General features: G+C 38.3%; 17 protein-coding genes across 35 annotated transcripts in view; 10 read left to right on the forward strand and 7 right to left on the reverse strand.

The window, feature by feature from the left end:
- Positions 1-2949: 2949 nt before the first annotated feature.
- LOC138122370 (collagen alpha-1(XVI) chain) lies at positions 2950-5201 on the reverse strand. The gene is made up of 3 exons (XM_069036608.1): positions 4538-5201; positions 3789-4487; positions 2950-3737 (listed from the first exon to the last, which is right to left on the reverse strand). Exons 1-3 carry the CDS (start codon positions 5057-5059, stop codon positions 3183-3185), a joined length of 1776 nt encoding a protein of 591 aa, XP_068892709.1. The 5' UTR covers positions 5060-5201; the 3' UTR covers positions 2950-3182.
- On the reverse strand, positions 5115-7618 carry LOC138122373 (uncharacterized). Its single transcript, XM_069036615.1, has 3 exons — positions 7152-7618; positions 6464-6818; positions 5115-5254 (listed from the first exon to the last, which is right to left on the reverse strand). Exons 1-3 carry the CDS (start codon positions 7489-7491, stop codon positions 5161-5163), a joined length of 789 nt encoding a protein of 262 aa, XP_068892716.1. The 5' UTR covers positions 7492-7618; the 3' UTR covers positions 5115-5160.
- Positions 7619-7889: 271 nt separating this feature from the next.
- Positions 7890-14669, reverse strand: LOC138122369 (USP6 N-terminal-like protein). Of its 2 annotated transcripts, XM_069036607.1 has the most exons (6): positions 14436-14667; positions 13268-14186; positions 13066-13215; positions 12176-12488; positions 10288-10509; positions 7890-10107 (listed from the first exon to the last, which is right to left on the reverse strand). In XM_069036607.1, the coding sequence occupies exons 2-6, from the start codon at positions 14093-14095 to the stop codon at positions 9995-9997; spliced, it is 1626 nt and encodes a 541-aa protein (XP_068892708.1). In that variant the 5' UTR covers positions 14096-14186; positions 14436-14667; the 3' UTR covers positions 7890-9994. The 2 variants fall into 2 exon arrangements, with proteins under 2 accessions (XP_068892708.1, XP_068892707.1); XM_069036606.1 differs by having other exon boundaries at positions 7890-10509; positions 14436-14669.
- A 177-nt stretch (positions 14670-14846) lies between these two features.
- Positions 14847-15384, forward strand: kud (oligosaccharyltransferase subunit 5 kud). Its single transcript, XM_069036616.1, has 2 exons — positions 14847-15004; positions 15078-15384. The coding sequence occupies exons 1-2, from the start codon at positions 15002-15004 to the stop codon at positions 15315-15317; spliced, it is 243 nt and encodes an 80-aa protein (XP_068892717.1). The 5' UTR covers positions 14847-15001; the 3' UTR covers positions 15318-15384.
- A 118-nt stretch (positions 15385-15502) lies between these two features.
- Oseg2 (intraflagellar transport protein Oseg2) lies at positions 15503-22687 on the forward strand. The gene is made up of 14 exons (XM_069036605.1): positions 15503-15630; positions 15683-15952; positions 16095-16547; positions 16596-17006; positions 17057-17406; positions 17452-17726; positions 17779-18145; positions 18680-20220; positions 20267-20576; positions 20624-20838; positions 20891-21186; positions 21237-21438; positions 21494-21738; positions 21786-22687. Exons 1-14 carry the CDS (start codon positions 15592-15594, stop codon positions 22020-22022), a joined length of 5211 nt encoding a protein of 1736 aa, XP_068892706.1. The 5' UTR covers positions 15503-15591; the 3' UTR covers positions 22023-22687.
- Positions 22688-22689: 2 nt separating this feature from the next.
- On the reverse strand, positions 22690-24845 carry LOC138122372 (regulation of nuclear pre-mRNA domain-containing protein 1B). Of its 4 annotated transcripts, XM_069036612.1 has the most exons (6): positions 24551-24838; positions 24266-24499; positions 24117-24211; positions 23871-24075; positions 23148-23323; positions 22690-23100 (listed from the first exon to the last, which is right to left on the reverse strand). In XM_069036612.1, exons 1-6 carry the CDS (start codon positions 24699-24701, stop codon positions 22954-22956), a joined length of 1008 nt encoding a protein of 335 aa, XP_068892713.1. In that variant the 5' UTR covers positions 24702-24838; the 3' UTR covers positions 22690-22953. The 4 variants fall into 4 exon arrangements, with proteins under 4 accessions (XP_068892713.1, XP_068892711.1, XP_068892712.1 ...); XM_069036610.1 differs by having other exon boundaries at positions 24117-24499; positions 24551-24841; XM_069036611.1 differs by having other exon boundaries at positions 24266-24841.
- Positions 24846-31738: 6893 nt separating this feature from the next.
- Positions 31739-75034, forward strand: tfc (triforce). Of its 4 annotated transcripts, none has more exons than XM_069062194.1 (5): positions 31739-31908; positions 57670-57939; positions 64062-64165; positions 72359-72467; positions 74382-75034. In XM_069062194.1, the coding sequence occupies exons 1-5, from the start codon at positions 31824-31826 to the stop codon at positions 74624-74626; spliced, it is 813 nt and encodes a 270-aa protein (XP_068918295.1). In that variant the 5' UTR covers positions 31739-31823; the 3' UTR covers positions 74627-75034. The 4 variants fall into 4 exon arrangements, with proteins under 4 accessions (XP_068918295.1, XP_068918298.1, XP_068918297.1 ...); XM_069062197.1 differs by having other exon boundaries at positions 31742-32031; XM_069062196.1 differs by lacking the exon at positions 57670-57939 and having other exon boundaries at positions 31748-31908.
- A 2831-nt stretch (positions 75035-77865) lies between these two features.
- On the forward strand, positions 77866-90041 carry LOC138141476 (protein FAM135A). Of its 6 annotated transcripts, none has more exons than XM_069062189.1 (13): positions 77866-78258; positions 81323-81394; positions 82840-82951; positions 83371-83814; positions 83864-83893; positions 83945-84221; positions 84280-84694; positions 85066-86358; positions 86604-86825; positions 86952-87294; positions 87411-87622; positions 87674-87833; positions 89022-90041. In XM_069062189.1, exons 3-13 carry the CDS (start codon positions 82875-82877, stop codon positions 89293-89295), a joined length of 3747 nt encoding a protein of 1248 aa, XP_068918290.1. In that variant the 5' UTR covers positions 77866-78258; positions 81323-81394; positions 82840-82874; the 3' UTR covers positions 89296-90041. The 6 variants fall into 6 exon arrangements, with proteins under 6 accessions (XP_068918290.1, XP_068918286.1, XP_068918291.1 ...); XM_069062190.1 differs by lacking the exon at positions 81323-81394 and having other exon boundaries at positions 77867-78258; positions 83945-84020; positions 84153-84221; XM_069062187.1 differs by lacking the exon at positions 77866-78258 and adding an exon at positions 78298-79075.
- Positions 86691-91302, reverse strand: LOC138141478 (E3 ubiquitin-protein ligase RNF25). 2 transcript variants are annotated; one of them, XM_069062193.1, is made up of 5 exons: positions 91151-91302; positions 91032-91100; positions 90735-90975; positions 90224-90682; positions 86691-86833 (listed from the first exon to the last, which is right to left on the reverse strand). In XM_069062193.1, the coding sequence occupies exons 1-5, from the start codon at positions 91165-91167 to the stop codon at positions 86819-86821; spliced, it is 801 nt and encodes a 266-aa protein (XP_068918294.1). In that variant the 5' UTR covers positions 91168-91302; the 3' UTR covers positions 86691-86818. The 2 variants fall into 2 exon arrangements, with proteins under 2 accessions (XP_068918294.1, XP_068918293.1); XM_069062192.1 differs by lacking the exon at positions 86691-86833 and adding an exon at positions 89292-89550.
- A 199-nt stretch (positions 91303-91501) lies between these two features.
- On the forward strand, positions 91502-92333 carry LOC138141480 (cold shock domain-containing protein CG9705). The gene is made up of 3 exons (XM_069062198.1): positions 91502-91704; positions 91769-91891; positions 91947-92333. Exons 1-3 carry the CDS (start codon positions 91610-91612, stop codon positions 92089-92091), a joined length of 363 nt encoding a protein of 120 aa, XP_068918299.1. The 5' UTR covers positions 91502-91609; the 3' UTR covers positions 92092-92333.
- wrm2 (wurmchen 2) lies at positions 92331-93264 on the reverse strand. Its single transcript, XM_069062201.1, has one exon. The coding sequence runs from the start codon at positions 93262-93264 to the stop codon at positions 93091-93093; it is 174 nt and encodes a 57-aa protein (XP_068918302.1). The 3' UTR covers positions 92331-93090.
- A 1-nt stretch (position 93265) lies between these two features.
- Positions 93266-94081, reverse strand: wrm1 (wurmchen 1). The gene is made up of 3 exons (XM_069062199.1): positions 93939-94081; positions 93586-93806; positions 93266-93432 (listed from the first exon to the last, which is right to left on the reverse strand). Exons 2-3 carry the CDS (start codon positions 93773-93775, stop codon positions 93266-93268), a joined length of 357 nt encoding a protein of 118 aa, XP_068918300.1. The 5' UTR covers positions 93776-93806; positions 93939-94081.
- A 20898-nt stretch (positions 94082-114979) lies between these two features.
- Positions 114980-119915, forward strand: LOC138141477 (tyrosine-protein phosphatase non-receptor type 7-like). 6 transcript variants are annotated; one of them, XM_069062200.1, is made up of 13 exons: positions 114982-115078; positions 115236-115396; positions 116062-116486; positions 116537-116802; positions 116877-117003; positions 117143-117318; positions 117373-117897; positions 117949-118036; positions 118085-118158; positions 118204-118470; positions 118519-118649; positions 118703-118838; positions 118886-119038. In XM_069062200.1, the coding sequence occupies exons 3-13, from the start codon at positions 116339-116341 to the stop codon at positions 118940-118942; spliced, it is 1995 nt and encodes a 664-aa protein (XP_068918301.1). In that variant the 5' UTR covers positions 114982-115078; positions 115236-115396; positions 116062-116338; the 3' UTR covers positions 118943-119038. The 6 variants fall into 6 exon arrangements, 4 of the variants coding, with proteins under 4 accessions (XP_068918301.1, XP_068918292.1, XP_068918313.1 ...); XR_011163172.1 differs by having other exon boundaries at positions 114980-115078; positions 115236-116486; positions 118519-118645; positions 118886-118993; XR_011163167.1 differs by lacking the exons at positions 114982-115078; positions 115236-115396 and adding an exon at positions 119047-119915 and having other exon boundaries at positions 115701-116486; positions 118886-118993.
- A 622-nt stretch (positions 119916-120537) lies between these two features.
- On the forward strand, positions 120538-121228 carry LOC138141215 (octapeptide-repeat protein T2-like). The gene is made up of 2 exons (XM_069061916.1): positions 120538-120654; positions 120806-121228. Exons 1-2 carry the CDS (start codon positions 120538-120540, stop codon positions 121226-121228), a joined length of 540 nt encoding a protein of 179 aa, XP_068918017.1.
- A 3598-nt stretch (positions 121229-124826) lies between these two features.
- On the forward strand, positions 124827-125702 carry LOC138141525 (uncharacterized). The gene is made up of 2 exons (XM_069062263.1): positions 124827-124917; positions 124970-125702. The coding sequence occupies exons 1-2, from the start codon at positions 124879-124881 to the stop codon at positions 125633-125635; spliced, it is 705 nt and encodes a 234-aa protein (XP_068918364.1). The 5' UTR covers positions 124827-124878; the 3' UTR covers positions 125636-125702.
- On the forward strand, positions 125700-126821 carry LOC138141534 (uncharacterized). Its single transcript, XM_069062275.1, has 2 exons — positions 125700-126001; positions 126054-126821. The coding sequence occupies exons 1-2, from the start codon at positions 125951-125953 to the stop codon at positions 126726-126728; spliced, it is 726 nt and encodes a 241-aa protein (XP_068918376.1). The 5' UTR covers positions 125700-125950; the 3' UTR covers positions 126729-126821.
- A 951-nt stretch (positions 126822-127772) lies between these two features.
- The window catches only part of LOC138141466 (uncharacterized), a 13609-nt gene continuing 2251 nt past the window's right edge, over positions 127773-139130 (forward strand). Inside the window, exons 1-2 of the mRNA XM_069062180.1 lie at positions 127773-127883; positions 138689-139130. The exon at positions 138689-139130 is cut by the window's right edge and continues 644 nt beyond it. Coding sequence (XP_068918281.1) covers positions 127872-127883; positions 138689-139130 — 454 coding nt within the window. The 5' untranslated portion in view covers positions 127773-127871. The remainder of the gene's footprint in view (positions 127884-138688) is intronic.

Raw genomic sequence — 139130 nt, forward strand, 5'->3', positions numbered from 1 at the left:
GACACAATTATATTATTATACGAGTTTTATAAGACGCTTGATTGTGACACGAGTTGGTTGGGGCACGACGAACGCAGTGAGGAGTGCTCCAGCAGAACGACTTATAAAATCTAATTATGAAATAATCTAAGGACTTTGTGTGGCATAAGTTATGGCGACATTTCTGTGAAATTTATGTCAAATATCAAATGTTGTTAACAGGAATTCGCTAGAGATGCCCCCAAAAACAGTTTTACAAAAAGTTTCTTTGTGACACTACTTTTAGTTTCACAAAGACTCACTTATGATACAGTTAGTTGCAAAAAAAAATGGGAACTGTCAGAATAAGATTGACACATTTTTACAATTTTTTCATAGTGTGAAACCTTACGAGAGATATACCTAGGTTAGAATTATGGTCAAAATTCAATGACATTTTTTAAAATTAATTGTCAGGTATTGTCAAATAGACAATTAATTGATAAATGGACAAAATCAAATTTAGATTAGGAAAATTTTTGTTTCCCGTTTTTTTTTTGCAACCAACTGTACCACAGTAGAAAAATGACATCTTTGATAGACTATGTGCACACTCATCAAAATTTCGATCATGCATTAAATAAACGGTAGTCACTAAATTTTCGCCGACCTTGAAATTGACAATGTAGGTCTATAATGGAGGGGCCGTAGTGGTCGTTGAATGCGACGTTGCCAAACTTCCACGTTGTCGACAGCTGTTTGAGATTCCGCAATGATTTATAATAATTTTAAATCGACATTCATGCTAAAGCGAACGGTAACATCATTCTCCTCTCATTTTTATTGTGTCTGTCAAAAGTTTTAACTTTATTGATTTACCACTTGGAAAGGTTTTTGAATCTCTTCGATATTATTGTATAACACAATAAAAATTCAGATTTTTATGTCGAATACGTCTATTGATCAATCTGTCTGCAATTATTATATAAAAGTTTTTTTTTAAATACGGGGTGATCAAATAGGACTGTTTAAGTTGGTAACACTGAATTGTATTTTAAATCGTATAACAGGAGTAACTTTCGGTTGTTGATGGCTTGTCGTTGTTAATGCTATACCTACATCAGATATTTGTCAAATAAACCAACAAAACATATCCGGTTGCAGTGTTATAAATAACCGAATTAAAAAATTTTCTTAATTGTACTGCCAACTTAAACAGTCCTTCTTGATCACCCGGTAGCAATAAATCTAGGCACTGTTTCATTATAGGGTGTTTTGCTTTTATCAACAATTATCTTATGTTTGTGGTGTTGGACGCTCCCAACACTAAAAGAACCCACTTGGTTATGAAAAACAAAAGTTGAGTCTTAGATTAACACATGCGTTAGTTATGAAATGAAAAGTGGGCCAGTATAATCAATAAAAATTCTCGAACTCATTTTCAATAGATCTATTCGGTTCACTTCTTTTGTTATCGACATGTAATACATCATGTTTTGCTTTTTTTACTTACAGCCACTTTATTTATGAAAATTTATCGCTTAAATACATGTACGTATATGCCATTCACGATGTTTTGGCATAAGGGGAGGCCATGGAAAAAGTGCATTTAAGTTGGCAGTAAAGCTGTCTGTTGAATTAGGTTATGTTTTTCTAAGTTTGAGGTTATAAACTGCGTCATTGTCTAGTCCATTGTTGTCAGTTTTACTAGTTTGCAATAGAACAATACTCACATATTTTTAATTCAATTTAACAAAACAGGAAACTGACTTGAACAAACTACAGAATAGTAAGGGCCGGGACCGAAAGACAAAGTGACTCCTGTCAATTTATGCACCACTTAGATAACCCATTTATACAGTATCTTAACCAACCAATTAATAACTTCTCAATGAATTTTTCATGTTAACCAAAACGTTCCTAGAACTAGATTGTATAAAATCTTGTACCTACTTATTAAGCCTTACGTTATTCGAATCTTTTTGCAAAATATTTACACACCCATCATCCATGACAAAAAAGAACAAAACTATTCAACTTCCGTAATTCATTAGAAAATTCTGAATCATCATTACCTGCATGAAAATCCCAATCAAATTCCGAGTCAGATTCTCCTAATGAAATTATTATTAAAGGAAGAACGTTTTCAAATGAAAGATTTCCCATTAATTTTGTCCAATCTTCCAAAATAAGTTCTTTACAATATCTACAAAAATGTTGGCAAATTTCAGGAGTACATTTCAAAATAGACTCAAGCCACTCATTCACAACTCTATGGCGAAGTTATAATAAGTCTTACAAAACCCCTGTGCCATTTCAATTGGGTCGTTGTTTCTTCCTTCACTATCCGTGCTACATATTTATCTCGTACTCACCTACGATTCAATTTATACATAAAAAGAACTTGACTTCACTGTAACTTACTGAAAATATATTCTGCAGTCTAATATAAACACCATCAATACGTTTTAATGTCGCTTAATTATGATTACGGTAAATTCGGCAACATGTTACGTTCATTTTGATAGGTCCGCATGTCAGGCACTTTGGTGACAGCAGAGATGACAGAAATCAAACATGTATCCAACTTTAAAAAATGAAATCATAGCCTCCCCTTATGCCAAAACATCGTGAATGGCATATAGTTTAATCTACAGCAATTAGGTAGATTGGACATGCTCTACTTATCGGCTTCAATAATTGCAAAAATATTCCAAGAAACACCCGCCGGCCATTTATTTGCTGTCGAAAAAATGAACACAGATCTTTTCATTTTCGTTAAAAAAAGAAAACTAATTACTGTTACGTAAATCAGTAGTGGACCAAAATGTAAATCCATCGACTTGGTTATTTTTAGTTCGCTCAGTTTTTACCGGACTTTGTGGTAATTTGAGTAGAAAATATTTTTGCGAGCAACTCAAAGTTGTTTGTTTTTACGGTTTCTGATGTTGGGATTTACTGAAAATCTCGGGTGTAAAAAACTAGAGGCGGTAACGTTGTTGGTGGCAAAATATCGTTGCCACACGCGCAGGAATTTATTCAGTCGTAAAACACACATTGGACAGAACACATACTATATGAAACAAAACACAACAACAATAACAATAACAAAAATCCAAATGACACCAACTCCAGCAACAGAGCACCAGATCCTCACTATTCGACGGACAACGTTGACACACACTCAGTTTAAATATGAAATTCCCCCACTGGTCTCAGTCAGTTCATTTTTTCTTGCCCTTCTTCCCTCCCTTCTTTCCTTTGCCTTTGCCCTTGCCTTTCTTCCCCTTGTCCTTCTTCCCTTTCTTTCCCTTCTTCCCCTTTTTCTTCTTGCCGTCGGCTTTGCAATCCGCCGGGTCGTACTGACAGTCCCTCGTCTCCTTCTTCGGAAGTGGCTTCAGCTCGGGTCCTCTCGGCGTACACAGCTCCAACTCCAAGTTGGCCTTCTTCTGTACCCCCTCGCTCTTCTTTCCGATCCTCAACACGAACATTTCCTTGTTGGGGTCGGTTATTTCGGCGAATTTTGTCCCGTCAGCTTTGGTACACACCGGCGGGTTGATGACGACATTGTTGTTGGGGGGACACCCCGCCCCCGACATCTTAAACGAAAACGGGAGGTTCTTGTCGCCTTGCTGCACCCCCGGACGCATGTCGAAGTTTTGCGGAGGTCCCGCGATCGCCGGACAGGGCACCTCCTTCTTGGGGCGCTTCGCCCCCACGTTGCCCGGGGTGCAGCAGCAGCTGCCCTCGCTGCCCGCCGCGACCGAGTCTCCGTCCACCTGGAACAACACCGTTTACGGCGAAATCCGCTAAACTAACTGTTACTCCACCTGCTCGATCCTGTTCTTGTCCCTGTGCACCCGGATCGTGAGGGCGTTGCCCCCCATGGTGGCCCCGATTTCTTGGTAGTTCCCGGGCGGGTCCGGGGGCGCGCTCGGGCTCCCCATGATCTCCGCCTTGAACTGGGGCGCCAGCAGAGTGCCGCACTCCTCGCAAGGGGTCAGCATCTGCGAGTTCATCCCTTCGGGGGACATGAGGCACGGGGCTTGCTGGGGGCCGAACGACGGCATCTGCATCATGTTGCACTCGCTGCAAGGGATCATGGACTGCCCGATCGGGGGGAACATGGCCGACTGGGGGGAACTGGGCGGCGCGTACATGCCCACCTCCTGCAGTTGGGGGTACATGCCTTGGTCCCCAGGGTAACACGGTTGCATGGGGCAGTTGGGGTTGGGGGGCGGGTACATTTGTCCCATCTGACCCATCTGACCCATCTGGCCCATCTGGCCAAACTGACCCATCTGGCCCATCTGACCCATCTGGCCCATCTGGTTTTGACTGAATCCCATCTGGGGCTGGATCCCCATGCCTTGGTCGGGGTAGCAAGGGACGTTGGGGCAATTGGGGTTCCAGTCGGAGCCCCCGTTTTGGGCCATCTCCTCCATTTCAGTCTTCCTGGCTTTCTTGTATCGATAAAGGGACTGACCTCCTTTGTCCTTGAACAACACCGACTTGTCCTCCAGGTTCATCTGGAATCACGTCGGATCAGTACTGGAGTAGTTAAAAATAAACCAAGAACCTGGAACTGCGTCACTATTAACTTCCCGAAGCAGGACATCCTGATGTAGACGCTGATCTTGCCGACCTTGCTCCCGGTGGTGTCCAACAGTGTGAAGACGTCTTTCAGGGTTTTGGCAGAGGGCGCCTGCTCCGTCTGCATCTCCACGCTCTGGATGAGCTCGACGAAGAGGTTCGCTATGGAGATGAGGGCGGTGCCTATGCAGATCTTCTCCGGGAGCCAGCCCGGCTGCATCTTCTTGTAGACGCTGACCATCACGTCGAACAGCTCCGCCGCCTTCTGCACCTGCTCCGGCGTCATAGAGAACAGACAGGACTTGCCGCTCTTGGTGTTGTCCTCGTGGCCGTACTTGCGCCCAGGACTGAAGTCCGCCTCGCACACGTCCAACGGGTCGTTGTCCAAGAACTGGAAGGAGACGCAGTGTTCTCCGGGCGGGGTGTCGCAGTCGCATTTCCCGTCCATCTTCACGTCGTCCACCAGGAATTCGAGGAGGAACAGGTTCTCAGTCGCCAATTTTTCCATTTTTTACAAATAATTTTGGAGAAATTTTGACATCTTACATTAATTTGGGGGGAAATGTCACATTTGAAATAACAAGGGTGGTGCTAGGTGATTGTTTTATTTCACGCGAATCTTTTGTGGATGAACTGCATGTTGGGCGGGGGGTAGTGGGTGTAGTACCAGTTGCACGCCTCGCTGCGGAAGGGCATGCCGATCCTGCAAAAATAAAATATTTGACACCCTACTGTGGCGGGTAGTATATCCACAGAGCATATACTCGTCGACAATGAAAAGGGGCATAGGGTGGAATAATACGCTCATACACCCGCCGACAATAAAAAGGGGTGGTGTTTCTACATATACTCGTTAACAACAAAAAGAATCCGATTTATTATTTGCGTTTTCACCACAAAACTGTACAACACATAATTGCTTGAAGTTCAAATTTCTCTTTAATGATGCCGCTTTTAAGAAATCATAAATATGGATGAGTATGTGCCACTAGTGATAAAAAAACATTAAACTTGTTTTTGCGTCGTTAAAAATATTATTTGCATATTATCAGGAATAAAGTGGAAATGTCAGTATTGTTGGTGCAGAATAATAAATAATAATGGATGCGTCTTTAAAATAAATTATTTTTTGTTGACAAAAAATCACGCGACCGTATTATGCTTTTTTCATCAGAAGGATATTACGATATATGTAGCTGGTGCAACAAGATAAACGATAAAATCAATCTAATAAATTTAAAAATTGACATTTAATCGGAAATGAAATCTGGATTAAGTAATTGCGATTTGTGATTCAGATTTGTAATGAAAAAAGTGTAATGTAAATGCTCTAAAATCGCCGACAGTGCCATCAACTTCACTCTTTCCTGAACGTCAACCCAATTTACATATTGTTAATTCTGAACCTTCCACGCAAACAACTCTTCACCTGATTACTTCATTATTTTCTAAATTTAAACGACTATTGACACAGTTTCTGTAAAAGTGATTTAAATAACAAATGACGTTTATTATGTTAATTCATTTTTCTACGTCACAAAGGCGGAGACGTAATTAGACGACCTACGCAGCGCCTCGCAATACATTACATCTTTATCAGTGTCGTGTTTTCAGAGGCGTTTGTGTTTGCGCAAAAACGTTATTAGCAAATTGAATTAGTGTTGCGTTAACTGCAACAAATTGAAATTGCAACATCGCACTTCAGTATCGATTTTAAGTATCTCAATCTCATCTTTTTGTTACCATTTCGTTTTATCTCGGGATGTAATTTGTCAAGTTAAGCAAATCTGGTGACGAAATTGACCGTGGCAACATCGATAACCCCGCATTGCCAACTTGGACTGACGAACGAATCTCGACAAGAAAGATGTCATATCTTCTTCCTTTTCTTCTTTTTTCCCGTCATACTTACAATGCCATATCTAGTCGCCTGCGACAAGGATCCATCTTCGCATACTCTGTCAAGCACGGTTCTTCTTGCCACCGCAAGCACGCCTTGTCTTCAGCATGCGATTCTGTCGATTTTGCTATTTCAATCTTCGTTTCGATGTTTTCTTCGCCGGTGTCTTTCTTCCACCAGAAAGGACTCGATTGCTTGCACGGTTGCACCCCCATGGTGTCCACATTTCTGGTATTCTTCTCTTCAATTATCTTGTTCTTCACGTGTTCTTCGTTCTCTTCTCTTTCCATCTTTTTCTGCAGTTTTCTCAAGCGTCGGTGCTCCATGCAGTCCAGTTCGTACTTGAAGGACCGGTAAAACACGCGCTCTGCAACAAGAACAAAGCATGCAGAAGAAAATTACAAAGATTTCCAAACAAAACAATTCTTAGAAAAAATATTTCGAGAGATCGTTTAAAAAAGCGCAAAAAGCGATGACTTGACGGTTTGCAGTTGTTTTTAAAAAGTGTGTTGCGGGTTGCATCGTTTGTCAGTTAATGCAGTAAGCGACACATGCGCCATCTCTTCGTCTTAAGTCAGTGTTACACTATTTAAGTACAGTTTACTTAATCACGAGTGGGGTCTTAGCAACATGATGCAAAATGTGTCAAAATTAACTGACGTTTGTATTTGTTGACGCTTTTTTAATTTGTGGTACGTACCGTTGTGCTTGAAGCGTACGTCGTAGCTGGGAACCACCTGCACTGTGTACTTCTTGCACATGTCGTGCAGGAAGTAGTCGTTCTTCCCCGGCTTGTCCACCCAGAAGGCCCTGGCGTTGTTGGTCCAGCGCTCCAGAACTTGAGGATTCACCGAATAGTCGATGTCCAGATTGGCCAACGTCTCGTTCTCTTGGTACTGAACGGGGGCGCAGAACTTTCGCAAGTTGCTCTGGGTGACTCTGGGCAGAGCCACAGGTGTGAACTCCTGGCAGGACCTCTGGTTCTGGTTCACATCCCTCAGGACGTAGTCCTTGGGCGGAAGTGGCGGCAAGGTGAACATGATGACTTACGAATTTGACGTTTACTGTGCCGAAATGATTATTGTTGTTGTCATGCATCATTATCGATTGGCATTATTAAAGGGGCCGGAGCGGGACAAAGTGGGCTCCTTAAAGTCGATGCTTTCAACAAAAAGAAACACTTTTCTTGGCTCACCACTACGGGCTTCTTGGAGAAATAAATCTGGCGGCATTTTTCGATTGCTCATTTTACTCCAGGCGGAGAAATAGCGAAATTGGCTCATTTCAAACAGATTTTTCATTTTTGGTTTTTAGACAAAAACATCAATCGGAATTTTTATTTCTTGTCAAGTTTTTGAATACGTCTAGATTGGCGCCTTTCGCCGCGCCACCTGGCGTCAAACTTCCGCATGTTCCTCAAGAGAAATGAGAGACTCGGTATTTGAAATAAATTTATTAAGAAACTTTAAGGTCATTCTATGACAGATTTACAATTTACATTTGTTTTAAGTGTAGAATACATCTTATTGCATGTATCACTCGAAATTGTTTCCATTTGTCCAGCTGTCGGCGCTCCTGTGCTTCCTACTCGAACGAAAAATCGACGAAAAGAAATAAAAACTTATCTTAGAATACTGTTATAAAAATTGCAATTGACTCATAACGCTAAAAAATACAATGGTACATAAAATCGGTAGATACGTTCACCTAAACTTTAGAAACTATTTTACATTAATAGTATTGACGTACATCGGAATGCTTCCTTATGATCATCGTTTTATACAATAAGTTATTCTATTGGATTTTACGCTATTTACATTATTTACCAGACATCCAAAACGTATCGTCTAGAATTTATAAAAATAATAAACTGAGTACGTAGAGACTCTAACAGCAAAATATTACATATATGGCACAAATGCTCTCAGTACTACACTCTGGAATGTAGCATCTCGTCAGGTAGAGGTACTTCGCGTTAGGAAAGACCAGTACGAGTGTAGAGTCGCTGTTCGACCAAACTAATTAATATCCGAAAAGGATGGAACTTGTTATTGTACTCCTAGTGTTAATACAAAATAAATCGATTTAGTAGCTACCTCCAACCCTAAACATCACTAATTTTATAATACAATGAGTTACAATTTATAACTTGTGTAAAATACGATAACAAAATAGAATTTTATCAAACACCTAAAGATAGACACTCTAACATCCGAATCTGGGAGAACGAGAAATGTGGATGCGAATGTTAAATAATTCAAATTGTACTAATCGGAATGTTTGTCTCAACTAGTATCGATCAATGTGAGAATTCTTTCTGTTGAGCATTTAGACGATTGATTGTTGCACGAACTAAATTCAAAATTCGACCCGGTCTCAATTTTTGTCAACTGTCAAAAGTATGGACAGGAGATTTTATGGATTTCGATTTGGCAACGAAACTTTCACATTCTCGTACAAAATGCTGTTCCAATACTGACATTTGAATGACTTTAAAAATAAATAGTTACAGCCTAAATACGATTTCTTATTAGATATTTTGGAAATTTGACCTAGTGATATTAATACAATATTCATACAATATAGTCAATTTAGCATTAAAAAACATAGTACTTTAGAATTTTGCTTAACGTTAGTTCAAAATACAGAATGATTTGTACACTTAGTAAAAATGCCGCGACGGCAACTTTGTTTTTGACTTTTACATTCAAACTGTATAACTTACACGCACAAGTGAACATTTGAAGTATAATTTAAAATCGACGATCGCGATAACAACGAGCTTGTCAAAAATATTGGTCTGCGCAAGCCCAAAAGTGCACCAGCCATAACTGTACCAAACTGTACGACGACTACACTTTCCATAAGTACACACCATTCTGCACTGAACAGTAAAAACATGAACTCATAATGATAAATAAATAAGAAGTTTAATAGCTACAAGATGTTTTCAGAAATTTTCCCGATCTGCAAAATTTCTGAAACACGCTGTACATTAACACAGACGATAGTGTGGTTACGTATTATATTTAATATGATTGTTGATTGTTATTAAATTTAGTAATTATCTCACTCGCGGCGCAACTAATTGAAATTAACAACTGACAATCATTTTTGGAATGATCTGACGTCCGACCATAACCTCGCTTTTATATCTTTGCGTTAAATGCCAGCGAGGCTGGACCCGACGACTTCCGTAACAAAACAATCACAGCTGCCAGCGTAATCCTGCTATTCCTAAACGAACAAACGCCTTGTCTGACGCTGTCGTAACACTGACACGATGAGTGTTACAAATCTTTGAATATCATGAAGTTAGAAACAAAACAGAGTCGGACAACTGTCAAATGGTGCACTTACGAAACTTCGATTTGTTGTTACGTTGTTACACTTTTGACAGTTGGTGGTAATATCAGGGTCGGGGTGTTATGTCAGTGTTACGTGACAGTAGTGTAACAGTTGGCCCTTTTGGCGGTCAGATTTATTGCTATCACCTAGCGTACGTAACAAAGAGAAAAGCAAAGACAGAGCCTTCAGCGCGGTCTACTTGAGATCGTACTCGGGGCTCTCCAGCCGAAAGTGCTTGATCTGGCCGTGCTCGACCAGAGGCGTAGGCAGTTCGTCATTGTCAATTTTGATCCTTATCCTATTAGTATCTGGAAACGAACAGGGAATGACCTTCTGGACGTCCCCGTTATGCGGACTAGCTATTGGCGTCTCTAGCGGGGAGTAGGGAACGTAAATTCTCAGCACGTCGGGACTGGGATTGTGCGGGGTGGCTCTGGGTGTGGAGTGTGAGCTGAGCGCCCTCTGGACGCTGCCAGACGCACCGATACCTGAACCGACCGAGCTGGCTCCTCCCACCGAGTTGTCCGACATGTTGCTGTGGGTGTCGAGGCTGTTCTCGTGGGCTTGCGAACGCGTCACCGTCGAGAAGACGGACAGGTCCGCCGTCGACGTCACGCTGGTGTCGGCCAACGACCGCCTGGACCCGGTGTGATCGCAGTCCAACAGCGAACTGGCGTCGTCGATGCTCGGGTCGAACGAGAACTTCGAACCTGCAACCGGACACAACGATAAAACAACCCGCGAGAGGGCGCCACGCGAACATGTTAGTGGTTACGATGATGTGGTGTTAGTGGACGGCCTCTACATATTGAATGCACTCGATTAGGCCAGGGTCAGTTCGGAAAGCGACAGAAGGATGATGTTAAGCGGCTCGATCCAACAAAAATTAAAGTCTTGCAGCTAAATGAAAAGTGATTTCGACTGAATGCATCCAATATGGAATCGGCTCCAGTTAAGTACAAAAAGTCTGAAAGGCCTTACCATATTCAATAAAGCGTTAGGTATGTACACTTTACACCAATCACTCGTACTGAATGTATTTCCTTTTTCTTACAGAATATTACACCGAGTGTCAATCAACAAAACTGCCTGTAAATCATTCCAAATATGAAAATTATCTTTTTACTCGAGAAAGTCAAAACGGCGCCGATTTCTGGTGTCGTCTGATTGGACATTTTGACAGTTGAAAAATATGAGATGCGTGTTTTTTATCCAGGTGTCTCGAACTGACAGGTCCCCACTGACACTTCAAAAACTCAATCGCACCGCAAAATCGTGGTGGGTACAGCTCGGGACAAAACACGCGAGACTTTTGGATTGTGTCGCGTCTTTTGCCCCACGTTGTACACCCCCAAAAGTGAAAATTAATTTTTGTGGTGCGAATGGGGGCCCTGTCGGTGCAAAGACACCTTGGTGCGAACTGACAGGACAGGGCTACGGGTAGATCTGATGGTCTAAGTCACGTGCTAACATGCAAAACCTACCAACATATTGCGGCTACGTCCCGTAGAGGAAAACTCAAATGCTGATTTCAGGCAATACTAGAATAATAATTATCCTATTTTACTTGATCGAAAACAAGGAAAGAAAAGAACTAAACAGGCCGCTGTCTAAGACACAACTGTTCCAACACCGACACCGTTAATGCAGAGGAAGTAGGAAAGAAAGTGAAGACATGCAGATAGAAATGTTTCTCACGACAAGACATCCCATTCGCGTTGGTAAATGGAATGTGTTGTTTGGTGCGAAAGTGAGAGGAATGTTCCCACTCCCGACAGAAGAACAAAGAGACGTCAGGGTGGGAACGGCAACCAAAACCAGGAGATGCTAGGTATAAGTATATTGAAAAGTGTACATGACAACAAATTAAAACGTAAAATATGCGTGAGTACAAGATACGAGGTAATAAAAATTCAAACAGTAACAACATTCCACAGTACAAGAGTATTGTCATTCTTAAGCGAACAGACTACAAAAAATCTAACAAAAATAAAAATGGTTGCGGTTCTGTTTAAAATAATTTATTTTGTTCGTGAGCGACTGCTCCGAGTTTATTTACACTGATCCATTTTAAATTATATACAGGAGTAGAACTAAAAAGTACGTATCAAAAAATAAATCGGTAAAAAAAAGTGGTCCGAATCTGTGAAAGGAGCACGTCCTTAAAGCGGTTTTTTCTAATTGGGAATGTATCGTCTGCACTGGCACAACTTTAAAACGGTGCTCCCTCGCTCTAGAAGCTCGATCGAAAAACGAAAAGGACAGATCAAAGCCTGGTGCACTCGTCAACGCTACTCTCATCGCTATCACAAATACTAGTTTCGCTAGCTATGGTAATCACGCTACCGATAAAAGAAGTGTTATCTGTGTCTGTACCTGCAAGCCCTATGGAGTCACCCACTGACAGTTGACTCTCCTTCTCTTTTTCGGCCGAGTCTCGCGCCGCCTCGCTCACCAGAGTCACTATCTGGTTGGTGGCTTTCTCCTTTTCGGTGAACTGCTCGGTGCGGATGCCGACGATCTGCTCGAAGGTCGGCTCCTTGAAGATGCCGAACGGCCGGGTCGGCAGCTCGTCCTTGTGGGGCGGACCGGGGTGGTCCAGTTTCGCCTTCTTCAGTTCCTCCATCGACTTCTCCAGGTTGTGGACGACCACGTCGTCGTCGTACGAGAAGTCTTTGAACAGTTTCACCTAAAAAAACAATTGACATTCCTGTCAGCAAAGGGAAATCAACCAAATAATGTTCGAAAACTTGTTTAAAAAAGACCACCGGAAGTGTGACACCGCGATTTGTATTACCAACTCTAATTTTAAATGGTTGTGACTCCGCATCAGACCGTTTCGGATGTACTGCACTGGTGTAAAAACATTTCACGGTCACCCGAGCTTGAACGTGTGTTTACAGTTGAAGCCGTACTCGCCGATTTAAAATTATAAGGCTGCAACGTGGAGTTTAAGATTATAATTATAAATATTGGAAAAAAAAACTGAAAAAAAAGCATTTCTAATGTGATTACGGGCCAGCATATGGAACAAAAGCACCGTTTTTTCTTATTTCCATTTTAAATATTAATTAAATGAGTTGTCAAAAACTTCCAAAATTGTTTGAAGTTCACTGATAAAAACATTTTGGAAACCTCTGACACCACGTACGCCGAGCCGGGAGAAAAAATATCAAAGTATGCTGTGACATGTCATGTTGAAGTTGGTATTACTGTCGCTGCCATTTTGACATTTTGATTTAAATTTAAATTCGATTTTGACTTACTTGTATGTAGTGAACGATAGAATCCATATCGTTGAGCTTCAGCAAATTCCGCTTGTGTAACTTGAGTATTGTGAAGGCCATAGCTGTAATAACTCTCTCCCCATCCAACAAATGTACATCCCAGATTCGAAGACAAAGATTAAAGGGGACCTACGAGTAAAAGTTGTCATTGAAGCATGATGCGGGAGCGCTCCCGACCTACCCTCTCGACAAAACAGACGAAAAACCATTTCAGAGAGTACAAAATCGCGTCGACGCCGTGTTTGTCGAAATGTTTCTTAAGCTTAGGCAGAAATTTTCCTAGGATCTTATCGTGGTGGGCAAGAAATCGGGTCAGTTTTGGGAATCCCTCTTTGTACAAGCCGTGCATGGCGTACTTGGGGTCGGTGAGTAGGATGTGCATGGCCCAGAAGGCGTCTTCTTCGTCCATGTACATCAAGAGGACCCCCGCCAGACCGGACATGCCTTGACAGTACCCCACTTCGGAATTGTACATGGCGTACGCCGTCAGCACGTTGAAGAGCGACTGCTGCTTGATGCTGTAGCGCTCCCGGTAGTGCAGATGTTCTCTGAACTGTCTGTTGACGTCCGAGTCGATCTGTCTGGCGTCTGTGGAGTGCAGTCTCGCCAGTCTCATCATGTCGGCGTACTTTCCGACGTGCTCCTTTTTCACCTTCTCGACGTTCAACAGCCGGCACCAGGCCTGCGTCCGCAGGGAGTTCGGTATGCCCTTGTACACTCTCGAGTGGAGCTTTTCTTTGACGTTGGGGGCGTCCCAGTTCTTCAGCATCTTCAGCCATTTCTTCTGCCGCTCTAGTTCGATCTGGAGCTTTTTGGCTTCTTGCGGGTCCACTTTGGATGGTAGACGTTTGTCGTGGATGAAGCCGTACCTGTCCGTCGCGTGGTACACCTCGAAGCCTGGGTCCTCCCACGGGTCGATCTCGGCACCCTCCTCGCGCCCTCGTTCATAACGCTTGAATATTTTTTCACGCTCTTCGGCCGACCTTTTCAACAGATCTCCTTCATTCATCCCATTTACAATATCTTAAACGGTTTACGCAACGATAGGACAGCATTCCGTTATTTGGTGCGGCTATTCGACGTTGGACTCATTCGTGCAACTGCAAACCAGAAATCGCCCTCAAACACTCGCCGGACCCTCCAACAACAAACATTTCGGCGCGCGGATCTATTTTTGGCCGTATTTACGAATTTTTCGCAATTTTAAATCGACGGTTTGACAACTGCTGTCAAACGTCACAGGTGCCATAACCACCCTTCAAAAAACACACAAACGGGGCGAACGTCGCGACCCGACCCGCTTACAACTTAAACTGTGCCACGTTCGACTGACATTTGCAAATATTTACCTTGTTATTTATTGTTGTTGAAGAAATAACACCGTACCATGCACTTCAACACCAACCATCAGCCACAAGACCCACCATACCGACAGAGACGGAAAATCGAACGACACACTTTTTAAACGAGATGATTAAACAAAAGGGGCGGTGCAGATCACTGCGTTAATGCGTTAATCACGCAATTAACAGATCCCACGCGTGGTGCGTTTCTCACATTATTTTTAAAAATATAAATTAATTTTACGATTTCAGAAGAGCCACCTGGCGGCCATCTCAACCACTTCTTACACAAATCACAAATTCACCAGAAAATATACCTTTTAACTCCATATCTATATTTTGCACTGCCCCTAACCTCCACAAATCTATTGCACCACCAATTCGAAGTAATTTTGAAGAAAACAATCAATCGCAATTGAACAATCGACAGAATTATTTAAATTTGGCGCGCAGTTGTCAATCTAACCTTTTTTTTTTGTAGTTTTGACAGCGCGTCGAAGTGACGTTTCGCCGGTTGACTTTTGCCACGTTATTTGTTAAATTGTAGCAATTCTTCCCCACTTAAATTAATAATGGTAACGTATGAGAAATTTAGAATGGTTGTACCACACATTTCGGACAAAAATCCACATTTTATGATTGTTGTAGGTTGACGTGGCGTCAATGACAAGATATGTGTCCCCCGTGAACCCGGCGGTATTTCCGCACCTCACGCTAGTCCTGTTGGGTATCGGAATCTTTTTCACCGCTTGGTTTTTCGTCTACGAAGTGACGAGTACCAAACAGTCGAGAGACATAAAAAAAGAGTTGTTAGTCTCACTGGTGGCTTCCATTTTTTCAGGATTTGGTATATTATTCCTGCTGCTGTCTGTTGGGATATACGTTTGATACTGTATGAAATTTGTTATTTGTACTGATTTTGTAATTTTAAGATAAATATAGAATGTCACTTTGTTGACTGTATATTATTTCATTCATGTTTCTTAAAATGTTAAAAATTTTGTAAATAAAACAATTTCCAATTTTCATCGTCTTTTATTCATCAGTGATACCAACCGTAAGATTCAATTGTTGACTATGGCGTATCCATGGCAACTTAATGTCAACAAGACTGGTTTGACGTTGGCAAATAATGCAATAAAATATTAAGCAATAATTTAAAATGCAACTAAAGTATCTGCAAACAATACTAGAGGCACAGGTAAAGTTGGGTGGCGTGTTGGTGTTTTAAATAGATTAGAAATGTTGATTAGGAAGGCGAGGCGAGAGTGGTGGCGCTATGTTGGTCCCCCAACAATCAGAAATTAGCGGTGGCCACGTCGGATCGGCAAATTTTACTCTTCGACGAAAAAGGGGAAAAGAGAGATCGTTTCTCGACGAAACCTGCAGATCCCGAAGCTGGAAAGAAGTCGTATGTCATAAAAGGAATCGCGTTCAGTCCAGATTCGACGAAATTAGCGGTGGGGCAAAGCGACTCAATTGTTTACGTGTACAAGCTTGGAGAAAAGTGGGGCGACAAAAAAGTAAGTGCGTAAAAGTGTCACTCACATCCGCTCTCGTTTAAAACGAGCCCGAGTGGCGTCCCAGTTTTGACAGCAAGAGTGAGCCTCCCGGCGCATCCACCATATTTCTCATCATTTTTTTTTCTTATGTTCGCTTTTTTAGGCAATCTGTAACAAATTCCCCCAGCCCTCGGCCGTCATCTGCGTCGTGTGGCTGGCCACGGGCCCCATAATCTGTGGCCTGGCCGACGGCAAAGTCCGCGCCCTCCAGACAAAATCCAACAAGTCGCAGAGTCTCTTCGCCTCGGACAGCCTCGTGGTCTCCCTCTGCTCCAACTCCAAGGGCACCGGATTCCTCTCGGGCCACGTCGACGGCAACGTGATCCGCTTCTACGTCGCCAACGACTACAACGAAGACGAGGCGCAAGGCCGCGTCATCCTCTACTCGGTCCCGCCGTGCGCGTTGGCTTGGGCCCAAGGACACATCTTCGTAGCGGGCTGCGACAAGCGCGTCTCCGTCTTCAACAACAACGGAAAACTCGTCAAGAACTTCGACTATGGCAAAGATGCGAGCGAGCACGAGTTCACCACCGCCACTTGCAGTCCCAGCGGACAGGTGAGCGGGGTCGTTGTGGGGGAGTGACGGTGGATAGCGTGTTCGCAGGCGGTGGTTGTGGGGAGCTTCGACCGGCTGCGCCTCTACATCTGGAACACCAGGAGGTCGGTGTGGGAGGAGGCGCCCGCCAAAGACATCACCAACCTGTACACCGTCACCGCTCTGGCGTGGAAGAGGGACGGGTCGAGGATGACGTGCGGGGGGCTGTGCGGCGTCGTGATGCTCTTCGAGTCGGTCTTGAAGAGGACCGTGTGGAAGGACAAATTCGAAATAACGTACGTGGGGCCCAGTCAGGTTCTGGTCAAGCCCCTGGACACCAACGACAGGGGGGTTATAATCAAGTCGCAAAACGGGGGCGAGATCGACGAGGTCAAAATCATGGGCAAGGACTTCTACCTGGTTGCGCGAACAGAAGAGACTCTCTTGGTGGCCGACTTGCAGAGAAATCTCCTCAGCGAGGTTCGCACCGTCGCTCTACTCTCCCCGGACCGATTTTGTTATTCTCGCAGGTGCCGTGGAACAATTCCGGCAGACACGAGAAATTCTACTTCGACTACCCCACAGTGTGTTTGGTTTTCAACGCGGGTGAGCTCACTCTGGTCGAATACGGCGACAACGACGTCCTCTGCTCTGTCAGGACTGAATTCGCGAACCCTCACCTCATCAGCGTGCGCCTCAACGAACGCAACCAGACCATCGACAACAAGAAACTGGCCTATCTGTTGGACCTCAAGACCATCTGCGTAGTGGACTTGATGACCGGAATGCTGATAGGTCAGATAACTCACGACTCGAAGATCGACTGGTTGGAGCTGAACGAAACCGGTCACAAGCTCTTGTTCCGCGACAAGAAACAGAGGTACTGCCAGTTTTGGGGAAATTTCGATTGCACTCTTGATTTTAGGTTGATTTTGGTCGACGTGCTCACCCAAAACAAGCAGTGCATCTTTACGGGGGTGAGTTTCGTGCAGTGGGTCGAAGGCAGCGACGTGGCGGTGGCACAAGCCGGAACTAACCTGGCGATCTGGTACAACATCGAACTACCCGAGAATCCCACCATAATGACAGTCAAAGGTGACGTCACTGACATCGTGAGGAACAACGGCAAGACCGAGGCGGTCTGCGTGGACGGCAACAACGTCGTCAATCTAGAACTAGACGAAGGACTCGTAGAGTTCGGTAAAGAATCTAGCTCTGCAATCTGGAATCTAGATTATTTCGATTGTTTAAGGAACCGCCATCAACGACAACGACTACAGCAGAGCCGTGCTGTTTTTGGAATCGATGGGCAACTCTTCCGAAGCGGAAGCAATGTGGCACAACCTATCGACGATTGCTTTGAAAGAGCACAATTTGTTGCTGGCCGAGAGGTGCAACGCCGCTCTGGGCAACATCGCAACGGCGCACTTTCTCCGAGAGACGATAAAACAGATGGAGAAGTACGACGACGGTACCGTCGACAGTCCGGAAGTGTGGGCGAGGTTGTCGATCCTAAACGGCGACCTAAACACCGCCGAGAACATTTTTCTGGAGCAAGGCGACATCGAGAGTGCCCTGGACATGTACAAGAAGTTGCACAAGTGGGACGAGGCCTTGAGGTGCACCATTTCAAATCACGCACGGTTTTTCCTATTTTTTGCACCTCGGGAGTCTTTCGTCGGAGACTAAAGTCTCGTTTTTACCCCCAAGGGATCAAAAATTATTAAAAACATCAATGAACAAAGTGAAAATAAACAAGGTGTTGACATGACAACACACAGCTGTCTCATCGCAGAAAATGTCAAATTGTTTGCACTTACGTCATTTTTCTTCATTTTTGCTCTTTTGTGGCCTCTTCAGCGACCTTACCTGCGTCAAAACTTTCGAATTCACTCGTTTTCTCTTTTTATGGTATTTATTAAAATTAAAATTAAGATGGCGGATTGTTGAAGGCATCTTATTGACAGCGTTGCTATGGTGATATTCCACAGCATTCGTGATTTATAACAAAACTTGCGTTTGTAGCTCAAACTGTCAAAACAAGAAGATTTTACTTCTTTTCAACAATTTTGATTTGAAATGATTCGGGAGCGAACAAATAGTGTATACTGAGGGGAGTAAAGTGCATTTTAACTGTTAATATGTTATTTAAGGCTGGCCGAGCAACGCGGCTACGACAAGCTGAAGGAACTGCAAGAGGAGCACATGTCGCTGCTGTTGCAAACGGGCCAGTACGAAAAAGTGGGTCAAGTTTTGGAAAAAGAGGGCAAATTCGAGCAAGCCCTGAACATGTACATCAAGTCGCACAAACTCGTTCGCGTCCCGAGCCTGCTCCTGAAGAACTCTGAACTGCTGAGCGACCACACTTTAGTGGCGACGGTTTTGAAAAACCTGATCAAGCACGAGATGTTTGAGGCCGCCGCGGAGATCTACGAGAAGCTGGACAAGCCAGATCTGGCGATGGAGTGTTACAGGAAGGGCAAAGTCTGGAACAAAGCCGTGGACCTGGCGCGGGAGGTGAGTCCAGACAAAGTTGTCAATCTGGAAGAGGAGTGGGGGGACAGTTTGGTTGAGAGCAAGCAGCTGGACGCCGCCATAAGTCACTACATCGAAGCCGGGTGCACTCTCAAAGCTCTGGACACGGCGGTTTCGGCGAAACAGTGGAAGAAAGCGGTCCACATTATCCGGGTGATCGACGATCCGGAGTCGGTCAAGAAGTATTACGATGCCATCGGCGGGCATTTTGCGAGTGTCGGCGATCACGCCACCGCCGAGAAACTGTACACTTCTTGCGGGATGTTCAAAGAGGCGGTTGACATGTACAACGCGGCGGGTCTGTGGGAAAAGGCGCACAGTATCGCGTCGCAGTACTTGGAACAGGAGGAAGTCGCGGATATGTACATCAAGAAGGCCGCGGAGCTGGAGGAGAACGGGAAGTACCGAGACGCCGAGCGCCTCTACGTCTCCGTCAACTCCCCGGATCTGGCGATCGCGATGTACAAACGAGTGGAACAGTACGACAACATGGTCAGACTGGTGGAGAAGTACCACCCGGACCTCCTCGAAACCACTCATCTCCACCTGGGGCAGCAGCTGGAGGCTCAAGGCAAGTACCGAGCCGCGGAGATCCACTACTTGGCGGTGAACGAGTGGAAAGCCGCGATGAACATGTACAGGACTCTGGGGATGTGGGAGGAGGCGTACCGAGTGGCCAAGCAGAACGGCGGCGCCACGGCCGCCAGCCAGGTGGCGTTCTTGTGGGCGAGGACCCTCCCGATAGACTCCGCCATCAAGCTCTTGAACAAGTACGGAATCCTCGACTCGTGCATCAACTACGCCTGCGAGACCTACCAGTTCGAGTTCGCGTTCCAGCTGTGCAAGAACCTGCCCAGCAAGCTCACCGAAGTCCACTACAAATACGCGATGGCGCTCGAGGACGACGGCAAGTTCCAGCAAGCCGAGTCCGAGTTTATCCTGGCCGAGAAGCCCAAAGAGGCGGTGCTGATGTACACCCACGCCAAAAACTGGATCAACGCTTTGAGAATCGCCGAGACCTACGAGCCCGCCTCGGTTCCCGAGGTCCTTCAAGCTCAAGCCGGACAGTGCTTTCACGACAAGCAGTTCTCGGAGTTCGAGGTGTTGCTGCTGAGGGCGCAGATGCCGGAACTGATCGTGCAGAAGTACAAGAGTTCAGGTGAGAGTCGCGTCGTGCGAGTCGAGACACTCATCGAGGTTTCCAGACATGTGGGTGGACGCTTTGCGAGTCTGCAAAGACTACCTCCCCCATCTCTACCCGACGCTGCAGTCGGAGTACGGCAGTTCCCATCACAACAAAATGTCGGATGTGAACATCGAAACGCTGCTGTCGAAGGCGAACGAGTGGGCGTTGGCGGGTCAGCACAAGCAAGCCATCGATTGTTTGTTGCAAGTCAACACGACGATCACCGAGCCCTCTATCGTGAAAAGGGCGCTGCTGAGGGCCGCCGACATGGTCAACAAGTTCCTGTTCGGGCAGGAGGCACTGGACATCATCAAAGTCTTGTCCCCCAGGTCGGTAACAACTCTTTGAGTGTTGAGTCGCAGAGGTGACGTTTCAGGTTGAGCGAAATCGGTGAACACGGAGTCGCGGCGCAACTCTACATCAGCATGGACATGATGAAGGAAGCCATCGACACCTTCATCGCGGCCGAAGAATGGAACAAGGCCAGGAAGGTGGCCAAGGAGCTGGAACCGGCCTATGAGAGCTACGTCGAGAGCAAATACAAGGACAGGCTTTTGAAGAAGGGCGACGTCGAGCAACTCGCGGATGTTGGTACTGTTTTGTGTTGTCTCAACTGACGCGGGGCTCACCGGATTCGTTGCAGACATAATCGGAGCGTTGGATTTGCTCGCGGAGCAAGGCCAGTGGACTAGATGCATCGACAAGGCGAAAACCCACAGCGCCCCCATTTTACACAAATACGTGGCCCTCTACGCCGCCAAGCTGCTCAAAGACGGCTTCATCAAAGAGGCTTTGAGTCTGTACTCTACGCACGGAGCCCCCGCCATGCCCCAAAACTTCAACATCTACAACCACATCGCGTCCGAGATTTTTGCCTTGCCGGACATATCCGGCAGTTTCGGCATCTGGGAACAGCTCAGACAGATGCTCTACGAGATCGTGAGCGCGACCCGTCTTGTACAAATTTCATCTGACCTCTGGTGTTGCAGAACGAGGGGTTGGACGTCGCGTCCAACGCAAACATGGAGACCAAATCCCATTTCAGGAATTTGCTGTTGATTTCGCACTATTACGCGTTGCGCTCGGCTTGCAGACATGTACCAACTCTGAAAGCCGTCGGTGTGAAGATCAGCACGGCCCTGTTGAGATACACCGACATAATTCCGGCCGACAAGGCCTTCTACGAAGCAGGTATTCAATCAAGGGAGGAGTACCCCGGAAGCCTTCTTTTGTTCGTTTTTTGTAGGCAAAGACTTGAAGGAGGACGGAAAACTGTCGGAAGCGTTCGTTTTCCTCAACCACTACCTGGACCTGTGCGAAGCCATCGAAGAGGGCGAGGGTCAACTGGTCGACCACTCCGACTTGGTCCAAACCGACTTTCCCTCGAACATCCCCCTCCCCAGCAGACTCTACTTGAGCGAAGACCCCCGAGAGCACGATAACATCAGAGAGTGGGTCCTGACGGTCAGCATGGACCAGAGAATAGATCAGGTGGGGTGAGGTCTGCGCGTATTCGGTTTTGACATTTGTCGTTTCAGACCCTCCCGCTGGACGAGAGACAACTGTACGAGTCCTGCCTGCAACCGGGGGAGCAACCCTGCATCATCTCCGGTTATCCCATCAAGAAACAGCCAGTGAGTTTCGCAAAGTCTTCGTTTCAGGCCAACAAAGATATCTGGTCCAAGATAAGTATGGGGGCCAAGATGTCGCCAGAATCGAACGTGCCCAACGTGCTGTCGTTCATAACGAAGTGGTGTGGGGCACCCAGCAGTTAAAAAGTTGCAACGTCACCGTGTATTATCGTTAGAAAACAGTGCACATGGTATACAAATACGTCTATTGTGTTTAGCAGTTAGGGGATGAAAAAAGTGGAAAAAATTATGTCTTTTGACATTTGACAAAGTACTGTAGATATATTTGACCGTTAAAGTAGAATTTCAGTAATTTTCAAGCAATAATAAATCAAAATCGTTCTGTTGACAGGTCATTAATAAATAAATGAGTGCAGTGATACCAACCTGATAACAATTTATGTCACTGATTGCCTACTGCTCTTAGCACAAGTAGTTTAAAAGTTAAAAAGGCTCGAACGGAGTGATTTAAGTAATTCCTGACTAGTAATTGTGTTCGTATTGGTTTATTGTAATCAACATCGTAATGTAATAATAACATTACAAATTAAAATGTACTTTAAACTAAACTCTAACTAATACATGGTCCAAGTGAATTTACATTCACTGAAGAAATTGCAATAAAAAATAAATTTAACCACCGAGAAGTAGATGGTTTAGATTTTAATAGGACTAGTATATTTTTTATGATTTTTTTTCCATAAAACTACATAAAAATGAGCGACTGGTAATATTGAAAAAAATACAAATTCGACCAATCCATTAAATAAAATGAACAAAACACATGCAATCAAAAAAAGAACATAAAACATGTTTTCGCAGGCTTCATACCGCTTTGCACGCCAGAAAAGACAATTTATTAAAAATAAGCTAACTACATCATTGTTTCACATTTGTTGTCAGTTATGTAATATACTCTACAACTATAGCACCCTGTGCTGAATAAATATTTAATTGAAACGATATTACGTTATCACTAATCAAAAATTCAGCTAACGCCAGTCAACACTTATCAAACGGGTCTGTTTACAAAGTGCTCAAACACTGTGCTTTTCGAAAAAATCACAGTTTCTATTTAAGGCATAAATAAATGTTCTGCTGAGGGCAATGGTGCTAAGCCGTCCGTAACGTTTGGCAGTTGAGTCAGATCTGGTAAATTCTGGATGTGAGATTTTAGCTCGTTCCGAACGTTGTAAACTTTGATTAGTTTGTCTTGGTACTCCTGAAAATCCAGTGTTGAGCCTGGCTCGTCACGTGGCACCCGCTTACCTCTAGATTCTGCTCGGCCTGCGCCAGCAGCTCCTGCTGGACCTGGAGGAAGTCCCGGATCATCGACGAAACTTTCTTGCGGTGCTCCATCTCGGTCCCCAGTCGACTATTGTATTCGTTCAGCAGGGTCACAGCCTCGTTTACTTGTTCGCTCAGCTTTTCGGCTTGTTCTTTATCTGAAACGATATTTGTCCGTTTAATTTGCTGCAAGACGTTTCGACGCACTTCAAGCGATAACGCTTTTGTTTGTTTCCGATTACAAATTGACACGTTCAACGGTTTCCTCTGTTCCAAACTTGGAAAAGATTTTTATTTCAAAGAAATTGGGGCTCATCTATGACCCACCCAAAATTATACGGCAAAACTGCAGAATTATCTCGTATTTAAATTATTGCAATTTGTGAAACAGACGCAGTTTCATGAATTGTCGTTCAGTCTGCGGTCCGCACACTAGACACTACTGATCAAAACAAAATGTCATGTTGCAACCGTCATTACTCACCTGCTTTCATTAAGGCGACTTAGCAAAAAATTTGTCTTGAGGGATTGCAAAACAAAACAATAAATAATAAACTATTGGTAAATGTAACTATCTGACGGCGTTACGACACTGAGATAAGAGATATTTTCAACTACTAACGAGTTTTTTGTCGATTCTTTGCTTAATGTCCAAAGCGAGAGCAAACAGTGGCCCCCTTGAGCCTCATTTGCGCCGCCACTGACCTTGTATGTTCGATATCGACGACACTTCGGTGACCGACGGCGGCAACTGGGCGATCCTCTGGCGTACCCCCTCGTCCGCCGAGGCTATGTTGTTCTCCAGATCCTGTATAGCCTTGATCAGCTCCTCCGGCTCGGGGGGATCCCTGGCGGGCGTATGGGGGCTGAGGTGCACGTGCGTCTCCACCATCCCGTCCACCTGTACAACCTGACTCAAACTAAAGAAAGACTGTCGTTTCTACTTACTACCTCGACCGTGACATCGTTTTCGGTCTTTTCCTTCTTCTTGGACGAGATTTTCGGTTCGTTCGTTTTGATTTTTTTGGGCGGGGGCCCGTCCTTCCCTGCAACCCGATCGGTTACGCAACGTTGCATCACGTCGCGATCGATATACGTACGTAACGCACTCCTAAAATCTGTAATCTGAGATTCATTGTATATACCCCGTTCGCTCCAAATCGTCAGCAGCCGCTCCAGACTGTTTATAGTTTTCTCCTCGGCCTCCGACATGTGTTCGAAGGCTTTCTTCAGGTGCAGGCCGAATTCCTGGCCGTATTCGGGGCCCTTCTTTCTACTGTTTTGGATCACATCGTTGGCGAGGTACATGAACGTTAGCTTTTTGCTTTCTTTCGCTGAAACGCTCCCGCTCGATTTTTTTCTGGGTGAAACTCGCCCAAACTCACCTTTTAGGAGTTCTCTGATCCATAGTTTTACCACTGTCGTGTAGTGTTTTCGGTGGTGAATTAACCAAAAAGACAACGTTTGGATGCTTTGCGACGAGTTATTTAAATCGGTTAGTTTTTTTACGAACGCCGTTTCTGTGAAGCCTGCCATTTATCACGTTAACAACAATTTAGCTTATAGATCTAGTGTAAATATAACCACAAAATATTAATCACAACAAGACATTTCTCAATTTCTGGAAGGTGGTTAACGTACTGCACTTGCAGTTAAGGTTACGTCAACTTGTCATTCCGACGTGACGTTCTCATGTTGGCACCATTTTAATAAAAATTGTTTAAAATAATAACAATGCACTTTTAGTGCTTTAAACAACGCCATAACTGATAATTTAAATAATCTCTGTTATTTTAGAACAGAAAAACAAAATTTCCACAAATTTATATACGCTGTATGGTTGGTTGCATAACCGACACATTTAAGGTTAAGAAATGCTGTTGGATATTCAATTAATATAAACAAATAGCACTAATAGAGATCTATTTGCTTCGCAAATATTTAAGAAATTGACAAAATAGAGAGTATGCGTTCTATTATTTGCTAAAACTCTTGTCTAGCATTCGTGGGAAACCCTGAAACACTCTTCTTCTCCTTATGCAATTAAATATCTTCAGCAGACCAGTTACAACAATCGCATAAATTCTGAATTATAATTAATTCTGCGTTGCACAAACGAGATTTTTGACACCTGTTATTAAAATTTTAATCTTAATTTGCAAAATTTATTAGATAATGTAATTAAAATCGAATTAAGTATGGACCAACAAATTAATTGGCATAATCGGCTTATGTGTCTAACTTTGTCGAAATTACAATTAGTGAAAAGCCAGTTGTAATATGTATTCTGATTTTTTTGAAGTGAACGCAATTACTTAAATTGGCACGCCGGTTCATAACGAGATTAAAAAAGGACACGCATTTATGCACAGTTAGTTTTTGGTGACAGATTGAGGAAGGAGCTGAGTCTGACCGGTTTGAAAATCCATTCCGATCGATTGATTTGTGATTTTTTGAGGGACGTTTGCCTTGTCGCAAATTATCTAATTATCTTATTTTGAAAAATGCCACTGGTTTTTTGTTACACTTTGGACATGATCTTATCGAAGCATAAATTTGTGCTAGTATTGTTTTTTAAATGTCAGCCGTAATTATTTTATTACGTTTAGTGTAATAGTTGTTATGCGTTATGTCCGTTGATTTGTCTCCCGCTGGGGTAATTTAAATATCACCGAGATAATATCGAATAATAATTTATTTAAAACAAAACAAAAAATATATGGGAACGTGGTCACAAGATTTATATTCTTGTATTCTCTAATGTGACAGTTTCATTGCCTCAATAAAACAATTACCACACTTTTGCAACTTTTTATTACACCTTACTCCTCAAAAATCCTTCTGACCTATAATAGCACTTTTTAATATTAATATCTTGGGTTTGTAATGCAATAGTGAAGTAATTGAACACTGGACAACTAGTCAAGTGTGGACGGTTGCACTTTCACGATTTTTAAATTACACCTGAGGTAATTGATAATCAGAGATAATACGTTGATATTACACGAAATGTAGAACAAACCGCGAAATCATGTAAAATCTATAATGCTACATTTGTGATTGTTGGTTTGTACTGTCCAACAAAATCTACATCAGTGTTGAACGTTTAATGTGTCATTATATAAATGATGTTTAAAAGTACGCCCACGCATCTTTTAATGGTATGGGTATCTTTGGTTATTTCCAAAAGTCAAACCAATAAAATAAATTTGGAAGTCAAATTCGACAGCGGAATTATTCCTGTTATTCCGCAGTGGTAGCGTTGTTGTAGAACATGCAATTCACCTTGCTCGTTAATTATATTGACTGAATCGCAGAGATCGCACTACAAATCCTCATTATTCCAGGCGATATTATTATATCGGTTGTCGACTGACTGGTGTTGGGGTGATTATTAAATTTCTTTACCCTTTAATGAGGTACCGCAGTGAATTATATGTTATTTGCTTTAATCTCTTCACTAAATTCAGTTAAGCTTTACCTATTTTAGTGATGCCTTCGGTTAGTTTCAATTTTTTTTTTAAGTTTTTATGTTCAGCTTCGGCTTTGCTTTTTGTTCTTAGACCACACTGATTCATTATTTTCTCTATTCCAGAGCAACCGTTACATTTTAGAAACTAAAAGCACTACGAGAAACAATTCAAGCGTAGAGAGATCTCAAAGGTTCTGTAAAAAATATTCATTTAATCAGAATATGTATTTTCTATTTCTTATTGTAAGATGATCATTATCATCATCGTTATTATTATTGCAATATAGCGTGCGGTAAAGTAAGTCATTACGTATCTCAAACTTATAACTATTAACTGAATACAGCAAGCTTTAACTACATTTATCAGTTCGTGTAAATTCTGTTCTGGTAAAATATCCGCTCTTCCTGTAGTTCGTGATACCTAATTGCGAATTAAATTTGCAATTGTTTTTAAAAGTCTAAATTTACCTTGATAATCGTAAAAATATAATTTAATTAGAATTAAGATTAAAAAAATATATATATTTTCTTCATAACATCGCCCGTTAGATGTTTTCACACCTGTCGTTAACAAATTTCTAGTTTTTGTGGGCATGTTTTTAAGCGCAAATAATAAAAATTGGCGTTTAAAACGTGTTAAATGTTTATTTTATTAATGTCATAATTTGTACTGTTACCAATATAGCATTAAAAATAATTATCTAAGATTTTTTTTAGTTTATAAACCTAATTCAACAGGTGGTGATTTTTCGAATTGTGAACGAACTGTATTTAGAAGAAAAAACCGGCAGCACTGCATTCCAACACAAAATAACAACCGGCAGCGCTGTTTAGTGGAAAATCAAAAAAGTAGATTTATCTTATCACTATGTTGTCAGTTATATCAGTTTATTGCAAATTAGTTATGTTGCTACTGTTACTGACTTGTTTTTTTTTTTTGGTCTTCAGGCATTTTTACCAACATAAAATATCTTTTCATCCCTTGTGTAATTATTGCACTCGCTGGGCTTTTCCAAATAAACTTACACTTTAGTTCCTTGTCACATAATACATACACTATTTTGGAACAAATCTTATGATTGCATTTTTTCCCTACACACTCTTGTAGAGGTAAAAAAAATGTTATTTTTGTTATTGCAACATTTCGATGTGTCTTTTAGTTTTCATGATATAAGCGAAAAAAGCACAGATTTCAACCCTTAAATATGCATTTGACCAGTTATTTTTTTCAAGGGTTTATATTTTTGCATAGCCAGCAAAATATCAAGTGACTATACTGTACAAACGTTTGTAATTTTCTTGTTAGGTCGGCAACGTATTTTAAGATTTATTTTGGCACACCCGATTTTACATCAAACCAAAATTCAAATAAAACAAAGTTGTCATATACTGGTTTATTTTTCAAAATTGTTTGTACAGTCACGGCCACGGAATTTCGTCAGTCGTTGTTATGCAACTGACATTAGCTGTAAAACAGGTTTTATATACATATTTATAACCCCACATTGGAATTTTTGACATGGATGTCAATTTGTCAATCAATTTTTATTGTCCGTGACAGAATTTCTGTCACAAAATTTGTTAATGTCAGTCATAATGACAATAAAGCTTGGGCTACACAAGTTTTTTCGAATTGACAGTAAATTAACTGACGAAATTCCGTGGCCGTAACTGTACCTACATCTGGCACAATAGCCTCTAACCTAACCAAATTTATGCCAACCTACTAACGAATATCCCTAAATCCTAGGAAGTAATTTATTTTTGACACGATTATAAATTTATAATTAAAGTAGGCGGTTTTTTTTCTACGATTGCAGATCCTGCCAATTGAACCCCTGTGTAAAATATAGGTGATGTTGACGTTTAGGGTTAGAGTTCTCATGTTCAATCGTTTTAATTTAAAAGAAATGAAGCACTATAGAAAACAATACGGTTTTTATCAAGGAGGTTAACCTCTTTGGTTTTTATCCTCATTTTGCTTCGTATGACATAACCTAATTTTCGGCGATCTAACAAATCACCTCACTTCTGGTTATGTGACAAATTTACCCAACATGGACGCAAAAAAGTCACCATAGTTTTATTGCCAACTCAAACAGTAATTGTTGCTCACACTGTATTAGTATCATTACTTTATTCATCTCTACACTTCATTGTTTGTATTTTAATTTTTTTTTACAATTTACTAATGTATTCTACATTTGTGTTTTAACAATCTGTAATTCACTATTTTTTTATTGTCTTTCCTTTCCACAAAGTGCCTGAAGTCCATTCAAAAATCAAAAAAACCACAACGTCGCATTTTTCTAGATAATTACTATCGGCAACGCTGTCTAGTGTAAAATTTGGTGAGAATTGTAATTTTGAGGTTAAGTGTTTATTAACCTTCAAATAACTAAAATTTATCGGTGGTTCGTGTGAATTCTATTCTGGGTATTGTTACGTTTTCTCCATGATTTGATCATTGTGCGCACGACGTTTTCCGCCAAAAATAATAATAATCCGAATTGAGAGGGGCGAAACTATAAAAGATAGGAGAGAGTGCAGGGAGAGGGTTTTTGTCTTTGGCTTTTTGGTCTTTGGACTCTTTGGTCAGGGAGGTCAGATCGGTGCGGGACTGTGAAAGGGGCTGAAACGGCAAGAAAAGGGTGTGGAGACGTCGAGGGTCTGAAGAGGGTGAGGCTGGAGGAAGAGTCCAGGAAGTCCAAACCCAGACTCCGAGGAGCGGATTTGCGGATCCCCGACGGAAGGTTCGTGAAGAACCAAACGCCGGAGTGCGGAGTCAAATTCCACGCCCGGATTTCGTCGTCTAGCGTGGGCCCGAGGAAGTTCCCGAGGAAAGTCCAGGTCTCCAGAGACGTCGACCGCCCCGTGACGATCAAGGCCAGGGTGATAGAAATTTTTTTAGTTTTCGCGAAGCCAGCGCGTCGTTTCAGGCAGAACGTTTTTTTTGTTCGAATTGAGTTATCGGTCTGCTGGTGACCTCGCCTGCAAACGGCCGGTCAGGCCGATAACAGTTTTTTTTTTTTGTAAGAGTTCTTGTTTATTTTATTTCATTATCTTTTGTGTCCTCGTCCGCCGCGCGACTTCCTTTTCTATTTTGAATTTAGCTTTTTTTTTGGGAAACGAGGTGAGGCCCGAGGGAACGGTCCCGCCGATCGTGGGCGGCGTAGAAGAATAGCGTCGAGGACGATATCGGGCTTCACTTTCGTCTTTTTTTTTAATTTAGTTTTTGAATTCAATTTACTTTTCGAGAGTTTTCCTTTTTTTTGTTGCGGCGAGGGCACAACCCTTCATTTTTCCGATTATCACCACCCACCCCCACATTTTGATTGTAAATAAATGTCATAATTTATAGTTACCAACAAATAAGAAATAATAATAACTACCTAGGGTTTTTTAAATTTTACCAACCTAAAGCAACAGGTGGTGGTTTTTTGATTTTTAAATGGAGTATACAGGGTGTTAGGTAAATGTCCTGCCAAACTTACCGCGAGCTACTGGCTTCATGTAGAACTCGGAAAAAATATTAAAAAAATTCTATGTCAAAAAATAAATTGACGCCAATGCGAAGTAACCTCTAGGAAATATGCTTTAAAACAAGAAAACCGCATTGGTGTACGTTTTATAAAATATGATATAAAAGGTGTATTTTAAAAATGTGCCGAAATTTTACCTACGAGGTTGTGGGACAACGCAGAAGACTAAAAGCAGTTAAAAAAAAATTTACCTCAAAAATTAAATGTCAAATTTATTTTTTGACAGAATTTTTTAAGTATTTTTTCCGAGTTCTACATGAAGCCAGTAGCTCGCGGTTAAAGTTTGGCAGGACATTTACCTAACACCCTGTATAAATACAGCGTGTTCAACAATTGGCAACGAAACAATTGAAAAATATTGCTGTTTTTTAACGTGACAATACATTAAAAAAAATTAGGTTATGTCAGTTAAGTTTATGCTATTACAAAAATGATGGTAAATTTCAAATTTGCCTGTCAACACTGTTAAAGCCGACAACCGCAAATGCGTCTAGATTACAGTGGTACCAAAACCATTAAATTTTTCATTGCTACCAACAGATTCAGTAATTCTTGACACGCCGTATTTCTGTACTTCGCTTATCCCACCAAATAACTTCCAATAAAATTAACCAGTTCTCCTAACCTTTTCTACATCCTGTATTATTTTAAATTCACGTTAGTAAAACTTGTTATCAATATTATTTTGTAAAATCGTATTTACAATGCCTAACCTAAAAAAGGATCAAGAGACGACATTCTTACAATAAGGAAGTTAGAAGAATAATTTATTCAGGGATGCCAACCCACTAAATTTTCCTTCAATCATTTATAGACACATGGTATAAATTTTTGTTTATAGATTCCAGTGGTACAGTAACGGAACATTCCTACAGAGTACTGTTTCTTTGCTCGCAATCCAAAAATAAAAACACCACTGTAAAGCAATTTCATTTGTTTTTCAAATAACATGCCTTTAGAAACCCCTTTCCAATGAAAGTAGTGAAGTGGACTCCACTTTAGGATCGAACACACTTGTTCGTTCATTTTCGAAAAATTTCAAAAAATTGAGATTAACTGTCAGATATTTTCACTTGTTTCCTTTTTGGTGTCCCACCCTGTATATCTTTGCTATTGGTTGTAATAACCTCCAAACTGCATTTTCATTGAAGAATTTGAATTCTTTGACGGTGATTTGAATTTTTTCGTACACAGCGACCAAAAAAATACTTTTGCTAGGCCCCGCATGTCTCAAGATAGGTCCTGAAGGCGCTCTTCCAGACCCCAAAAAGTCCTTGTAAACAATATTTCTCGGAATTTCTCCACGAGTTGTTCAAAATTCTAGTCAAAGACCACTTTTGGTCTGGATCACTCCAAACTGGACCAATCAAAAATTTGAATTTCCTCTCGCACATTCCTCCCCTATTCGTCATTCTTACTTCCGATACATCTACCGTCCACCCTGCTTTGACCACTTCCTCATCAGCGTCTGAAATGAAAGCCGCAGCCACCGCTGCCTAGAATACTCTCGTATTCCACTTTCCTGTCGACGCGTAAGACACTTTCCCACCAACGACTGCTGCAGCTGCCGCCGTCTCCTCGGACAGTCCGTCCAACGCAACGTTTCGGTCGTGTCGCGTGCATCCTTCAATTAAATGCAACACAATGCATTCGCACCTGATCGCGACCCTCGTCCTAGTGCTAGCATCGCAGTGCGATTACGGATCTTCCGGCAACAATTTCAGAAATGGTGAGTGTCCAGACGCGTCCCTAGCATGTGCACCACCCGTCAGAACCGATGCCGCCGCTCCACGTGACCTCTCACCGCCAACGGGGAATACCGGGAATCTGGCGAGGGCGAAAAAATCCTCCGGTAGCCAAAGTTGAAATATTTTTTGTTTGATCGAGAAACAAATTTCTGACTCGCGATCCAATTGTTCCGATAATAATTATTTGCACGGTCGAAAGCACCATTAACGCTGATTTCACCGAGTAAACTTGCACTTTCTTGTTTATTTACTCGGTGACGCATAACTGTCAATTTCCGAGGTCCTTTTTTATCCGATCGACATTGATCTCTAATTTATTCACCAAATAAGTAGATCATTCCTGTACGGACTGTAATGATCGCATCGAATACCACACGATCCCACATTTCCACATCCCCAAACAATCAAATCCAGAATCTCCCTTTTCAACCTGTCAACTCCTTTGTCTCGTCTTGATTGTCAAGTTCGGCGATCTGGAATGGTCAAGGAACAAGACGACCTTCGTCACAACAACAATTACTTTTTTCGAAATGTGGCTTGGTTGAGTCTATCTGATGCGTATTCAGCAAGGAATGCGGTCTAGATTTGTGTTTTTTTTTCTCGTTTAACGTTATCATTAGGTTATCGATTAGAATCTGCGATTTGGTAATTTGGGTGATGATTTTTTTTCCGAAATTGTTACTAGATGTGGGTATGAAAGTGAAATTTGTTCGGTCTATGTTATGGAGTTATGTAACTTTCTAATGTCCGTACCTACTCGTAAAAATACCGAGGAACGTCCATAAAGTGGATTTTTCGATATCTGGTCGACGTTCGACAACATGAAATTGATGTGCGAATTTAGAAAAGCACTTTGCCTAGTCTCGCTATCAGATTTCGGACAGTTGAAGTTGTTACAGCTTGATACGTTCAAAGCAATCAGTCAATTAATAAGGAGGGAGTGTGACGTAAAAACATGAGATGGGTGAAATAATAAGAGAAAGAAATAGTTATTCGTGTACCAAGGCCCAAAAAGTGCATCTTTTTCGTCCGAGTCTGGGTTTTCTGGCCGAGGCGCAGCCGAGGCTTGACAACAGCGAGGACAAAAGGCACTTTTGACGACATTGAAAACATTTTTGGTTATGCCGGTTATGTTTATGATATTTACAAAAATGAACCTTTGATGGTAAATTTCAAATTTGCCAAATTTCATTGTTACCAACAGACTGAGTCATTCTTGATCACACCGTATATTTAGTTAACTTTTCACGTTATGCATCTCGGAAAACGAACACGAAAAAAATTTATGAGAAGAAAAAAGAAGGATCAAATTGTTCTAAATTTCCAGCACATGTTGAATTATGTTGGCAAAATAAAAATATTTTTATAACCAAAGTTGACAATATAAACATGATTCGAAAAGAACGTAATTTACTTGCTAAAATAAGAAATGCTCTAGTAAAATGTTTCGAAGAGATAAAAAGGTTGGCACGTTCTTTTCCTTTATTCTAAAATCTTGAATTGTAAAAACGGAAATTGACCGACACAGAGAATGATAACCTCACCTAGAATTGAGACAGACTATAGATTGTCTATCAGGACGATAAAATAGGAGGAGAATAAATTTCTGCAAAAAAACAGATAAATCTTGGACGAAATATTAATTGAAACAATGACCAATCTTAAAATGCCACTTCATCATGTGAATAAATCATATTTAATGAATTTAAATATTGTCAAAATCGTAAAATATGCAAAACAAATTAAATATGTAAATCAGATATTTTGTTACAAGTTTGGCCCAAATGTCATAACTCCATTATCATATTTCTTTTTTTACGCAGGGTTCGTTATTTTGACAACTGATATATACAGGTGTCCCAGAACTGTCTGGCCAGCGAAAAAAAGAGTGTTTGTGTAAATGTGATAACCTGAATTAAAGAAAAAAAGTTCTATCTCAAGAGATAATCGAGAAAAGACATCGTAAACTTGACCAATCATAGTTGAGCTAGGTAGGATGACCACAATTTTGTGTTGCCGGGATATTTCACATCAGAAAACGTCAAAATTCCCAGCAAACTTTTCGCTGATTGTTGCGATATCAATAATTATTTTTGCTGTGTAGCAATCTGTCCGATTTTTTAGTAATACCTGAGGGCGAGTTTCTGGGATTGGTGAAATCGAAAACTTTATGTGAGGTACAGGAAAATGTATTTTAGTCAACTTGGAGTCTCTTTTGCTGCGGCACATGCCTGTTTTCCATGGGGAGGAAATTCTGGGACAGGCTGTTCAACTGATTAATTCGATGTGATAAAAAAAATAATCGAAGTGGGCAATGAATAAAAATTAAAAATAGTTTTCTTTACGATTTGATAAACGTCGTCATTCTGCATAACACGCAACAAAATTAAATTTACGAAAATATATTTTTTTTGGTCTTACCTATTGTTATAAACACACTGTATTTTAATAAAATGTCTTTTCCTTTAGTTTTACTTGGAGTGACCAAGAATATTACTAATTTACTATTCTGTACATACAGGGTGTAACAGAAAAAAATGCATAATTTTAACTGGTACATAACAGAACTCATCAATTACAACAACTTTTCTAAATAAAGTTTCTTGGAACTTGCAAAATTGAATTGCCATTTGTCCACCCCTTTATTTTGACGGGACGATCACGTTGAATGCAATTTTATAAATCTGAAATTTTTTTTAAACAGAAATCACAAAAACTGAATGTTTTTATTCCCTTCGTATTGCATTTCATGAATAAAAAGGTTTCACTTACGTTTGTTTTTTGTTACCTCCTTGTTATATTTCTTTATTAAATGTAGGTAGTTAGATTAAAATTACCAATTCAAATTAACGCACTTTTTTCTGTTACAGCCTGTATAATGATGAAGTTGAAAAGGGCTTTTTTTCAATTTGGTCCTTGTTGTTTGGTGAATTGTTCCCGATTGAATTTCTATGGAACTTTAAAGACTATCCATATTGATAACAATCAATTTCTGAATAAAGAAAGGGGGATGAAAAATATTTAAGTAGTAATACGGCCCCTTCAGAACATTTTGTTTTTTAATGATTTTGCCCTGTTTTTAAAGGTATAATTTAAAAGCAGATATTTCAAGGATTCTGTCCTGTTTTTAGGGTAGAAGGAATGCTATACAAACTCATGTAGATCGGTCCTGTTCTGCACAACAATTCAAATTTAATAATTCTAGAAATCAACCCATTGAACAAAATTTTAATAAAAAATTAAACATACATATAAGGTCCCTTTAAAACACTTTGTTTTTTAAGCATTTTGACCTTGTTTTCAAAGGTATTTTTAAAAAAGCAAAACTATATGGCCTTATTCAGCACACACCATTTTTTTTATCAAATCTACCCCGTTCTTCAAGGTACTTTTGTTTTAAAGTTAAAATTCGCTTTTGTGCCCTGTTTTTCTATTGGGCTAATTGAGCACAAAAATAAATACGGTTTCGGCCAAACAAATTCGGACAAGGTTCTTATCAGCGAAGCGAATTCATAGTCCTGTCCTGTTTTATAAGGTAACAAGCATGCCATACAAACTCATCTAGATAGCGATTAAAAAAAAATTGATGGAAAAACTGTCGTTATTAATAAATTATCATTATATGCGATTTTACCCTGTTTTTAATTTTGAACATTTATGCTTCAACCACAGACAATAGAATAGACCGTTAGACAAACAAATTATCAACAACTGATTTTACTTAATGTTTTTATTCATACAAAAAAGTTTTTAATTTAATTTTTAATTTGTTGATGTTCCTGAATCAGACAAGGTTCCTCTTCTACAAAAAGAATAAAACATAATGAATAAACCTATTATATATTATGTATTTTCTCACCTTAACTCTAAAAATTCATTCAGTGCTGTTATGAAGCTCCTTTTTTCCAACAAGGTACCAAACTCCAATATTAAATTTTGCGCTCCTCGGTAAATTGTCAGCGTTGCAGTTAGTGTTGGTGTTACAGCTTCCTGGATAGTCCTCAAATTGCAATTTATTTTGTTGTTATTTATAACGAAATCGAAAAAAGAAAAGTATGGGGCCCTAGATGAAAGACGTATCTTTCAAATAAAAAAAGGACCTTGCCTTCATCTGTTGTGGTTTTAAAGATATGGATGTTTAAAAACATCGTTTTTCAACCATTTCAAATCAGGAGAGAGTGCGGGGAAAGGTCTTTTGTCTTTGGTCTTTGGTCAGAGAGGTCAGATCGGTCCTGGACTGTGAAAGGGGCTGAAATGGCGAGCGGCGAGAAAAGGGTGTGGAGACGTCGAGGGTCCGAAGAGTGTGAGGCTGGAAGAAGAGTCCAGGAAGTCCAAACCCAGACGCCGAGGAGCGGATTTGGGGATCCCCGACGGAAGGTTCGTGAAGAACCAAACGCCGAAGTGCGGAGTCAAATTCCACGCCTGGATTTCGTCGTCCACCGTGGGCCCGAGGAAGTCCCCGAGGAAAGTCCAGGTCTCCAGAGACGTCGACCGCCCCGTGACGATCAAGGCCAGGGTGATAGAAAAATTTTTTAGTTTTCGCGAAGCCAGCGCGTCGTTTCAGGCAGAACGTTTTTTTTTTGTAAGAGTTCTTGTTTATTTTATTCCTTTATCTTTTGTGTCCTCGTCCGCCGCGCGACTTCCTTTTCTATTTTGAATTTAGCTTTTTTTTTTGGGAAACGAGGTGAGGCCCGAGGGAACGGCCCCGCCGATCGTGGGCGGCGTAGAAGAATAGCGTCGAGGACGATATCGGACTTCACTTTCGGCTCTCCCCTTTTTTTTAAATTTAGTTTTTGAATTCAATTTACAAAAATAGACTAGTTAAAACTTTTGTGAACTTTGCAATATGTTATAGAGAAAAGTTTCATAAATTTGTGAGTTTTTCCACTAATTAAAATGAACACACGTATTTCAGATACGGCCTGTATATTTTTTACAACTTCAACAGAAAGTAGGCATTTCCTCTCTTGTTTTTGAGTGGAATATATTAGAGAAAAAATAGTATATTTCAAACCAAGGTAAGAAAGTGGTTTCTTGCAGACCGCAGGCAAAGATTATAAACCGAGTCGTAGACGAGGTTTGTAAGTGCCTAAGGTCTGCAAGGACACTTTCTTAACAAGGTTTGAATACAATTTTTTTCCCTACCGGCACAACTTTGTTGAAAAAAGTCAAAAAAGATGGTTATATTCGTGATTAAAACGAAAATTTTGAGAATTGAATAGTAGGCTGTGTTATTTGTTTAATTAACTTGTCATCGCATTTGAAGATTTGAGGTTTGTTCGAAAATTTGATATAAACAGGGTAAAGTAATCTACCTACCTAGCTTATCTGTTTATTTTCCAGATTATATGATTGACCTACCAACTTACTTCATTGAATTGGCTTTCATTTATCAATAACTTATTTCACTTTTGACACTTTTGACATTTGTATTTTGGTACAGTTTTACCATAAACATTTCATGATTAACTTTCTTACCTTAGCGAGAAAGTTGAATTTTCTCACCTCAAATGAGGTATCCACAGCCTACATTTCTAACCGGTAGGGAGAAAAATACTTTTGCTCCCTGAGTAAAAAATAAAAACGTGTCTTGAAAGTTTGCCAAAAAAGAATTCTTTGTAGAATTGATTAAAAACAACATTATTGCAACATTACAACGTTATTAAAACCGATCCTAGATATTTTCCTTAATCGTCAATGTTGTTCTTAACATAAAATATGATTTTAACGTTTTAAACTTACTTGAAAAAAGTCAAAATACAACCTTTCGTAATTTTTCTTTTGGTAAATTTTTCCGCCATAAAGTTTTTGAACAAACCATAAGGCATTACACATTTCTCCCTACATTTTTTTATAATAAATCCAATTACGCCGCTTTAGCTCCTTCCAGAATGTCACTATCGGCATCCATTTTTCAAAAATTCGTCAAAACGAAACATAACCGAGGATAAAATAAAATGAATCAAATAAAAATATAAAATGTAACATTGATAACGGCAAGTGTGCTTACTCTAATGCTCTGAACTTGAGAACGTTTAATTTAAATTTTAAGGGATTTTTTTCTGAAAAAGTAACAGAAAAAATTATATACATCTGGAATAAAATGCCATTTCCTCTCTTGGATAGTCAAACGTCATGCGGGAGAGTAATAAAAAAATAAACTTTATATTTTTCAAAAAAATCTTGTGTTATTTGCTTAGTTTTATTGAAACCTATTGAAATAAATGTAATACATTCAGAAGAAATACTTAATTATTTTGTAAAAATTCCAAAAAATTCAGAAATGAAATATTGTTGTTATAAATTCTTATGGTCGACAGTTTCCATTCTTAGAATGTCTTCTAAGGTTACATTCCTCAATTTATATCTTTTTTTCTACCTCGTACCATTAAAAAATCGATTCTTGGGCCGTTGATCCAACAGCGGTCCCCAAAGGGTTTAACAAACCACTCTAGAACCACCTGACTAGATGAGACACTTGTTTATGTATCCGAGTTGGTGTCAATACCTCCTGATTCTCATCGTTTCTGAATAATTTCCACATTTTTCTCTGCCATCATCTTCGCAGAATCCACACTCATCCTCACCATATAGAGATGATCAAAATGATAAAAAACCTTCCCAGCAGATGTAATCCTATCTGTGAATATATTTTCAGAAGCTGTCACCTGTCACCCACCCGAAAATAGATATTTATAGAGCAAAATTTTTGCCAACACATATCCCAGATAACTATAACAAAATCTTTGCACAGATCAAAGAGTGAACTTTAGCGATTGTTGTCGAACACGAACTTTTATGCTGTGTTATCTGAAATCGCCACAATTTACGACCATCGATCGAAAATATTGTCCACAAAAGGTTGAACGAACGAGTTATGGGGTCTACGCCCGTTGGTCATTCAGCTCATTTGTTTACATAGTTTAGTAGATATTTATACCAAGATTATCATACTACGAAACCAATAAAAGCAAAACCAAACTGTTTAGATTTTTTTCAATTCTACGAACTCCATGGTCTACGAAAGTCTTGCGGTTTCACAAAAACGTTGTCCAAACAAGGTCCTGTCAATAACGAACTTTTGCTAAACACTGGACAACATTGTTCTTGCTTCAATAAATATTTACGCGCACTCCACTTTCACCAACTGTCTGCTCACATTTCCTGTATTGTTTTTTTTTTTGGAAAAATGACAACCCAAGTACATTTTTTGTTCAGCTGAGATTATCGAAACTCGCTGCTTGGCACAATCACAAGCTATCTATAGTCACTTTCCCAAGAAAATTTATGCGTTGTTATTAACTTTGATAAAAACGAAACGAAAAATTTACATAAAATTCTGAGTACCAATAAATTAAGAATGTGGAATCTATTTTTGTTGTGATTTATAAGACCGGTTTGGGAGTCATTACTCATCGAAGAAAATCGGGAAAGCGGGAAAACTTGTCAATGGGTTCGTTGACGAGAAACCAAGCTTCGCAATAAAAAAATCCAATTAATAGTTGGTTAGTTTTCGTACAGAACAGAACCAGCTGAGACCTCTTGTCCAAATTAATAACAATTAATCTTGTTTTTTTCATTAGGTGATAATTAATTACAATCAGTTTCAAAGTGTGCTGTGCTACCGATTAATACATGTTAAACGGTATATTAAGATAAATTATCAGATTACACGGTCAATTATTTGTGATCAAGTCTACAGTGTGGTTCATCGGGCCAACTTTTTGGAGCCACTCGATTTTTTTGTAAAATTTTGACTGACAGTTTTGAAAATCTAGCGTGGGAATCGTTGAATTAATTCAATTGCAAACCTTGAACCTTATAAAGGCGATATACCAGGTGTGCGATACATATAAGGTCAACTAGGATAGTCCAAAGAGAAATTCAGAGCACATAAACAAACGAAATCAATTAAACTCCAATGATACAGATTTGGACGATTAAAACATGAGACAGCAACCTTTGGACAACATTTTTCACCGAAGCGCCACATCTGACCTTTCCACAACACATTTCACATCTTAACTCCTTTTTTATGCACAACACACCCAAATCGCTCTTCGGCTATTTCAGCAGAGCCCAGCATCCCGTCTTTACATAATTTTCCCATAATGCAATGGCAGAAGAAAACCGTGTCCGCGGCTAATTTCTTATGCAACGGAACGATTTTTGAAATTTTTGCATAGAACGCGACCCAGATTTTTACAGCTTTCGCACCTGCCGCCGGCTCCAGTCGGCTGTGGTATTTACCTCGATCGACTGTTTTCGATGAGTTATTACGGCAGGATTCCAAGGATGCGATCTTAATAAAATCACACGATGTTTCGATTTTTGTCGAATCGGAGCGTACACGGCGGGCTGGGGTGGGACGGAGATCAGTTGTGCAAGATGAATTGCGGAAAGTTTGACGTGAGCGGAAATTTTTCGGAATTCGGGACATTTTGACGGTTTTTTCAAAAACATGCGAAAGGGAGAGAGAGTGAGTGAGTGAGATAACAGAACATAAAGAACGTGAGGAAATGAAAAAGAACAATCAAGATTGTCAATAACAGCGCGAAAAATAGGTTTCAGGCACGAGGCAAAGCCGAGTGCCTGAGTAGTTGGAGCGCTGTTAAATACCTATCGTACGACATTTGTATTAGACTTTTCGGCTGACCAAATGTCAAAGTTTTTGACATACATAGGTACAGAGCTGCCAACCCGCTACTTATGTTCCCTATTATGATTATTTATTAGTCAATAAAATAGGTAGTTGCAAACACAAAGTTCACTTTTGCAACACGGCCTGCTTCGTCGTTTTACACAACGAACCTAATTAAAACGTCAATTCCCGTCGGCCGAAAGTTCGCTTCTCAGTAAATTACCTCAAGACAAGCTGTCAAAGAGTCTCGGCTAAAACAGTCACCGCTCTTTAGCCGTAACGAGTATTGTCATCTGAATGCAACCAATTCCGTCGAGACCTGCGAGGACTGCATCGACTCGACTTTTCACTTAAAACTTCCGGATAAACTTCACTTTCCATTTTCCCAACTTGACCCCGATCTCGGCCGTAAAAGTCGACCGGATCGTTCGATCCGTTCCACCTAGTCTCCTCTCGTTTATCTACATTTTGCATTTATTTAAATAATATCTGGTAATATCGTGAAGCGGTTCGACCAACACGAGAAAGTGAATTACTCTCCGGAAAAGATCCGATTCTTATTAGAAATTGATTCGTTGCGCGCACCTTTGACATTTGGAAAAGCTGCGACACTCGATACGCCCCCGAAACGGTCCAACTTGAACAGATCGGACGGCGGGGTTTGTACGATACTGAGTGTACAAAAAAATCTGGCGTTTGTGTTCGGCCGACGAAGTTGAAGGTTGGGCAAAACCTGAATGAAAAATGGTTCTCATCAATTTCTCGCCTGTTTGTGGCTCTCGGTACCGGTCTCGATTATGAACAGGAAGTCAACTTTCATTTGGTAATTTTTAAAAACAAATATAATAATTGGTTTTACTGATATTGTTGGCCGTAACGTGCAGGTCTACATTTTGGAATGTTAATTGCCGTGAACTATTAATTTTGCTGCACATAATTATAATTATTGCTTGCATTAATTGTTACAATTACTATTATTTAACGCCTACTTTGCATTTTGTGTCTATTCAACCAGAAATTTTGTTCAACTTTGTTAACGAGGGCGTCGACCTCAAAAATGCAATAAATGTACTTGTTTGTGATATACAGGGTGAAATTGAAATGCACCGTAATATGTAAACCATAGTATCTTTTTGCACCTTTTTTGCACTCGATAACTTTTTAATCTTCCTATTTTTCCTAACGTGATATCAGTGGCGTACTCAACTTTTGTGCTTAAACTGTACATGGCATTTCTGCCCTCATGCGGAGGTCTAGCGCAAAACTGCATGCACGTGACTGTCACAAATGGTCTGAAGATTCTAGGGTTTTAATATAGTGATGTATTTCCATTTCACCCTGTATATATCACATTCATTTACAGAAACGCAGGTTGTATTTTTAGTTGGTATCTTTTGACGTTTTCTTCATATACATAACCTCACTTTAATAACGTCAGTTGATTTACTTATAATTTTCCTTTTTCCCGAGGATATTTTTGATTCAGGATTTTTGCTTAATTTTCTAAAAATCAGTAAAAAACGATAAACGAAAGGTAAGGTAACTAAACAATTGAAAATTAGAAAATTAATAACAATACGTAGAGAAAACACAAATCTTTATTTCGTGATTTCAAATGTTGTAATGTGACTAATGAAGTAGCGAGCGTTCAAAAAAAAAGTGTAGACAAGTATGTCCCGGTTTTCTCTTTACTGTACAAACGCACGTTGTATTTTTAATTGGTACGCTTTGACACATCCTTTAGATACATAACCTCACTTCAGCGGCAACTGAAATTCGCCTAGAAAGTCCACAATTGTGGAAAAAATATCTCGACATCTGAACAAATCAGTTCTTTTGGTAGGCGCGTGTGATTGATCTAATGATCTACCTGTTGACACTTTTACTCCTCATTCCAAAAAAAATCATCACTTTTACTCTACTCTTGTATCTAGACGAAATCCATCACTTTTACTTTGACATCTTTTATGTCCGTCCTGGTTAGGATTAACATAAACTAAAGGTTTTCTCTTGTGTCGCTCCTTTTTACCGAAACCACCAGGATTTTGTCACCGACATCATCAGAGATGAAAGTCGTTGAAAAAACAAATTAATTACGGCCGCAATTAAACATTTGCGCCTGCACAATTAGCCAAAACTATTCTGTCCGTCCGTAATCGATTAATTGGCAATTCCGAGACACCGACTAATTTGGTAATTACATAATCGAATTAAGTCCAATTAGTAGCTGTCAGTTTTTCGGACAATGCAACAATGCTATCGTCGAACAGAACTGTTAAAGCGTGAATTCAATAGCGCCGTTGATGGATACCAAATTAGAATATCCTGCAATTGAATTTTTGTTGATCAATTCGCAGATTTCAATCTATGTATTTGGGTTAATGAAATGATTCATTTGCGTCATTTGGTTGCGAAACGCGCGATTTTCACACTGTACAGAAAAGTGTGTATTCAAGAAACGTCAAAAAATTGCCACCTGTTCGTTTCTTTTCCGAAAAGAAATAAACCTGGCATGATGGCGATCCTTGACATTCAGGAGGATGTTGATCTCGCATTCCTCAGATAACAACAATGCCGAATATTATAAATTGTCGCATAAACGTCCGGCCCAAAAATGTATTTGTGGCATTCGCGATCGAATCTCGTTAGAGGTGAAAAATAGGTTTTTTAATGGACCTGGTTCGCCCATAAATTGGACAAATCGATTATTTGTCATGTTCAGCGAAGTTGCGTTGTTGTTTTTAATGAATTTTTAAAGGGGCCGTTGTGACGTAGCTCCACGGGAGAATTTGACGTTTTCGGCGTGGGTTTGGTGCCGGGCGTAAAGAAATCATTTTATTTCCGAGGTGTAGGTGTGAGTTCGTGGAAGTTGAGTTCTTTGACGTGAGCGAAGGAATTTGGGAGGGTGGGTGAATGCGGGATGCGCGGGTACGTGATCCACCTGAGCCCCCAGCGAACCATCAATAAATTATCCGGAAAGTTTGCATTCGGATGCATTATTAATTCGAGCAGATCTGATAAGAAACTATGTGTTTAGAGGAAACTTCAGCCGAAAATCGGAATCAGTTATTAAACTCAATATCAAGCAATAAAAAAAATATACAAGTAGATCTTAGACATTATGGGTGAGTTCAAGGTAACTAAAATTAGAGTGTTAAATGTTATAAAAAATTAAAAAAATGAAACTTCTCCTTTGGATTTTTATTTGCACAAGCAAACACATTTTTTTTTACTCGGCGGATTTGTGCACTCGCTTCGCTCGTGTAACAAATTTTCCTTCTCGTAAAAAAAGTATTACTTTACTCACTTGTTGCATAAATAACTATTAATTCCTCTAAAAATGATATATTTTGGCTTCATTTAACTAGTTCCTGCGAAGATGGTTCTTTTTTTTTGGTACGAGACTAAGAAAACTGAAGCAATTTTATTTTTGGATATAGCCGAAACGGTGACAAAAAATCTTTTCACCGCGTGGAAGATATCAATGCTCTTCTAATTTTGAAAAAATATAATAATATCAATAAATAGATATAAAATAACAATCTCCCAGCCCTGTCCTTCTCTATCCTTTCCCTCCTCTTCCATGTCTTCTATCTCCCTTTCGTCATCGTCTTTGTTCAGTATTTCTCTCCGTTCTTTTCCCTCCCTTCTCTCATTTCGCTACATCCATTCCACATTCTCTCTCTCTCTCTCCCTCTCTTCATTCTGCACCTTCTTTCGTCTCCTTCCTTCCGATACTTGTGTTCTCTCTCCTCAAAAAAACCTTTCTAAATCCAATCTCCCAGCCCTCTCCTTCTCTATCCTTCCTTTTCCATATTTCTTTCATCCATTATATCTCTCTCTTCCGTTTTCATTCAGTATTTCTCTCCGTTCCTTTCCCTGCCCTCTCTTATTTCGCTACATCCATTCCACATGTGCTCGATTGTCTCCCTCTCTCCTCATTCTGCACCTTCTTTCCTCTCTTTCCTTCCAATGCTTGTGTTCTCTCTAATCAAAAAAAATCTTTCTAATTCCAATCTTTCAGCCATCTCCTTCTCTATCCTTTCCTTCCTTTTCCATATCTCTTTCATCCATCCTATCTCTCTTCCGTCTTCATTCCGTATTTCTCTCCTTTCCTTTCCCTCCCCTCTCTCATTTCGCTTCATCCATTCCACATGTGCTAGATTGTCTTTCTCTCCTCATCGTTCTTTCTTTTCCGTCCATCCAGTACCTGTTTTCTCTCTCCTCGTTCCCACATCTGAATCTCGCCATCATTTTTCTCTCTCTCTTGCACTTTTCTCCCCAGGTATTCCAGAATTTCCTCTATCATACACCTCTCATACTCCCTGTTGTACCTTGATTCTTTGATTCTCTCCCTTCTTTCTTGCTTGTGTGTCTTTGTCCCTTTCACCCAGCTCTACATTCATCCATCTTCCTTTTTCTCTTAATATTTCCACTTATAAACAGAATACAACGCTTCAAGCTTCTTTTCCTCTTCTGCGTATTTCATGTGCCAAGCCTTTTTGTCAAGCTGTATTTATTTGTTTCCTCTACTAGAGATACAAAGAATCCGGTACGACTCTTCCTTTTTTTAATCTAATTAGTGCCCACAAAATTAGTCAACAGTTTTGTATAAATTTATACACATATTTAAAACTCCATATCTTTTTTAACACCGATCTAATTAGTGCTGCGCATTTTATTAATTAATTAATTCTAACTCTAGACATTTAAACTGGTTCAGCAGTCGAGTAAAAAAGTCACCATAAAAATTCTACTCAACAGACAATCCCCTCTGTACATCCATAAATAATTCACAGAACTTCTAATTGCAAAGATGTAGTTTCGGCGGTGGCATCAAACAGATGCATAGCAGATTGGCAACGAGGATAATAAGATGCTCGTAAATTCAATAATGATCGGTTGGGCAAGAGGAAACGTTCAATTGAAACATTCAACACAAGGTTCGCCGAACGTGATCGTAATCTCTTCACGCGAAAATTATTTATTCGCCTCGAAAAGAATCCAATGTCGGTGCAGATTGTTGAAAACTGCAATCCCGTTCAGCTGTCATCTCTGACGTTAATTAGACACACCGAATCCGGCAACAATACGTTGAACTCGTGATTGATGAAATAAAAATGTCGGGAGCCAACTTCCAAAAACTAAATTGCTGACCGCGCAAAAGTCGAGTAATTTAGACGTCGTCGTCGTGTTCGCAGGGAGATAAATTAAGAAGCCCTCGGCCCTATATATTCCACTGACGACAACATAACGAGGTCCAAAGTTGCGTCTTTCGGGCGCACCCACCACTCTAATTATGCGACCTTTAGAGGTCCGGACAGGTAGTTTATCTTAACCGAATCAACATCCACGAACTCGAGGAATCGGCTCGGTTCCTTTGAGGATGTTCCCCAAATGCAAATGTTACAACTCTCGACGGGTAATTATCGAATAATGAAAAATTCGGAAAGGTCGACATTTGTATCCGTCATAAATGTAAAAAGCAATCAATCAAGGGGGATTAAAGTGCAAGAATGAAGGCTGCGTCCGTCTTTCTGCAAATTGGCAAAGTGCAGACCTGAAGGACGACCATCTACACATTCAAATAAGACTGGAGTGTTTGTTACTACGAATTTTTAAGTTCTTTGGAAAATTCTTGTCTGTATGTTTGTCTGTTTGAATCCGCTTAGCCCAAAAACTAATCGCTCGATTTTCTTCAAACAAAATTTCTTACAAAGAGAAATTTCCTCATTGTGTTCTGCACTTTGTTTCATTATCCTCAAAGAGTACGTCGCGGTGTAGTGAGCTCGCCTCTTCTGTCGATTTTAATTTGCTTGACTTGTTGCGATTTTGGAGTCTTCACGGTCTTTCCATAAACCCCTGTGGAGGTAATTAACAAAAACTGGAACTTTGCCATTTGCGGACGACACTGGATCACCTTCACATTAAACTCACCGGCACATTCTTCTCCACGTGTGAGTGTGGCAACTGTGATCGTTCCTCGAATGTGAAACCCGAAATAAGGTCACCACAATTAGGTGGAAAGATGGGATGAAGAAACCACAATTGTCTGCGGTTTCCTGATTTATTGGTTCGCTCTTGACTTTTAACAAAAAATCTTTTATTTCATTATCGCAATCTCCTACCAATTACAAAGCCAAGAGGTGAATACTAATTGCTTTGATTACACTCTTTTATGGGACTTCATCAATAGAAAAAGTCTTTTACGAGTTACTAATCCACCTCTAGACATTGACATTTTTCATGTCATAATTATTATTTTTTTTGTCTTGTCGCTGATTAAGTGTTTACGCTCCGTTACATAATAGTCTGCGTGGAGGCTCACCAAAGCTGCTTCCTAATTCTAAATGTCAAGAGCCGGAAAAACACAAAATCAGGGTGTGGAATCATTTTGGCGCCCATGACTCGAGGGACGAATAAAACACATTAAGCCATTACAAAATTCTGAAATAATTTGTGGACACGTCTATAATTAACAAGGAGGTGCCGTCTTGTAACACCGATCTGGAGATAACAGCGGCCTTAACACTCTTATAAAAGCAATTAACACCTTATCACTCAAGATCTAGTTCGGCGGTTTCAGTTTCAGCAGCTCCAAAATTATAGGATTTCAATCCTCATTATCTTAAATTAGACGAGGCGAAAATGTATACTGGTATTATGTGGCAATAGAAGTGGCCCTAGAGTCGCGCCTTGAGGGAAACCTACAAGACAATCAGACCAAGACTGGCAAGGTACAATTATGCCACTTGGAACGCAACCACAATATAAATGGGTCCAGTGTGTTCCTTGATTGAACCAAACGCTTTTGCAATTGTGTCTTTAGTATTAAATCATTTGACAGTGGAAGATGCAGGAAATTATGTCACATTTCACCTTTGCCATTTCACCGCAAACACCATTCTTGTACCTTTCAAATTAGCGTAAATCCTGGACCAAGAGATGGAATTTCTCTCCATTGAAAGAGGTGTGACAGTTTTTGTGACACGACACATCAACAAAGACTTTAATGAAATCAAATTAGAAGACGATTACGTCAGGACCATTGATGCGGAACTGTAGACCCAGTTATGACCGACTCGACAATAACAGAACAAGTGCTGCGTCAGTGAGAAAAAAATGTGTTTTAATGTATGTTACGAAAGAGGTGTTACGGTTTGTCTCGGCGTGTGGAACGTGTCCTTGGGCAGTAAACGAAGAATCTTAATCAATTATCAATTGCAGCGCAAACTGGGACCAATGTCAAAATTTTTGAGTTATTGGAACCGGTCGAGCAACCCGCTTTGGTGCCACAAAAATGCGAACCACCTGAAACGTCCTTTGATGGTGTACGAATTGGTTCAATCTTGATTGGTGCAGTTCAGTAATTATCTGGTTGCGCAACGAGCCGTACCGAGTGCATAAATCAGCCAGGAAGTGAAGAAACTGGGGCAAAAGTGTCGGTATCAAAGTCGTAAAGTTTGATCCTTTTCTCGCTAGACCATTTCCATTAGTGGTTCGCACTTGTGTAGGCACCCGATCAAGTTTTCATTTAAATGACATTTGCGCAAAACACGTGAGTTTGGTGCAAATCAGTTACGTAACCGAGTGGATTAACAGTATCCCAGAAGAAATTTTACATAATTGTACCGAAATGCATATTCATTGGCTGGTGGAGACTGCGCACATTCTGTCGGCATCTGTTACGGCACAGTTTCCCCCAAGAATGCAACGCGGTTATTGTTTCCCCATAAATAATTTTTCTGGACAAAATCAAGGCTGATCGCAGCCTTCGGCGAGGGCGTGGTGGTTCGCGCCGATTGTTCTTTATCGCGGCTTATCTCTCGCGGGATCTGTTTTGACCAGGGACATCCATAAATGGTGGCCCAGTTGGATTAACACAATAGCCACGCACAACAAACATTTCGCAACGAACGAAAGTCAAGAGCAAGACACTTTGTTACCTTGCACTTAAAGTTTTTCCAATTTGGTCTACCTCTGGTGGAGAAAATCCGCGAAACAACTCGCGGGAGAAATTCAGACAACATTTGAATACCAGTCTCGAAACCGGTGCATTTTTTTGGCCCTCGCGGCTGTTTACCCTATCAATTTCTTCATTATCGTAATTACCACGATGCCGATGGAAATGAATGGGATTGTTAAATGATTTTTTTGGCGATTAGAGAAAGCTCCACGCGAAAAAAGCCGTCTGGTCTGTTGATTTTATATCAATTGGAGCAAATTTTTCTTCGATTTTCTCGCTTTTGGGCTTTTGTCACCTCGACTGGGTGGTCACAGATTTATGGCCAGTTTCCTCTTGTAAATGGTTCCCAATCAGAAAGCGACACACCCACTATCACTGCGATCGGATTGATAAATGTCTTTGTTGTTATCTGATGCTATCTAATGATAATGAAGCGTCGAATTGATTTAATTTTACCACATAGTTTGCGCGCCCGGTGGCACCTGTGGAGGAAAAAATTAGGCAAAAAATTTGACTAATGATGCAGTCTTGGTCCCTGCTTTTGCAACGAAAGCTAAGACAAAACTTTTGACTTAAGTTCTGATCAGGGATGCTCAACAAACTTAAGTTAAGCGAGTTTCGGTGCGGTGGGCTTTGAACCACAACTCAGTTTGCTGTCAATTAATTAGAGAAAGAAGTTAATCTTGTCTTCAGTAAGAAAATTCCGACTTCTGTATTGTTACATTTTTGACTTAACTAGTTTTTTGTCAACTTGAACAGTTTTTTTTTTCCAGTACTTCGTTAATTCTCAAATTGAAGGTGTAAATTAGAAACCGTTGCCAATATTATCGATTAGATTATTCGTAAGCCAGTTTTTTCAAAAACATCTGGATGGAAAGTGATCGTAAAATATGTCCTGTAGCAATTTTGATAACCTTAATTCGGGTGTACATGACACGCAAATGACATTTTCAGTATTTTTATCGGTGCAATTAAGACAAAGTCGTTACAAAATAATTTAAAATCTCACCTAAATTTTGATTTGATTTTAATATCCCACTTACTACAAATAGAAAGCACTTAAAATTATGTTTATTAATGGACCTAGCAATTGGAGCATTTGATAAGGACAAGTAAAGTCTTCGGAAATGATTTATTTGATAAGCAACATAATTTTTAAAACGTAAACACATACAAGTGGTGCCTGTGTGGCGTGGCGTTAACTAACGTCCTTTCATTTCCAACACTCTATTTACATTTGCTCCTGGAAAATTAATCATTCTGATGATTCTAGTTTTCATTGTCAACTTTCTACTCGTATCGCCCACCAAAATTTTCCTATTTGTTCCAGTTCCTTCAGACTTGGCTTAATCGATGGCTTTTCCCCGCAATTGTCTCTTGCTGAGTAATTAACCGTAGACCTAGTTAGACCCTTTCGAAACGAACCCGGTGTTGAAACTTTTCGCAGTCGCCAACAATCAAATCAAACCGTTTCACAACCGACCACCGGACATTTTTTTTCCGAATAACTCGAAGACGTAAAATCCAAAACAGATGACATAATGACCGGCTATATCGGCGCACCGTAATTAATCGAACACCGAGGTGATAAAACGAAATTGCCGTGGATGTGAGCAATAAATCCGGCTAATGATCGAGAAAAGTTTCTGCAGCGGAAATCTATGGTCACGTGCGGCGTTAAATAATCGCAGATTATTGAAATAAGCGCACATATTACAGTTAAGAATGTTGCTAATTGCCGACGGTTGTAAAAAATTATATAAACAAATACCGTTGCAAGTTATGTAACAAGTAATTGCATCCACTGTTATTATTACATATCTATGTGTGAGGGACGTACGTGGAGTAATTTAAGATTTTTCTCGTGGAACGCCATCAAGGATCTAGCTGTTGAGTGCCCTTTAGACATCAACAAAAAAATCAGATCAGATTATCCCTTTTCAACGATTTTCATTGGCTGAGATAGGATATTATAGCGATTAATTCCCACATACATCAAACGTGCGTGTTCAGCCAATCAGAGCACTTGCTTTCATCCAATCAAAAATGTTTATCGCGGTAAAAACGTCCTCCTACTCTGTCATCTGTCAAAATTGCATGCTATTCCTGTCAGACTTTCAAATTGTTTTTAATACTCGTAACTGTAAGTATTATAAATAACTAATTAACGTTAAAGTTTGGACGACCTAATTTTTTATATCTGATAAATTCCCAATTTTCACTTAAACATTTTTGCTTTAGACAATTTTCCTCGTTGATATTTGGGCATTTTTATTCAAAGGTTAAACCCTCGAGCTAAAGCTCTCGGGCCTAACCAAAATAAAAATGCCCAAATTCAACTCGTAAAATTGTCAAAGCAAAAAGTTTTCGTGAAATTGAAAACATTATGTATCCGATAAAAAAATTAAGTCTTGTTTTACCTTCGATAATAAAAAACAACAAAAGCTAATACGATTCCCATTACCCTGAAAATACAGTTATCACGAAGTAAATCTAGTGGTGTTTCTTCATGGATCTAAATGTTCCTCATCTGGTATGATTAATAATCGATGACATGACTCGTGAAACCGGGGCAGCACATTGAAGTCGTCTTCGACTTGTTAAATTTAAAGCTCGGTTTCTGTTGTAGATCTATGATAATCATACCACTTGTTATATCATAGCTGACAATTACATTTATTTATAAATAATAATGATAAAAAATCATAAAAATCCAATGTTGCCGATAGATAATAATATATTACATTTTTTTATTCGACAGGTGTAATACCATTCTATATTAATAATTAGTTTGATTTCTATTGATCATAAATGTCAGTAATGCTACAAACAAATTATGTCCGAACCAGTTTGTTTAATAACATGTCGATTTCGGTATTAGAACAATAATTATTGGTGTCGTTTCTGAATTTATTACACGTCGGAAACTATTTTTAATTTGTGGTGTGTTAGGGTTTAAGGTTACGTTAGAAGGACTCAGTTAATCACCTACGCTCAGTGTTATAAAAGTAAATAGAATGGCAATTTGTCTGAATTAATTATATTTTGTCTTCAACTATAATTAATTACTATTCTTATTTTTTCTTAATTTTTTTAATTATAAAAAAAAACTGTGTATTTTTGTAAAGAATCCTTCTCCTTTACTTTCGAAACTATAAGGCCTCAAACTTTTTGTTTTTGATCTTTTTTTTATCTTTTTCTTTGCATTTTTCTCCTTTGTAGCATTTTCTAATCAAAAACTCTTACAGTTTCAGGTTTGTTGTATTTTGCACTTTTCTCTCATTCTGTTCATTCTTGCCTATGCTCTGAAAAATCTTACGACATTTTATCTTGTTTTCATCAAGTATTTTGCAAAATTGTAAAAATAACTGATTTTCCGATTTTTATTTGACCAAGGAGTATCGAGGCTGGATTTTTTATAGCATATTTTTTTATATTCTTATGTATTTTTGCTGTACTGTACGCCATATTATTTATTTCCTTCTTCATTTCTGAAAATAAATTATTAGATACTGTTATCGTTTATTGGTATTTTTTAAAATTTCCCCAACTACCGAAAATCCCTTTTGATGTTTAAAAAAATGCAAATACCAATTTTTCACACTTTCGATTCCTACATTTTTTTTTATTAATGAGTATACAGGGTGACTTTGAAAGTTGTGCAGATATTTTAACCAGCGGTAGGACTCCACAATAGGTAACGATTGAGCCAATAATGACTCATACAAATGTTGATATTTTTTGAGAAAAAGGGGCTAAACATTTTTCAAAAAAAAGTTTGAGAGCCACTGCATTTGACGAAAAAATGAGTCAAAAATAAATCATAGTAGAATTTCTTGCCATTTAATTCAAAATTAAGTCACTTTGATAAGAACCTCAATCTTAACCTCAATTTAAGTCACAAATGGCTTTCACCGACCTGGAGAAAACCGATATGGTTTTGATCTATGACATTCAGGAGCAGGACGGCAAATCTACGGTGAAAGGTTTTCTCAAGGATACTTCCCAATGCACGAACCTTTGTAAACGTTGTGCAGCATCTTCGCAATTACGGTCAAAACTGTCCCAAAATTTTGAAAATTTTCAGCGGTTCCTTTGATTCTCTTGTAAACCGTTAACATTTGTATAACCGAAGTTGGGTTCTTTTGCCTTCTTTTAACACGTACTCTCTTAGGTTAAAATATCTGCACAATTTTCAAAATCAGACTGTATGCGTTACCTAAAATCGAAATTTCGGAAAATTATTATTATTACATCGCCGACTTGTCAGACGTGTCTCGTACAATACCATAACAAATATTCAATGTCTCAAATGTATTGCAAAAATTTAAATAAAAAAATTGAGGCGAACCAGGTCTGTAACCTACTCGGTATATTCGCATTGCGCATAAATTATCCACTGGTGTCTTGAAAGTCAAGAATTAACAAGTAATTTTTTTTACAGTTAGATAAAAGCGTTAATGCAAAATTTTGCCATAAAAATGCTTTTAGCGACTTGAACTAGTTTTAACAATTAGCAAGCGACACTGCGAGACTTATAGTATATTACTCGACGAGCGCGTAATGATAATTACGACTCACGAGGCGAGTGCCTGATAGCCATCACACGCGAGTAATACGATACTTTTTCTCCAGCTGTGAAACTGTGCAAGATTCATGTCATAATTCGCGAGATAAGTATGCAGTAAACTTCACTTCGTGAGTAAGTCGTCATTATACGCGCGATGAGTAACATACTTAATTTTTTTCTCGCCACTTTATCACATTTACAACATTAGTCGATCTATTCCAAGGGAATAAAAAGTGATTGCGAAACCAAAACTGATCTCGCATGCTCAAGTGGGACAACATCGTAAGATAAATTAAAGAAACGAGATCAAGTACCGGATTAACTCGCATTACAACTTATTGTGCATGCAACGAATTCTGTTTTCTGCCAACAACAATTTGATTTATAGAGAATATTAATTATTTTTATTGATTATAGGCTTCATTGTTTAAGGTGCACGCTCTCTAAATCTAAGCCGAAAGCATGACTGTTCATAATTTCCCACAATATTTGACTTTTCACATTTTGACTTTGCTTGATTGTTGCGTACTCGTCTTCCATCGTTCCAATTAAGACACATTAACAGATCGACACTTGCAAAACTATTCCATCTCAAACTGCATCATCACTAGAAGCCCGTCAATCAGTTTGTAATTTTTTTCAGATAAAATTATTTCGATCGCCACCTGGTACAATCATCGACTAAATCAACAAGAAAATAGAAATCATTGTTCTTCGCCGTTTTGTTTTCGAGGTGCGATTGTTTTCGTTGCCGAAATAAAGAGTTACTATTGTTTGCAAATTGGAGAACATTGCATAAATTAAATTTCACTTAGGTACTGCCGATGATGTATCTATTTATCAGAAAAATATTTTACGTTGAAAGGATTTCATTCAAATAATCACGACTGCATAGATCACGTTTCAATTAATTTGTGATATTTAATTGACGGTCACAATTGGGCAATTTGAATTCGTACTGGAAAAACTGCCACGATTGCATTGGCGGCGTCAATCAATAAAATAAAGCTGCCCTGTCAATAATCATTATTAGTGAAAAGGTTGAGTGTTGTCGGGGTAAAAAAAAACACGTGTTTTGAGTTGTTCGTCATTGAAATATGGTCATTGTAGGAGAGAATATGTTTCACTTAGTAGAATCAACAGGTTCGAGTGGTATTTGGGTAAAAAATTTCGCCGGTCGGTGTAACAGGATGTAATAAAGTGATTGTTACGCAATTATTGCATTACTTGATGGATAATGACAATAATCCGAGGAAAAATTAAGTGATTTTACTTTCCTGCTTAGCAACAAATTGAAATATTCTTTATAAAAAATTATTAAGCAACGGTAATTGTTGGTTGCCTACCCTCTAATTATTTAATGGTCAATCCGTTTTCGGAGCCGAGCAAGAAGCTCCTTTACTCTTCAGTTTTTAGGCCATTATCAGATGACCTATTGCAAAATATTTCAAATAATTTGAGGTCCATAAAAACTAATTAGATGTTTTTACGAGTATAATGATAATTAAATTAGAAAAAAATGGTAATATACTTATATTTAAAATCTTTATTTCATTTCTATGTAAAAAAAGAATATTTCCTTCAAAAAATTTAATCCAATCAGATTGCTGTTAAATTTGAATTCTATTACACAACAAAATAATTTTTCTGGCAATTTAAGTTTTTTGTTTGGTAAATAGTTATCAAAATATCTCTGGTGCGGGTCAAATTGTCGACAATTCCCCTCGTGCGTATTCGAACATTTTTATATGCACTAGTGATATTAGTAGTGATTATTGCATAAGTATTAAAGGAAGTATGTATTTGAAATAGTTATTTGTGTATCAAGGCCAAAAAGTTAATCTTTTTTGTGCGAGTGTGAGTTTTCTGGCCGAGGCGCAGCCGAGGCATTTTTTGCAGAGATGCACATTAAATTTTTTAGGCGACCGCACGAACTACAAAGTAAAAGACATCATTGAAAAAATTACAAATTTATTTTTTTCATAGATTTTTCAAATGGACAAATTTATTAATCATACACATATATTAACATTTTGTTTTATAGTATCTATTTGTTATCAGCTTGCCAACAAAACTAGAAATTTTCAATTTGCAACACAATTACTTATTTAAGTACATAATTTATGGTGTCAGGACAATTATCAGCTTTGTCGGTTTCGTTGCTAGCTTACTAAACAGATCAACAGATGGCGCCACCGTTAGCGTCCGAAAAAGAGTTACTTTTCGTCCGTTTGTGAGTACGTAAAATTACCGTTTTCATTAAGAGTGCATAAAAAAATGTTTTCGAAAAATTTGGTACGTCATAAAATGAAATAAATTAGTAAAACAACATAATAGGTAAATAAGACCTATTTATATTAGTGAAAACATGGACATACAAATATTTTAAGTTCATTACAAAAGTGAGAAAGATCTTTCGTCTTAAATCAATTGGTCCATTGCTTGTTTATTGACTGTAACGAATTTATAAGAACGGGAAGAACTGGTTCCAAGACAATAAAGAAACCTGAAGAAATTTACAACAAAACGTTGTGGTTCTTTAAGAGGCTTAAAAATAGTTGGTCGAAAGGGACCAAAAATCACAATATCAAAAACCCGTTGAAAAATTGACTTTTGATACAAATTTGTCGTAGTTTCTGATGGAGCCGCCAGATTAGCCAGATTCTTTCTATTCTATTCTTTTCTGTCACAACAGTGCAAAGAAACATTTAAGACAATTCTATCGGGTTTCGTAACGACTTCCAGAAGTGAAGGACAACGCCAAGTACTGTTTCAATCTAGAGCCAAAATTTTGGCGGTTTTGAAATCGTCCATAAATTACAATTTTTTTTCACACGTGAAAATTAACTCAGGGTCACCACAAAACCAATAATTAACTATTAATCAGTCGTCCAAAATAGCCTCAACCGTGTTTACTAAAAAAATCCGTCCCTAATGTACCAGCATGTGGTAAAACCCTGAACTCCATTCGATTTTCCTCACAAACAACCACACTCAACAAAAATCCACTCCTCCATTTGCATAAACCACAAATTTGCATGTTAATTTCGGACAACTTCATCCGCCAATTTCCAAAAAAACGAAAACGTCGCGATCTCTATCTCGAGTTTCGCTTTTCCTTAGACGATTCAATCAATCCGAATTTTTCCCCGACCATAAATCCTGCCAAAAAATCTGTAATGGTCATTGAAAACCCGTTTCACTTCTAATTGACTATAATTTAATCTAATTAGAGTCGCTGGTCTTGCACCAAAAAAATTAATTAAACCGAAATGTTTACTCGATCGGCGTAAATAAACGCGGTACGCACTCGTACCGAACCAATTACCATTTCGGGCCTAATCGCTTGACCTTAAATCGCGCAAATGTCTGGAATTCTTACACTTTCGACCCGATCTAGATCGAAAACCTTTCAATTAAACGACAAATAACAAAAACAAACCGACAGTACTTTCCAGTACCGAACCTTTCACTCATTGCTAGATTTATATTGTTGGTTTTAATTGCTCCCGATCAAGTTTCGCCATTTCGGGTACTTCTCTAGCAAGAGATGAGGCAAGAGTCGGTGTGTTTGTTCGGACAACGATCCTAATCATTGTTGGGCAATCTTCAGACCCATCGATTGTATTTGAGGAGAATTTGAGATATGTGTGCTAAGGTTAGAGCCAATTACAAAAGGTTCCTGTCTAATGTTTGACCGTTACGAGTCAAACATTTGCGCACCAAGAAGTAGAAAATGGCCATTTGGAAGTGATCCCGCTCGACAAACGGTTCACTATCCATTTTGGGCAACTGCCTCGCTGTATACAGGGTGATATTGAAAGTTGTACAGATATTTTAACCACGAGCTACTGGCGTCATGTAGAACTCGGAAAAAATATCTAAAAAATTCTATGTCAAAAATTAAAATGACATTAATTTTTTGAGTTACAATTTTTTTTAATTGCTTTTAGTCTTCTACGTTGTCAGACAACCTCGTAGGTAAAATTTCGGCACATTTTAAAAATACACCTGTATATCATGTTTTATAAAATGTACGCCAATGCGAAGTAACCTATAGGAAATATGCTTTAAAACAAGGAAACCGCATTGGTGTACATTTTACAAAATATGATATACAGGGTGTATTTTTAAAATGTGCCCAAATTTTACCTACGAGGTTGTCTGACAACGTAGAAGACTAAAAGCAATAAAAAAAAGTAGCTTAAAAAATAAATGTCATTTTATTTTTTGACAGAATTTTTTAGATATTTTTTCTACATGAAGCCAGTAGCTTGTGGTTAAAATATCTGTACAACTTTCAATAACACCCTGTATACCGGAAGCAAAAAACCAAAAAGATCAAAACAAATGTTACATCTAGTCTAGTCGCTTTTAGTAGAATTCTTCTGTGTACTGTAATGTGTTAAAATAATCAGTGTTGTGTGCTTAGACCACTAACCGCATGCCTGTATGTACAGTTGCTCGCTAACACTTTTCTTCTTTCCCTCTTCCACTTCTTCTTCTCTCTTGTGAATGATTTTGTCCACGAAACAAGACAACACTGATCATTTTAATGCTTTCAGGGCATCAGTTGGATTATCGGGAGATAGCAAGACAGAATAAAATAACCGAACAGATTTTGCAAAACTACTTGGAAAAGCGCTTATTTCCCAATAACCATCGCCCGTCGAAAGCACCGACCGTGTGGGATATTTTGCCGAGGGCCCGGAGGAAACCCAATAATAATATACAGGATGTTCTCAACACCACGCACGAGACCCTCGAGAGCGGAGAATCGGAACGGGTCAGCTTTTTCGACGACGATAAAACCAAAGAAGACGAGGAGTTTGAAGGCATGTTGTTCTTTTATCTATTTCCATTGATTGATGATGGGGTCAGATCAATCCAAATCATCAATCATGAAGGTTTGTTTTTCGGCGGAGGAGGGTCAGTCAACCAATCAATCAAAACGATGGAGCAGGTCAAGTAAAATTAGAAAACACAAGCGCCATGCTTAAATTAACTGATTTTCCACACATTAATTAACACACTTGTCAGACATGTGGACAAAAAATTTGACTTAATTTGGACTGCAAGTCATTTAATGATAATCTAGTGGTGATGTATTTTTGTCCAACCGTGGCGTATTCGAGCGGGAACCACTCGTGTGACGATTGAGGCCCCGCCCACGTGTCAAATCTTGACACAAGATATCGGGACAGTGGCGGCGCTAGCGGAAACACGCGGGTACTAATGCGAAATGTTCAAACGAGCGCTTGATAATTATTTCACTTGAATCGGCTTTCTACAAAAACGCAAAATTATTAATGTCGTATGCATGTGAAAGCGAAACACTTTCGATAAACTGACGGTTTAGACTGACAAATAATGAAAACTGGCGAGATTCATCCGAACCCATACGAAACATTCCGTGGAATTTTGTCATCGACAAGTTTCCAATTTTCGCAATCGGTAAACAAATTATTGCGGGATTGTGCAACCGATGATTTGATTTTGGCGATGATCAAGCGACGGAGACAATGAGCGGAGTCGCGCAAGGGGGTGCTCTAGGAGCGCGGAAAGTCTACAGCTGGGGAAAAAAGTACGGGGTACGTCGCTGCACCTGCTTAAGACGAGCTCCCACCAGCAAACCTGACCTTTGCAGGCATTTTTCAACTAATGAACAGTGATGATTAACATCATTATTATTTAGTGAAATGGACAAGGTCGCGTTTTGCAATCGAAAATTTTCTCCTTTGATGTAAATCCATCCGAGATGCAACAAAGTATCTTCGAGAGGTGCAATTAGCGTCAATTTTTCACCGAGGCGGTATCAATCATAACACGTCGAGAAAATGTTTCCCACTTTGTGGCGTTTACTCGCGCATAAAGTGCAATCGGCGTAGTTAGATTTTGACAATTTAATGATGCACTTGTTGCATCATACATCTTTCGTGTGGGAGAGGCGAAGATGCGGTGAAATCATTCAAATTCCGTTTTTATGCGAAAAGGTTGAGGAATCTGGGTCTCGACGCGCTTACATCACGTCGCATAAAAATTTTACGGATTCAATTAGTTGTCGTTTGAAATTTTTTCTTTGCTAATTATGATTCCGGCCGAGTATGTGGCCGATAAAGTTTTTCGAGCCGGAAAAAAACAAGCTCGGGGCGAATCCTGAAATCAGATTGGTCCGAGTCGTGACGCGGGAGTGGTGGTTATTAATTACTTTTTGACAAAAAATCACGTAGGATATTTTTTTAGCAACGCTAAATTCTTGAATATGAACGTTTTGAGATCCTCGAGGTCAGCACGACTCGACTGTTCAAAGTCACGTCCGAGCTTGGGTCAAAAATGACCCAACAGGAACGGATGCATTACGCACCGCTTGCAGCGTTTCCTTCTTTTGCACGACTCCCAAATTGACGTACCTCATAAATATACATCAAACTGCAATTAAGTATGTTTTATTAGCAAATTTCGTAAATATATTTCGCTCTGTTCCGTCAGATGTTGACATGCATATTTTGTCTAGTTTATGCGGAAAATCTGGCTCATATTCACCTGATACGATTAAAACCTTGTAATTCGCATAACTTGACTGAATGAAGCGACAAAGTGAAGGTCTGTTGGATATGGCGATCAAACGGTTGCGTCATTATTGGACCGATAATAAGGTCATTAAGAGTATTCGCAATTAGATTCCGACTCTCTGAAATGGTGGATTTTATCCCCGTTTTATGAAAATTGCAACCGGAGAACTGCGAAAACGAAGCTTCCTAGAATTTTCCAACACACCAATGGAGATAATTAATCGACCCAGGGAGAAATGGTGCTGCGATTTTCCAGGAAATGCAGCGAACAAAATGAAATTTGTTTGGGAAAATTTGTTCGATACTGTTGGAACGATTTTCCTGGAAAACAGGTAGTTTTAATTGGCCAGCGCTGTTTTATTGTTGGCAGGTTCTAGGAAGAAATTTAAAGTTGCATTTGAGGTTTCCTTCAGCTTGAAAATTAAAAAAAAAGCTTCCTTTTAACAGAGACGACCTTTTTCCTTTTAACGCATTAAATGTTAATTTTGTTTTGATGTCCATTTTTCATTTACCATAATTACATAATGATGGCATTCATGGTTAAATATTGATTAAAATGTTTTTACCTTATAAAGCTGGTATTTTAAATAGCTGTCGGTCTCAAGTTTTCTCAACACAATTTTTTTATTATTATTATGTACCACATATTATTATTATTCATTAATTATTACAACCTATATAACCTGTTCATCCTCGTTTGTTGTCTCTATCTTGCTTTTTATGGTTTTTCATTACGTACTTGTCTCTCTCTCTCAATTTTGGGATTAGTTTTTACTTTACTCATGTAAGTTTGTACAAGATCATTATAAATGATTGTCCCATCGCAGTTGGCGTTGAAAACCCACACAAATTTTTGATGTGCCGGCAGCCTCGCAACGTTAGACAAACTAGTAGACAGATTTCCACTACCGCCAGGAGCGCCACCTATCGGCGATACTAGTTTCACTCATGTTATGAGACTTGCGGCACCTTCAACTACGTCATCAACGCCAACTGCGATGGGACAATCATTTATAATGACCCTGTATTTGCAAAAAGGCTGCTCAAGCATTTACTTCTCTGTCGACTTGGAAATACCCATGGAACTAAAAAATATCGTCAAAGGAATAAATTCTTTGACCGGTTTCCGCGGACGAGTCAGATCCACTTTGGTGTTGTTTTATGAAGAACAAGACAAGCATATTATGCTGTTAAATAGCGACGTAAAAATTTACAAAAGGTAATTTAAATGTCAGTTCTTTCAGGAGACTTGACCAGAATAATGCTTATCCTTGAGAGATTTTCGCTGCGTCCATAACAACTCCAAGTTTTTAGATTTAACAATTGTATAAAAAAAAAGAAGAAAACTATTGCTGATCTATCAAGTCTAGAATAGAATATTCAAAATTAGTCAAAATTTGCTCAAATATTTAGTTTCTACTGTGCAGAAATCGAAAAATTATTTTAAAAAACAAAACAATTACATTCTTTGGTTGGAAAAGTTATTCAAATAGATTAACTTATGTCTTAGTAAATTCCAAAATTTGTGTGAAATTTTCTGAATTTTCTTCTAGGGTGTCGCAGTTTTCAAAATTAAATTTACGATTTACTTTATTATCAAATATTAATGTCCAATCTTGTATTTTCTCGCTTCTTGGCTAAATCTTTACTGAAACCCAGTTTTCCAAAATTCGTCAAATACTGTTAAAAATTTGATTCTAAATTCAAACCTGGTTCAAAAATTTATCATTCGCTTTTTAATAAACTGGACAGTCGTTGAAAATGACAAATTCCCTCCTTAGTAAGTTCATAAATTATGAATCTCATGTGTAGAAAATTCGTCAAAATGAGGGAAACATTCATTTTTCACTTTGTAATAAATTGAGATAAATCGAAAATTACAAAATATATATAGATTATTTCTTCCACTCCTATTGTATAATGTTGTAGTTATTAAAGGTTTTTTTTTTAATTAGATAATAGGGTTCATTACCCACGGCCCGTTCAATAATAATGTCAAAACTCACGGTAAATATCATAGCAACTAGATTATGAAGTGCAATCGCAAATTTTAATGCAATAATGGTATCAAGCATGCAAAGTAATAATTGTAAAACGTCAGTTTCAGTTTGTCTAATAGTCGTAGAAAAAGTATAGTATTCTACTCGCGGGTACTGGCCATTACTCACTCGGATGAATTACGTCACTGGCCTTCGACTCGTGCCACAAAATCATTCTCATGAGGAATAGCCATCATTACCTGCTCGTTGAATAATATACTATTTTTTCTGGTAGCAAACATTACTGTACCTAATACAAATCTTTCTTTTATACTTTTATCTACGATTGTGTAAAAAATAGGCACTTTTTGCACTAAAAATCGTTGTCAAAGTTGACGTTTAGTGAACTGACGGAATCGTGCCATAAAACTTTTAGTGCATGCTTTTATGGCACAGAACTGTCAGAATACAACAATACAATTTGTTGGAAACATTGTTTAAAAGTAGGTTGCTAAACTACGTGGTTTCCAAACGACTTTGATTATTTAAAATATTGAATCAATAATAATTATTTTATACAAATTTATGTTGAAACCGGTGAGACGATCTCACGATCGTAGATAAAATGTTGTAAGACATACGTGTAAAAACTTCCTTTGTTGCACTCACATCCTTTAAAATACTCCCTCGTACCTCGGTCGTATTTTAAACCCGTTCGTGCAATAAAGGATAACTTTTTACACTTATATCTTAAACAACTATTTTCCTGTTGTTGCTGCTTTTATTTTTGACTAATTTTCTGTGAATAGTCCGGAAGTTATAACAAATAGAGGAATATCTTTTTCGTCTAAATCTTTTCTCGACAACACTAAAATTCAGACTTTTCTTGTAAAATCGGTTTTCTACTTTCAAAACACGTCAGAAAATAGTAAGCTGTTATTTAGATACATTTCACAGTTTCAATAAATGCAATCGGCATGTTCCAATTTTAAATTCGTCAAAATTGGCGAAAAATTTATCTTTCAGTCTTCAATAAATCAATTATTATATTTAATCCAAAAGAAAAACTAGTAGTCAGTTACATATTTAGGAAACTGAAAAAAAATTCAAGGACTCTACATGGTTATTAACTATTATTTAGTTGCGATAATTTAAACATTTGATCTACTTTGCCAACTTTTAAATGTTACTTTATTTTTAATACGAGTCATTATGAAATTAATTATTTATTATTTAATTAATTTATCGAGTTGAAACAATTTTGGGTTGTACTGAATGAATACCAACTAGTACAAATTAGAAAAAATAAAATCCGACATTTCAAAAATATCATTTGCCGCTTCATAGACAATCAGCGTCGTTGTCGTTAGGCGCCTCTCCTACAACGAGCGGCAAATCTACAGCCACTTCATACAATCAATGTTTTGCAGTTCACAATTTTTTTAAACATATCACGTCCAAGACAACTCAAAAAATAGAATACATATTAAGATTTAAAAAATTTGTATGAGATTCAGACAAACAGTTTTGTTGAAAAACTTTGCTAATCAAAGTTGACATCTGTCAACTGCCACGTAACATTTATCTTATCTAAATCAGGCAATACGAACGCCGATCTAATCCAGTCACAACCAAATGCCAATATTAAAATAAACGGGAGTAAAACAATAGAATTTATACAAATCTTGTAGGTTTTATGACGGTGTTGAAATTGGATCGACAACATTCCTTGTTGTCTGAGTACGAGACTAAAACAACAATACAACAGTATCAATCGTTCAAGGATAGCTTTGGTACCGGAGTATTGAAATTAAGTTAAAACAAAACCAAAAGATATTTTCTTGTGTAAAATACGTCCCTCAAGGAGCCACTTTGGTCCCTCCTCTGCTGACCGCACCTTGCCTACTCTCTAGAGAACAAAACGATCATAGTTTTTTTGAGAACTTGACCGGTCCGGTGCTCATCCTTGATCCTCGAGGACGAGCCGATGAACACCAACCGAATGGAATGTCCATAAATCCTGTTACTCCTTGGCTCGCCTCCTCCCAAAAAATTCCTGCCGCCGTCCCTACCGTCGTTCAATGTCGTACGGTCGTTAGCAGGCCGCATCCTCCCCGACTATTGTCGCCGGCGACCACCTCCGGTGTAGGTCTTGGTTCTCGTCCAAGAAACCACTTTCTCTGGCGGCAAGGTCGCACCAGCACCGGGCCGAGCAGCAGCAGCAGACGCGCCTCAGTCGTACGCAGCTGTGATGATGTATCGGTCTTCGTGTCTGCTGCTGTCGGTCTTCATCCTGGGGTCGCTGAGCGCTGCCGGGCCCTCGATCCGGAGCGGCGCCCAGAGCACAGGTCCGGAGCGGCTCCGGCGCCTCCGCCCTCGCTAATAAACGGTGTTTTGTGTCCGCAGATTGCCCCAACTGCATCGACGACTCGCTGCCCTCGGCCAACAGGTGGACCATGCCGCTGCTCAAGCTCGGCGAGAAGCGCTACTACCTGGGGATATTCTTCAAGGTAAGAGCGGACTCGGCGACCTGGTGGAACGCTAATTATGCGCATGTTTTCCGAGTAATCCCGCTCGAAATCCGCTCCGTGGAAAGCGGGTTTTGATTGATTATTTAAAAACGCATTTGGACCGAATCGAAGCGGACAAAAAAATTAAAAAGATTTATCGTGGTGGTACTTTACTGTCGACGGAAATTTCGCCGAATGACGCGAGACTCTGCGCTTATCTTAATTTTGTTCTGTGGTCAATTAAAAGGAACGGAGACATTTGGAAAGTGAACAAATTCACTTTCCAGTGTCATTTTTTCTGAGACGGACTCGCTTTCGAAGTTAAAATTGACCCAAGAGTGACTTTTTTGGCCAAATCTCGAACCAACAACGCTAAAAGTCCGAAATATTTTGTAAAATAGTTTTTTACAAACCTAATTACTCAACTGCAATTTAATAAATAAAAATGTGTGTTCAAAATTCGTCAAAAAATGTATTTTCAGACCAACAATTACATAATTGAAAATTCTGTTGTACTAAAATTGAAGCATGGGACGTTGTCAGATTTATAATAAAAGTTTCAAAAACCTCTCAGATTTGTTAAGTGTTGAAATCAGAACCAAGTCAAAATTCGTGCAAAATTCATTAAACTTTTATTTTTCACTTTATCAACACATCTGATAATTGCTCAAAGAGATAATTTCATTCGTAGGTTATCTAGAAAAAAGTGTCACTAAAATCTTCTAAATTAATGAAAAAAAATAATTTTTTTTTGGTTGGTAAGCTGTGTGGCTCTAATTTATGACTAATGTAACGTGAATAGTTTCACAGTTAAAACTGACTGAAGGATGTCTTTTTTGAGCACAAAATCGCCAAAAAAAATTAATTTGCAACTGTTAATATACAGGGTGAATCCGAATTCGACCGACAAACTTTCAGGGTAGATTCTATGATCAAAAATAAGCATAAAACTCTTAATACATATGGGGTCAAAAATGCTTAGTTTGCGAGATAATCGACTAAAAATTCTACCAGCAACAAAAGAAATCTGGTGGAATTTTTTGATGAAACGTACAAAAATAAAAATGAGCGATGTACAATTTGCAAAAATTGTCAAAATTTCGCCCCCCTGTTCAATGCATAGATAGCCCCATAAAATCCAAAGAATTCAGATCGTAATTGTTAGGTTTTTGTTGATTATCTCGCAAACTAAGCGTTTTTGACCCCATATGTATTAAGAGTTTTATGCTTATTTTTGATCGTAGAATCTGCCCTGAAAGTTTGTGGGTCGAATTCGGACACACCCTGTATAAATTGAAAATTTGTTTAAAAGCAATTCTGTTTCACCAAACGTGAAATGTTCTACTGTCATTGTTATGTTAATTTTCAAAAACATTTCAGATTATTTGAGTGTTGAAATCATATGTACGACAGTCAGAAATTGTAAAAAACTGATTAAAAACTTCTTTTTTGCTTCCTTCATACGTCTAAAAGCGGCCCAAAATGATAATTTTATTCCCATGTGATAAAAAATGTTACTGAAATTTTCAAATTTAAAGCAATTTGTTTATAAAATTTTGTTATTTTACAGTGTATAATGTACAGTGAATAATTTCACATTTAAAACTGATAGAAGAATATCTTTTTTTGCACGACCTCTATACAAGCATAATGAGCAACTTTACTCCCTGATTGTAGGGAGTAAAGTGGCTCTTTTTCTTCCTTGGGAAAAAAAAGCATAACCAAGTCAACCTTTTATCATACATAAAATACCGAAAATCCATCAGAATCGATATGACTTTTGTGTTCGTAAAACAAGTGTCATGTTGACAGTTAAAAATAATTTTAAAACATTCAATTTTTTCAATTAAAATCGTTGGGTGGTGCAAAAAAGTGTATATGTATACACCTCGGGAGTGTATGATTTTTACCCTGGGTGCTTTGTAGAACCCTCAGGCTTCGCCTTCGGGCCACAAACTGCACCTCGGGTGAAAATCAAACACTTCACTCCCTTGGTGTATAATCTACTATTGCGACACAAAATGGCTAAAAACTTCAAACTGGTAATAAATTAAATAAGCGCTACAATTAAATAAACCTTCTTGATTCATAAGAATTCAAACGTTAGATCGGCGTATCCAAAATTTACGGAAAAGTTAGTTTTCACTCTTCTATACATTGAAAAGTTATTCAAAAACATAAATTCCTTCTTTGGTAAAGAATCAAAATTGTAAAACTTATGAATTATCCACCGTAACATTCTAGTTTTCAAATTCAAACATCAAAAGATATATTCTTTAATTGTTTTCGCTAATGCGAATTTAATTTCTGATGAATAGTTTCGGATTTAAACATTTACTTCTTTAACAACCTCAAACGATTTTAAAATTTATGAATTCTTTCTCCTTTAGTAAATAAAAAGTAAATTATAAATATAAATATCATTGCAATAACACCCTCTTTTGTACTTTTCAATGATGGTGCTTTTCTGACTGAAAATAGTAGTTTATTTAATGAGTTCGTGTGTAAATTGGGCCTTTTTTCTCACAAGTGGGCCATTATTAAACGCGAGTGAAACAAGCGTTTTAAAGGCCCACGAGTGCCAAAAAAGGCCCAATTTACCGACAAAAATGTAATTGCAAACTATTAGTAAATTAAAAAATGTCTTGTTCTTGTAAACTCTGGGGTTGTCAGTGTTACATTTGTACAGACTTGAAGATCAGATAAAATAAATTTGAATTTTGAATTGATCGACTTGTCCAAGATTCGTCAAAATTCGCGAACATTTTTTTCTATTTTCTATCAAATCGGAAAGTTATTAAAACTGACAAATTCCTTGTTTAAAGTTCTAAAATTTATGAATTCTTTCTCTTTCAGTTGACAAATATCACTATAATCAATTTTTTGCTGCTGCAGTTTCCATTTTTCGTCAATCTGCTACAAACAGTCTGGGATGATGAATTTAAACAATGTTTTCTCCACAAATATATTCCAAATCAAAATTAAAAAATTCAAAGTCACGGCTTGTCCCACTGTCGATCACTACAACATAATTTACTTTCAATAAAAATTCAAAAATGTAAAAATTTTGTCACAAAACACAAAAAATTCATGGTCACTACATGGTTTTTATTGTTTAGATTCGATAATTTATTGATTTCATCAACGTCAACCAGTTTTCAAATTTGTTTTTATTTTTAATCTAATTTATACTATTCATAGAAACTCGTGAGAACTTTTTATTATTCATAACGGTAAGTTTATTTTGAGAATGTTATTTTTATCGATGCACAGCGTCCACAAAAAAATCATTATTATTATTTTGAAAATATTTGCCGCTGCATACAAAATACACGTTGGGCGTCTGTTCCGTAACGAGCGGCAAATCGGTACAGACCCAACGCTCACTCGATTTTGAAAATGATTTGGGAAGCAGGAACACTATTCAGTCGACGTCTGAAAATCGTTCCAATTTGTTTAAATTTCACAATTTTCTGTTGCAAACCCGCCTCTTCGCAAATCAACAACATAAATACTTGGTTGACATAAGTGACAATATTATAATCGATGTCCACCATTTCTCACGGGCGGGCGGACCAATCCATGGCCAAGTTTTGGTGCACAATTATAAATTCATAATCAGTAACGACCCTGTACCAGTTACTGCTAAGTACTACTTCGGAGTAATAAAAATCGCATCTTGACGAAAGCTCTAAATAATATTTTCACAGCGAAATCCTACTTTCGATCTATTTATTTACGCTTGACTGGTCCACGACTTACAAACAAACAGGTTGTGCAACCACGATTTAAGGCATATTTACACGAAATTGACTTAAATGTCTACTTAAATTCTAACTGCTACCGATGAAAGCGTCCGATACATGCAAGCATGCGACATATAAATGCTAATCAGACCTAATTATAACCTAATTATGAATAATACGATTTAGACTGTCAAAATGGTTGAACCAGAGGAGGTAGGTGGCGCTGGACACGATGCAAATTGTTCTCAACTAATAAAAAGATCGTTATGGCCACGACGTGACCTCATAATTGCCACTGATCCATTACCAGTGGCGCTCTTTTACTTAACCGGCCATTCTGTTTATGGCAAATTCATTTCGGCACAGCACTCTCTTTGATAACTGTAGGGTAAAAATTGGCGCAATTACAGAATCGAAAGGGGAATAATGGTTTCCCTTGTTACACGCCAAAGCTGGTCCCAGGTGACTTCCGCAACAGCAGACCAGAGAGTACAGCGAGAGATAAAAAACTGATTTAGGAAATTGCCCAGAATACAGGGTGTGTGTGGGAGAAGAAGCCGCCCCAAGAGAAACCAACTGTGAATTATTCAGAAAATTTCTCGGTGTTTCCAGCACTGCGGGGATTTCCCCCATTTTGGAAAGTGAAAATCGAGGTTAAGGCCGGCGATGGAGGAAACACTGAAGAAATTGGCAATTGTGTGAATGTTACGTCACACCTATTACAATGTGTCAGATCTTATAGATCTTGCAATTGCGTCGGAGAAATTTTCGACCGGGCCACGATCCAGACGGACATAGAAGTGCATTACGTCTTCGGCCCGGGGCTAAAAACATTAATTATGTTGCCCAACATGGTCCATACGTGTTTATTTAACGACCGCGTTGCGTACCTGTGTTGACGCTAGTGAAAAAAAGAAAGTGGATATCTGCATCCAGCCAGGTGCAATTTTTCGACAGACACCAAAGAGCAAACGGATCGGAGGATCCAAAAATCGCAAAACCTTGCGTGCACATTTGATTTTTTCTCTCTGATCATCCAACTTTCACAAAGAGCACATCCGAAGAACGAGAGAGAGAGAGGATGCTGGTTAGATGCTTGGACCGAGAGCGAAACTTTTTGCTGTTGTTGTCGGTGTTGTGGTCCATTAGTCGTACTCCTTTTCTTGGTCAATGGACAAAAAAGCATCAATGGGCGGAGAAACATGATCGTGGAGCTTGTTACATGGGTCCACTTTCGTATTTTGACGCTCTTGGCAAGAAGATTTGGCGTAACACTCTTCTCTTGTGCTATTTTTACTGGTTTGGTCCCCTCGCATTGTTTTGAAGATGCGAACGTGACCTGTCGATTCACCAGATTTGTCCTCAATTGAATGACTCTAAACACGTTAATATGAGTCATCGACAGTTAATCCAAGAATTTTGAAATGACATGGTCCGGCCATTCTAATTGGTCTGCCAAGGTCACGTGAAGTTTGGGATGTGCTGTAGTAAAAAAAATCTACTACTTCAGTATACAATGAACAAAATATTCTTCAGGGAATAAAAGTAAAAATGTCAGACATTATTCGAAAATTCTTCATCATAAAATAACATTTTGAGTAATTTGTAATAAATAAGACTCTATTTATTAATGGTCATTGTACAATATTATTAAAACTGATTCCAGCTGTTTTCCTCAATCGTCATCAGCGCTGTTCTTAACATTCTTTCTTATTTTAACGTAAACTAAAGCGAAATGACATCTTCCGGGATTTTTGCGTCATTCATTTCTTGAATAAATTTGATTCATTCCATTCTTTGGGAGTATTTCTATTATGCATCTTTAGCCTCTTCAAGGATATAACAAATTGTTTATAAGACGCAGCCTGGTAACGGCAAGTGTGCTTACTCTGATGTTTGTCATACAAATAACTATACCACATTGTAATGCTGCATCTATCATGTAAAGGGCTGTGAAGAATTAAGTGGATCTGTCAAAGAGTTTGTTGTGTACAGCTCTTTAAATACTACTTGGACACACTAGAAGAAACAACAGTCTGAACAATGGAAGCATACTGATTCTTCACCAGCAAAGAAGAAAAGTCATATTTTCAAAATTTTCAAATGCAAAGGATACATATTAGCTGATTATCTTTCAAAGGATTAAACGACAACGAAGGGGTACTATGACCTTTGGGACTGACTCAAAAGAAGAATTGATTAAAAAATAGCAATTTTAATAAAGAAAAAAATATTTTGCTCCAGGATAACGCACATGTCTAAGACACGTATCGTCTCAATGGCAAAAATAACTGGAGTGAAGTACAATTTGCTACCATGTATGCCTTATTCGCCTGATTTAGTACCGTCTGATTCCGTCTATTTCACAATTGAAGACAATTTTTTGGTGGCGAATTTAAAGATTTAAAGCTAGACAATAGTTATTTAAGATAAGAGTGCGAGAAGACATTTATCGCGCATGAGCACATTATTTGAGGTACGAGCGACGAAGGAGCGAGTGCATCATTTGCGCGAATGTGCCGAATACGTCTTCTCGCATCGAAGTTTGTAGATACAATATTTTTTGAGACGAACATTATGTACCCTTTGTGAATAAATGGCGCCTTGCCAAAGTGTCAATCGAATTAATAGTGATTTATTTTCACTCTTTCGTAATTTTCAACATCCAAATTGGAGAAATGGCGTTTTGTAAATCGGAGTTTATTATTACCAAGCCAAATTATTTTCAGAATGCTCAAAAAGGCGAATGCTTTTTGGATGATTTTAAAGCACTAGTGCGCGAAATCGACGTTCGCGGTTGACTGTTGCAGTCGCGAAAAGTCATTTTGAAGGTAGTGAGTTCAGAAAACATTTTTTTTGTTATTTAAAAATGAATCACAAATACTCGGACAGTTTGGGCGCTTAATGATCTTGAAAAAGACCAAGAAAAATTTATTAGCTAAGTCTCAACCACTCGCTCAACCAAAACTTTATTTATCACATATTATATCCCAAGTGCAAAATTTTTTATCGGAAATTTTTTTGTTAATGAACATCCATAAATGAGGTCAGAAGACCAACTATTAGCAAATAAGAGCACGAGACGAAGTCGAGGGCTTTTATTTGATCATAATTGGTCTTCTGACCGAATAATTTATGGATGTTTTGCACGAGGGGTATACGGCTGATTATTTCCTGAATAGAATAAAACCAAACGCATTATTTCCAATCCTTTTTATTCAAAATAATTAAAAAAAATGAGGTACCGACATTTTTTATGAGATTATTACACATGTGCATTTTAGAGAAATGTTATCGTGTTATTTTTTGTTTTCTCGTTTTGATTGGTAATATTTGTCACGCAATTGGTTGCTAAACACATGAAGGAAATAATCAAAGGAAAAAACTTGTCAAGGCTCGATCTTCACTTAAAATTGTTAAAATACAACGAATTTCAATCTGACACGTGTGAGTCGACTTCCCGTAATTTTTTTTCTAAATGTCAGAAAATTAATAAACCTATTTGCAATTCATTTCTTCTTTGGGAGATTGTTTACGCTTTGCATTAAAGTGTTGGCTTCGTTAAAACTTTTTTCCATAAGGAGAATACGCATCACCACACTGCTTCAATCAGTCGGATGACGTCACTTAATAAGAATACGGAAACGCGAAACCCCGCGATAAATAACTTTTATTTAAATAGCACTCCCGCAAACGCGAGAGCTCGCCGATTACATGTTCGAATTTTTTCGCACATTTATCTCCGATAAGTATGTCATCAGCTCATCCGAGAATCGAGTTTTGGAGGTGTTGAGCAACGTGCCGAGTCAAAAATTTGCCAAATTCCAGAAGAACAGGTTTATTCAGGCCGCACTTTCTGCCCAATTTTCGAACCTATCTGCATCAAGCTAATTGTCGCAAATTATTCCAGACAATGTGGTCCTTTGTTGGCTAAAAGTGCTAACAAGTGCCGCTCCAATGTGTCACGTTTTGGCAAATTGTCGATTTCGAAAACTTGTTTGCTCACACTTTCGATCCAAAATTGTCCGAAATTTTTTCGACTACAGCACGATCCAGCGGCAAAAATCTCCAGTGAAAGTTGCATCTTCGTGCATTTTTATTCGGTGACGTCCCACTAATTCGCAAACACAAGGGAATCATAATCGTCAGTTGCCAAGTGCTAACTATCATTAAGTACTCGCGAAATAATTTGTCCGAATGGCCAGCGGCCACTCCAAATAAACAATTTTTCGACACGGATTAATCACTTTCTAGGCGGTTGTTCTAGCCGAAAATTGCACACTTATCATTAAATAACGAACTAGTTTATTGTGAAAATTGTTCGAGCAGGTGCCATGATTACTGTTTGGGTTTGATTCGTCTTTTTAACGCGGCGAACGAATAGGCGGTGCGTTTAGAGATTCGGTTGTGAAATCTATTACATTTAATTTCGATTTTCCATCCGCAGGCAAACTACTTTCGAGCGACGCAGTACTGCAGGTTTCACGGCATGCACCTAGCCAGCATAACGTCGCAGGAGGAGAACGACAAGCTGGAGAAGTACATCAAAGATTTCGGTACGTACCTATCTGGTAATTCTTTTGCTAAACTGAAGTGAAGCAGACACATATCGTCACAGAAAAATTAAGTGAAAAAATCTAGACGCCACAATTGGAACTTCAATTATAGCTATGTATGTAAAGCAGTAGTTTTTTCACAAGTGGGAAGTTTACACACACGACGGCAGCGAGCGTATTATTTCGATACAACTCGTTAGTAGGTGGGCCCCTTAAGATGTCTTACAAGACCTACTTTATATGAAATTTTTTGGTTCACACTGTATTCAAAAATAAAGATTTTTTGACATGTTGTAAATTATGTCCTTTAGAAACAGAAACTTTAGTTATTTATTCACCAAAAAGCGCAAACAAGTACACAAGCGCACTTGGAGCGGAAGCCGACATAATTCAATGTCATAACCTCAAAAAACAAATTAAAAAGCACGCACCTTATGAAATTGTTCTCACACGAGACGCTTTCCTTATTTGTCAACGACCAAATCTGACATACTTTTCCGCTGCATCACTGTTCAATCACGCAAAACTCCCCACTTAACAAATACATTTAAATTTGACGTTTATAATTTGATAGAACAAATGTGACACCTGACAAGATAGCTAATGCAGTAGGGTTACTGACTACTGTGTTACTGAATTAAAATGGCATAAAGGGACCGGAGTTTATGAAAATTATTTTTTATCACTGCCAAATTGACAAGAGAGATTTTTGGAAGTGATTTTTGTTTTGTTTTTTCTATAGAATTTGTGGTTTTACTGTCAAGTAAATTTGACCTTTTAGTACTTTCGGTTTTATATGGTTGGCAGATAATAAGTGGTTTCCTGAAAAGTATAATTAAAACAGAAAATTGTTTGTTTCTTCAAAAGGAAGGTCTTTGTGTATCGACTTGTTTATCTTGCCCTAGTTCACGATTTTCCAAAAGTTTCTTTCAATGTCAAATGTCAATATCTTGTCAAAAACCTATCAAATGAGTGCCTCATTTACAGATCAACATTGTATAGCTCCTTCAATTTGTAATAATAGCTGTGAGTGAAATCTGAACGTACCTTATAATTATCTGATAGCTTGGATGATCGGTAATGGATATAATTTGTGCTAGAAAGACGTGATTCACAACAATACACTTGATGTTTCGTTTTATTATTCAGAAGGAATGAAAAAACATTCTTTACACAGGCAGAATTGAGAAATAGAATTTTTTGCCAGTAAAATGCAAAAAGACAATAGTGACTGTAAATAATTACGACAAAGAAGTTATAAAATAAAATAATTTTTATTTTGGTGCTCTGACATTTCACTCATCACACCCATCATTAGGTAATCGTGAGTATAAAAAGTCTACCTAACAGATTCTATTTTTGGCGCGAATGTATAAAAAAACAGAGAAGAGATTGTTCAATAAATGAGACGAAATGTGTTAAAAGTAAAGATAGCTTGTTGAAACAAGGAAAAAATGTATTTTGGTTGAGATATCTGAACGTCACGTCTGAGCTTATACATAAAAAAGGAGTGGAATGTAATGTACGACAGAGACAACATAATAGATACAAAATGATCAAAAAGAAAACAAACCAAAGCAGGCGTTGGAGATTATGGGTCATGTCGTAGCGAAATCCTATGAAAATAAGCGTTCGATGCATGGGCGTAGACAATTTGAGGTCTCAAACGCTACTTTATAATAAATAAATCATACCTCATGAATTTTAGACGCTGGAATTATAATTGTGCATTTTATTATTATTATCTGATAATAAACAAGTGCAACATTTTACATTCGTAAGAATTCCAAAAATATTAGGAAATGATACAGTAGCGCCCCACACAAAATTTTAGTATTTACTCTTGATGGTTGCATCTGTTGAGTCACTTAGAAGTTGTGAAAAAAAATGAACGTGCACCTTCTGTTTTTGCAGGGCTGGGGCACGAGCACTTCTGGACCTCCGGCACGGACCTGGCCGACGAGGGCCACTTCTTCTGGATGTCGACCGGCCGTCCCATAACCTTCACCAACTGGAACGCCGGCGAACCCAACAACTTCCAGTACGAGAACGGCGAAGAGGAGAACTGCCTGGAGTTGTGGAACCGCGACGGCAAAGGCCTCAAGTGGAACGACTCTCCCTGTTCGTTCGAGACGTACTTCGTGTGTGAAGTGCAATGAAAGTGACACAAAATCGTACGATTGCAAAGTGATCTTGTAAAAGTGATTCGTGGATGCAGCTCACTCGGCCGGGACTCGACGACGTAATGGACCGATATTAGCGTTGCGTTGTTGCAATCTAGTATTATATTTAATTGAGGGACAGTCCGGGACCGACGAGGGGTCCCCCAGTTTGAACGGAGCCGATCTGAAGAGACCTCGACTAGTGCGACTACCAAGCGCTTACTCTTAAACCCTATTTAATACTCTACCAATTCTCTCTTAGTTAGTCTCTTATTTACACAAGTTACGCGTTCATAACCTAAGTCATATTTTTATGCAATGTACGAAAGGTGTGTACTGTAAAAATCATTGTACAAAGTCGAATAAACATGTAATATTATTTAATAAAAGCGACTTCACTTGTTACTGTGAAATATCCGTGTATCAACACTCAAAAAAATAATTGGTACGGATTCATCTCGATTACTGCTTCAGAACTCTTCCCTTAGACTCTTTTAATACTGTGTCGCGTGTTTCGAAATCCTCCCTCCTCGAGCAAATCTCCCATAAAGTGCAGTTACGAATTACAATGCAGGGGTGACTTGAAGGGGATGAATATTGGAAAGGACTTCTTTAGCTTTTCATCTGCCGAATCCAGATTTACATCGGGATTCAGGATAGATTGCTTGCGAACGTAAGAAACAGTAGGTCTTCTCTTTCTCTTCTATCTAAGGGGGACCAACGAGAATTATTTATTTGGTCTAGAACTGTCTAGACAACCTTTTTGGAATTTTATCAAACAACTTAGACGACACTGCTTGATTTACTGGATCACTTCAAGAGATGAAGTTTCTTTTGACTAAAGTCGTAACACGATCGGTGTTTAGTGATTTCTTTGTTTCCCATACAAATCACCGATTAACATGACGGAGTACACTGAGCTGTCAATATTAGTCTTAGATGTTTGCTTTGATACGTTATTGAACATTTAAGCCCCAATAATCCGTGTGAATTGGAATGCGGAATCCATGAGGTGTATTACTGGTTGCATCAATACACACTCGTGTTTGAATTATTATTATTACCTTTTTGATATTATTAACCAACATATTAGAGCAAATGAATGTTAATAAGTAGATCCCTCACGGTGTGTCTTAGAAGACGTACTTTATATTAAATTTTTTGATTCACACTGTATTCAAAAGTAATGAATTGACATGGCGTAAATCGTGTCCTTCAGAAACAAAAAATTTAATTAGTTGCTCGTCAAAAAGCGCAAAAAAGTATATCGCAGTTGGTGCGGAAGCCGCAATAATTCAATTTCATAACCTCAAAAAACAAATTAAAAAGTACGCACCTTATGAAACGGTCTTGACACAAGACGCTTTCCTTACTTGTCTACAACGTAAATTGACACATTTTTCCGCTGCATCGTTCTTCAATCACGTAAAACTCGACACTTAACAAATACATTTAAATTTGACAGGGCGAACCTGACACGTGACAAGATGGCTCATACGGAGTGGTTACGCGATGAAAATGACGGAAGTTTTTGAAAATTATTTTTTATTTTTTTTTTAGAATTTGTCTATTTACTATCAAGTAGAGTTTGTTACAATATACTGACCAGAAAAAAGTTGACCTTTCAGCTTTACACCGGCTTACAATTGACGTTTTTGATATTTGACAAATTTTGAGTCCCTCAACAAGACTTCAACCTCCAACCAAAACACAACTTACACCAGGCAGTGAAAAGCAATAATCGCAACCATAGAATTAACTCTATTCTTTTTACTTTCATGATGAAAATGCAAGTGACATTTCGAAATGATTCATGGCATTACTAGAACTGTCATTACGTATACAATTGGAGATAATTTATATGAGGACAATTTGAAGAAGAAATAATTAATTTCAAATTAAAACCCACTTCCGCTTCGTTAGAACTCAGTCCAAGAGTAAGACAGATTTAAAGTACATATTCGCTTCCAGGGGCAAGCCAATTTGAAGACACATCATTTAATAACTTGGTTCTAATTGCTTCACTAATTATGCAATTTTCTCCGATTTGTAGATAACCTGTGACTTTTCCAGGCATTAGTAGAAATGTTTTCACTCACATCAAACAACAGTCAACAGTAAAACATGCAACGGAAGCCGACAAAAACCCGTCTAGACATTTTTCGATACTTTTAACCACGTTTTGTACATATAATAATGGACAACTCTGCTACTGAATAAATTACTTTATGCTTAGAACGCAAAAAAGTCGATGTGGAATCGACCAACTCCAATAAAAAGTAACCAACAATTATTGTGTTAAAATTTTCACGAAACGTTGTTGTCACAAGGAAACTACAGTAAATTTTATAATGTAGGAACTGCACGTGTGTTTATTCTTTTTGCAATATTTATAGTGCCAGTGTCAACAAGATACAGCGTGATAATTTGAAAGAAGCAATGAGGCGCGCTTCTGGCAGGATTGAAAGATATTTAAGACCTTCAACAGTACCTACAGTGGAGAGATTCGAAAAAGATAAATAAAATGTCAAATTTGACGCATACCGGAGGTCATGTGATAACTCTTGCCAATGACATTTGTAGTCTTTGGGTAAGCAGTGCCAGATCCACAAATCAAAAAAGGTTCCTTCAGGAGTACATTTAACATTGATTTATTTATATTAAAAAGAACTTGGTCTATGAAAAATACATAAACATGTGAAAAAACATGTTGACGTTGGGCGGCCATATTGGGACCAGACAAAAGAAAAAATGGTTCTGATCGGCTTTAATTTAACATTTTTGGCAAAGAAGATCGTATTGAAGGTTACGTTTTGGTAATTCCACAATCACTCTACAAGAGACTCCAGTATTTTTCCCTTCGCGCATTGTTTTTGTTTATTGAAGCACATTGTACTCTTGAAAAAAATTCCGTCGGGCCAGACCCAGTAAAAAACCGGTAGATCCTTAACAATTCGCCATTGATGGAACAAAGACGTAGTCGCACCTAAGGAGGCCGTCAAAGTTGGTCAGTCGAAGAATGAAGAGAGGTCCATTGACGTAAGCAAGCAAAGCAACACCATTTCGAGCGGTCGCCTTGCAAAACCAATTTAGAAAAGACGCATTTATGTGCATAATTTTTCGCAGTGACGTCCCCACGCCGTCACCGTGCCCCCGGTCTATTTCGAGCGCCGTTATCGGTCACCATTCGCTTTCGAAACGTACGAGAGCGTTTCGAGTGCGCAACGTCGCCATTCGAAATTGGCGGCGAGACGGGCGATCCTTGGAGACGGTTGCGGGCGTCTCGGGCGCCGCCCCCGGCCCACCTGCATATTCCGAAAGTCGCACTAAATACGTAACAGATAAATAAATAAATTACGGCCGCGTTTTATGACAGCTTTACTACTCCTTCACTGCGCAAGGTCTCTGCGCTCTGGGTGAACGCCTAACAGTGCCATAAAATAGGACAGGGGTGATAACTTGGTTGCCTGGATAGAGCTGCACGCTCTCGGATTCTTTACATAATAGTTGCAAATACAGTGCCTGCGTTTAATCAAAATTACCGATTCGAACGTGAACATTAATCAAAACTGTTGAGTCCGATCGAGAGTCGCACAGACGTGGGCCCCGCCGTCGATGGAAACCGTGTGGTGAGTGTATTTTTAGATTTGCTGCCTGTGTGGCGGTTTCGGCAGGAAAGCAAGCCCCCTGTCCTGCTGCGACCTACCCTAATTGATCGACCGATTCGCGAGTGATCGTCGTGTCTGTGTTGTGTGATCAATTCCTGCAGGAAGCGAGCCCGTTTAACCTTTCGAAGCGCCCCCGAATCCGCGGATGGCTTGATGAGGGCCGGGGGCGGCGGGACGTCGCCGGCGTTCGTTCGAGAGGGTCGTAACGCAGCTCTCAGGTGGTGGGACGTTCCTCGTGCCCTTTGCAGCTCTCTTGACCTAAATGTGTTTCAGTTTAATTTGAGCCTTTTGGTGCGGCGGCCGCTTTAAAAATTTATTATTTTTGGGAGCGCGAACGTTTATTTTTTCTGACTCGTGCTCGGAGTGTGGATCGCACCGGGCGTATTTTTATGGTGTTATGAATGAGTCGTCGATGGAGGATTGGTCGAGGTGCATCCGTTTCATAATGGAATCCACGCGATTCGGCTCTTTCATTATTCATTAGCGTTTTTGAATTTCAAGTGTGGGAGGCTGTCGCTTGCCGTCTTTTTCAATGGCAAACGGGTAAACTAATGCGTTTTGTTAAACTGGTTTTCGAAACGACAACAACAAACTTTACTGTCGGTAAAGTTTTATGGGAGAGTCGACCGACTGACGCACTTTGCACAAAAATTATAGGACTATTAAATAAGTACATCCATAAAATCGATGCTAATTTATTTGTGAAAAAATAACGTTTTTTTTTGTCGTGTCGAAAAAGTGCGACGACTCCTGGAAATTAAACAACGTTGCATCTCAGGTTTGTCAATATTTTATTAGGTACATACTAAATTTTTTGATTTACAAAATATAAGCAAAAATATGGTAATTGTTCACTTTAACTACTTCTGGAATTTTCGCGTTTTTTCTGGCTAGACAGCCTCAGGACGTCCTCCTACATCGTTTCCCACCAGTCAAACCTTGTGCAAATGAAAATTTTCCTTACCCTTTAGTTATACTAAGACTTGGCGCGACCTTGAAATACAACAAGAGAGAAAAAAAAGGCATTTGTACAAGGTTTGAATGGTGGGACACGATATAGGAGGACGCCCTGAGGCTGTCTAGCCAGAAAAAAGGCGAAAATTCCCCAGAAGTAGTTAAAGTGAACAATTACCAAAAATATTAACAGTTTGTCCCTTTTGACTTGTCAAGAAATGTCAAAATAATTGTAATAATAGTAATTGTAATTTTGACATTTGTCGAGTTCGTAGCACCTTATATGTAATTGGGTACGTACCAAAATTTGTCGGTATTATTTGTATTATAATTTTCTTAGCGAGCAATTTATTACTGCAGTAAGCTAAGAAGTAATTTTGAAAATAATGTGAATTTCTGTTGATACGAAGTAAAGAACACACTTCAACATTTTTTTTTAAATTTTGACAAGTGATAAAAAATTATTCCATTTGACAACTACCAATGTAGCGACTTGTTTTCTTAAATTTGCCGATATATATTTCAATACAAAACTATTGTGATTTCCGAAATCAATAGTTGTCATTTTTAACATCTAGCAATGTCAAATGTTTTTGCTTAAACCAAAAATCGGCAAACTACTGTCATTTTTGACTGTTGTGATGACATTTGTTCTTGTTCAGTTTCTAATATAGTCGTTTTCAGTGACATCCGTACTGTCACTATGACAGTATGTTGGCATTATTTGCTGTTTCAGTTTAGTAATTTTGAATTTCCTAATTTGGCAATTTAGCTTGACGCGGCAAATTGACAAATTCAGATTATTCTATAATTTCAAACAAATCAAAGAAACCATATAGTCTGATTTGGATTCCGAGGATGACCTGGCTTAACCATGTTTTACACCATGTTGAAGACTGAGTTTTATTATTTATTGTTGATGTTTCACGAAATAGCAATTTTCTTTTACCATAACCTCAATTTCTTGTTTGAAATTTTTTTAACTAGGATTTGCTTATACTCTGAATCCTGGTTATGAATTTGTATGTACAATCTGCACAAACATATTAAAAATGACACTGACAGCACGGATGTCGTTGAAAACGACTATACATATTTTTGTCACCGAATAAGTAAAAATTGTGGACTGAAAATACAGACTTTTTTAATTGATAATTTTCTGTTTTCAATGAGAAAAACTGTCAAGCATAGTTCGAAGCTGTGCAAATGTCATTTTTGATTTCTTGGTGCCAAAATATAAAGCGGATTAGCAAATAAAATATGTTTTTTAAGTAAGTTGCTATTCTTGACATTCTTCCAGTTTCTTCTGCGAAGTTATCAAAATCTTGTCACTAATCAAAACTTCTTCCCACCATTACCTTCAGGTTTTGTGACTTTACAAGATTTTTAGAGAATATTGCAAAATTAACATATAAAAAATGCATTCATTATTTTATGTTGAATAATAAATAATAGATTATGAAATTTTGGAGTAGTTTGCATATGCAAAATTCCATTTGCATATTTAAAACTTTATTATTACTATGCAATAATGATAAATTTAACAGGATTACCGGTCCACAAAATTAATAACAAACTTCCACAGCACAGAATTATTACAATTTTTATGTTTCGCGCAATATCTGAATCCTGTAAAGTTCAGCAAAAACTCTTGAAATGAACCAAATTAATTTTCTTAACGTTGACAAACAGTGAAGTCAAAATTAGAGATATCTGTGTTACCTACATCATTCATTTTCCGCAGTCCACTCTGTATATCTGTATTTTAAAATCTCTTTTATTTTTGGATAACTGCGTTTGCTGCGCGCTGCAAGCTAGATAAACAGAGATCACAACAGTAGAGCTCCGAAACATAATGAGATTAGTTTTTGGATGATTCACCGGTCCCGTGTAAAAATTTCCGTTTCCTTTTCGAAAACATTTGTTCGCCATCGTTACTACAGTTCAAAGAAGAATAGTACAGCGCACATTAATTAGTGGAAAAAGCTGGCAATCCGCCATATTCCGTCGCGTCTTCGTTCTTGTTTTATTTCCTTCGTGTGTGCCGCAATTTATGGTTGTTTTTTCTTAGTTTGTTGCGGCCGAAGCGTGGCGAATCCTGTACCAATCATACAAATTGAGCCGCAGGTCGATAAAATACAAGGTACGAGGTGAAACTTTTATTCGGAGGTGTAGGTAATAACGTCGACACTTTATGCGCATATCTTTACATATTTTCTTCCCATTCGAATCGTGATTGATGGTTCGCGATTGTAATTGTTAATTTGGAAATTGCGTTATCGATCGGACGCCTAATTACAATCCGGAAGGTTCAATAGCGGCGAAAATGGCCGCCGCCGCAGGTATTTTCGGTTTTCAATGCAAACATCGTGATTTATCGAGTGGGTGCCGGATTACGCGCTCGCCTATCCGCTTCTGTACGTCTTTGATGGACGACCTCAACTTTTAAATCTAACTGCGTTTGTCTAGACGGATGTTTTCATTTCCCAACATCTGCACTGTTCAAGTTGGCAATTTACTGATTGCGCACCGCAATTCTCGGACCTTCTGCTACCAAATAGACCTCCAAAATCAAAATGTCTCATTTTTCAACTCAAAACTCAAACATAACCTCAACAATTTTTTTCTTACTTATTTTCATTCAAAACGAAGGACTTGTTCCAACTCGAACTTTTATCTTACACCTGCTAACTTAGCGACTCATTCTGTTCATGAACTGGGCCACACAAAACTCCCCTTGAACCACCAACACTTTTGACATTTACCAATCCCAGAACTGTCAAAAACTTGATTTTTTTTAATTTGCAATTGTTGTCCTGCCCTACCACACCACCGTGTAGCTAGCCACAGTTTTTCGAATTTTGGAAACAACAAACACTTGCGTATTATGCCCACGGTTCACCTTTGATTTCTTTTTTCTTGATGACTCACTCTGTATATGAGTTGACCTACACAAGGCCACTACGATGATCAATATTTATGAAGATTCTACTAGAAAAAACATACAAATTCTCGAGGTATTTTATTGCAACTAGTACCGGTGGCCCCCCTCCCGCAATCGACGCTTCTGGAATGAATGGAATGGTTTAATATGTGCATAATCAATATCCGAGTCCGCATAACAAAAGAATGTACCTGTTTTAACCTGGGTGTCGATTTTTTAGAAATTCTCCTTTGCCCTCCTTCTCTGTGAAACACCAATTGCAGTTTACACCTGCAGCTGAGCCTTACTTTTTGGTATTTATTAAGAATTTTTTTGACTTAACAAAGTAGGCGGGTGTCACTGACAGTGTCCGACAACTTAAAAATTGAAACCGTGAAAGTTCCTAAAATTGCGTGTTTGCGTCGTTGGTAGCACTTTCAGTTTAAACGACGCCCAAAAATCTACCCAATCTTTTTTTCTCCACTATAAATCGAGACATTAATTTTTTATTATTTTTGACGTCACTAATGTTTATCGTTGCCCCATCACGCTTATCAACTAACAATGCGATAATTTCAAACATCATTTGGCCATTATTTCCACAATTTACGTCGAAAATGTACTTTTCCAATAAAAATCCAATCAGTAAACGTTTCTTTTTGCAGGAATGTAGAACCAAACCACTGAATGCAAAATTATTATGAGTGAGCTTCAATCGACGATAGAATTTTCCGTGGAACTGTACAAATTTTACAATGTCGATTTGTTTCAAAGAGGGTAAGTCTGTTCTTGGTTCGTTCAACTGAACGTCAGTCATAAAAATCTCAAATCTACCAATTACGACCGCTTAAAACCAATTTAAATCAGTTAGACTGTTGACTAAACAAGCGTTTAGTAATTGCGGTACCAAATTTTAACACAACCTTCCTTACATTCTGTTATTTTCTTGAAAATCTGATTCACATCTAACTTCACGCGTGTAAGAAAGCCCTCGCGTGGTTTTCCCAATAGATCGAGATTACGTTGTTCACAATGCAATCGCTGCGTTGACGAATTGAAGTTGATTTAGGAGGCGGCAAAGACCCTCGAGGAGACCCCAAACACAGTCAACGACGGTTGTAGGGGAGATGCAATCTCGTTCTATTGGGAGCAGCTCGGCTTCATTTATAGCGCTACAAAAATGTCTTTGACGTTAGGATGTACCAAGTCCGCTGCTCGTTGCGCGTCTCCTCCAAGCTGAGCGTCGAGGTGGAAGTGACGACGCCGGAAGTGAGCGCCGGATTGGGGACCGCCATCGTCCTCGGCAACTACGGCGCCTGTCGTCCCTTCCAGATCCTGTACCGGAACGAAGAAGTGTCCCTGAAAGATGTGGTTCTGTTCAGGTGCCACATGTTGGTCGACGGAAATAACCTGAAGGAGTCGCTGGAGAGGGCCGAGTTCTCTCTGGTGCTGGAGCTGTGGTTCAGCGACACTTCTCCGGTCTCGATGGTGATGGTGTCGTCGCGCACCCTCCAGCTCAACATGTCGCCGGCGGAGGGGTTGCACTACCATTTGCCCGTTCTGTTCGACTATTTCCACCTGTCGGCCATTTCGCTGACGATCCATGCGGTGTTGACGGCTCTGCACCAGCCTTCGATGAAGTAAGTAGAAGACGCGGTGGAGTTTTGGGAGTAAGTGTTGTTGTTGCAGACGAGGAATCCTTCGGTACATGCAGAGCTGGTAAGCGAACGGTGAGGTGAAAAATGTCGACTGAAGGCTGCTCTGTTCCAGCGCTCCGAAATCCTCGAAATCGTGGAGTAAAATTCGTTCGGCACATTGTTCTTCATTAACGGATCCCGTCCTTCCAGTGAGTAGTCATAAGATTTATAGCAAAATTAACGAATCTCCACAAGTACATTTAGAAGCACGTGATGTTCTATTAGATGCTAGCAATAACTTAAAAACTACTATTAAAGAATATAAGATATTATTTATGCAGAGAGAAGAAACTTTATCTGAAAATTACGATACTTTAATAATGAAACCGCACAGGTACGATTCCAGAAAAGTAAGTCGCCTCTCCTCCCCTTCCGAACCGCCGCTCTCACGCCGCCCCCATTTTTCAGTCTGTCAAAAAGCAGATTCCGGCACCGAACAGTTCCTGTCTAGCGGAGTTGTGCGCCGACAACATAAGACTGTGGAACTATTTCCTGCTGAATTTTAGCTGTAAGACCACTGTGCAGCAGCACTTGAGCAAAAAGCATCACAATCTGAGGGTCAAGAGATTTGCCGAGCTGTTTTTTCTCGTGTATAACCCCAGACGCTCGGCCATCGGCTGTTTCGACACCAACTACCAGAACTATCTGTTGGTGGCCGAGATAGCCAAGAGGTCCAAGTACATGCAGAGCTTGCCCTCTCTGCCGGTGCACTGCGCCGCACTCGACGGCGACAACACCACCATGCCGGTCATTTTCGAAGACCAGTACCAGGACCCCTTCGACTTCGACAAACGGAGCTGCGACGATCTGCTACCTAAAAAAGGTAAATATCAAAAGAAGACTTCCAAGTGTTACGTAATTCGCACCACCAGGGGGCAGTAGCGTAAGCCAGATTGTCAATTCGACCGGTACGACTACATTAAAATCATTTTGATCGATTTCATCATAATCAATAGCATTTTTATTGAACGGAAACAAATTATGCAAGAGTTGGTTGTGTATTTGTCAGTTTTGGGGCAAAAAATTTTAGTTTTGCGTTTTTTAGTTTGACATTTTGAAATTCTAGACTTATCGATCGTTCGAGTCGTGTTCAAGGTTTGACGTATACGTTTGACATAACCTCAATTTGATTCGGGGGATGTTAAGACCGGCGCATCCGCCAGAATTGTTGTGAAAATGATGGTTTGTTTGTAGATGCGACTCCGTTCAAGAGGTCGAAGACGATCATCGACTCTCAGTGTTCTTGCGGCATCGAAAATCTGTGGGAAATGCGTAAATGTTCGGAGAAGACTCTGGTCAATGCGGATTTGTATAATTACGAGGATCCCTTAAATTCCATACCCGCTAGACATAGTAAATCCCTAGATCAACTACAAATGTGTTCAAGAAATAGCATACACTATTCATTAGGTAACATATTCGGCCAAAACGACTATTACACGAAGGACCAGCACGACAAAGCGAATTTTTATAAGAACGAATCAAAACTAAAAAACGTCGCGAGCGAACACAACATGGGCAATCAGCGCATCTACGTCTTCGACGAGAGAAGACAAGACTACAGCCAACCGATCTGCAACTGTTCAAGCTACTATCTCGGCAGGAAGGCTCGGAAAGTGGCAACGAGCGCAGCCGATTCGTCCATAGATTTAAATCAAATAGATGTCGATATTTTAGATAAGAAGTACAAGCAGTTCAATATCAAAAACTTGACGAAGCAGAAGTGCCAGAAGATCGTCAAGTCGCTGAGCCACACTTCGACCGACAGCACCCAGAACATCTTCCGCTCGAACTCGATGCAGTTCTTCTCGCCGAAGAAGAAGGTGAGCGAGGCGAACAAGTTCAACTCGCTCGTGACCAAGCGGAGGGCCAACCTGACCGAGGTGAACGGCTCGGCCCACCCTTCAGTATTAGAAAGTACAAAAACTTACAATCAAAAGGGCAAATCGAAGACGAAGCGCTGCCCCAACGGCAAAAACTTCGAGATCGGCTCGACCAGCAGCTCGACCGAGAGCCTATCGTCGAAAAAGCAAACAGGGTCAAATAGCGAAGCTTTATTTAGTAGCGTAGTTGGCGTTAGAAAAGTCCGGAGTACTTCGTGTTTGGGGGAAAGCGCCTCTCCTCTCGTACTCTCGGGCACGGAATCACTGCCCAATATCACGCCCAAAGTGGAGCGGACGCACTACCCCGAGATGAAGTACTACAGCAGCTCCTCCTCATCCTCCGCCACGAGCGAACAGAGCGGCTGGATCACATCCAGGAGCAGCTCGGTCGCTTCCAGCACGGACGCCGGCAATCCCGTTACCAGCGCTCTCCTCACCAACATTGACAGCATCCAGAGGAAGATACTCAACCTCCCGGGGGAGCCCAGGCGATCCACCAGGAAGGACAAGAGGAACGGGGGCAAGGGCAAGTTCGACGCCGCCACGAACGGGCACTACAGGAAGAATACGAAGTACGACAAGGAATTTTCCTTAAATAACAAAGGTACAGTTTGGCGTGTATTGTTGGTTGTCTACTACGTCGCAAAAGCAATCAACAAAATGTATTGATTGGGCTTAATAATTATTATTGAGCGTGGGAAAATGTAATAATGAAACACTCTTTGATTTGTACGAGATAATTTATTTGGAATAAGTTTTCGGTAGAAAACACAAAACGGGTAGGCAACCAGTAATGCAGAAAATCTGATTGTTGGGACCGTGGTTGAGACTTGTTTGTGGTTGTTTTAGGCTGTGAATTTAATCAAAGTAATATTTGCGACGATATCGCTTTACCGCCTCCTAAACAATTTAGAGACTTAGATTCGCCATCCAGTTCGGTCACGAACGGCACAAACGAAGAGGAAATCAACGCCGTTGACAACATCCTGTACCACGTGGTGGACACTCAGACCACCCTCGACAGGAAACCCGGCCACCTCGACGAAGATAAAACAACGAACGAATCAGACGGTGAGCATCTGAAGAAAACAGTTGTTAAATTTCGTGTCGCCGTGACCATTAACGAGTCGTAAAGAATTCTTTTGTATTGACAGCGCGTGTGCCGCTCCACTTGACTAGATATTTCGATTGTTGCAGAATATCACATCAACAAAGGATCGAAGTCCGAATCGGAGAAGGCGTTTCTGCGCGCCAAAAATGAGTTCAAAAGTCAATTAAATTTCCCCGGGATCTTGTATTCCGATTTTACGTCGTTCGCTTCGACTATTCCGTATTTCCACATAAGCGACGAGTTCCGAATATTTTCGCCTGAAGGAATGCATTTGATTGTGTGCGTGCACGGCCTAGACGGGAATTCGGCTGATTTGCGCCTGGTCAAGACGTACCTAGAGTTGGGGCTTCCGGGGGCGTATCTCGACTTCCTCATGTCGGAACGAAACCAAGGAGACACTTTCAGCGACTTCGACACGATGACCGACAGGTAACGACCATCGAGACAGACGCTCCGTCAAATCGACAAACGTTGCGTATCCGTCGAGCCTTTGTCGATTTGACGGTCGGACCGGTCGAGCGAGCGTTACGAAACGAATTTTCTAGACTCGTCAGCGAGATCCTACACTATTTAGATACGAGTAGCATCCGGCCTACGAGGATAAGCTTCGTGGGCCACTCTCTAGGTAACGTTATTATTAGATCTGCCTTAACGAGGCCCCAGATGAAATTTCTACTACCAAGACTGCATACTTTCTTATCACTCTCTGGACCACATCTGGGAACTTTGTACAACAGTAGCGGATTAGTCAATATGGGTAATCGCGCCATTTTCCTACCGGGTGAAGCGCTGACTGTTGTTTTTGCAGGAATGTGGTTCATGCAGAAATGGAAAAAATCAGGGTCGCTTCTGCAGCTCTGTCTGAAGGACTCCGCCGACACCCGTCAGTCGTTTTTGTACAGACTGAGTCAGAAGAGTACTCTGCATCATTTCAAAAACGTACTGTTGTGCGGCTCGGGTCAAGACAGGTAGGTCAGGTCGATGTGTTTTTGTTCGGTGGATTTTTTTGACAGAGGCAAGAGCAAAATTACATTCAATGCATTGCGTAATTGGATATTTTGCAAAATTAAAATGAAATATTGTTCGTTGCACACTAGTGCGGTAAAGTGTCATGCACGGTAGTTTTGTCGTTATTTCACTGGTGTCGAAGTTGTAATAGTCGCATTTGCTGCAACGTCAATCTCTGAGGAAGTATTTTCTTGGTTTGTTTTCGCAGTGGTGACAGAAATAAAAAATATCTCCTGCCGAATTGTCAAAGTGGCGTTAGGTTGGCACTAGTGATAAAGTTACTAGCCACGCCAATGGGTGTTTTCATTTTTTATTAGTGGGAACAATTTCAAACAAATGACAATTTTGACAAGTCCTTGCGTCATTTGCGGCGAATTATCCGATTCTTTGTAAATAAAAATGTATTCCATATCTAATTATTATTAATAACTTTTTGGGTTGTAAAAGACTTCTACGAGCAAACAAATTATTACCAAAGGTCACAACCGTAACTTCACATTTTAGCACAAATGACATTTTCAGCAAAAGTTCGATCCTTCACGGTACAGTTGCCCGACCTTGAATTTGACAATTTAGGTCTATAAAGGTTAAGTTAATTTTTCCATCTCCTATCATAAAATGAACGTTATGATTCTAAACAATTACTTTCGTAACAATTTAATTTTGGTGGCAATGATGTTGCAAAAAATTATGTCAGCACTTGTGCATAAAACACTTTTTTACGCTTGGGATTACAACACTTGCTGTGCTCGTGTCTGTAAACTTCCCCCTTATAAAAAAATGTGAGAAACATTTTTATTTCATGGTAATCACTAATCAGTGTCTTTTTTTAAAGCAAACAAACCACTTACATAACTTTATTAATACACTTAAGACACTCTTAGGCTAACTTTTTTTTAATGTCTGTTTTCGCCTCACGTTGTATCAAGTCTACCTAATTAATAGTGCGATTGCTCAAACACTAATACACTTGCCTTTATCATTAAATCCACCATTTGTTTTTTTAATTGTAAATGTAGGATTTTTGCAAGCGGTAGGAATCTCGTTAGACTTGTCGATGTTTGTTGGAGTTTTTAGAGGAGAAAAGACTGAATCGCAGAGGATTTTATGTGTTGTGGAGAGGGGGCTTAAGTCCGGTGGTGTTGCAGGTATGTCCCGCTCCACTCCGCCAGGATCGAGCTGTGCAAAGAATCAATCAAAGACACGTCAGACCAGGGTGCGATCTACCGCGAAATGGTCCACAACATAATCTCTCCGATAATTGCTCAGAAAGAAGTGAACCTCGTACGATACGACATTCATCATGCCTTACCAAACACGGCTAATGCTTTAATTGGTAGAGCGGCACACATAGCTGTTTTGGATTCAGAACTGTTTATCGAGAAATTCATGGCTGTAGTTGGAATCAAGTATTTCCGTTGAACTATACTATTTATTAATAATGAGTTTTATAAAATAAATTAAAGTACATTTACATATTCCTAAAGTAATTTTATACCTTCACTAGAGAAACATGTAGAACGGATAGTTTCCAAACGAGTATAATTTCAATATGACACGTACGTTTTTTGACATTGAACACCTTGGTCACCTGCTTGAGTTATTTCTCGGGTCGCATCTCTGGTTGCGGGGAAGGATCCCGTCGGTGTCGCTCTGGGGCAGGCTGGGCCCTGGGTCCTGATCAAAACAGCACACATTACCATCACGCACCGCCGCCCCCACTTGCATTGGTCAGACGAGCGCGGACGACAACGAAACGCATCGAAACTTGGACAGATCGTGTCAAAAATAGTACCGACGACTGACTGCAAAAGCGCTTTCTCTTCGTGGGCGAGCGAAACGTTCTGTTGTATCCTCCAAATGACTGTAGTCCCCTGATTGTGCCTGAAATCTGCACGAAAATCGCTCCCGCCCCCGATGGTCGCGGGTTCCGCCCAGATCTTGCGACGCGACCGCCCCCAACGACACGCTTTTCGTGCAGAAAGCGGCAGTATTATTGTATTTTTACATTTTGTACATTTAAATTAGAATCAAATGTAAACTTAGAGGGTCTCATTTGTTAAATCGACATTTCGTCTATTTTTTTAAACGTTTTGAAACCGAAAATTATACCTAAACGCGGTATACGTTTTATAAAATGTTATTGAATTAATAAATGTTTACTAAATCCTGCGACTATTCTTTCTCCCGCCTCAAACCAAAAAGAAATTAAATTTTTATGACCAACCTGCAAATTAAACTAAACGTCCTGTGGACTGAACGACTCGAGAGCGTGCAATTCTAGTACTTTCAATCGGCAAGGTTGGTACCGACTCTTAAAACGTCAAAAAATTCAAAATATCGCACTCACGTCGCCGGGAGAACTGTCGGGAGACTCCGTGATGAGGAGCAGCTTGTTCTCTTCGGCCTCCACGTCGATGATGCCCCCCCTGCTCTTCTGGTAGATGAAGAGCTTCCTCATCTGCGCCTGCAGCATCTGCAACTCTTTGGTAACTTGAAAATTTTGAGCTTTTTTGAGTTCCCGCGGTGGAAGAGCATTCTTCAGTTCTTGAACATCACAGCTGATTGGTTCACGACATACTGGACAAGTCGCTTGAAATCCTTTGGTGCTTTTCTGCCAAGCAGGAAGTTTCTCTTGTTCCTCAACAAAATGTTTTTCTGTCGTTATCAAGTGCATTGCAAGACAATAGGAATGGAAGTAATGGAAACATTGAGTTTTGGTGAAACTGTCACCTTCAGAAAATCCATACAGACACACAGCACAATGGCAAGTGGGCAAGTTGCTCTCAGTTAAATTTTCACGTATCAGCTGTGAACAGAAGAAAATTATATTTGGTCTTTAAATGAGTTGATGGACACACCTCTATTAATTCATATATGACAGGTTGTCCTACAAATTCATTACACTTATCCTTAATGGCCCTATACAAGTGGTTCAAAGTGGTATCATCTAAGCCTCTTGGGTTTCTTAATTGCACAACAGGTTCACAATCGGGGTATTCTTCAGGTAACTTAACTTCCAAAGTAACGCAAACGTATTGTTTGTCAGTGTCGTCGGCAGTCGACGGAAATATCGTAGATTTGACTAGTTCGGGGCAGCCGCTGTAAGAAACCAAATTAAAAAAAAAGATCTCGGGGAAAATTAACGCAAAACTCACTCTTCTTTGTAAGAAATTGAAATATCGTCCATCAAAATAGCCTCTAACGCTTCGATTTCTTCTTGTACCCTGCAGTAAACCTATTAAATCGAGAGCATTTTCTTTGGATTGGTTCTTACCGTTCATTTAACGACATTTTTATTTGGTTTTGGATACAGATTAATCAATATTGGAACACAAAATTTAATTTTCTTTACTAGAACTGTCACGGCTGTCAAATGTCATTTCTGTCGAACTGTCAACTGTCATTCAGGATTTTGTCAGTCAGTGGCGTCAACTCAAAAACTGAAAATACATTCACAAACTTACCGTGCTTATCAAAAAAATGAAAAAACACAAATTACAAGTTCGAATAGAACATTCTTTAACATTCGATACAGCCATATGATTTTTTTAAAGCTTTTGTCTCATTTTTAGCAACCATTTTCCGCAACGCACGCCTCTGATACGTCGCTTGGCAACCTTCGCCCTTCAAGGACGACGCTGTCAAATTTTACAAGTGTCAATCTGTCAGGTGGCGGCATTTTCCTTAATTTTACGTTTCTTTCAACGCGTTTTTAGCAAATCGAATCTTCGACATGTCTAGCGGCGACAATAAGGAACTTCACCCGGGACCCAGTCTTCATTTGATCCCCAGCCCGTTGATAACGAAACGCAATAGAACTCCATCAACGTAAGTCTGTTTAAATTACGCAAATCAATGTAAATAAACAACGTGCTCGTCGTTCCCACGTTAGGTGCGAGAGGATCTTAAAGACGCAGAATTTGTACGGCGAAATCAAATCGTTCTGTCGGGAAAAGGGACACGGATTCATAACGCCTGAAGATGGGTCTGAAGAGATTTTTGTTCACGTGTCTGAGTGAGTCTGTTGTGAGGAAAGTAAGATTGGGTGACGAATTTTAACGTGCTTTTAGCATTGAAGATGAATATGTACCTCTATCAGGGGACAGGGTCAAGTATCAGTTGTGCCCCATTCCTCCAAAGTTTGAAAAGTATCAAGCTGTGCACGTGCATATTGTTGATCTAAAGCCAGAAGTCCACAGGAGATGGGAAAGTTAAAGGATGGAAGAACTGCACTCCAGGAATATACATATTATGCATTTATGTTGGGTAAAATTTAAGTAATAATAATTAAACTGTGTTTGTCCCAGTGGCTTTACTTTTTAAAAGAGTATTATGCTTATGACATAGAGTTCCATTTATACCGTGATGATATAGTATTTTTTGAGAATAACATTGTACTTTTACATCGTATTATTTACATGTGCCAGGTCTCATAATAAAAATTTATGAAGAACTAATTGTGTAGTTTTTATTCATTTTCATACAAATCTATAAAAAAGTAATAAAAATGGACGGATCTGAAATCATAAGAATACAATCTAAGTGCTTTTTTCCACAACAAATATTTTAGGTTTTAGGCCAATAATTTCATGTCTTAGATCATTTGATATGGTGTATATAATATAGGCACTTAATTTTGCAGCTTGGCTGCCCAGCTAATTTCTATAACTACATATAAATTGTATAATAAAAAATGTTTGCAATATAGAGTGACGTCAGTATTGTAAAAACTGAGTCATTAAATCTATTAAGATTATGGAATGGGCTTCACCATATGTTATGAAACAAACAATTGAACAACTTATTTAAAATAGTAGCAAATTGATGGCTCTTCTGCACAGAACAAAGAGCTACCTTTTTACAGAAAACTTAATTGCATAAAAGCTCTGTGATAAACGCTGTGAGCAGATTTTGCAACAATTTTGGCTGACCTACCCTACTAGTTATTTTTTTAAGCGTCAATATTTGAAATAATAAATGCTGATACAACCCTTTTGTTGGATAATTTGAAAAACTTGTCATCACCTGCAATCATGAGTTTGCCTTAGGCAAGTCAGTTGTTAACCTAACCTCAATATTTAATCTAATCTAATACAATCAAAATGAGGTTAGGTTCATTCCAATTAACCTAACGACATTTTAATTGTGCATAATTGTGAGGTTATGTTAGCTGTGATTCATCTAATCCTACGCTAAACATGTTCCAGTGCAAGACTAGGCATATGACACTTTCTGCTCGTAGGCTTGCTGTTGCCAATCCCTCTCAACATCCAGTGCAACATGTCTAGTCTTGCAGAAACGCGGTCCCCAACGCAACAGCACAATTATGACCCCGACTATGAGAAACAGGGTCAAACACGCCGTCGCCGGCCAGTACACGTGAAACATGTTAAATGTCGCTCTCCCTCTTTTGCAATTCGCGATATTCCACCTTCTCTGGCGGGGGCGGCACGTACACCGTCTGTGTGGGGACTTCTATCACCTCCAACTCAGTGTAATCCAAAGGGGGCTGTTGATGCGGGGTGGCGGTCCACAGAGACGCTATCCAACGGTTACCTACACAGATTTACATCAACTCAGAGATCTACAATCGTGAGTGTCGCGTTTATGTCAGTTTTTACATCTAGGTCGAACTAATCAAAGACGTGACTTGAGATTGTCACAACACGTTATAATTTCCAATGCGGACTATTTGAAATGAGTCTTTACCGGTGTGTCTGTCGTTCCAGTAGTCGGAGTAGCGCGAGCAACACCCCAGAACGATGTTCAAGATGAAGATGGACACTCCCAAGATGGTACAGATCGTGACGGTGATGTAGAACGGTGTAAAATCGCCGTACTCGGATTTCTGGAAGTAGGGATTGCTTTTGTAGGCGTCTCTGTCGTCAAACACTGACATCTCAACACATTTGGGGCGTTTGCTGCAGTCACTAGAAAATTTGAGTGTTGTTGTTGGTGGGCGTGGTTGCAAATTGACCGCGGGATTAAGTCCAATTGAGCGTGAGCAAATTCGATTGTTCGACTCGTGCAAAACGTATACTTTTCCTAAACTCTACGATTACCTGAAGAGCTGAATTTACATTTGTCTTGTTGCGAGGTGGTACGAATTGGTCACAATCACTGCAAGGTGGATGCCGATGTAAACAACAATGACGTCACCAATTGCTCATTTGCGACTGAAGAGTGGTCAACGGCATCGAGTAACCGTAACCGTTAGCACAACACGTATTGTTGGTTGCATACTTTTACCATTTCGTCTCTTTTTACATTGTTGAAAGTGGATAGTTATTAATTAAATGCAATAGTAATAATCATAATTATTGGTTTGATAACTTGTTTCTTAATTGAGTATTCAATGTACAACATTTTGTCGAATAAAAAAGCAAACTTCTTTTTATTGCAAATTTTGCAACTGAATCTTTATTATTATTTACCATTTTACAACAATTAATTTTTTACGTGTTCCTGTTTAGTCACATGCGATGTAACCGCAGAAAATAATTAAACTAAAGGATATGTTGTCAATATAACTGTAATTTATAACTTGAGGAACCTTGCAGATTAATTTTTCTAGTTCCTCGTTGGCAGGTCTTAATAATTAACATCTGTAAACTGTCTTGGGACCAATTATTTTTAAATTAATTTTTGCAGGAATAATTTTATCGCAGGTAAAATAACAAAACCTAATTTTTTTATTGGATACATTTTTCAATTTTACGAAAACTTTTTGCTTTGACAGTTTTAGGAGTTGAATTTGGGCATTTTTATTCTGGTTAGGCCTGAGAGCTTTAGCTCGAGGGTTGATCCTTTGAATAAAAATGCCCAAATATCAACGAGTAAAATTGTCTACAGCAAAAATGTTTAAGTAAAAATTGGGAAATTTATCGATAGTAATATCCCAAATGCAGAAATATTTCTTTAAGCAAAACGTTGCGACAAAAAACTGAAAAAACGTCAAAACTTAATCAGGTTATTTTCATGCAAGCGGGGTATTCGGAATGCTTATTTCCTGAATTATTATGAACAAATAGATTTTAAACGAATTATTTGCAACATCTTTGACAATGATTGCAAAAAATTCAGAAGCGAGTAAATTTTGACACAGATATTTACCCGGCCAAATTTTGACGTTTCAGATTTAACCGATATAAATGCCAGAAAAACCATAGCAACTACGGCTTTTTATATGTATGAAGGAAATAATCAGATACAGGGTGTCCCCAAAAAAGAAGACGAGTCTGTTATTTATCGGAAGATTTTAATTATCTGTACACCAAATTAAATGGTTGTTAACAGGATACAAAATGGCCTAATAAATTCAAGTATTCAAGGGTAAACTGCCAAAAAAAAATTTTTTTCAAATGGGACTACATTTTTTTTTTTAGTAATTCTGATAGAGATTTTTATTCTGAAAACAACAATGTATCACAAGTATACACTTAAATACCAAAAATTCACAAAAAAAAAGTAAAAAAACGCTACTGTCGTCTATGTCCCATTTTGCGTTAAACATTGGCGGTATCTTTGCGCAATCACTTTGTTATTATTTGTCATTTGTTTTTCCAGCTACCTTAATTTAGTTATTACATTGTAACGTAATGCATTTTGATAGCTTTTCGCTTGGTGCTCGTCATTTGTTTCAAAAGTTAGTGTTATTTTTTTTATGTGAAGTTATACTTGTAATGTATCACAAGTTGTTTTCAGAATTAAAATCTCTATCAGAATTACTAAAAAAAAGCATGTAATCCCATTTAAAAACAAATACAGCATGCAATTTTATTCACATTTTACAGGAGCAGTAGGACGTTTTTATCGCAATAAACATTTGTGATTTGATGAAAGCAAGCGCTCTGATTGGCTGAACACGAATGTAGGAATTAATCGAAGCTTACAAGAAGCATTTTATAGTATGCACGGGTTTAGGGCACGAGGCGCTTGCGAGGAGTGCCACAGAGTGCTAATTAACGCATTCTAGTGCATTTTGTAGTGTTGGGTTAATTTAATACAATTTAAAATCTCCCAATCTCTCGATTGACAAAGTATACGAACATTATTTATTATGCGAACAACGATTAAAACTATTTTGTGCGATTTTTTTATTTTGTTTATATTTTATTAAGAATTAAAAAAAACAGTTTACAACATGTATACATATTCAAGAATATTTTGCCTATGCCAATAAAAAGTTAAAACATGTCCTTGACATATTCTCAAAATAATTCAGGTGCAAGAGATGTTTAAGTGTTTTTATTAACTGCCTCAGAACGAGTTAACCGTTCTTGGAAATTTCTTATCTAGTTGTCCAAGGCTGTATCTATTCATACAGCACAAACAACTCACCCTTGATTTAGTACCGCCAAGAAAAAAATGAATCAATTTTAATAAGTAATAACATTGCTACGTAAATAATATGCTTTCAGTGGTTTTGCTTTTGATGAGTGTGTTGATTAAATCATACATTGACAAGGTTTCATGGCTTGCAGGGGTGTCCTTCAAGAGTGTCATGTCAAAATTCATCCTGATGTTGTAATAAAGATTTTTTTAAATGATTTGTTTAAGTATATAATTTTCTTAAAAATCATGGTCTCCAAATTTTTATATGTATTAATTTTGAAAACACAAAGAAAGTATCGTTGAAATAAATAAAATTGCTACCAGTGTGAAATAGAAAATGAAATGAAAGGAATGAAACAATTTATATGAGGGCAATTTTTTTGTGAAGATATTATAAAGAGTACAAAGTGATCAAAAAGAATTAACAAATCAGATCAGAGGTTGAAAATTATCGTTCATGTCGTAGCGGAATCCTATACAAATAAGCATTCAATACCTCATGAATTTTAGACGTTGGAAATATAATTGTGCATTTTATTATTATTATCTGATAATGGAGAAAATTTATAAAATAAACGACGCCACTGGTAAGCAGATTTTTAGGTGAAATGTCAAAGAAACGTCAGTTTTAAAGCAACGGTGTTGATGTTAACCTTGAAAAAAAGACGTTTCCTGTAATTGTAAGCAACAATTATCCTAGAATAAGTGGTAAAATGAGTTTTACCATTGAAGACAAAGCATTAATTATTATTAATAATTAATTAATAATTGATTTTTGGAGAGGTAGGCAACCAATAAAACGACTGTGTATAGCAAGTATATATATGTGTAAGATTAAGCTGAGACAGACGTTTCAATGAAACAAAAGATGAGGTAGCACTCTTGATTTGTTTTCTTGTTGGTCACTCCGTACACGCACTAAGAAATCTTTTCTTATTTTTTTGCATCTGAAAGCGCAATTAATTCGCCTCATTAGTTTGGTGAAAATCGATGATTTTGCCACGTTGCGATTTTACTGCCACTTAATTAAAATAAATTAATCACAGTTAAAAACAAATTTAACAACCGAGTGCACCTGTAATTGGAAGTCAAAACAGACCGAGATGAGGCAACGTTCCATCAAGCTAGGTGCAAAGTCATGTATTTTAACGCCGTCGAACAAGAATTTAGTACATCCACGGGACAAATTTACTTAATCCATCCTTACGCCATCGCGTTCGGCCGCATTTTGCAATTTTTCAGCGATTACTCCGCCAGATAAGAAACATTCCCTTGCACTTTACGTTTCGGCTGCAATTTGCGCGGCGGCGAAAATGTTAAGTCTGAAAATGAACGACCGCAAGATCTGGTGGTGGTTGATCGTCGATAAATCCATCTGGCGACGAAATGAAGTCTTCAAGAATATTTATGGAAGGTGGAATGTGCGCCTCGTGACCCGATTCAGCACACGAAATGACGTGTTTTGATGCAAGAAGGATGAAAAAATACGGTGGATGGCCCTGAGACGATCCTTATTTCGTCAACACCGAACATAAATTTTCGTTGGTAATCTAGTATTAAATGTAGATGTGGTCCAGTTGTCTTGATGTAGTGCATCTTCATTGTGTTGTCGGTGCGGCCTTGGAAGGTACCCACCTTGCTTTAACATTTCGCTAACATATCACGTCTTCGGAGAACTGAAATATGATAGATGAATGCTCAACATCGGATCTTTACTGGATCGAGTCTGGTCTTGGTTCTTTGGCCGAAACAGCACATTCCAAACGAGCTGGACGTTGACAAATGGTCTGTTGAAAAGATTGGAAAAAATGCAACCAACTGTAGAAGTTTCTTTGGACTACACCGCTACCAACCACATAAATTTAAATCACAACCTTCTCGATTTTATCTTGCACCAAGACGTATTTTACTGCAGAATCGTTACATAAATTCAGTTTCTAGTGGAATCACTGACAGCAAAAAATACAGGGTGTTATTGAAAATTGTATAGACATTTTAACCACGAGCTACTGGCTTCATGTAGAACTCAGAAAAAATATCTAAAAAATTCTATGTCAAAAAATAAAATGACATTTATTTTTTCAGCTACAATTTTTTTTTATTGCGTTTAGTCTTCTACGTTGTCAAACAACCTCGTAGGTAAAATTTCGGCACATTTTAAAAATACACCCTGTGTATCATGTTTTATAAGATGTACGCCAATGCGAAGTAACCTATAGGAAATATGCTTTAAAACAAGGAAACCGCATTGGTGTACGTTTTATAAAATATGATATACAGGGTGTATTTTTAAAATGTGCCGAAATTTTACCTACGAAGTTATTTGACAAGGTATAAGACTAAAAGCAATTAAAAAAAAGTGTAGCTTAAAAAATAAATGTCATTTTATTTTTTGACATAGAATTTTTTAGATATTTTTTCCTAGTTCTACATGATGCCAGTAGCTCGTGGTTAAAATATCTGTACAACTTTCAATAACACCCTGTATAAAGCGTTATACAAGTTATTATTAGTTTGACGAATTCAGTAATTATTTTTGGACTAGTTCTCACTGCTCTTGTGTAGTAATCCTTTATTGTCGGTGTTACTATAAAAAAATATGTTCATGCCAAGGTATTTACACCTCATTTGAATAGCAGTTATGTTTATAAAATAATTGTTTTATGGCAGTAGAATATAACTGACTAAAATGCAAAAGTGCGGGTTTAAGAGTGAATAATAGAAATCTTTTTTTCTGTAAAATTAAAAAAGTAACATGAAAATAAAATAAAACAAGGAAACTTTGTCTCCTTTCTTCCTTATTTTTTCTTGTCATGCTGATATTTTACATTAGTCTGTGAATTATTGTAGATGGCAATAAAGAAATATGCAAAATACATTCGGTATCTGCATACGGGTTCACTGTTAAGTAATCTCTTCATACTCACGGCCGTGAGTAATGACTTAGGACTCCAGGATTATGCAGTTGCAATGATACAGTGCAATACTCATATGTACATATTATGTCATCGCGAATTTATCTAAATTTCTATTAAAAAGAGGAATAAATGAATTTTGACAGCGAAAATGATAAAATTTGAATGTGGTAGGAAAGGCATCCTCCTCGTATTTTACTCGCGTGTACTGGCTACAACTCATGGGTCATTATACGTTCGCTGAGTATTATACTATTTTAAAATTTCTAGTTTAATTGAAATTTCTAATTTCAATATTATTTATGAGAGATTTTTCAACCTTCTCGTATTTTCCCATCCTTGTGCTTTTTGTTATGCTTGGATAAAATAAATAACTTTTTTTTAAATCCTGGACAACATGTTCCCTGTAAATCGTACCTACTGTTAAATCACGACAAAATTAATTCACTATAATTGCTCTATTAAATAGTGAATTACTTTTATAAGTCAAGGCTACCGAAACAAGGTTTATTTACAACTTGGGCATCGTAAGCGTAATATCAACCTTAACCACGATTATGTTCCCGAAACATCTGCGTCTTTTGAGGTGTTATTTACAGGAAAATAATTAATACCAATTTTTTTTAATTGGCCAATTTGTATATCTTTCCTCTGTAATTATGTTACTCCGAACATGTGAAAAATGATCAATCATGTTAAAAAACATTTAATCAATTTTCGAAATTAAGGTAAAGTGATCATGGTTGCGATTACGAAAGCTGGGTAATTAGCAGATGATGCTAATTAACGGCGACAATTAAGAAACATGTTTAATCCCACTAATTACATTTGTACGTTTTTCCACTGGATTCGAAACAAAGAATTACAGTTTTGTTCAAAACGCATCAATTTAAATTGATAGATGTGTACATGAACCGTTGGTGTAATACGAGACCACATGCGGAGACAGTCCTCGCGCAAAACCCATAAATTTCATCTCGGAACATCACCGACATCCATCATTCCGTCCAGACTCGGTCCTACTTGACCGCTGCTCGCTTACGTCTCTTTCGCAAGCGAATTTTCAAGAACACATTTAATGAGAAGTGCCGAATTAGGTCATCATGCGTCTATAAAAATCGGTAATAAAGATATTGCACCGATTTAGTTGACAGACTAAATGCTGTCCATAAAGATAATTACAGCGCTGATTTGCATAATTGAGCAGGATCTTCATTATCTATGGTCTTGCCAGCCAGCTTTATGCAGATGCAATAAAACTGAAATGGTTATTAACTGTTATTATCATAATTACGATTTTAAACGGCTGCAATTGTTGAATGGTGCTTTTCACAGCAGTACCACCACAAAGAGACGCAAAAATGAATAATTACAGGTGGGGCTGATGTCTTTTCAGATAGAATAGGTTTGCCGTCAGGACGAACAAAGAAAAGAGATTTTTTTAGATTTGCTAAAAGCTGAACTCCCTAAGAGGTGCAGTTTTTCCGGAATTGGTACTCTTTGTGACAACTACAAAAATAAGATTTTCATTTATACTTTAGGCCTGCATGTTACAAAACAAAATCTTAATTATTTAATATCATGTTAGAAGAAACAGTTCAATGCAGATCCTTCTAATAGGAAGAATTGGAATTTGATGATTTTTTTTTCAAAATAGTTTAAAATTTATTTTCAATGAAGAATTTTTCTTGGGAGATTTGAACTGCAAAAATAATAAACGTCAGTAAGTTTTTCGCAGAGAGGAACCCCACATTTTTGGACGGATCTGTTCCTATGAAAAAAAAACAAAATACAAAACAAACAAATCAAAATTACGTTATTAGAAAGAATTGAAAAAAATTACGAGCGAATGAAAACCAGTGAGTGAAAGACAGTGAGCGAAAAACGATGAACAAAAGTGAAGTGAACGAAAGAGAAACCTTCACCCACTGGTAACTATGGATACAGACTCACTTTCTAGCGAGTTATCGAACAAAAGATATATTTTTTCTGTTTTATTAAAAGTGGAAACTATTCAATAGGTGTTATTTTCCCTGGGCTTTCGATACTTTTTGAGGTAAACAAAAATTCTGTTCAAATCTTTCTGACGGGAAGAATTCAAATTTCGTGATTTTTTGGCAAATAATTTAAAAAAGAGTATGCAATGAAGATTCTTGTTGTGGAGGGATTGAAATGGCAAAATGAAAAATGTTAATACCTTTTGCTTACTTGGTGAGGACCAAGTGCCCAAAATAGAAATCTTGATTGTAGAGTTGCTCAAGAAGAACCAGCCGCAGCATTCTGGTCCAAGATGCGGCCGGGAGATAAACCTAATTAGAGGAGTACCAGAGGTACGAAAAAAACGTCCTCGACTTTAAAACAACTTTCCTAAACCCACAAATCAAATCGGATGCGTTGTTAATCAAAAATTCACACACAGCTCATATTTTCCCAATCTCAAGGTCCTCCCCGTCTTAATTTCTTCAGCACGACCGGTGCAACGATACTTTCTACGAATTTCGCGAGCTTTTCGGCTCATAATTTATAATTACGGAAGCCAATCGACTTTGTTTTGCAACATTCCGCAAATTAAAAAAAAAAGTTCAATGCTACACCGGACTGGTATTCAAAGTACAAATTTCCTGCGCGATCCGCTGTGGGCGATCCTCTCGACGATGACTTTCCATAGGCCCCAGTCAAAGGTTAAGAAATTAACTCGTAAATGCTTACGCGAACGCAACGCGCACGAATCGACGAAAGAGCAATCACCGAGAGGCGACAAATCGAGAAATGCAACGCACAAATCAAATGATTAACGGCGCAAAATGGAAGCTAACCTGCTGTGGATAATTGTGTTTGGCGCTAATAACGGTGTCATACCAAGCCGCCAAGAGTGATCATTAGCTTGGAGATGATGTGAACGTAGAGGATGTCCTTCGAGAGCGGCTTTGTGGGGTAATTGGGGAAAACATTGTTGCGACAGCGGGTAGAAAAAATGAGATTGTTCGGGATTTTTGCGCGGTTGGTACGGGGTGGAAAGGTCAGATGGTATCTGGTGGAAAGATCGCGAAGACAATGCTCCGCAATGTGCTTCTTAAACCAGATATTAGAGAATACAAATCATCTTTGAGCAATGTTTTGAAAGGACAAGGACGGTGTGAGTAATAATTAGTGGGTAGTTGTAGATCCTTTTCGAAATATTGATTGGACATGCCGAAAGATCAGCAGGATCGTGTGTACGAGGAGTGTCAAAAATGGAGTGGTTCAAAAGTTTAATTAACAAAAATTTACTGAAAAAATTATCGAGTGTTAAAGTAAACGAGATAAGTCAGAACGAGCCAAGCCAAAATATGTTAAACTATCTTTGCATAATTTGAAGTAAAATATTTACGTATTTGAAGTAAAATTTGTGTTGTTACTATCTGGAAGAGTTTAAAATTAAACTGGATTAAATACGTTGGAGGTTTAGGTTAAAAGCTTCTACTAGAAAATTTCCAACTGTATCATTGACTAGCGCATTTTAAATGAAAGTATGTAGTCATGGCAAAATTTTAATTGAAGCAAACGAAGGAATCTCCATCAAAAAAATTTGGAATTTTCTAGAAGTTTGTATTAAAAAAATAAATAATAAAAAAAGTGTTTTATAATATGGCGCACCCAACTCTAATATTGCAAAACTTTAACAAGTATATTTTAGTGATTAGTTTAAAACAAAAACCAAGTTTTTAACTAGAACCGAATCGGTAAATTTAGGCTTTTCAGCCCGAAAAACAGGGTTGAAAATAAACTTCAAGAAAACTAAGATACCTATTGAGAAATGGAAACGAACAAATAAGCCAAATGAAGATAAGGAATGTGGACATCGAAGAGGTTTAAAGAGTGAACTATTTAGGGGCAGTAATAGAAAAGAATGGGGGACAATGGGGAAGCAAGGCAAGGATAAGCAAAGCACAACAGGCGTTCAACCAACTGGGAGGCATATGGAAAACAAATGTAGTCTCAGCAGACAAAAAGGTCAAAAATATGTAACTGCACAATTAAAAGAGTATTGCTGAAACCCGGAAAGTTGACAAAGAGACAACGCAGAAATTGCAAACCTTCAAAAACAAGTCACAAAGGAAGATACTAAAGATACTAAAAGGGGCAAACCCCTCCACAGTTGGAGAATTACTCCATCAGGAGTAAAAGGACACACAGAGAGAGAGGGAGAGTGAGAATCTTTAAATAAGCAATTTGTATGACAAGGGTGGAAAGTGTATCATTTCCTCCAGGGGGTAAAATTTAAGAGCGTCAGAGTAAGCACACTTGCCGTTACCAGGGTTGCATTCCATGTTTGTGTCTCGCTTTTAGAAATTTTAGAAAAATGAATTCTGGCAGAAAGAAACTGAAAAAATTATTGAAGATTTTATTTCAAACAAATTTTCGAGATTTGTCAACCTGACGTCTTTAGTTTTATTTAGTTTAATATTTCGACCCTAAAGAAAGAAAGGATATGGCTACTGATTTCTGTTGATGTAGGTAGTAGAAAAAAACAAAAGGCGTAAATTTATCATTCACTTCGGCACAAAAAAAAATACTTATTATATTTTCATATCATTTGTTGTTTAATTTTTAATTAATTTAATTTTAATTAATGTAATTTAATTTTTTATTAAAAGTGAAATTATAATTGAAATATGCTACAGTTGTGGACCTTTGCTCTTATTCGAATAAATTTAGTGTGAAGAAATTAAAATATTTAAATTAACACCATTTACTAAGTGTAATTTGTTCAAAGTTTTTTATAATCATAAGCATAAATTAAGAAATATCTAAAGTGACTTTTACACTTGGCAATTAAATTTGTCTATTAATCAGTAAGGCAATAATTGCTGTAAGTTATCAAACGGGTGATTAATTTTACAATTAATTAATTTATAATAAATTATCTGGTAAGTGAGATTATTTGTGCAGTGGGACGAAAGTAGAATTTGCAAAGTGGTTCGCCTTGTATAGTATGAACATCTCAAAAATTAAAATGTTTACATTGTTCAAAAACCCAACTACGGAAGAAATTTTTACTGAAATTTACGGAAGAATTTTTTACTGAAATTTAAGGAAAAATGTAACTATTGATAAGGTGACTTTTAGTTCAATTTTACTTCTTTTGTGCCTTGAGGTAAAAAAATACACTGTGATTTGGTAGGAAAATTTTCGGAAGTTCAAAATTCCAAAATATCTGCCTGGAGCAATAAATACAAGAAAATGATAAAGAAAATAAAAGCATCCGGTATAGATTCATAACTAATCTTTTTCTATCTATCTTCTTTCATTTCATTCATACATTTTGTTTCCGTTTTATTTCTATTTTAATAAAACAAATATCATGAAATCATTCACGAGTAAAGCTGTTAGATAATAATTTGCACTTTTGGTAACAAAATTTTGTTGTTGCAAAAGCTTTGTGTAAAATATAAAAAAGCAAAAAACCCTTTCAAAGATGGAGTGAAGTACATACTACTAAACTATTAAACAATGTCACGTTGACAGTTACATGCCATTCTTCCATCTTATGACCGAGAAGAAAAATCTAGTGTGCCCTGTCTTGCTGTGTCTTTTTGCACAAGTTTCTCTTACCATTAATTAATTAAATGTAAAAAATAGCATACATGTGCATAATAGTAGATTACGTTACGAGTTCAGAAAAGTGGAAGTTTACTTGACGAGTAGGGCAAGTTTAAGTACGAGCGTTAGCGAGTTCTTAAATATAGGAGTCCAGTAAAATCACTTTTCTGACGAGAAGCGTATATTATTTTTTCACATTTTAAGAATACTTGTTCAAGTTTGTTCGTAAAAAAATATCATTTAATATCATTTATTTGCCAAACAGAATCAAATATTCCAATTATTACAATTATTACTCAAAATCAGTACAGTAATGGTTGTGCTATGCTGTAAAGTGACCTATTACCTACTGTACGATTTTACAACATCGTACAGTAATGGTTGCTATGCTGTAAAGTGACCTATTACTGTACGATTGGAGTACAGTAATATAGTTCATTACAGTACAAAATGGGAAAAAGTGCTTTTTCATCCTTCATGTAATTATTAGCTTCGCTTCGCTCGTGCGATAAATTTACAATATCCACTTTACTCTCTCGACATTTAATATAGTCTCTTGTTGTCACATTCATGGATAGAATGTAATTTTTCATCAGATTATTAATTTTGAATTTGAAAATGAATATGACAGAGACACCTTATCAATCGTCTAGAGAGGGAAGAAAATTGGAAAATTTCATTTTTCAATATAACCATTGATATCTTTTACTTTGTAAAACACAATAATCACTGGGAGCTGGATCTGATCAAAAGAGAGGTTGTTCTAATATTTTAGCTACATAGCATAAATGCACACGACACACTCTACTCCAAATTTTTCCTTCCATTTTACATCTTGGTTCCGGATAATTAAATTAACTCCGGAAGCTTCAGCACTTCTGAGTTCTGACCCGCTGTTACCATTTTTGGAACCGATTGGACAACCAATATTGTGCAATTTTTTTCTAAGCCACCCACAGAACCTATATAACTCTGCTATAAATACCGCTGTCACTCTTGTACCGTGACGATCCGCTCTTTGTCTCTTCTCTTTTTGCTTTCACCGATAATCTCAAAAATTAGAATTTGCGACATGAAATAAATTCAAAACCAAATCCAAAACAAAGTAAACACCTCGTGCAGCAATAAACAACGTTTACGGCGTTATCTCCGTTACAAATAGAAGACAATATAATTACGTAGCCGTGGGTGTACGAAATAAATGTCAGTGCTTTACGACGGTTTCAATGTAACCACAACCGGTCTCTCCCAGGGCGCCGTTAACGGCCCATCACTGTTCACCTCACCATACACGTTCGATTATCCATCAAAAGGCAAAATCCGCGCGCACCGAGCAAATCGCACAAAAATCCAACCGGCAAGGTTCAATTTTCAATTAAAAGTTGTTCTAAGCGTGCTGCTGATTAAGACGAGCTTTAATTAGTTGTAGGAATGTCAATTATTTCTATTGGCATTATTTATAGTACACAACTGCAAACCATTAATTATACAACGCCATAAAACACGTATGCCTAGCATAAACGCTAACGACTGGAACCAACCACCGATAAATTACTAAAATTTAAATCGAGACGATTTCGAAAGAACCAATGGCGAAACTGAAACAATGAGAACCGGTGCTTGTGAAAGACGCATCAAAGCGCAATCAGTTCGCATTTGGATCAAGCGTATTAATTATATCGACGCATCTGTTGGAGATGCCACCACCAGGAAGTTGCCCAATGGGGGCTTGGATGATTTTTCCAGATGTGGTTGCTCAACTGGATCATTTTTGCCTTTGAGCTTCTTCTAATCATCGACATTGTGGCTCGGCAGTAGTGGCTTTAATCTCGTCCAATTCATCTTTAATTAGGATTCTATTTTGTAACATTTGTACCATTCTGCATTTAATTATGGTTTACGTAAGGTGGTAATTGTCCGGCGAAGAACCAGTTGGACGCTTCACTTGGCGAAAAGGTGGAAAAATCTGTCAACGAGACGAGAGATCGTAATTGGTTCTTGTAATGTTTGTTTGTTGAAACTGATAAAGGAAGATTGACGTGGAATGTAAACAAGCGCGTCATCAGAGATTGCTAATTATTGGGATCTTATCACGACATCTTGATGGTGGTCTGAAGCTGCACTGACCTTTTTATCCAGTGCACTTTTGTGAGATGTGAATGGATAAAGTAATTTGGACAAAATTTGGTATTTTGGAAAATGTCAGAATGAGAGAATAAGAATTGGGTCGATTGTGGCAATAAAATTGTTCTTTATTTTATATGGACAAAAAACGGTGTTAGATCGTTGAAGATGTCATAATGTTTTATGAACTGGCCAGCAATAAATAAATAAAATTTACCAACAATACTTTTTTGTCCATTGAAATGTTAATGTGTTTGTTCAATTAACGACTTCCAAAAGATTTTTTGTCGACGATTTAAGAAAGAAATATTACGTATGTCATCAATTGAATCTTGTTTATTATCTTGTTGTCTTTTTATGTATTTTTTAAATCTTGTGTCTTTTTTGTTTGTTTTTTATTTTTTTGAACGGTAACAAATATGTACATTGAAATGTCAAATTTGATAGCTGCCATTTATTTTAATTCAAAATAAATTATTCAATTACTGTGATTACTTGAATAGGTATTTAAACACATTAAATACAATTTTACAAAGTGACACTGACATTTGTGGGATATATTATTTGCATAAAAAATTCAAATTTTTTGTCGATATCTCTTTGCAGTTTTGAAGGTTCAAAAGTGAAGAGCTTTGAGGGTTTTTTGTTGCTTTCAAAAATAAAAGTTGAGGTTATTTTCTGCAAAACAGGAGTTGTCTTGTTGCAAAATCTAGAAAAAAAAACGAAGTACATACATTTTTTGTAGTATCTATCTGGTTTTTTTTTACAGGAAAACCATATTATGGCATTTTCAAAAAATAATCACGTCTGTTTTCAACACAGTAAGTTGTAAGTTGTAGGAGTAGTTGCTAACGATAAACTCGACAGTAAGTGTTTTGACGTTCTAGAACAGTAAGTAAATTTATTCAAAATGAACCATTTATTATAATAATTTTGATGTAACAATTAATAACTTATTTACTAACATAAATATTAAAAGTAGGTACAACTATGACAACTGCCAATTATCAAAGGAAGCAAAGGAATCTAAAGAGAAGAAGATTTAATTCGTACAATATTTAACTGCTGATGGCACTCTCAATCCCTTATTGTGCTTAATGTGCAATTATTTAATTCTTAAACGTTTCCATCCCAATTTTTTCTTATTATTTTTTTAACTTGTGACATTTAGAAAACTGTGCCTCACTGCACCTTTACATCACTCATAATCCTCCGATCGAGGCACAATAACCAGCAAACAGCACAAAAATCTTCCTACATCTGAATGACACCATAAATTATAAGTGATGGACGTAATGGACATTCTAGATTTTGCAACCGTAGACACACATAGAGTACAATAGTGGCCCCGACAATCGCTACCAGACCATTAATAATTAACATATTATGCAAATCCTGACTGTCAACTAATCAGGAACGAACCCATTCACCTCACACTTCTTCTTACCAAATCGTCCCTTTGATGCCGAATTCACCAATTTTTTGATTTACGAACAACTAATTGGGTTTTTGTGACGGTTTAATTGTGGGTTGGCTCACCAACAGCTTAACGTCGATTGTTCAACGATCGTAACAGAGCGTTAGAGAAGACGTCCATTGTTAAGTCATCGAATTCCAAATATTGTGTGGATGTCCTGCAACGAAGATTCACACACGGTGTTGTAAAAGTGAAGGCTGAAAGAAAACCACCGTGGTGGTGCTCCTTGGCCATGCATAATCAATAATCACAGTGTTTTGATGGTCTCGTTGACGCCTTAACATTTTTTGTGGGGCTCTGAGATTAACGTAATCAATAATCATCGTCATTACGAGTAAGATGCGATAACAGTTTTGTTCTGTTATAATATATTATAAGTTTGATGAAGTGGCGTCTGCACGTATTGGTAGGAAAGGTCAATACGCCGAGGAAAATCGCCGATTTCATCGATTTTGATGTGGTGGTAAAACGGCTTTATTCGTGATGAAGACCGATTAAGATTGGTCCGGTGGCATTAGATGTTGCCCAATGTCTTTTACGCGACTTGAAGTTGTAATTGTTCGCGTAGAGAAGCGTGGATAATTTGTGGTAATTGGTCGTTGACGGATACCTGGCAGGATTGGAAGATTAAAAGGAAAGAGATATAAATAAATGAAAAAGTGGATAGGAAGAAAGAGAGGAAAAGATTGGAAAATATTTATGAAGGAAAAAAATGTCAGTGATTTAAGTAGGTACAAGTTGGAAAGGAGTGATGAGATATAAAAAAAAATACAAAAAAATTGTAGATAAAAGTTTAAAAAAGAATAATTAAACACTAATAACAAATTTAAATGAAAATACGTTAGGTTAGATTAGTTGGATAATAGAAAAAGAGTAATAATAACAATGAAAATGTAAAAAAAAAATTTTTTTTACAATGAAAATGATTTTTGGAAAAAAGAGTAAAGCAAGAAACATTTTGAAAAATTTTGTTTAACTCATGCTCCAATATGTAATTTAAAAAAAAACCTTATTAAATCAACAAAAGTGAAGCACAAGAAACACTATTTGACAGAAAATAGTAATTAAAATCAAGAGGTCTTTAAGAAAGTAGTGAAAAGAAACATCTTGTAAGCATAACAATTTTTAAACGAGGATTAATGAGAAAAAATGAAATAACGTAAAAAAAAGAAGTACCGGTAACACTATTAATAATGTTTGAAAAAATTCTAACAAAAGTAAGCGAGAAGGGTATTAGTTGAGAATAGTAATAGAATGAAGAAAAGAAAAAATATTCAAAGCACAGAAACAACAAATCTAAATAATAAATTAAAATCATCGAGAAATGAAGCATTTATTATTTATATTACATATTAGAAGACCAATCAATAAATAAACAAAATCAAGGGTAATTACAAAAATAAGAAGTAAATACACAAAAAAATTAAAATAGAACAGTAGCAAAACGAAAAGTAAATAATTGGGTGAAAACAAACAAGTTGAAAAAAATATGAAAATAAAGAAAAATGGGAAAAATTAAAAAATTACATATCTTCATATAAACACTGTTCACCTTGCTTTTGCATAATGGCAGGCCATGATTTATTTTTCTAATGTTGGATACACTGTTTGATTTCCGCCACTAAAGTGGCTGACATGCGGATCTATCAAAATGAACATAACATGTTGTCGAATTTCCGGCGATGTTTGAGTGTTCGTCTATTGCAAACTAGTAAAACTGACAACAATGCGCTAGACATTGACGCTATTTATAACCTCAAACTTAGAAAAACACAACCTAATTCAACAGACAACTTTACTACCAAATTAAATTTCCATGGCCTCCCATTATGCCAAAACAACGTGAATGCATTTTAAACCTTAAAATTTGTTAGAAGACTGAAAAACAAAGAATAAAGGAAGAAGAAATACATACATATTTACAAATGTCAAGAAGGCATAGGATCAAAAAAATTTGTTACACAGTCTAGGACTGGTTTAATTAATTTAATTAAACGGTTTAAATCCAATACTTTTTGTATTTAGGTAAGAGATACAAGAAACAGAAGAAATAATAAAAAAGAATTTGAAGATAATACGAGTATAAGATATTTGTAGCGATACTCCTAAGATAAGATGCTGAAAACGTATAAGAACCATGGGAAAAATATTGAAGGAAGGAAGGGACACTCCCCAAAAAAGAAGACGAGTCCATAACTCCGTTATTTATCGGAAGATTTTAATTATCTGCACACCAAATTAAATGGTTGTTGATAGGCTACAAAATGGCCTAATAAATTCAAGTATAGCCCCATGAGCTTCAAGGGTAAACTGTCAAAATATTTTTTTTCAAATGGAATTACATTTTTTTTTAGTAATTCTGTTTAGTATTCTGAAAACAACAATGCATCACAAGTATACACTTAAATACCAAAAATTCAGAAAAAAAATATAAAAAAACGCTACTATCGTCTATGTTCCATTTTGCGCTAAACATTGGCGGCATATCTGCGCAATCCCACATGTTATTATTTGTCATTTGTTTTTCCAGCTACCTTAATTTGGTTATTACATTGTAACGCAATGCATTTTGCTTTTCGCTTGGTGCTTGTCATTTGTTTCAAAAGTTAGTGTTATTTCTTTTGTATGTGAAGTTATACTTGTGATACATTGTTGTTTTCAGAATTAAAATCTCTATCAGAATTACTAAAAAAAAGTATGTAATCCCATTTGAAAAAAAATATTTTGACAGTTTAGTCTTAAAGTCCTTGGAGCTATACTTGAATTTATTAATCTGTTTTGTAGCCTATTAACAACCATTAAATTTGGTGTATAGATACTATAGATAATTAAAATCCTCCGATAAATAAGGGAGCTATGGACTCGTCTTTTTTTTTTGGGGACACCTGTATAAGTTATAAAGGGCGAAATTTAATATCGTAAAAAGTATGAATGGAAAAAAAGTTAATTGAAAAATAGCAGAAAATGTGAAAAATATAAACATTTGAACACAGCAGATGCAGAAACTGAAAAGAAAAACCGCATATTTATGTTCAATTGTAAAGCACAGGTATAAGAGCAAAACATTAAGAAATATGGGTAAATAGAAAAAAATCACCAGCAGAAAATCGAAGATTTTAAAATTTTATTGGAAAAATAACAAAATAATAAATAAATAATAATACAAAAAACATAAAGTAGAGCATATAATTTAAGGTGTAAGAGAAGTAAAACCAGGAATCGTCAGTTAGAAATGACAAAAAATTGATGGAAACAACTAAAATATAAAGCAAAAATGAAACTTAAAACAAAACGGATGGAGTGTAAAAATCAAAATATCAATTTTTTTTTATAAAATATTATTCTTAATAATAATTATAAAAAGAGAATAATAGGAGAAAACCCTTTAAGAAACAGTGAAAATACAAAAAACAGTAAATACAAATTTAATACACAAATGTCCAAAAAGAAGTGAGAATCTTTATGCTTATTGTTAGATTGAATTTACAATGTTTTTCTTTTGGTTTTCCTTTTTTGTCAATTGAATTTCAGTATTTCTCAAAAACTATTTCTAATCTCCATTAAATGTGAAACTGACGTAAATATGAAATAGTTTTGAGAAATAGTGAAATACAATTGACAAGAGAAGAAAACCAAAAGAAAAACAGTGTATTCTCGTCGAAATATTCTTCCGTAACTCTACGTTTATGCTGGTTCCACGCATTTCAATAACATCCAAGTGTGGATTTGAAAAGACCCTATGTCTTTAACAAAGCTTTTATCGTCTTGCGTCATTATTTTAACGAAGAGGAACATTTAAAAATGAAATGAACTATGTGTGCTAACTATGTATTTTTGTTTGTTATTTCACTGCTTATAACCTATCGTTGTGAAAAGGTAACAAAGGGCGAAAAAATAAATTAAAGAGTAAATTAAATGTAAAATGACAAAAAATAAACGCACTAGTAGTTCACGTGATGAATAAACAAAGAGTGTCGGTACGAATTATTTTATTAAATATTGCATGATTTTATTGTGTTGAGATTTATGTAGCGTTTGAAATTGTGACGCCGCAGCATTATAAATTGTGATTCGATTGCGAAACCACAATATTCGCATTCCCACCGCCTCTTCGAACCATCATTTAACCAAATCACCCGATCGCAAAATAAATCACAACCGGCGAATATATTTTTAGTGGGCCATACCTTGACATTCCTGCCATCTGCCCAAATTAACTCGTCCGACGACATAATCATAAAACATATCGACATCGATCAATTAATTTGCGTTTTTTAACGTAAACCGAACTCGTTCGGTTTTTCTTACCTTGAGTGAACCGTTGCGAAACGAACTCTTACTTTTCGTAAATAAATTACGAATAATTTACGACGGACGTAAAATTCCGTACCCACGAACATGAGCGCGTCGATGCACAATTTTGGGAAAGTCGCGTTCTGGATTATTTATGCAAAACAATGGCACCGTCGTGAATAAAATGTGCTTATTATGATTATTAATGCGCCAGATGAAACGTGTTTGAGCTAGGCTGGAAAGTTCAATGAAAAATCGGACAACATTTTTTTCTAAATGTTACACATGCAATAACTCATTTCCGATAAGTCAAGTAATTAAATTATTTATGAGCTGTAATAAAACTGGGTAGACTGAAAAATTGGCCAAGGCACTCCGTACGTACGTACTTAGTGGTCGCAAATAATCCAGTAATCACGATTTGATAATAAACCGGAGGATCGTCCAACCTTCGCAAAGTGGTATTTTCGGCGATCGTTCCGAGGACAATCGATAGATAAAGATTATCCAATTATCGCGGTTTTTAAATTTCATTGCTTCTGTGCATCGTAATTATTTTAATAAGAGGACGCGAACAGGTTGGGCAAGACGAGTGACATCATTTAACAAAGTTTGTTCTTACCAATAAAAGTGTAAACAGGATAATTGGAGTTGTAAAATTACACAATTTAAACATTTCTGATTTGGGAAATGTTAAATGTTGAGTCACAAACTGTAAGACACAATAGTAGATTATATCGTTAAGAGTAGAAGTGACTCTTTTTGTCCAAAGATTGAAGAGCGAGACGAAGTCGAGGTCGCAACTGGGCGAAGCACAAAAAGACTTAAGTACTCTGAATGATATACCTATACTATTTTATCTTCAAGCGGATCACAAAAAAAATCGGACACGAACGCATTTATTTTCTTTTTGCAATTACAGTAAAACGACAATTATCAAATTCTATAGAGATACAAAAAGGTGCCATTTTCGAAAACTTATTTTTTTCAAATTTTATCCACATTCTTTCAATTTCCCCTTTGCACCTTCGGAAATACCTCCGACCCTCTTCGTGCCAAGAAATGGGCAAAACGTCGATCGCTTTGGACCATCATTATGCAAACGCGCCGAAACGAAAGTTCTTCTCTAATTCTTTCCTCAAGAGACGAACCGTCCATAAAACACATCCTGCAGATGATTCTCCCATTTTACTATAATGTAACGACGATTACGACACATGTTCGCTACCGAATTACCTAACGACTACACCACAAAACATTATTTATTAGCATTATCCCGTTTCCTCCGAACAATGTTCATAAAATTTCAAATTGATGCAAATTTAAGAATTAGCCACGATACAAACTTATTGTTGTTCCTAATTAGCATCGCTATCTCTCATATTACAATATTGTAATGCATTTTGAATGGTTACATACGAAAAAAATGTGGCCATTACCGGCGTGTCATTGAAGTCGATAAAAATCACCGCTGTACCTCATAATTTGTTATTGTAAGTATGTAGGAAATTATCTAATGTTTAAAATGAATTGATTCGTGCTAATTGTGGTTATTAATAATAATTACAAGATTTACGGCATGTGTGAGACCACCTTAAGCAACCTTTCGGCGTTCTTGCGATTAATCAAAACATAATTACCCTTTTCGCTTTTCGTTTTTAATTTCGAAGCAAACCGTTTTGGGTTGTCCTTAAAGACGAAACAATTCAAGCGGAAATATTTTTACCGATAAATTTAATTAAATCCGAGATGATTGGCTCTAAGGTCGCCACTCAAGAATAACTCCAGAGACAACAACGCATCCTTTGTGCTTCGATTGAAACATCCAAGAGGTGACAAGTCATTTCAAATAATGTCAATCTCCTCAGACCCTAAATGGTAGGCGAGAAGATGCAACTCACTTTGTGTACAGGTTCCGGTCGGCATTCGCAACCTTTCAACTGTTAACTTACACCTTCATTAATAATATTTTTTATGGTGGAAGGTTGGCAACAGGAGTTGTACAGTGAGAACATTTTCCTCGTTGATTGGAGATAGTGTGGAAAACAAACGATTTCCGCGTCTAAAGGTCATTACTAAAAAGATATGTCTTGGATGAATTATTATCTAATACTTTTTCCTTGTTTGTTTTCAGTTGCCACTTGCTAGTCATTCTCTATGGGAATCTCATTGCTATTATCAAGCAAATGTCATTCTTAATGAGATCTCTTAGTCCGATTCAACAAATAGACGAAAAGTTCCAAGAAAAATCCTCGAATTTTGACACAGATTCGTTGATGGAATCATCTGTAGAAGTGTTCCTTGTTACAGCTTGAAGTGTCTTGTCGATAAGATAAGAGATTAGTAGCAAAAAAATAATGCAAAAACTGAAGAAAGTTATAAAAAATATCTTGAAACTTGATAATCAAGGCAAAATCAGTCAGTGCATAAAAGTGCGATATCATTATACATATTTTGTTCGATAACTCCCTAGAAAGTGAGTCTGTATCCATAGTTACCAGTCGGTGAAGGTTTCTCTTTCGTTCACTTCACTTTCGCTCATCGTTTTTTGCTCACTGTCTTTCACTCACTGATTTTCATCCACTCGTAAATGTTTCCAATTCTTTCTGATTACGTAATTTTTATTTTTTTAGGTAACATTTGGTACCTCGCGGCACTTGCTTCTTCCAGGACATCATCAGGAACTCTTCATCATCCATTTCCACAATGTGCACACAACCACTTTATTGACGTTACAGAACATTGTTTATTTTGTATTTGATTCTTTTCCATAGCAACAGATCCGTCCAAAAATGTGATTTATTTTTATTTAAAATTTTGAATACAAAGTTACAGACTCACTTTCTAAAGAGATATCGAACAAAACCAAATTCACCACTCGAGAGTAGGACCGCTTTTGTTCACTTGAACTGCATCGCACGCAATTCGCGTGAACGAAAGCTTTGCCTTCCTCACTCTTACTGTAAATAACTATGATTTATTTTCGAAACTTTGAAACACTTTTTTGATTTATTGAATTTCCGAAATTGCTGAAAATTTACCACATGCTATGTAAGATCATTTTATGCAGAGTTTTTTGAAATTTCTGTTTTGAGATTATCAAAAATATCATTTTTTAAAAATTTTCAAAAAATTTGATTTGGAAGCTAATCAATAAATTGCCACGGTTTCAGCTGACCAACAATCAAAACTCCACTTCTTCTTTTCTTAATTGTCATCATCTTTACAAGTTAATATAAAATTGTTAACAAAATTTTCAAAATTAGTAGAAATTGGGGAACATTTTCCGTCCGGTATATTTACTTCAAAATACCATTTTGTGGATTTGGAACACATAAAGTTGATATTTTTAAAAGAACTACCACTTTTCCCAAAATTTTTACCTTGAGATTCTTAAAAATATCATTTTTTCAAAATTTCAAAAAATTGTGGTTGGAAGCTAACCTCTCCGATTTTCAGCCTAAGAACAACCATAACTCTACTTGCTCTAAACTAACTGATAACAAGGTGAAGGGCGACCTCGCAGGACACGGGTAGCAAAAACATGTTATCAAAGGACAAACATGATTATTTACAAATTTCCAAACATTCTTCCGTTGAATCAACGATCTGTAAACACTTAAATAAAACTAGTGCTTGTTGTGTGTTTGCTTCGATCTAATCATATCTTCGAATTACCTGATAACCAAATTTAAACAGACACTGCCGTTTCCAGTAAAACCCGACGAATTTTAATATGTTCCGTAAACTCCTGTTTTCTGTAATTTTCTGTGCCCCAGTGTTGTGCAAATTTGATGACAATGCACTTGGTTACTGCGTAGTGGATGCTGACAGTCCTGGAATATTTATTTCTGATGGTCGGGGAAAAAACAGCAGCTATGCAGGTAAGCTTTTGGCACTATCTACACGGCACCGCTGTTATCATGCTTTTCAGTGTTGTCTTCGCAGTATGTAGACACCACGGTGACACTCAATTTTACCAAAATTCAAACACAGAACCAGACTTGGAAAGTTATGAGCTCCATCGAAAAAAATAATTTCAACAACAGTTTTGTGCTGGACGAGCGCTGGGAAAGATTTCCCACCAACCAAAATGGTGATGAAGATTTTCTACAAATTCTGAAGACGGAGGAGGCCAATGTGGACTTTAGCATAAGAATATACGACGACAGGTCGAGCGAGGTCCTGAACAAAAAACGGGTACAATTAAATTGATTTATTCATTATTTATTGGAATTAGCAACCGGAAGTACGAGAAGTGTGTTTATTTTTAGTGGTACCATTTCAAATTTGCAAATAATGTATTTTCCTACTCTGAGAACACAGAAAATGTTACGTTTATAGAAGATGTTCTTTCCTACTACCTATCTCATGCAACGAACCTGTGGAAGCTGCATAAATGTAAGTAGCAACTGGATCTGATAATTGGAGTACTAGTGGTGCTTTCAGTACCTACTGTAGGTACATAGAGGCTTGTCCCTCAACTGGTCTTGCTTGATTACTATATACGACGAGATACAGTAGTGACAATTTATTGCAGATTTTTATCTGCACACTACGAGGGAATCAAGCGAAGATATTTACAAGAAATCAGAAAATTGTAGGCAAATGCTTGGCGGATGCCTTTCTATCTTCGTAGCAACGTGTAACAATTGCCAAATAACCCTCAGAGTGAAAGATTTACAAACCGGAATATACAGACCCTTTTCTATAATCGTGAGTAGGTCTGGGCAAGTGTTTGGTAAGTGTAACTAAAGAGATATTCTTTAGGGAGACCAAAAATGGAAGAAAGAAAACTTCCGTTTAGGCCCTATGACAGATTGCATGGTTGTAACAGTGACAACAAAAATTATCAATGTTACAATGGTTCCAAAAACATTTTGGGCTATCGGCGACATTGGATACCTATCAGTGAACCAAAGCTGTGGGAAGAACAAGAGACGTATCGCCGTTAATGACACCACGGTCTCTTGCGAAAATGCCTTAAATGAGACAATAAATATATTTCCGAGCGTCTCTCTACTTAACTTGTTATATCTGTTAATACTTGTTCCGATAATACTGCTGCTGTGCTGCGTTATTTATGCGAAGAAAGGAGGTAGAAGAAAAATTTGTGTGCAGTTTGTTAACCACATATGCAGGTTTTGCGGAAAACATGGCACAACTGACAGAAAATCAACTGTTTACGAAACCATCTACAACGATGGGTGGCCAAAAATTTCGACAGAAGAATACTTGGACTACATTAGGAAAGTGTTCCAGCCCTCGTGCGAGGAACTGGAAACTCAATTTTCAGTAGGTGGAGAAGTTGTGGATGACTCTTTTATTTTGTGATACTGATTCCAGCACATTCCTACTGGTTCCTCAAAGAAATACCAAGAAGGTCTGAAAGTTGAGAACAACTCACAAAAGCAGGCTGAATCTCCGTGTCTACGTAAGTGTCAAAATTGTTTTGTTCAAAATTTACTCTTTAACCTTGCAGGTGATAAGAATCGAGTCAAGCTAAAACGAAATCTCTTTGGACATGCGGAGTACCTCAACGCTAGCTACATCAGTGTAAGTAGTGGGCTCTAAATTTTCTTCGCCAAAGCTTGGTTCCAGGTGTTCAACAACGACAAAGAATACATCGTTACGCAAAGCCCTCTGGAAAACACAGTTGAAGACTTTTGGCGGTTGGTATGGCACCACAATATCTGCCACATCGTGATGATCTCGAGCATGAAAGAGAACTATTTTTGCTATTGGCCAAATCTGAAAAACAACATTTTCCAATACGAGCAGATCAAGATCTTTCTAGAGGAAGTAGAAAACCGCGATTTCTACGTTTATCGAAAGTTGAGGCTCGAACGGAAAGGAATCACGCGATATGTAAGTCGGTCCCGAAATCAAAATTTTTCGCATTTGGCACGATTCCAGGTGCAACACCTGCACCACGACTCGTGGTCGAGAGACGAGGATCTTGTGTCGTTGTCGAAGAGATTTGTGCCGTTTGTCACACATCTACTGAAGATACCTCACTATCTGTCGCCGGTGCTGGTTCACAGCAAGTACTCAAAAATTTTCAAAATCTGAAACAGGTTGGACAAATTGCTTGTTGCAGGCAAGGAGTGGGTCGAACTGGGACGGTTATCTTGTGCGACATAGCCCTGAGGGCGGTGCCCATGACGGGTAAAATCAACATGTACGGGATCACGAAGGGGCTGAGGAAGTCCAGGGCAAATATGGTGGTCAACTCGGTAGGAATTTAATTTGAGTAGACTTCTTGGTGATGTTGTTGTTTTAGGACCAGTACAAATTGGCACACCTCATTGTCAAAGATGTGTTGTTTGTTGAGCTTTGAAGAAAGAGTACCTGGGGAAAATTTTGGAAATTTTCAAAAATTTTGAAAAATGTATATAATTTTTATAGATGTTGTTTTGTGCAGGACTGACTTAATTAAAATAGTTTTAGATAGTTTGAAGTCTACACTAATTAATTTCTATTAAATTGATTAAAATTTTTGTGGTGCTAATCCGGGATGGATAGCCGTTCATGTTCCCACAAATAACCACCGTGACGTAATCCCACTCCACATAAATCCACATCGGATTTCACACGTCTTTTACACATCATTATATTAAAAATAATTGCAATATTGCCAAATTACGATAGCGTTTCTGTTATTACAGGTCGAGCGTCACGTCTGCCAATCGAATTTTCGAAAAACCAACACCAAATTACTGAGACACGACTAACAATGGCGACCTAAACAAATTTCTGATTGGACTGTTAACCTTTAGCGTAATAACATTTGAGGAGCTTGTGTATCGGTCGATTGAGCTCGTTCACGTTCAATAGCTTCTTCTCTATTTTGCTTTTGTGCGCTGTTCAATCGGAGGGAGATTAAGCAAATAGCGGCGATAAATCGCGCCGCTAATCTGTATCGGAGCATAAAATGTACTTATGTTAAGTAACAAGAACGATTTTTCGTGATACGTTAAATGTTAGCGTTATATAATCCGGTGGCTCACGTTTTTAATTTGTTTGAAAATGGCGAAAATATAGTTCACAAACAAAGATAGGTACTCCAACGAAATTGAAAAGAATGAATTGAGTAATGAGAGAGTGGAAATTGTGTCATTGTGATAAATCACACCGGTACGAATAAATTAGCAGAGTGATTAGTTTTTAAGCAAAAATAAATGTTCATTAATCACATCGTAAAAATATTTTGATATTTGTCACGCAGCTGTTTATATGTATTTAAAAATCGCCTACTGTATCTACTGAGTGACTCAAGAAACTGTTCGCTTCATTTGTTATGACGGCTCAACTCTGGAATACTCGCCAATTGTACATTTTATGAATTTTGTGAATATTTTATTTTTTCGATTTAAAAATTGTCACCAATGAAAAATATTTTGAGTGTTGGATTACCAAAAAAATTGCCTGGAAAGATTTTTTCTCAGGAAAAAAATCCTCAAAATGGTTAAAGCTATAACTATTTAAATGAGAAAAAAAAATAAAAAAATAAATCTGCAAATGACAATTTTTCTTTAAATTTCAAGAATGTTTTCTAAAGCTATAAAAAAATCATTTGACAGAAAATCGCATTCTGATTGCCTGTTATGACAATTCCTAAATTAATAAAAATAGACGGTCTAGATTTTTCATTAAATAATTATAAAGATTGTTGCTTTTGTTCAGAATGGCACTTATTTGTTTTTTGATGCAATTATTGCAAATCTTCGGTTCTTCTCCACAAGTTGCAATGTAGATAATGTATACAAAATCAGCGGACGACTTGGTAATAGTGGCAAAGAGTGAGAGAGAAATGAAAGAAATGATGAGGAGCCTGGGAAAGCATGTGAGGAAGAAAAAGAAGACGAAAATGATGGTGTTCAATAAGAGAAACAGGAAAGTGAAGAGAATGGGTGGAAGTGGGAAGGAAGGAAAATGGATCGAGTAAGCGAGTTCAAATACTTGAGAAGAGAGTGGGGAGGTGATTTCAGGAGGAGAATGATGATGGTTGGGAACATGACTGATGTACAGGGCTGGAAGGAACAAGAAGAGGTAGAGAGAGTCCAAGAAAGATATTTGAGAGGGCTGCAAGAGTAGATAGAGAATCGCCAGGTTACACAATGAGGGAAGAGTGCAAGAGGAATAGGTTGAGTGGGAAAGAAGGAAAGAGAGCGGCGAAGTTTGAAGACAAAATGGATTGAAGGGAAGAGTACAGGATACTGGCGGAAGGCTGGAGAGAAAAGAAAAAGAACATGGAGAAGGAGCTGAGAGAGAAAAATACTACCAGAGGAATGGGTATGCCAGGGAAGAACTGAAAAGATTAAGAGCAAAAGGAAGATGGATGAATGTAGAGCCGAGTGAAAGGGACACAAACACGGACAAGCATGAAAGAAGGGAAAGAATCAAAGAATCCAGATACAACAGGAAGAATGAAAGAGGAGATTCCGGAGTACCTGGGGAGAGAGAGTGCAAGAGAAAGGAAAATGATGGCGAGATTCAGATGTGGAAACGAGGAGAGAAGGTGCAGAATGTGCTATGGGGAGAGAGAGACAATCGAGCACATGTGGAATGGATGCAGCGAAATGAGAGGGAGGGTGAGAAAGAAACGGGGAGAAATACTGAATGAAGACGGAAGGGAAATAACATGGATGAAAGAGATATGGAAGAGGAGGAATACAACAGAGAAGGAAAGGGGAGGGAGATAGGAATAAACATGTTTTTTTTTTGGAATTGCTCTTTTATATTTAAAGAAAAATGTAATCAGTAATCTGAAAACCCGTAAAAAATCAAAGAAATTCCTTTTCGAGAGGATTTCGCTTGCCATTCAACGTGGAAACGCTGCAAGCATTCGGGGAACTTTTCCAGATTCCGCAATATTATCGGAAATTTTTGTATTATAAAACAAAAATGTTTACGTAATTATGTTATTAATATAGATATTTCGTAAAAAATTGAAATTTTTAATTTTACACGAACTAAATATCTAACGGTTTCTTTCTGTTGATGAACGCAATAATCAATCACGATGTTCAGTTTCTTGAGAAAGATTTTTAACTTTTTGGACTGGAAAATATTGTTTTTCAAATTTGGCCAAAAGCAAACAAATAGGTCACTTGAGATAATGTAATGTCGCACCTGAAACTATTTTTTTTTGAGCTGACAATTTCCATTGCAAAAAAATTGGTGGAAAACTGTAAAAGAGTTAGCGTAAGCCACAGATGAATGAATGCCCTCCACTCGGCTAATCGTGGACCTTTAGGCATCCCAACGAATCCATCCTAATTAGAGCTGGTGCCATTAAGAGTCGCAATGACGTGACCATAAAATTTGAATAAACCGAAATTCGTGACGGGTGATATTTTTATGCCATACCCTTGATATTTACGATGGCTCATCACACCGGCCCATTCTTTAATCCTCACCAACAATTACTATCAAAGAAAATTTATGCTAATATCTTATCAACGCCTAACGAGGACGCCTTGTCACTGGTGGCAGTCGCAAAGATTCCAACAATATCCGCCTAATTGAAGATCGATTTTTCTAAAATCTAATTAGAATCCGTTGCAAAACCTCGAAGGCTGAAGATTTCACCGTGCGTGAGGCGATTTCTCGCAACAATACCTCCCAAGAATTGGTAACACATTTCTCACTGTCGTAAACATGCCATCCCAACCGGGGTACATAAAGCACAATTTTTATCCGACCCAATTTTACCTTTTTCACTTTAGGTCTGCTCCCGATTTGCATACCAATCCTTCGCAAATCTAATTAACAACAAGCGGAAAAAATTAGAATGTGTGTTATGATAAGTATTTGTTTTTTGCGATGGTGACGCCAGGTAATCTGGTATTTTGAGCACATGCCAGACCAGCGATTGCATTCTCTGTGATCAACTGACATCCTTGAGTCGCTCTATTGTTCTAGCACCGTAAAAATCGTAATTGTTCGGTGTCTTTGCAATGTTATTACCTAACGTAAAGCGGTGCAAAATCGGGATCATCTCGTGGCGATCTGGACGGCCTTGGCGTGGACGCACCGGAAAACGCACTCGCGTTGCGTCAATGCAAGCCCAACGGGTAACCGGATCGTGGGAGAGAAATTTCGATTTTATTAGCTCATTTCGTCGGCTATGACTTCATTTTTACATAAGACCCGTCCAAAATAGACCAACTCCAAACTTTTCCTGAACGTTGATGTCACTCCCGGAGGAACTGCAGAAGACAAAATGGAAAATCTGACGATAAAATTAAAGCAAAAATGCTGACCACAAAAAATATAAACAAAAATAAAATACAATAGGAGTAAAATTGAAAAATTATTATTATTAAGATCTTTTATTTTGGTTTCATTTGACTCCATTCGAGATTGTCAATTTCTTTTTTAAATTAGCAACAGTTTGGAAGTTCACTATCTCCATTAAAGCCACACAACATTCGTCATAAATGTTGTGGTCGCACCTGTTGTTGATAGACCTACTTTCATCTGACCACAACATTTCATTCATCTTTAATATTTCATATTTGTTGACATCCGTGCAGAATCCGCCTTTCAACGATTACTTCTTGGACAATATTTACCATATTTGACATAATAATCTGTAATTATGCAAACAACCAAACTCGCCGATCATCATACTCTGCATCATCTTTTTTCCAAATAAACAGAAATTAACTTGCTGACCGTCGGAGATGTTTTCGTCTTGTCCTGAGATCGGCGACGGTGCGGCGCCCACATCTAGCGCCCCCTACTGTCGCTTCCCCGAACCTTGCACTTGTCAAATACGTCTATTTCGATCTCAGCCATAAACAAACGTCAATTTGAAGCGTTTAAGCCGCCTCGTTAGGTCATTGTGATGACTTGGCTGAAATCCGTGACGTCCATTGACATTATCGACGCATAAAAAATGTTCTAGTGAGTTGTTCATCCTTTATGTAAGTGTTTCAACGAAGATTGTAAATAAATTGATCACTGGCATCCCAATGTCAACCATTTCGTATTCAAAGAAGTATCTCTAATTGCTTTCCTACGCAACGTCTTCGAGTCATGCTACTAAAAATATTATTACCGCACACATCTCTACCTTCCGGCTCATGCTGGGCTTGACGTTTACAAATGCAATTTACATTAACAGGTGTCAGAACTTGTCCAAATGATATTTGATGGAAATTTAATTGAACCGCAGAGGTAAACATTTCGAGGGAAATTTTGCAACAGCGATGCGCTCTGCAAGTGAAATTTAATTTATTAATTAAAAAAATTAACACCTAATAACTATTTCTTGTACTAACACGAATAGATAAATTAAAGCTGTGTACATCGCCAGTCAATTAAAATTCTTCTCTTTTGGATCGATACTTACGAAATCCGGATCGGAGCTGCGAATGCACAGTTGGGATCAATGAAATAAATAAATAACAAATGCACTACCAATAAATTTTGTTAATTGTGACAGCAGACGTGATCGATGGACCTGAAGCTAGAAGAGACAAAAACAAAAACAAAAGTTTTCATCTAATTAACATGTGTTTGGAGATGTCCCACTTGGGAAGATCACAAGTCACCTGTTTGATTTTTTTTTTAACATAATTTAAATTTGATTTACATTTTTAAGAAATGTTTATTTCTCATGATGTCACTTTGTACCAGATAATTTAGTTCCTAGTTGATTTCACTACGAACAATAGGTAAGGACAGTTATTACAAATTTATTCAAATGAGAGCTCGTCGGTGCGTGTGGTGTGACGTAACGCTTATAATTTTTCTCCAATGTATGCAAATGACATTCTTTCATTAAAAATATCTACCGAATGTCAATCTTCGTTAGATTAATAGAATTAATAGCGGGATAACTATTCGAAAAATGTCCAAAAGGTAGGTACCATGGTGCATTCTTGAGCCGGTCTACACCTCCGATAAAAATGAACAAATAACACTGTATTTCTTAAATACAAAAATTAACAAGATAAATGTCGTCAGCTCGTGCCAAATTGACGATGTTTGGCCAAAATGCGACTGAGCACCATCTTGTAGAACCCAGATCGTCTTACTTTACCAAATTAGCTTCACTAGTAGCAAAACGCGGAAAGCTCCATTGCGTCGATCTAGACATTTTAGTTTCTCTAATTCTGTCTATTACTTTATAAACTTTATAGATCTTTTACTGCTTCTTTATTGATGATTAATTTTTATTTGGACCAAATCCATTTTATCTTATCAATTGCTTTAATCTGTCCCCAAAATATTTTCCTAACCAGTAGCTACCTGTCAGTCACCATGAATCGACAAAATTTCGCCATTTTGCTAGTCCTGCAGGTACATTTTTGTTTCTCTCCCGTCAAAATTTTTTTCTTTGCGTTGCTTCCAGACTGCAATCGCCGCCCCCAACCTCGCCACCCCTTACGACCTAGTCGACGAAGTCTACTCCCAAATCGACGACCTCCGAGCGCTGGTCCAGGGCGTGATCCTCGTGGCCCACGACAATTTGGACTCCTTCTCCACCAACCTACTTTCTTACAGCAACTCCATCGTCGAAGATGGCGGAATCGCGATCGACCAAGTCCACGAAACAGTGAGTTCGCAGCTGACCCAAATCAAAGAACTTGCGGCCTCCGCCAACAAAGACATCTCCAGATGCACGAGCGGTCGCGAGCAGATGATCAACAAACTCCCGACGGAACTGAAAGAACGGTTGAGAGTCTGCGTGGTGAAGCAGAACGAAGAGGCCGCCAACATCGTGGATGGGTCCAAGTACGTCGTGGATGTCGTCATCAACAAGGTGGACAGTCTCAGGTTCCAGGTGGGGTCGTGCGATGGGAGCATCTTGTGTGTTTCCCCCATTGTTACTGAGGTGGAGAAGGCGAAGATTGAGTTGCCCCAACAGATTGACGTGGAGGTCCTCGAAGCTGAAGGATTCGTGGGGGACCTGAAGGTGATCGTGGAGGAGTGTTCGGACAATAACGTCGCGGACTTTACTGGTTACGTCACAGATTTGGTCGTCCAGATTTCCGACTGCGCCAACAAGATCATTTGATCATTTCCAGACCGTGAAAAAGAATTTTATTGTTTTGAAAGAAATTAATAAATGTGAATGTATCTTTGTTCCTTGATAACACTTTTATCAAACATTGTCATATCTCATGACTCAAAACTTCATCAGTAGCAAAATGCGGAAAGCTCTATTGCGTAGTTTCTCTAATTCTGTTTATTACTTTATAAACATTTTAGATCTTTTACTGCTTCTTTATTGATGATTAATTTTTATTTGGACCAAATCCATTTTATCTAATCAATTGCTTTAATATGCGCCCAAAATATTTTCCGAACCAGTAGCTACCAGTCAATCACCATGAACCGACAAAATTTTGCTTCAGCCCTCGCCATTTTGCTAGTACTGCAGGTACATTTTTGTTTCTCTTCAGTCAAAATTCTTTTCTTTGCGTTGCTTCCAGACAGCAATCGCCGCCCCCAACCTCGCCACCCCTTCAGACCTAGTCGACGAAGTCTACGCCCAAATCGACGAGCTCAGAGCGCTGATCCAGGGCGTGATCCTCGAGGCCCACGACAATTTGGACTCGCTCTCCACCAACCTACTTTCTTACAGCGACTCCACCGTCGAAGATGGCGGAATCGCGATCGACCAAGTCCACGAAACAGTGAATTCGCAGCTGACCCAAATCAAAGAACTTGCGGCCTCCGCCAACAAAGACATCACCAAATGCTTGAGCGGTCGCGAGCAGCTGATCAACAAACTCCCAGAGGAACGGAAAGAACGGTTGAGAGTTTGCGTGGTGAAACAGAACGAAGAGGTCGCCAACATCGTGGATGGGTCCAAGTACGTCGTGGATGTCACCATCAACAAGGTGGACAGTCTCAGGTTCCAGGTGGGGTCGTGCGATGGGAGCATCTTGTGTGTTTCCCCCATTGTTACTGAGGTAGAGAAGGCGAAGATTGAGTTGCCCCAACAGATTGAAGCGGAGGTCCTCGAAGTTGAAGGATTCGTGGGGGACCTAAAGGTGATCGTGGAGGAGTGTTCGGACAATAACGTTGCAGACTTTACTGGTTACGTCACAGATCTGCTCGTCCGAATTTCCGACTGCGCCAACGAGATCATGTCCAGACCGTGAAAAACAATTTTCTTGTTTTGAGAGAAATTAATAAATGTGAAAAAGAGATCGGTGTATTTACAGATTTCCTAATAGATGTTGCACTTGATTAAATGTGTTTGGTGGTCATAAATTATATTTCCCAATTTGTGGAATGCATATCTAACCGGTTATTTAAACACTGGTAGTAATCCCATGTTAATGTCCTGATCCATTTATTATGTCTAGCTGACGCACTCCTTTATCTGGCCAGAGAGTGAAAGGATTACCGAATTTTATTAGCTATTGCCCAAAGGTATTTAAGCCATATTATGGGCAATAAAAAATTCGATAGGAATCCTTGCAGAAACAAAGAATAAAAAAAAGAAGATACGAAGAAAAAAGAAGGGGATTTTGTACCAGTTTTGGGAATAAAACAATTTAGCTATATTTCTTGGAGGTTGCACAACAGCCGGTCCTGACGGGTTTCATGGATGGTTCGATGGTATCTGCACCAAAACCTCGTCTTACCTTATATCATCGGCTTAGAATTCCTCATACGTCGAAATGACGAGAATATGCTCTCGAAGCGGCGACGTACCCGGAGAATAATAAACAAACTGTATGCGCCATTACAGATCACTCGGACATAAATCAGGCGAAGAAGGCGTCCCCCACGAGCGCACCTCCGATTCCACCAGGCTTACAAATCCAATTAATCGAGCCGATGAGGCAACGAAACCGTAAAGAATCTCGACGATCGCTAATGTCAATTAGGAAAACAAGGAATCTGTGGGTTAGCGCTGGTAAAAGTGAAGCCAGCCACCCACGAAACCTTCACCGGCGCTGAAAATCCCGAAGGTGTTTAGCATGACAATGGGCCCTACCGATTAGTTAAGAGGCGAAGAGTCCGGCAAGCGACGGTAATTGATGATCGTCCTGAGGTCGCCGAAAAATCGCGGTCCGAAGAAAGGACCTCGAGAAACGTAAATAGACGCGGCTATAATGCGATGTTACATTATTACACATAATGTAAGAAAGATGCCCCCTCTTTGTCCATCTCCCACTTGAAGGTTTGGTATAAAAGACAGTGTTATAATAGCAGCATCCCATCGCTCTGTGTACAGTGCCGAATTAGGGGTTTAGTGTTGTTGGTTTTTGCATGGTTAGTGTGCCCGACGGGACATGATCCTCAAGGTAAGTCCGGACTCGTCCCCCGAGTCGCTTTTTTCCGGGCGCCCCCGCGAGGCCGGGTCCTTATGCGCCTCCACGTTCGTCATTGGGTCTCACTGGCATTTACCGGATCGGAGTAATTGTGTCCTGACAGGAGATTAGTGTTGAATGTCAGTCCGATGCACGAGTTGTCGGCCGATAAAAGCTCGACTTGCGAAATTTCCGTTGGAAATGTCAACTGAAGAGCGGAGATCGATGCCGTTCGGGTCGGAAAACGCGCCCGATCCCTCCTCGCCTTGGAATGCACTCTTTGTTCTTAACCTTTATTGGCTGTTGGGTGCGATTTTCCGTCATACGTAAAAATAACAATCGACGAAAGAAAAAGCGACAGTTGATTTAATGATTTCTCTCTCTATTACGAAATTCCTATGCACACTTTTTTCCGTTTGTTTTTTCTTGATGATGAGTGGCGGGATTGCAAGGTCAACGACACCCCCTCTACCGTAATCAAGATGATGTATTACTCCGTTTAGAATTTTTTTCGAATCGTCTCTGCCGTAACCTTTCGTTGGGTTTTAATTGTTTTTTGCGGGGCTGTCATTGAACTACCTTGGCGGGATGGTCGCTGGAGCGACTTTTACTTTTCGTTTAATGGGATTACGGTAATTTTTAATTTATTGCGGTAATTACCATACAGTGTCCCAATAGTGTGCGAACGGAAGATTACCAGAACATCTTCAGTGATACAGTTTTCGTAGCACACCAAACACCAACTACTAACAATGCAATCAACAATAAAAAAAACTAATATTCTTACGAATTCAGTTCATTTTTAACAAATATTGATAAAAAACCAACTTGAAATTTGTTGAATGAGAAAATTTCAGTCTTACACAATAAAGATAAATAAATATTACGCAAATATTTTTTATTGTCTTCGCAAATAAATAAAGCAAAGTAAAGCTCCAAAACTCAACACTAATCCAACAACAGTTATTAATTATTATTAAAAAGGAAACACTGTTTATTGTTTTCTGTTGATTGAAGGTGAAACTTAATGTAATGTTAATTTCAATAAATTTCTAAACCAAGCTTGTCATTATGCTTTGATAAATTTATTTATTATTTTGAAAAATACCTTCTGGTCCAAAAACATCGGATAAATTTATTAAAAATAAAATATTTTCTATCAGACATTTTATTTTCCCACATGTTTTCCATGGGATTTAAATCTGGAAATTGTAAGGGCTAGCACTTGGCTAGCACATAACATTCTTTTATTTTTATCATCCCACCTGACAAAATAAAAGTGATTATCAATTCTAGGTTATGTAAGAGATGACTTATTAAAATATTTTCACATTTTTTTGAAAACAAAATTTTTGTTAATTACTCCTAAAATTACGCATATTTTATTTTCGGACTAACATATTTTTAATATTTTTGTAAAATTTGTAATTTCTTTGTTTCTTTTAAACTGTTAATGTCTTTATCCAACAGGTGGGGCTAGACAAAAAAAATTCCAAGTGAAGGAATAAGTAAAAAATTTTAATACAGATGTAGTTATTTAAGTGTATCGAGTTTTTTGGCCGAGGCGCAGCCGAGGCTTCCACAGGCGAGGACAAAAGGCACTTTTTGCAGAGGTGCACATTAAATTTTTTAGGCGACCCCACGAACTAAAAAGCAAAAGGTATTATTTTTTCAAATAGATAAATTTATTAATACATACATATTAACAATTTTTTATAGTATCCAAAATTTTTGGTAAAACTCAAATTGAGACGCAATTTCTTTTACGTAACCGCCTATCCCGCCGCCCTAAAAAACCACCACACCTGTGGTATTTCGCTAAACTATTCGTTTCTGTTGATTGCATCCGACGATTAATTGCCGTTTTTATGTGTGCATTAGCAAATTGTTGAAAGGAATATCTGTTCATTTGACTTAATCAATTCCGTATTAACCTTGAACTTCTTGGGTATTGAACACAATTATTTCATTCTTCAGCTATTCACAATAAAACCCACTCGACAACCAATCACGAAAATATTTTGAAAATGTCCAGGCAAAAAGCGAAGGACTGAAGCGAGCGCACTCAATTAATCTGCATACGAATGTCAAGCTCAACGGTAGCTCTCGACGAGGCAATTAAATTAAACGATCTCGGTTCCATTCATCCGCGCCGAAGCAAATAAAAGCTCACACCTCCGCCTCAACGCCCGTCAGCTAAGAAATGAATGGTCCATTGTGCCGCAATTGGGCAGCAACCGAACACCGCAATTAAAACAGATAAGACAATGATGGTCTCGATGTTGCTCGACCATGGGCTACATTGTAAATTACTTCTAAAAAATTAAAATCGTGTGAGAACAATAATAATTGGCGTGCGTTAATTTGCCGCCTTTTTCTTTATCATTGTCATTATCAGTAATTTATACGCCGGCTGTTGGCCAACCTGTTGGTGAGGGTTGCACACTGAGTGACGGGTTGAGGCACGCAGCGTGCCCTGCCTCTGCTTGTTCATTTTCTTTAAAGCTCATAAATATTGAGCAGCTGCTCATTTACATTATTTACACTGGCACTTTTCCTGTGACTTAATACCATGCGAAATACTATTATTTACATTGTAATGTTACGCAGGGACCTTGCAATTTTTCATTTAATTGCACTGAAAGCGCGGGCTCTGAAAACGAGTTAATTAACAGCGAGTTTTTATCTTGATCTACTATTGAAGTCTCCGACACTGGCGGAGTTTCCTGACGCAAAGTTTAAATCCTTCTGAGAAAATGTAATTAGGAAATGATTTTACAAAATCAGTGTTTTTAATTTTTCCGATTATTAATTATGTAGAGCTTTTGTTTCAGTCAAAATAAAACAAAAATTATAGGATGAGTTTTCTGCAAAAGAAATAGGTTTTCTATTTAATGGTTAATATGACGCCATTTAAATAATTTATATTTGTTTTACATTACTCATTTTTTCATTTTTATGTTTCGCCCAGTTTCGAACTCGACTTCGTCTCGGTCTTCAATCTCTACGCTCAGCACAAAAAGACTCACTTTTACTCTTAATGATACAATCTACTATTTCGTCCTTGGTAAAAATTTCAAGGTTGGTGGACCTTCTTTTATTAATAAAAGAAATAAATTAGAAGATATCTTTTTGGATTTGAATTATGTATTTTGTTTCTCTTTTTGCAGATAACAATTTTTGTCATTTGATAAAATTTTGCAATTTTAGAACTAATTAAAGGCCAGACGAATTTACTGAAATCAAAATAATTTTCATACCGAACATTTTAAAGTAAAACATATCAGTTACTGACATTGAGTTATTGGGTCTTAATTTTTAAATCGCACCTATTCCACTCTGTATATGGGAACCGGACAAACACCTTGTCATTATCCGCAACCGCAGAGCCTTGACACGCAGCCAATAGCACCCACAAATACAAAACGCTAATGAACTTCCAATAAAACACAAATAAAACGAAATTTATGAAAGAGACTAAAATTAAAACCGATCAAATTAACAATAAATTTTACGAAACATCCAGGAAACATTTTTATTGTCCGCGCCGTATTTATTGCGACTGCACAACACCAAGCCATAAACGGTGATATATTGCACGTACATTCTTTCCATTTCCTTTAATTACGCGAAAAATTAGTCGTCGCGGTTAATCGCCTGTTGATGGGGCGATTACTGTCGTCGCAGGCTTTAAACGCAGCGTGTGCGCCAGCCTTAACACTAACATATTAATTTCACGCCTAACGTCGTTTATTTATGTGCGGTGCCGCAAAAGTAAACATCCATTACCGGAAAATTAACGTTGAGATGATTGCGGCGCAACAGTCGCTTCATTCCGATTGATTTTGATTAATTGGAAAATCATACTAATTGAACGATCAGTACCGCTCGGTCTGCAAGGCCACCCGCAGACTTGTGCATCTCGATGCATTTCAAAATCAAATGAAATTGTGATCGGCGATCCGGCCTTGGGGAAGAAATATGGAAAAGAATTCCGACTTGTCGATTTGTTTTGATTGATGGCGCGGTCCTTCGAGGTTTTGGTGGATGTGTCAAATAAATGGGAAGTGGGATTGGCGCTAAGTTTTTTTTTTCATTTTCGATGTGGACTCTTATGATTGTTGCTTGGCCCACGCGGTTTAATAAAAGGAGACGGATTTGCATAATTTATTTACGGTTGAATGGTACTCAGGAATGGTGAATCATGCAATAAAAAACTTTTATTGAATTTGTTTATTTATTTATTCGCTTAATTTACATGTTTGTACACATTTTGTATTTATTTATTGAAAATGCAAAAAATGCAGTTATTAACTTCAGCAGTCGTAAATTTTTAAGTTTCTATAATTTACTTTTAATAAATTGCAGGAAAACACTACAAATTTTTTTATTCAATAAAATCCTCGAAATACCATTACTCTTTCTTTTCTTTGTTAAGACTTCTTCTCTTAATTAATTTTTGATAGAAATATTTTTTAGGACCAATAAATATTTTAAACATTATAGCAAATAAAAATAATAAAATACCAAATTTCTACTTGTAAGAGAATAAAGATAACGTTCCAATAAAAGTTATTTACAGTAAGAGTGAGGAAGGCAAAGCTTTCGTTCACGCGAATTCAAATGAACGAAAGCGGCCTTACTCTCGAGAGCTCTATTTGGTTTTGTTCGATACCTCCTTAGAAAGTGAGTGTAACTTTGTATTTTAAATAAAAATAAATCACATTTTTGGGCGGATCTGTTGCTGTGGAAAAAAGTAAAATACAAAATAAACAAAGTTCTGTAACGTCAATAAAGTGATTGAGTGCACGTTGTGGAAATGGATGATGAAAAATTGGAAAAATTTACGAACGAATGAAAACCAGTGAGTGAAAGACAGTAAAGGAAAAACGATGAGCGAAAGTGAAGTGAACGAAAGAGAAACCTTCACCCACTGGTAACTACACAGACTCACTTTTCAGGGAGGTATCGAACAAATTGTTTTTAATCATTAATACTCATAAAAATGGGAAATAACTCAAATAAATAAATAAATTTAACTTATGCTGTATATTTCAGGTAACAAATTTACATATTTATAATTTCTAATAATTATAATTCTTCACATTTTCTAGAAGTATTTTTGATTTTTATGTAGAATTAAAAAACCATCAAATATCTCCTTCTGAAGATTTAATTTTCGCCAAATCGACCTAAATACAAAAGAAAAAAATTGAAAATTGACCGCCTTCGCGGAGACCTCAACGCCACACCAAGCCCAAGCCTCTCCGTTCCGATCCCACCGAATTTCTATTCCGAACAATAATTATAAGTTATGTTATTTAACCGAGACAATTTAACGTAATTCATTGTTTTGTGAGCCAACTCGCACTCCCACGGCCCGGCAGCCCATTGCACCTCACCGGACAAACTATTTCCACATCTCGTTGCACCATCGTGATATATTTGTGAGAGAGCAAATAAAACTATTTCGCGTTGTGCACGGACAAAGGTCGAAATTGGGCAAATCGTGCCGTCTCAATTTCGTTACACTTCTCGGATTCTCCCATCGATCATCATCAACCTTTCGGCGGTCCTGCGGACGTATCAATTTCGCCTAGATTAATTGGTCTGGTTGCGCAACGGTGATGCTATCTCTGGAAGATATTCGGAACGAGGTTTGTCGAATTTGCGTTTTGCTCTGTGATTGCTAAAGTCCATCGATCGGAGCGCTTTCGCTGAGCTTTGGCGATTAAATCGAAGAAGAGCCGCTGGGTCAAGTGCATGGCGGAGCACGTATACTGAGTGGCGCCTACGCAGAAGGCTTGACAGTTGAGCTATTTCATAAAGAGGAAGAGCAAAACTGTAATAGGTGTTATCCAGGTGTATGTCAAAAGGTAAAAAGCACCAAGGGTGACTATTTGAAAATCGCTGCAGTGCAAGATCGCGCTTTGTGATGTTGAAATGTAGACTAAAAGTTGCTGCATTTCTTGCATACATTTTTTTTTTGTATCTTCCTTATCGCGATAAATAGTTCATTTATAAAGTAATTAACAAATAAAATGTATTAAGTTTATATGATAGATAAGCGACAAATCTATCCCGGGTATATCGTGGTGTTATGAGCTCGACTCGCTTATTTCTATTTCGTCAATTTTAATTCAAGCGGCGTCCACTCGTGTCACCTCACGTCTTATGTTTTTTAGTCAAAATATTAAACAGAAAAAGTGAAAAAATCTATAATCATTTAAGGAGAAAATCTGAAATATTTAAGAGAAGGAAGAATTCCTTGCTGCGACCCAATAGTTTCCAAGCAGACCACTGATAACTAGTATCTTCTTAACTCGACACTTCTTGGGATTTCAACACCACCACTCGCATGGTTTGCAAAAACCAAAAAATTCGGCTTCCATCCCGCAATCTGCCGCCTCTTGCCCAATCCGCCCATATCTTAGAAAGTAACCGGTCAGCAAATCGGCTCAAGCCGCATCCTTCCGTCCATTGTGGACTGGAGCGCTCACCAGCCTTAACCTATGGATACACACACCGATCACGACTATTCAAACTAAGCATCCGGTTGCGGCATGCAACGCTCAGATTGAACTTTATTTGCAATTGCAACGCACGTGGGAGGTGGAATTGGGGTTAACAATAAACAATCGCAACTCGAAAAAATGCACAATTGTGTGAGAACGCTCGAGTCGCTACGTTTTTCGACCACAACTGCCATCGAGTGTCATCCCCGAGCTGACGGTGGCCTTGACCGCCTTGGACCACGCAAATCCGGTGCCCACAAGTCAAATTGGTTTTTTCCGTTTCGGTACTTCGATTTGGACCCCCGATCCGTCACGCGATCCCCCTAAAAAGGAGAACCCCCAAGACGCGCGGACCTGGACCTAATTGAATTTTGACGGTTTCGGCTCGGGCCAATCAATCAATCCGAGCGCTGGAGTGGGAGTCTCCAATTTATCATCTCGCGTTTTGTTGGTGTTGATTTGTTAATTCTGATGTGCTGTCAAGATTAGTGAATCTTCTTTTTGTATTCATAGTTTTACGATCTTCCAAACTGCTACTGTGGAAGCAGCAGTTGTAAATTATGCTCGGTGTCGTTTTACTACAGTTTTATGAATATTTTGTTGGTTTTGTGTTTGTTTAGCCACGCAAGTGTGCAATTCAAGATTTAGTCATCCTTTTTTCAGCAAATCCAGCAAATCTGCTTCTCTGATAATACAGGGAGAAACAGTAAAATATACCGAATGAAAACACATGCCAGATAAAATATGTATATTAACACCGAATTGGTCTCAAATTATCCAGTTTTCGAAACTGACCAGAAAGATCAGCGATACCTAAATGTTAAATGAGACACCCTATATAATTTATTTATTTAAAAAAATATGTTAACATTAAATTTACTGCCAACTGAGAGAACAAAATCATTTAAACATTATTTTCACAATTTCAAAAATATACAGTCGCGGACAGAAAAAAGTAGGACAATGTTTTTTCGCTAATGTAAGTCTGTTTACTCTTCCTATGGTTACTATTAAAATATTTATTTATTTATTATAGTAAGCCCGATTTACTCAACTCAATTTTAGCAAAATTTCTTAATAAGACTTGTCCTATTTTTTTTGCCGGCGACTGTATGTCGTCGTATTATACAGTGTGTTGGGAATAAAACAAAATCTGTAACCAGCATTTTGAAATACTTCCTTCAATAAAAATTTTGTGGGAAAGTGAGTCTGTTCACACTCACAAGTTCGTAAAAACTCGTAAAAATAATATATTACAGCATAAATGTCATATTTATCGTAAGTCATAAATCAGCATGTTGGACTAGATAAGAGTAATTAATTAATGCAACCTTTCATTATTTAGACACCATCTGATGTCTTAATATTCCCATGAAGCTGGTCGACAAGACTAAAACTGTAATTTTTGGGCCAATTTCTATTAAAAAAACAAAACATAATAATGGCACGTTTCAAAATGTGCAAATTTTTCGAAAAATTTTAACCTCGCTTGACTCAAAAACTTGCAAATCTAACCTTTGAGAGGATTAAAATGTCAAAATATTATTAATGACAGTTACATCTGTTACAATTCCATGTGACCAGGATCTAGATTAGACCGTTGGCCAATCCGGGCCTACGGCAATGTGCTACTAAACCTGTCAAATTTGGTAAATGTTTAAAGTTCACTGGAATAGCGATAAATCGAAGATCTGAAATACCAACATAAATCTCTATTAGCGTTAATTGCCGTTCATTTTTTAATACCGAACGCCCACATTTACCATCTATGGATGTAACACTCATCCACTATTTACCTACTGTAGGCTAGCCAAATCTTGAAGATTTCGCCTGTGACAAATCGAACTGAGGTCTTCCCAATTCAGTGTTGCCGTGAGCTATTTATGTTTACACTCGACCATTGTTCGAGTGATTAATTATATTATTTGTGACGAAAATATTAAGCAAAATGTCGAACAATCCGGAAGAGCGAGTACTGGATAATGAAGCGAAAAAGAATGGGACGCGACTTTGGAGGTCGAAGCTCGATGAGTCATTTGAAAAATGTTATCCAACCCATAAATATTTCCGAAAATAATAGCATCTCCCATTTCCGCATTTTAACCACATTCCGACGGTACCACCTGAACACAACATCTTCGGAACTGTCACAAACGGTACCATCTCGGCGGGTTAAGGAAGCGCGCGATAAACTCCTGGTTCTGTTACTAAACTCAAATTGCAGTACCATTACCCAACGCGAATAATAACACTGCGAAAAAACAAACGAGCGAACGTCTCGGTACCATTATGCAATACATCTCCACACATGTGATTGCTTGCACCGGTGCGTACTAGCACTAGTTCATAATTCCTATTTATGCAAAGTCGTGATGGCATCCTTGTTGGGAAATAAATGCTATCCGCGCGGTACTATTATCCTGTCCTGGAGCGCAATTTTGTCTCCAAATGTACTCCCAACACCTGTAATTTCTCTCCAATTACCAAGAACGGGGAATGGATGGTATTTTACCAACGTGGTGGTAATTTATGCACGAATCAACACTTTCAGTACCATAAAGCCGTTAAACTTTAGGAGAGGAGCAAGATGGTCAGATAATGGCACCACAAATATTTTGGGTTGTGATTAATGGTCTTTGTTGGGTCCAGTGGCTGGTACAATGTACAACAGTAGACAATACAAGGTTTTTAATGAGCGGCCGCTCTTCGAGAGCCGGTTGTGGTCTCAGTTGCGCCTTGTTTATTACCATTGTGGTATTCCATCTGGGTTAATCAGATGGGCTCGTGTCAATAGAGTTATCAGGGTGTAACTCGTCGAGGCAATTATCGCGAAAAGAAAGGACCTGGACGAGAGTCTTGTGGGATTGCGCAACGCCAACTATCGCCGAAAAATCAGGATAATTACGGCTTCCATTTTCGTTATCACCAGGAATCCATCTTGTTTACCTGCGTCGAACTTTTCACTTAATAGGGGTTTCGCGTGGTCATATTACATAAACATTTGACACAAAAGCGGAGAAAGGCTCGCGGAAAAACTCCGGGTGCTCCAGATGCTAATGAAAATTATCGTTAGCGCTGATGGTGTTCCACCGAAAAAAGTCCATTGGGGAGCCGGAAAAAGTCGGAGTAGAAATAAATTAGCACAAAACGAAATCCCCGGTCGTAATTATGATAATCTCGGGGAGTGATGACACGTTTATGGAACGGTCTTTAATAATCGCAATAAATTTGAGAGAAGCGCATTTGCATACTCTCGCGGAGGTCGCCGTTTCCTTTCAGAAGGTTAAAGAGGTGCTGCTAAAGTTTAAGTCGAAACGAACGCGCCAATTAAACTCTAAATATTGATGAGAATTTAATTATAATTGCACGCCAGCTGACCGACCCAAACCTGACCCGAATTCGGCGGTTGGATAATGTAGGAAATATCAACCGTAATGGCATTGTGAGAGCGCGCTCCGCGTTGTTTACGTCATTACGTCGATTTTTTTCGCCGGTCGTTAGCGCAACGCCGGTAATATATGGCTCCGGATCGATTCCAACGTTGATACGTCACGTTGCATAATTGCTTTGTCGTTAATTACGGCGAAGATATTAATTAGGCGGCCAGGTTTCCGCTGGATTAATCCGGCAAAAACTCAAATATCACCCGCAAAATGTCAACGGTTTAGCAACGCGAAAAAATCGGTTTACCGCAGGGTTCCGCTTACGGACCGTTGTTATTCCCATTTCCAGCGTTGTCAATTAGCGAGAGGGATTCTCCGCGAGTAATGAGTCTTGCCGAGAGGATATAAATATTAGCTGCGTTATCGTGCATTGTTGTTGATGGTTATGTAATGGAGCTGCATAAAAAGTGTCATAAATTAAGTGTGTATCTGCAGAATCCAGACAATCCCATTATCTCCATCCTGTCGGTGTATAATTTTTCAGCAGTAACCTTTAGAGCATGCTTCAGTGATGAGGGCACGAATACAAATACGTTTTGTCCTTGGGTCAAAATCAGTCAGTAACATACTTTCAGATTAGTAAGTAAAGCATGCAAAAACAGCAACCACACCCTCAAGCAATTTAGCTTCTTTCCGTATGTTATTCAATCACGACACGAATCCTGTTAGAACCTTGTCCTTGGCAATCGTAAAAATGCAATAAATAATATATTTATCAGTGTCTATTCATAATGAAGATAGGTATTGTTGTCTGCCTTGGGCATTCTAATCAAAAGCTTAACACTTCCGTGCATGTTCTAGTGGTTAGCCGTCATGATGAATGAAATCTTCTTGGTTGCAGGTTTCGGCAGCTTTGTGCTGCTTGTTAGGAGTGGCATATGCTGCAATAGCTCCTGGACAAAACGCTTATCTTCCACCTAAAAGCGACGGTTACATTTACAACAAACCCTCGCAGCCGTTCCCTGAACCTCCCAGGCCTCCAAGACCTCCAGCGCCGACTCAGCCTCCATACAGACCTCCCGCACCGACTCAGCCTCCATACAGACCTCCGGCCCCAACTCAGCCACCTTACAGACCTCCAGCCCCAACTCAGCCACCTTACAGACCTCCAGCCCCAACTCAGCCACCTTACAGACCACCAGCTCCGACTCAACCGCCCTACAGACCACCAGCTCCGACTCAGCCACCCTACAGACCACCAGCTCCCACTCAACCTCCCTACAGACCGCCAGCTCCGACCCAGCCGCCCTACAGACCGCCAGCTCCGACTCAGCCTCCCTACA

This window comes from Tenebrio molitor, chromosome 1 (assembly GCF_963966145.1).
Source record: "Tenebrio molitor chromosome 1, icTenMoli1.1, whole genome shotgun sequence".
NCBI classification, from domain to species: domain Eukaryota; kingdom Metazoa; phylum Arthropoda; class Insecta; order Coleoptera; family Tenebrionidae; genus Tenebrio; species Tenebrio molitor.

Excerpts from the sequence above, each read along its gene's own strand:
- LOC138141525 (XM_069062263.1), top strand. The coding sequence starts at position 124,879 with ATGAATCGACAAAATTTCGCCATTTTGCTAGTCCTGCAG. Across the intron at positions 124,918-124,969 it reads CCATTTTGCTAGTCCTGCAG|ACTGCAATCGCCGCCCCCAA; the intron begins GTACATTTTTGT and ends CGTTGCTTCCAG.
- LOC138141476 (XM_069062189.1), top strand. The coding sequence starts at position 82,875 with ATGAGTGAGCTTCAATCGACGATAGAATTTTCCGTGGAACTGTACAAA. Across the intron at positions 87,623-87,673 it reads TAGCGGATTAGTCAATATGG|GAATGTGGTTCATGCAGAAA; the intron begins GTAATCGCGCCA and ends TTGTTTTTGCAG. Across the intron at positions 87,834-89,021 it reads TGCGGCTCGGGTCAAGACAG|GTATGTCCCGCTCCACTCCG; the intron begins GTAGGTCAGGTC and ends GTGGTGTTGCAG.
- wrm1 (XM_069062199.1), bottom strand. The coding sequence starts at position 93,775 with ATGTCAGTGTTTGACGACAGAGACGCCTACAAAAGCAATCCCTACTTC. Across the intron at positions 93,433-93,585 it reads CTGGAACGACAGACACACCG|GTAACCGTTGGATAGCGTCT; the intron begins GTAAAGACTCAT and ends AAATCTGTGTAG.
- LOC138122370 (XM_069036608.1), bottom strand. The coding sequence starts at position 5,059 with ATGGAAAAATTGGCGACTGAGAACCTGTTCCTCCTCGAATTCCTGGTG. Across the intron at positions 4,488-4,537 it reads TAATAGTGACGCAGTTCCAG|ATGAACCTGGAGGACAAGTC; the intron begins GTTCTTGGTTTA and ends ACGTGATTCCAG. Across the intron at positions 3,738-3,788 it reads ACAAGAACAGGATCGAGCAG|GTGGACGGAGACTCGGTCGC; the intron begins GTGGAGTAACAG and ends GTGTTGTTCCAG.
- LOC138141477 (XM_069062200.1), top strand. The coding sequence starts at position 116,339 with ATGTTCCGTAAACTCCTGTTTTCTGTAATTTTCTGTGCCCCAGTGTTG. Across the intron at positions 116,803-116,876 it reads AGGTCCTGAACAAAAAACGG|TGGTACCATTTCAAATTTGC; the intron begins GTACAATTAAAT and ends GTTTATTTTTAG. Across the intron at positions 117,319-117,372 it reads ACAGACCCTTTTCTATAATC|GGAGACCAAAAATGGAAGAA; the intron begins GTGAGTAGGTCT and ends GATATTCTTTAG.
- LOC138122373 (XM_069036615.1), bottom strand. The coding sequence starts at position 7,491 with ATGTTCACCTTGCCGCCACTTCCGCCCAAGGACTACGTCCTGAGGGAT. Across the intron at positions 6,819-7,151 it reads CGTACGCTTCAAGCACAACG|AGCGCGTGTTTTACCGGTCC; the intron begins GTACGTACCACA and ends TTCTTGTTGCAG. Across the intron at positions 5,255-6,463 it reads AGGCGACTAGATATGGCATT|GATCGGCATGCCCTTCCGCA; the intron begins GTAAGTATGACG and ends TTATTTTTGCAG.
- wrm2 (XM_069062201.1), bottom strand. The coding sequence starts at position 93,264 with ATGTTTCACGTGTACTGGCCGGCGACGGCGTGTTTGACCCTGTTTCTC.
- LOC138141478 (XM_069062192.1), bottom strand. Across the intron at positions 90,976-91,031 it reads TCAATTTCTTACAAAGAAGA|CGGCTGCCCCGAACTAGTCA; the intron begins GTGAGTTTTGCG and ends GGTTTCTTACAG. Across the intron at positions 89,551-90,223 it reads CCGACAGTTCTCCCGGCGAC|GACCCAGGGCCCAGCCTGCC; the intron begins GTGAGTGCGATA and ends TGTTTTGATCAG.
- LOC138141534 (XM_069062275.1), top strand. The coding sequence starts at position 125,951 with ATGAACCGACAAAATTTTGCTTCAGCCCTCGCCATTTTGCTAGTACTG. Across the intron at positions 126,002-126,053 it reads CCATTTTGCTAGTACTGCAG|ACAGCAATCGCCGCCCCCAA; the intron begins GTACATTTTTGT and ends CGTTGCTTCCAG.
- tfc (XM_069062197.1), top strand. The coding sequence starts at position 31,824 with ATGCATTCGCACCTGATCGCGACCCTCGTCCTAGTGCTAGCATCGCAG. Across the intron at positions 32,032-57,669 it reads GAGGGCGAAAAAATCCTCCG|GGCATCAGTTGGATTATCGG; the intron begins GTAGCCAAAGTT and ends TAATGCTTTCAG. Across the intron at positions 64,166-72,358 it reads ACCTGGGGATATTCTTCAAG|GCAAACTACTTTCGAGCGAC; the intron begins GTAAGAGCGGAC and ends TTCCATCCGCAG.
- LOC138122369 (XM_069036606.1), bottom strand. The coding sequence starts at position 14,095 with ATGAATGAAGGAGATCTGTTGAAAAGGTCGGCCGAAGAGCGTGAAAAA. Across the intron at positions 12,489-13,065 it reads CTATCGTTCACTACATACAA|GTGAAACTGTTCAAAGACTT; the intron begins GTAAGTCAAAAT and ends TTGTTTTTTTAG. Across the intron at positions 10,510-12,175 it reads TGACTCCATAGGGCTTGCAG|GTTCGAAGTTCTCGTTCGAC; the intron begins GTACAGACACAG and ends GTCCGGTTGCAG.
- Oseg2 (XM_069036605.1), top strand. The coding sequence starts at position 15,592 with ATGCAACTAAAGTATCTGCAAACAATACTAGAGGCACAG. Across the intron at positions 17,007-17,056 it reads AGAGAAATCTCCTCAGCGAG|GTGCCGTGGAACAATTCCGG; the intron begins GTTCGCACCGTC and ends TTATTCTCGCAG. Across the intron at positions 21,439-21,493 it reads CAAGGCCTTCTACGAAGCAG|GCAAAGACTTGAAGGAGGAC; the intron begins GTATTCAATCAA and ends CGTTTTTTGTAG.
- LOC138122372 (XM_069036609.1), bottom strand. The coding sequence starts at position 24,701 with ATGGCAGGCTTCACAGAAACGGCGTTCGTAAAAAAACTAACCGATTTA. Across the intron at positions 24,076-24,116 it reads AAAACGATGTCACGGTCGAG|GTTGTACAGGTGGACGGGAT; the intron begins GTAGTAAGTAGA and ends AGTTTGAGTCAG. Across the intron at positions 23,324-23,870 it reads GTCGATATCGAACATACAAG|ATAAAGAACAAGCCGAAAAG; the intron begins GTCAGTGGCGGC and ends ATATCGTTTCAG.
- LOC138141215 (XM_069061916.1), top strand. The coding sequence starts at position 120,538 with ATGGATCGAGTAAGCGAGTTCAAATACTTGAGAAGAGAGTGGGGAGGT. Across the intron at positions 120,655-120,805 it reads GCTGGAAGGAACAAGAAGAG|GGAAGAGTACAGGATACTGG; the intron begins GTAGAGAGAGTC and ends AATGGATTGAAG.
- LOC138141480 (XM_069062198.1), top strand. The coding sequence starts at position 91,610 with ATGTCTAGCGGCGACAATAAGGAACTTCACCCGGGACCCAGTCTTCAT. Across the intron at positions 91,705-91,768 it reads CGCAATAGAACTCCATCAAC|GTGCGAGAGGATCTTAAAGA; the intron begins GTAAGTCTGTTT and ends TTCCCACGTTAG. Across the intron at positions 91,892-91,946 it reads ATTTTTGTTCACGTGTCTGA|CATTGAAGATGAATATGTAC; the intron begins GTGAGTCTGTTG and ends ACGTGCTTTTAG.